The sequence below is a fragment of the Pelodiscus sinensis genome, chromosome 3 (genome assembly GCF_052426305.1).
Source record: "Pelodiscus sinensis isolate ZL-2025 chromosome 3, ASM5242630v1, whole genome shotgun sequence".
NCBI classification, from domain to species: domain Eukaryota; kingdom Metazoa; phylum Chordata; order Testudines; family Trionychidae; genus Pelodiscus; species Pelodiscus sinensis.
The window spans coordinates 179,010,057-179,154,235 of record NC_143054.1 but is presented as its reverse complement, the minus strand read 5'-3'; the positions used below and the strand labels follow the sequence as shown (position 1 = coordinate 179,154,235).

At 41.1% G+C, this 144,179-nt stretch overlaps 1 protein-coding gene across 2 annotated transcripts; it reads left to right on the top strand.

The window, feature by feature from the left end:
• The first annotated feature begins 67,565 nt into the window (after positions 1 to 67,565).
• On the top strand, positions 67,566 to 139,993 carry EFEMP1 (EGF-like fibulin extracellular matrix protein 1). Of its 2 annotated transcripts, none has more exons than XM_075925509.2 (11): positions 67,566 to 68,095; positions 69,819 to 69,906; positions 73,040 to 73,088; positions 73,280 to 73,534; positions 125,707 to 125,829; positions 129,664 to 129,783; positions 131,263 to 131,382; positions 133,710 to 133,829; positions 136,332 to 136,455; positions 136,580 to 136,775; positions 138,759 to 139,993. In XM_075925509.2, the coding sequence occupies exons 1-11, from the start codon at positions 67,938 to 67,940 to the stop codon at positions 138,915 to 138,917; spliced, it is 1,512 nt and encodes a 503-aa protein (XP_075781624.2). In that variant the 5' UTR covers positions 67,566 to 67,937; the 3' UTR covers positions 138,918 to 139,993. The 2 variants fall into 2 exon arrangements, with proteins under 2 accessions (XP_075781624.2, XP_006122204.1); XM_006122142.5 differs by lacking the exon at positions 67,566 to 68,095 and adding an exon at positions 68,704 to 68,898.
• The last annotated feature ends 4,186 nt before the right edge of the window (positions 139,994 to 144,179 follow it).

Here is a 144,179-nt window from a genome sequence, read left to right as displayed (position 1 = left end):
ATGCATACATAAAGATATATTTGCTGAATACTTTCTTTTCATTATCATCATTATAGTAAAAGATCGCCGCAGTAGATGTTTATGACTGTCTTAAAAAGATACGAGAATAAACAACCAGGGCTGGGGTAGTTAAATGTATTATTAAGATCAATAAAAAACAAATTGCTAATTAAAAGAAAATAGTAGACACAAGGACCCCAGCTGTAATAATTTAAAAACTGGACAAAAGAAAGTAGCTGTAATTAGAGAAAAATTGTATTTTAGTATTTACACATTTTCATCTATGCTCAGTTGAAATCTTCCATTAGAATATGATCCTAATTTACATTCTGAAAACAAAACCCTGACTGCAGACATGATTGCATCAACATCTGGATAGAATGCTAAAAATCAAACTGTGGGGTACATCTGTCTCCTAAATGATATATAATAAGATTTACTTAATCTGGTTGAAAGAAAAAAGATGTTTTTGTCCCTCAATTTGTTGCAACATCTGAAAGTTCATGAGGTTATGACCCCCCTTTAAGAAAGCATCTTCCACCACCTGCAAATACCCTAGGAAAGCAGTATGAAACAATAAAACACGTGCTAGTTAACCGTTACCAGGGAAACAGTTATGGTTCACCAATAGGAGGTCTACAGCCCTACAGTGGCTTTGTCTAAAGGGGACATATGCCAGCTGTTACTGAATAATCACTGTTGTAGATCATCATGAAATAATAGCTGACAAGCTAGCCCCTATGTAAGTTTATATTTTCTTCATCACAACCAATAAATACAAGCAAAACAACATAAAATCAGGCATTTTAAAATGTAAACGGAAGGACAAGTAATAGCAGTAAAAGTCCTAAACCAATGACCCCATACTAAAGTCTTATTCTTTGATGCAAACATAGATCTGTAATTCTTGGTCTGTTCTTTGGTTTAGGACCCATATAATTTGCCCATGAAAACAGATAATCATCATCACTCAGTATCTAGTTCTGAATACGAATTTCATATGACTATACTGTTTCTTACAGAGAGAAATCAAACAAATAGGTTTGAGGTGATTTCATCTGATTTTGCATTTTTTTAAAGCATTGAGGTTGAGTTAATTCACTAATGGACTTTTCATGAGCAGTTTATTGTGAGCATCTTAACTGAAATTCAAGATTTACCTGTGCTAGATGTTTTTGCTTGGACATATAGGTCAGACAGCTTTCCTTCAAGTTCATAACTCTCTAACTGTAAACTTAAATATAAGTTTCCAGTGTGAATATTTAGGAGTTGAAAATTCACTTTGGATACTTCTAGACTACATCCCTTTTTCGGAAAAGGGATGTAAATTAGATGTATCAAAATTGCTAATGAAGCGGGGATTTAAATATCCCGTGCTTCATTAGCATAAAAATGGCCACCGCTTTTTTTCGGCATGGAGCTTTGTCAGAGAAAAGCGGCAGTCTAGAAGCTGGTATTTTGCTAAAGAAAGCCTTTTCTGATAGATCCCTTATACCTTGGAAAACATGGTGGCCATTTTTATGCTAATGAAGCATGGGATATTTAAATCCCCACTTCACTAGCAATTTTGACCTGCCTAATCTGCATCCCTCTGATGGCAGAGGGGTGCAGTCTAGACATACCCTTTCTGTAAATATTCTGAAATACTTCCTGACAATTCACCATTTCCATGAACATTGCTGTCAGCAAGCACAATAATTATGTGTGGAAACTGAGCATAGACAGGGCACAGACCCAGGAAAACTCATTCAATTTTGTTCGGTTGAGCTAATTATTCATAAAATTAATGTTGAGGCATTCGCCCAGTCCTACTCTATCTCAAATTCCCAGTTCCATTTTTATCTGATATAAATGTTGTCTTGTGGTTACTGTTTGGAATCAGCATACATTTCAGCATACAAAATCCCCTCTATGTTGTTAGCATTGGCTACTATTTTTCAAACACCCACACTGGACAAGATGAGCCACAATCTCTGCCTCAAAGAACACAAAATCTAAATTCAACAAAACACAAAAGTGAGAGTCATAAAGCAAAGCAAACAAGAACTGGAGAGGAAGGACATGTGTAACAACAGTAAGAACGTCATGGTGACTCAATAAGGGCCTAAGGGACTGATCCAAATCTCCTTCAAAGTAAATGGAAAGATTCCTATTGAATTCAGTAGACTTTAATTTTAAAACTTAAGACATGAACACAACTTGACTATGTTTACAGTGCAGGACTATGGCTAGGTCTACACTACAGAGTTTTTGTGAAAAAACGGCCACTTTTGCAGAAAAGCTCGCAGAATGTCCACACCTCAAGTGCGTTTTTGTGCAAGTAAAATGTAAGAACAGAGGGGTTTTTCCAGTGTAGGTATTCCTCCTTCTATGAGGAATAACTCCTTTTTGTGCAAGAGTTCTTGTGCAAAAAAAGTGTGTGTGGATGGGCAACGGGTTTTTTGCGCAAAACCAGGAAAGAGGAAAATGCACAGATGCCCTGGTGGCCATTCTGTGGATAGCTATCAGTGCTTTCTTTCGAGAGACTGTCCATGCAGTGTGGACGCTCTCTTGCACAAAAAGTTTTTGCGGAAGATCTCTTGTGCAAGAAGCCTGTGGTGTAGACATAGCCATATATTTCAGGAGACTGGAGCATCCTGAAATAGGTATTCCACGACTTTACCGCAAGCCCGTTATTTCGGGCTCGCTATTATGACATCCCTGTAAACCTCATTCTACGAGGAGTAAGGGAGGTTTCAGAATAGTGCTTTATTTCAAAATTTGGCACTGTGTAGAGAGCGCCAAATGACAAAATAAGCTATTTCAAAATAGCATCGAAATAAGATATCTTATTCTGAGTTACGGTACAGTGCAGATGCTCCCCTTGCTGCTGCCTCTTTTCTTCTTTCTTTTACTTCTCCCCTTTACTTCCAGAAGGCTTTACAGAAGAAATTAATTTTAGGAAAGATGTGATTATGGCACATTGGTGCTTAGTAAGCACATGTGGACAAAGATGGGGGACAGGGTAAAAGGAAAGGGAAAAGTCCAGGTAACTGATCTCGGTGATAGGGAGGAAGAGTATGTTGTCAACCATAGTGGAGAACAGAAATGTAGAGATAATGATCTCAGCTTTAGCTATGCTGAAGTTGACATGAGGTGAGACATCCAAAATGAGATTGAGCCACATGGATCAGAAAAACAGAAGTATATTTGAAATAAACAAACACTTTCTTCTTTGATTGAGCATGGAAGTCTGGTATTTCCTGCAGGATTCTAGAGAATTATATTTGATTTTGTGGCAACAGAACTTACATCGAGATCCTGTTAAAAATCCATACTTTTTGAAAACCAGAGCATTTATAAGGTGAACTATTCAAATGAAAGCATTTCTATTGCATCCTCAGCCAGGATACAAGTCATAGACTGGGAAATCTCTGCAGGCAAATGTGATGTATTTATAGCAATCTCACAATTACCTGTAGAGTTTCTGCAATCTGGCATCTTCATGCACAGTAACTATAAGCATTCAGTTCTTCATCTACTGAACCTCCGATGAGTTGACCTGAATTCAAGCCAAATTGCCAAAATGGTAGCATACAGTTGCTTACAGCACACTTTTTGATAATACATTTTATGAGTCATAGATAGAATTGTTATGTGGTTAAAATAACTGAAAATTGAAAATGTATTGTTTATAGTTGCGTACGAATGGACAAAAATATTTTAATTTATATTTGAACTATGAAGGCCTCATTAACAAGCGATGCCAATTGCTGGGTGAGTCCAAACTAAATCTAAATCTCTGTAATATAATTACTTCATGCAGTCCCTGGATGAGTTCATCTATTTGAATATGATGATGGCTCCATCAGAATATGTTTGGATTATGAGTCTTTTAAAATTCATCTATAGGAAAGTGAGAGAGGGATAGTAACATGCTTTGAGAAAGAATGTTCTTTCCCAGGACAGATGAGAAGATGAAATCACTGTTTATGAAAAGAAAAATAATTTTGTTTACTTCAGATCTACATGACTATATATAACTGTAACTTATTTCCTTTTGCATAGTAGTCAATAAATTCCTATTTGGTATCAAGAGTTTATTATTGTGGGGAGACTGAGGGAAGTGAGATCTTTTAAGAAGTGATGAGCAGTATTTCTTGCTGGACTTTACTGGTGCCTTCCTTGCGAACAGGACAACCTGAAGTCAGCATTACTGGCATAGAAAGAATCCTGTAGGAGTGGCAGGAATTTATTTCCAGCAGTTTGGGGGAATTTACAATTCAACTTGCAGGTGAAATGCCTCAGTGGATGATTTTAATTGAGTTTGTTTTCCAAGGTATTGTAGATAGTTGTTGTTATTTGTTGCCAGGATTTCATAGCTGTTGTGCCAGATTCACATGTTGTGCCAGAACCCAGGCTTTGGGGGCAGAAATGCCACCAATAGCTAGGAAGACAGCAGCCCAAGCCACCTGCAATTCTCACTCAGTGCACTGGGGAGCAACTAGAACGGGCTAACAAAGCCCCTAAAGTGAATGGAGGCAAGCTCACGATGTGTCTGAGCTGGTAAGGATATGCAAAGATTCAGTGCCTGTTCTGGGCAGGCTCCGATGGGGGTGCTCCCAGGGAGCCCCGGTTAGAATGTAAAGGTGTTTTTGCCTGACTCAAGCTTTGGAAGAGGGATGGGGATCCCACCTTTCTAATCACAGAGAACCAAACACCCTTCCCTGAGGCCTTACCCCTGTTCTGCGCCTTCTCCAGGCCCCAACTCCACTCACTCCATCGCTCACTCTCCCCACCTTCACTCATTCTCACTGAGCTGCGGCAGGGGCCTGGGGTATGTAGGAGGATGCAGGCTCCACATAAGGGTGCAGGCTCTGGACTGGGGCCAAGATGAAAGGTTTGAGGTGCAGGAGGGATTTCGGGGTGGGAAAGAGGGGATTGGGTGGCACACCTGTCACCTCCTCAGCTACACATATTTAATGAAGAGAGATAACGTTGCTCAAGGCCTCCGGTCCTTAAAAACTAGATCAGACAGCTACACTAAGGCTACGTCTAGACTGGCATGATTTTCCGCAAATGCTTTTAACGGAAAAGCTTTTCCGTTAAAAGCATTTGCGGAAAAGAGCGTCTAGATTGGCACGGATGCCTTTGCGCAAAACCATCCGTGGCCAATCTAGACGCGCTTTTGCGCAAAAAAGCCCTGATCGCCATTTTCATGTCTACACTGGCCCTTTTATGCAAAAGCTTTTGCGCAAAAGGACTTTTGCCCAAACGGGAGCAGCATAGTATTTCCGCAAGAAGCACTGATTTCTTACATGAGATCGTCAGTGTTCTTGCAGAAATTCAAGTGGCTAGTGTAGACAGCTGGCAAGTTTTTCCGCAAAAGTACCTACTTTTGTGGAAAAACTTGCCAGTCTAGATGCAGCCCAAGTGTATGGAATAGGAAAATATTCATATCAAGAAATTGTGAAAAGTGAAAAATTTAAAAATCTAAGCTGGTATGGCCCTCTGTCTTCAAATAATAATAATAATAATAATAATTCATTGATCAATAATCTGCTTTAACACAGGGCTTCCATTGTTAAAGGCATCACTGGTGAGAACAAATTAAATCTTAACACATGCTTTTCTTACTCTTGCACTAATAGAGCATTGTAGCAACTGTCACCTGTTAATACAGATAAATTTTCCTTTGCATTTGCCCACGTTTCAAATAGTGATCAAACGGCATCTGTTACTTCCTGCGTTTTTAAATGTCGGGTTCTCTTTTTTTAACACCATGTAGATTGGGAGTACAAGAGATTAAGACATGAAAAAATCTCGTAGCACTATTAACATTAATTCATCCATAAAGAGTTTTCAGTTAAGGCTAAGTGCTGTCTTTTGAGAGCAAAAGTATTCAATAGGTGATGCTAAGGGACCAAAATTTCACCTGGGTTCCTACTGGAATGTATGCACCACAGTAGTTGCTCTGACACCCTGGCAGAAGGTGCATCATGCGTTCCCCTCTATGACCAGCCAGCAATCACACAAGAGTAAGTGTGGCATGAGAAGCTGTGGAGGCAGTTAAAGGGGCTCCAAACTTTAGATGATTCTGGTCCCATATAATGTTAATCCAGTTATGAATATAAGTAAAGAGCCAGGCTGTGAAGGAACTTTGCATAAGTCATTTTCACTATAGTCACGATACACAAAATAAGTCAAAGCTTGATCTAAACCCACCCTCACACATCCTTATGCTCCCATATATGATTTACCATGCTTGTTCAGAACAAAGGTCCAACAGAGGCCAATGTCAGGGGCCCCAGAAGGAATGAATAGAACCGGTAATTATCAAGTAATCCCTCCCCAGTCACCCATTCCCAGTTTCAGGCAAATAGGGACTGTCAAAAATTGCCAATGCCAGCTATATTTCAAGTAGTCATGGTGGGATATTGGGAAATAGAGGATAGAGAAACCATCATACTACAACCTTCATAACAGCTATTGAATGCTCTATGTTCTATTAATGTATCTAGTTCTTTTTTTTTATCCCTGAAATCTTATTACACTCAAACCCGACATTTAAAGAACAATCAGATTGCAAACTCAAGCAATGAAATACTAGGCAATGTGAAATTTAAGATTGCTCATGCACCTTAATTCAGTCCCCTTGTGCCTATGCATTATGATATAGTCTTTACCTGCATGGTCACATACTTTACAGAAGATTAATGTTCTTTCAATCCAGGATTTTTTAAATATAATATCATTTAATAAGAGGTTGCCCAATTCAGTTTGGATACCTCTGAATAGGAGAAAAGCATCTTGTTCAAACAATACCTAGAATGGGTTTAAATTAAGGAACAGAGAAGAAAACTAAACTGAAATTCAGGATGGCTTCTAATCCTTTTATACACCTCCTGCAATGTTCACCACTTTTATTTATGCAGAGTGTGATTCAACATCCTTCTTGAACCATCCCATATCCCCTGTCTACTAATCCTCTTATTTATAAATGGTCCTTTCTGAGCTTCCTGTTTCTCCTTTAAACTCTGTCTTTGTAACAAAAGTCATGTAAACACACGCTTGTTGGACAAACTGTTTGAATCAAAATATCAGTAGTAATTAAAAGTCATGTTCAGTGTGTCCCCATCTGTGACTATCATTTGAGGAAGTGCATTGAAATCATGTTTGTATGACACATAGACATAAATGAATGCTGCTGAGCCAGATGCACCATTGGTGATAAAGTTTTGTTTAAAGCAAGCTAACTGGGATTCAGGACACCTGGTTTTAACCCTTGTATCACATTGGGGAAACATGTTCATATGTTACAAAAACTATACTTGGGACTCTCAAATCTGAGTCTACCACATTAATCCCTAGTCTGGGGGATATACTTAGGACTCTCTAGACAAGCTGATGACTTCCTTTGTCCAGAATATGCCCCCGAGGCCAGATCTACATGACAAAGGTACATAGGTAATATAACTATGTCACTCGGCGTGTGAAAAACTCATGCCCCTGAGTAACGCAGTTATACTGACCTAAGCCCAGGGCTGACAGCTCTATGTTGATGGGAGGGCTTCTCCACCTGACATAGCTTCTGCCTCTCACCCAGTTGGAATAACTATGCCGACAGGAGAAGCTCTTCCTTTGGCATAACAGCATCTTCACTAAAGCACAGCTGCAGCACAGCTGCACCCCTGCAGTTTTTTAAGTGTAGATCTCCCCGATGGGCTGATGAACTAGAACTAGCCAACCCACTAAGTCTGCCTCTGTTTTGTTCCAGCAGAACAGAATGTGGCTTAATTTTCTGTTTTGTCCTCTCATGTGCTTCAAGGCTGTATGAAGCATATTATTCCCCACAGATACAAATCAATCTCTCTGTAATAGTAACAACACACAAATCTGTTTGCAATATGGCTACCAAATTTATTGGACAAGGTAAGGAAATCATCTTAACCCTTCCAGAATATCTAATCCGAGCAGATGTTCTGTTGTGGCCTCTCTGTTGTTGAAAGAGGAGTCACATACAGTATCTACCACCTTTTGGGGACTGCAGCCTGACTGTGTATTTGCTCTATTCTTGGTTTCCCCTCTTTGTCCAGTGTCACTAAGGCCTAAGCCCTGGAGACAGCGATGCAGAGGGGGTTTGGTATGCAAATTTAACATCATCCATCACAATCTACATCAGATGTGCACTGAATCTAGTTTACAATGCAGTGCAAATACTGATTAATGTCTTCTATAAATTAAACCCTCCTGGGGGGGTCTAGTGATACTATAGTCACAGTTTAGATACTAAAAAATGAATATTGCCCTGAGAGCCTCTTTGCCACAGTATTTTGCTTCCGCTGATGGTATGCAACAAAATGGCAGAATGCTGATGAAACCTGCTGATGGCTGAATGCTGATGAAGTGATTCATCTTGCTTTACCATGATCTTCCACAAGTTTCAGCCAAAAGCAAGTCACCACTTACAGACAATATGCTCATATTTTACTTCGACCTCAAGGAACTTTTCTGCAGCTTTTATTCAAATGCCCATCTCCCAACCCACAACTTTCTTCTTATAACCAAAACAAGCATCTTGGTTTCATCTCTACCATATTCCTATGTCTATATTCTTACAGAATTTCCTCATTTTGTTTAATAAATAGTTTAAATATCTATCTGTTCTCTCCATATTGGATACAAGTTTTATAATGACCATCAAATACAAGTGTAGATTGGACCTAGTTCTGCAGTCTGCCAGGCTGCTCTGACCATGGTGTAAATCCACTGACTTCAGCAGGATGACACCAGCGTAAGGCTAGTGTTATGCAATGGAGAAAAAGGGCAGATTTCCACTTTGCTTAAATAAACCTTTTCCATATCCAACTGTGTAATAGTTCCCTTGGATTAATATTGTATTGTAGTCCTTATTTCATAAGAGAAACTAAATAAAGCACTAACTGGACCAGAAATGCCAAGTCTGAGTAACAGTTTTACATGTAGATCAGTGTGAGCCAAATATCACAAAACTGACTTTCAGTTCAGCAAAGAGAGCTGCTTGATAACAAGTTACTGATAAAGGACACAGAGAAATCCTAAATTTTTAATGACTGATCTTCACAGTACCAGGTGTTGTATATGGCTTGATGCCATTTTTCCTATCAAAGGCATTTACAGAAGGAACTTAGTTGACATGATTCCACTTGCAAGCCTAACCAGGATGGCTGTGAATTGGCTTAATCTCAGCTGGCAACTGTGAGCAATTAATAAATTCTCTCACAGTGGTATCTGGGATTATGCTAAACACAGCAATTTCTTTGCTCTAGTGGATCAATGGACCTCCGCTGCCAGCTAAGTTACAGCACCAAGAGTTTCTGATGCATTAAAAAAATTCTATATACATAAGACAAGTGTTTAGCCTTGATGTCTCTTTCCTGTCATGAAATATATACTCTGGATTCCAGATTCCCACTAGTGATAACTCACATAATTCCCTGCTTTGTAGTTATAGCCTCACGAAAAGGCAAGAAAAACCATCAGTTAGTTATCACTTTTCCTAAAGTACAATCAATTTTCCCCCTCATGAGAAAATGACAGATGGTAACACTGTTAGAGTCCTGGAAATGGCTGGTCTAGCACCAAACTTTGGAGAGTGTTGTTCTTGGTCCCATTTCACCAGACGGTATAAACCTCTGCTCAGGTTTGCATCACACTTCAGATCCCTGGATTGTCAAAAGTGACTAACATGCTAACATAAGCCATTCTCTACCTGAATGGTGCAAGTGGTAAATTCTTCTAAGCAATTGTAACCAGCTTTTGCAATGCAAACCAATTGTGATTCTTGGATCCTGTTTTAAGTAGATGACAAATCTTCATGAACTAGGATAAAATGCCAATAATATCCCATTCCTAGAAAAAAAGTTATGTCCATGAGCAGCAGTGTTCCTTTTAAGCTGTAGGGCAACGTAGCTTCATAGTGATTAATCAGTACACACACACACACACCCGTCAGTCAGTCAGTTCCATTCACGGAGCCCTGAGCCGCTGACCTGACGGGGCTGATTAATCACCTGTGAAGCTGTGCTGCCGCTCAGCTTAGAAGGAACCCGGATCAGCAGGGGGACGAGCAGGTGATGTATTGCTTGGAAATTAGAAATGTGAGGTCTGGCCACTTGCCTTTATATGCCACAAGTTAAACACCTCAAATAAACATCATGTGCAGCTCTTCTCTGACTTTAAAATGACTGTGATGATGGAGAGGACATTAGAAAAATACAAAGTAAAATGATATCCTCAGTCTCAAAACTGGCTCTATTAATCAAAAAACCAGTAAGATATGCTACAAACCCAAGCATCTTAGGCAGGATGGATGTCATTATTCACTAGAACTAGCTGGATATCAGATAATCAAGAAAGCAGCCTACTATACTGCAGCGCACGTTCAATGGACAAGAAGACAAAGGTTCTCAAATTCTCCTAGCTACCAGCTCCCTCCAACATCTCTGTGCAGATACTTTTTTTTTAAAAGAGCCATCATGCCAAAATATCAATTCTATAGCCATCACTGGCATTTTGTGATTTACAGCTTGCTGCATTAGTGTCCTAGCACCTGATCTAAAGCCCGCTTAAGTCAGTGGAAAGACTCCCATTGAAATTAATAGCTTTTAAATCAGAAGTAGACAAATAAAGGTGATAGGAAGTTCATATATGAGAAGTTCAGCACATATATGACAGGTTCAAGTTCTAATATTCATCTGGGTTTTAAGGATATGGACTCCAAGTACAATAGCAGTAGAGATGTTTTCCATACTTCATTTATGTGTCCACAAGGGATTTACATTCTGCCAGAACTTAGTCATGTAACATTCATTATTATGCACAACAGCAACTGGAAAAGGCACTGTGACAAGGATAGGCTGAGCTTGATGCATAAAAAGTTGGTGCTAAGTTGAGAATAAAGACTATAACGCTTTCTTAGCCCTATAAAACCTAATAGGAAATAATTCTAAGGTGAAAGTACGCTGCCTGAAACAGCCTTGGTTCTGTGATATTTATTCCCATCTAAATAATTACTGCAGAAGAATGAAAAGAGATGCACTTGTGTTGTGATGGAAAGTACGAAAACAGTATGTCCCTGGTATGTTTAGAGACTTGACTATATCCCTCACCAATCATCAAATTCACTAAATGCATAAATCCCCTAATCCATTGTAAACACCTTCCTCCCAGACCTAGTTGTCACAAGAACAAGAATTACTAAACTATCTTGGGACACACAAAGGCTGCAGAATACATTGACACCTGGGCCTAATGAACTAATTGGCATTTGTGTCAGATAAGCTGTTGCAAAGTTTCAGTGAAGATAAATTCTAGATGTAACTTAGTATCGTATACGTTGCCAGGCATTGATACCAGCCTTGCAAAAGGTGCTAGAGGATTCCTAATGGTTGCAGTGAGCTCATAACTTCAGGTTTGTGTCCAGCGCTGGGCCTCTAGATGAATATTCCACGAATAGCTGACATGAAAAGCCTGGGGTCTGAACATTATTTCTCCAAGCTCTTTAGCTAATACTTACAAAGAGCACATCTACTTGAGGAGGGATCAGGAACAACGCACAAATGATTTGTAGCCCAAGCACAGTCTTACATTGCATACAGTGTAACCAGCTCTACTTTCAACACGGTGGTCACCTCCAGCAGTGAAACCTGGCAGACACAAGTTGTGATTAAAAACATTAGTGTGAAACACGTTTCAGATCTGACTCATGGTGAGGGTTGTTTCTTACTAGCTGAGCTTTCTGAAGCCTGGGCTGGACAATAGAGCTGATGCCAATGGAAGCGGTTGTGCAACAGCCACTAATTAAAACTTGCTGGAGCTAGTAGGCCCCCTGCACAGGCTAGAACAGCCATAACTGACAGTCCTGCTAAAGCCCCTATGGCCCCTTGCATTAGTAACTAGGAGAGTCATCTGCCTTGGCCACTCTCCAGTGTGCTCCCTCCTTCTTTCAGTCTATCTTCCCACAACCTAGAACTATCACTGCACCAGGGCTGCTGCAGCGGCAACACATTGCTGGCAGGTCCCCTGCACAGGGGCTATTCCTCAGGGGGATTGCACAGCCTAGCAAAAAGGGGCTAGAGAGAAGACTACAGACAAATGGGTGCATACTCCTTTCAAAATGCATCAGCCAGCACAGTTAGAGGCCCCACTGACACATCCCCAACAGTGCGCAATACAAACATTGACAGTAACATTGCTTGCCAGTCCACAGTCACTTGTACTTTCCTTGCTTGATTGATATTTTCTGTGGGTTGGGAAATCCCTGAACCGTTGGTGCTTGTTGCAATAACCTTCAGGACATAGCTCTCAAATAATTGGTTGGTTCACAACTAGAGAGTAGCAGCAGAGACACTGGCTTAAGTAAAGTGTTAGCTGTAATTCTAACACTCTGGGGATTATTTCATTCTAGACATGTTCACTCAGAATAAGAGCATCTAATTCTTTAATTCAACTGCGAAGTGAAGTATTCCCACGCTGCACTCTTTTGATCAGTGACAGATATGGAAGCTGCACTCCCTGAGGAACTGAATGTGTGGGTCTGCTTATGTTGTACATGTTATTAGCCCCTCAGTGTCATGAACCAAGGCAAGACATGAATGTAGCATATTCTTATGCACTGGAAACATATAGGTAGGCTACTGCAACCTGCATCTAGAATCAGATAATTCATTTTAACACTGGTGCTCGATAGGTCCAAAAATGTGTGAGAAGCAGGATAGTAACACTCAGTCTACAGTTCTCATTGCCAACATGTTGCACACAAAAAGTCCGTATGTGCCACTGCTAAGGGCTTTCACAATTTGAACATTCACTGAATTTACAGACTCCCCCTACTAAAAACCTACATCCTTTCCTACCTTATAGATACAGCATTTTAAAGAAGCAAAGATGCCGACTAATATACATGCCTTGAACTATTCTACACACACAACTGTCTGGAATGAATTAAGCTTTGGAGCTGAATAAGACTTGCAGGGGATGCTTATTGGAGTCACTACTCGTGATCCTGCAATAATCCACCTATTTCATCCAAAGAAAAGGAGCCTCTTCCCTTAAACATGTGAAAGTGCAGTAAGCAGTTTTCCAGTCTCATCAACATTTTGGCTTGAGAGTGACTGTGTTTAAAGTTTGAAAGTGAGAACAAAATGGTAACTGGGGTCATTATGTTTGAAAAACACAGGATATAACCAAAACTATTACCGAGATTTTGATGTCGCAGATACTGCATCAGGAACTGATTGGATAATAATCAGCCACCATCAGTTCCTAATGCATTGCCTTCAGCATCTAAACAAGCATCTTTGAATTTCCAACATTAGGAAAAATAGCTCTAATACTATAACAACAAGATATTTTCTTACTTTTTACCCATTTCATAACCCAACGGCTCTCCCCTAAGAATGCAACACAACCTTTAGAGTAGACATAGGACATATTGTTGTTCACTGTCTTAGCATGATACTGTGAGCAGTGGGACTTTTTTGTAGGGTGCCCTTTTGTTTGTCATCTTCTTGCCCAAGGTAGATTCCTCAACAATAAATTCCTTTTCATAAAAGATTTGTGAGAACCACCCTTGGACACGCTTGGACACCAGAAACATGTTACTCACATGTATGAATGCGAGCAGAAATCAGATTGCTATGAATCTAATTACGGTGTAATATAGTTATTTGATGTGTCTTTGAGTCATTACTTTTATTCAATCCTGAAAATCAAAACCTACTTCCTAACTGTATTTCTGTTAGTGCTCTCTAGTATCCAGAAATTAGCCTGGCTGCAAAACTCAGATTGGGATGTGGAACATGAAGTCATGCCCAGCCGACAAAGTTCTGGGGTCTGAGGGTTCCACTCTGCATAGGTATGGAACAGTCACAGAACTAGACTTAGGTTCAAATTCTGAAACCCATCAAAATTTGATGGTGATGGCATCCAGGGTTTTGGGTTTCGTCAATCCCTTCTAATGCTTAAATGTATAATATTTATTCTGCAAAACTGGCCAAGCAAAAAATAGTAAAAACATGCAAAGATACTGGCCAATTTCTGAGTGGAAATCCATGGAAAGGCAGCTATTATAAAGAAACTGATCACTAAAGGATTTTTTTTATGTCCTGTGTTGGTGAGTATCCACACCTTAACTGCCACTGAACTCTGCCTGAAGCCAGATTACAGCACCACTTCTTTCCATGTTATGCTGTCAAAAGGTAAGGCTGATCTGTGAAGCTGTGTGAATGGCTGGAATCTCCCATGGGATTGAGGGTCCCTTTCTCTGCAAAATCCCAGATTCTTGGGGTTGAGAGGCTACATCCTCTGCCCTTCATATGATGCTACTATTCCTGAGAGGACCATCTGAAAGAACCTCATGTGATGGATTTTTTTTACCTATCTATTCCCCTCACTAGAAAGCAAAAGGTAGCACCGAAACGTTAAAAAAATTGTTACTTATTATTGTCACTTTGGGGAAATCTTTCAAATCTTTCCACATTTAAAACAGTGATCTGTCAATTTGTTTCCAATCCCATTTTCTATATTTTGAAAACATTTGTTTTGGAGTGGCAATCCAGTCATCCTTATAATTATTTTGGCATCTATTTAGTGCCAAAAAACATGCATAAGACTGTGCTGGTAGAGCATAGGGTAAGCCCTCACCTTGAGGAATTTGCAATCTGAGCATAGACAAAATGTGCTGAAAGATCACAACAGAAAGGAGATCTGGGCAAAGGAACAGTAAGCTCCACAAGCGCACCATGCTCAAGGGTCAAGCTGCTGGCAAGTCGTCAAAAAGTCAGAAGATGAGAAGGCAGAAAGGAATGTGACTGGGACAATCCTGCACATGTGCAAATCTGCATTTGTCATAGCACTAGCACCAAGCAGCCTCCAAACTGGGAAGGTACAAATTACCTCCCTTCTGTCTATGCACCAGGTCCAGCAGGGCTAAATTTCCCACAGTGATTGGTACAGGCAATGGCAACATGGCTCCTTTGGTTAGCTCCTTTTGGCTCTGTTTTTTTAAACTTTATATGCTTTACTACTGGTTCTATAATACTGTATAATATAATTATTGGAGGGTAGGTTATCCATCTGTGGAAGAAAGGAGCCTTTCCTTTTATTTAATAATTTTTTAAAAAAACTACTAGGGGACTGCACCTCTTGCTCACAACGCTCAACCTCCCTCCCCCGTCTGGCCACTACGCTTGCCATCCCTCTCCTCCCCCCGTCCCGGCCGCTATGCTTGCCAACCCCCCTTTATCCCTCCAAAAACCCCAATCCTCACTCATGTGGGCCCCCAGCTGAAACACCTCACTCCCCTGGTGCTCCAGTCCCATGGTTGGGGGAGGGCAGGGAGGACTGCGGTTTAAGGCCTCAGGACAGATTAACTCTTCCAGGGTTCCAGGGTTAGTGGTTATTGTGGGCCCCCTAGGTTCTGGGGTGGGGGCAAAAATGAGGGATTCAGTGTGAGGGACAGGGCTGCCAGTGAGTGGGATAGGAACGGGGGTGCAGAATCGGTGTGGGAGTTAGGGTGTAAGAGGGGTGAGGGTGCAAGATCTGGGTGGGTGGTAGGGTGCAGGAGCAAGGGAGCATGGAGGAGCAGGTTGGGGATGGTTAGCGTGTCTGGCTGGGGGGAGATGCAGGAGCAAGGGAGGGTGCCGGAGCAGGCTGGGGCAAGGTGTCTGTCCAGGAGGGAGGGTGCAGGAGTGGGCTGGGAGTGCAGGATCTTGGTGAAGGGGGGTGTGAGTTGGAGGTAGATGAGGGTGCAGGGTCTCAGCTTGGGGGATATGAGTGAGGAGGCTGGGGATGCGGGTTCTGGGCATGAGGGGAGGGGAGCCACTTACTTGCTTTCATGTGTCTCCCAACACCATGCCCCAGGCACCGACTCCTGCTGCTCCTATTTGCCAGATTCCAGAGCAGTAGGAAAAACCTCCAGGAAGATCATCGCTGCACTTCCGTTCCCCTAGCCGGGGGAGAGGGAAGTGAAGCAGCAGCATGCACAGTGCTTCTAGCTGTGCTTCTTCCCCACAAGCCAGATCTAGTGGGGAGCCTTAGGGCTTTCTCCGCCAGCACTGGCACGTCAACCTGGTGGGAGGAAGGGTGATGGCCACAAGGCTGCAGCACCAGCACGGGCTCCCTGCTGCAGTGGAAGCAAGAATGGGGCTGAGCTGGAACTGCAAAAGAGCCATATTTGGCTCAAGAGCCATAGTTTGCCAACCCCAGCAATCCCTGGCTGTCCAGCTGCACCCAGCGTGGAGTGGGACTCTCACCCACAACACTGCGCTCCCCAGACAAATACCTGGCAGAGGAGGTGGGGCTTTCACAGCCTGAGAGAGTGATGATGTCATTCTGCCATCCGACAGGAAAATCTTTTTTATATGTAGATAGGGGTGAAACTTTAATGGACTGTGATGGGGTGGACTAGACTCCACATCCCCCTCCTGAAAGCTTGTGGCCTCACCACACCTGGCCCCAGGAAAATAGCAGGAGAGAAATCCCCCAGACAGAAGCAGCCAATCAGGGCCCAGCAAGCCAATATAAAGAAGTTGCCAGGCCAGATCCAGGCAGTTATTCGCTGGAGCTCAGGTTATGTAAACTGAGGAACTGGCTGACTGGGAAAGCAGCAGCAGTACCTTGGACAGGTCAGTGAGGGGAGTGAATTGCAGATCAGGCTGAAGCCCAGGATCTGCTAATGAAGACTGGGTATGGCTGATAGGAAGAGCTGCAGAATCCTGGACAGGATGCTGCTGGTACTTAGAGACAAAGCCCTGAGGTGAGGGCAAGGATGGTGCACACCATGAGGAAGTGGCCCAGGGGGAGAGAATAGCAGTGAAACTTCAAGGACCAGCACTTAGCAGACAGCTGCTATTTACAAGGTTCCTGGGCTGGGACCCTGAGGAGTGGGTGAGGCTGGGTCCCCCCATCCCTTAACTAGCTACTGGGAGGCACGAAGAAGCCTGGTCCAAGGCAATCCAGAAGAAGGGGCATTTGGGACACCAGCCACTCCTGGAGCTAGAAATAGGAGATGTAGACACATGCCCTCAGCCAAAGAGAGTGCTGCGAGAAAGGGTGAACACTGGACTTGAAAGTCACAATTCTGCCTGACACCTAAATCCTGCCATTGTTTGTGCACCCTTCCACACACACCCTGCAAAATCAGAGCATACATTTTTGATAGCATAACATAGATTCAGAACTCAGTAGTACTTAAAGTGAAACCAACCCACTGAGCTCCTGAGTAAAGGCCATGCATTCTGGTGGGGTGGGTGGGCATAAAGATAACTCCTTACTGTTTGTTGATGTGCAAATGACAGCGTTTTGTGTGTAGTCTATATGTATTTAGTTTCCTCTGTTTCTGTGGGTCATTTATGCAACAACAAGGGAGAACTGATTAGATTTAAAGTTGACAATGTCCCTTGATTCCAGATTTGAGCTTTCTTAAAATTCAGGGATGGTTGGATCAGCTTTGGCTTGTTATAGCATTGAAGTCATTTGTTCAGTTCAAATCTGGATATACTGTAAACTTCACAGAGTTGGGAACTTCACCAGGAGTAAGACAGGGAGATCTGGGCTCTTGGTTTGGGCCCAGTCAGCTCCCTAGGAAATGGCATGGTGTCATTTTCCAAATGCCTTGCAGCTGAGACAGAAATGCTGTGAGTAAGTGGGTGTAAAGACTGAAGGGAGTTGACATTGTTGACCTCACATTTTAATATAATTCCAGATTGTTTCAGGGCCTCCCATCAAATCTCTTCCTTTATTCCTATTTCTAGGGGGGGAAAGCCTCCAACTTGCACATGAGATTTCAGGGGATGCAGCATCCAGAGGCAGCACTTGCTGCAGAAGAGAGAAGCTATGGTTGCTGCTGCTGTCACAGCAAACAGCACCAGATGAAGAATAACTGCAGTCCAAAGACATCAGCCAATCTGAGTGGGGGGTGAAGGAAACACCCCCAACTTCTCCATAAAGATACAAGCTAGCTGTAGGAGGAAGGAAGAAGAGAACAGATGAGGAGGTCAATGGACTCAGTTAAAGTAAAACCAACCATCTGAGCTCCCCAGTCAAGTTCATGCAATTGGGTGGGTTGAGTGAGTGTAAATCTGGGCCTTCTTTTGAATCAAAACAGAACAGTATTTAGACTTTAAACCTGCAGCTTCCCCTGAAAATGCAGGCCGGAAAGGGCACAAAGCGCTTGTCTCTGATTTCTGATCCCTTTAGACAGTTAATGGTTTGCTTGGCTTTCTTTTAACCTCTCTTGTGTCTCCTCTCTGCTGAAAGCTTAGACCAGATGCACAGGTACCGTGTTCAACTAAGGAATGCGGAATGACACCCTTTATTTTTTCACTTTATTTTCTGTCTGATTTGGTTTTCACTCTGTTTGTTGCATACCACAATATAGGCCAGGGCAGTGTATGGTCTGTAGCGATCATGTATTTTTTTTGTTAAGTACGAATAGGAGGAAGTCCTGCACTGTGCAAGACACAATGAAAACAGTCCCTATATGGGGGATTAACACGTGAGCAATAAATCCACCCACCCAGCTTTCCCCCCAACTTTCTGGGGTAACCTTCACACCCAACATTTGCCTAAGAAGACAAAGAAATATGGGAGGAAGCTCTCTGTTTGCCAATAAGGAAACTTCAGTTCACTTTATAGCACAGAATTTAGGCTGAAAAGGACAAATTACTGATTCCTCCCTGATTAAATACCAGGAGCTTAAATCCCATACTAGACAAGACACTCCAGTCCATAATTTCCCATGCTTTACACATGAAAAATATTAACAAGGGATGTACTTCTGTACCACAGATCAATGAACCATCCTCTGTTGCCCACATCCACATTTGAGAAACAGTACATAAGAGGAAGGCTGTAGACATGAATGTCTGTGGTCACACATAGAAAGTAAACACACCAGATGTGGCTCCTTAATGGATACCAATCCCCCCCTCACAGTTAACTTATCCATACCGTTTTTTGTGCAATAGAGCTTATTTTGACTCCCAAATACAATGCCAGACTGTCCCACAGTGTAGATGTATGTGAGAAAAGCTCCCTCACAGATAGGTCTCTGCTGCTCTGCGCCAAAGTGGAGCGCATGCAATTCTGTGGCACTATCCTTCACCTCATCTCTTCCTGGAACCTGTGAGGAAGAGAGAGAGAGAGAGTGAGTCAGGGTAGACAAGGGTTGAGAAGGTGAAGATGTGCATTGTCCCCCCCCCCCCCCCCATCTCAGCCACCTGGAAGTGACACAGGAAAGCTAACTCCCACTCAATTAGTAATAACTTTTCTGAAGCTCCTCTTCAGGGGTGCTCAGAGTCACTGTGGTGTGTCACATAAACCCGATCCTAGCAGAGTTAGATAACATGGTGCTTATAACCCTGACTAGCTCCTGGAGCCCCATCCATACTAGCTTTCCCACCATTGCTACTACTGGTGAAAGGGAACCAGTGAAGGAAACTTTAGTGCATTGTTGATGCCTTCTAGAGCAGGTAAGAATGGATTTCCCACTATCCCTCTCAAGCAGTATGTCATTTTCTGAGAGCAAAGACAGGGAGTAGAAGCTCCAAAGACATAATAAAGAGTAAATATTTAAAAGCAAGTAACAGCAAAGCATACACATCTAGGGAAAGAGTCAGGAAATAAGAAAACGGGACTGAATGAACAGAAGGGGAGAAATTAGACTGTCAGAGAAGGTGCCGGGGCCAGTAGGGAACAAGCCATTGCATCCAAAAGCGGGATCCATCATGCAAAGACCCATAGTTTATGAACCCAAAGATGTCCTCTAGAGAATGTCACAAATCTGCTTTATGTCTGCCTCTGAGTATTTTAGCTAGTTGAAAGAGGTATTAAATCACAAGCAGCCTCCCTGCTGGCTGCATATCTGAGGATGTTTGTATGAAACATTTGTTCCATTAAGTGTATGAAATAAGTTACACCCAAATTTGCTCCTGAGATGCTTTTTTCAAACAGTTGGAGATGAGTAACTAGCATGTAGGTCTATGACCTCCCTGGTTTTAGTTATTCCACCACCCACTTGGGTCATCTCCAAGCCCACAGAAAGAGAAAACCCACATAGTTATCCTAACACCCTCTTGGATGACAGTACAATCCTGAGGGAGCAACTATTTGGTACATAGCCACAGTTAAGCTCCCCTCACACAGAGAGAGATTAATGTACTTTTTGATGATTCACATGCACAGAACTAAAAGCAGAATCAAGCCCGTTGCTCATTATTTTGGAATCAAATATCAACTAGCATTTTTACATATGCTTGACAAGGCAAAATCCTGGATGGAAGTCTCTTGCTTATCTAATATGAGTTTTAGCTATACCCTTTCAAAAGAATCAGTTTACATTAAAAGAAATAAACAGAGTACTATAATCCCAAACCTAGAACCTTTTGTCAGAGTCTATATCCTGAACCTACTGTTACATCTAGCTATTGTAGAGGTTAGGGTCTTCTAAATGAGAAATTATTGTAATGTAATTCATAATCCCTAGACACTCTGCTCTAAGGATGGAATTTTATATCATTACCTGCAGATCTGTTTACTTTTGTGTGTTCTAGTTGAACCTTTAAGAACACAGATGCTTTGAAATTAAATCATCCCCCTAATCACTGCAATCAATATAGCTGAGACTATACAAAATACCTAATAAGCTCATAAAGTAGGAGTTAACATTAATCAGAAAAGTAAAAACATGGGGAAAGTTTTATTCATCAATTGCTTTGACAAAATTAACTTTCATGTCATACACATCACGTCCAATTTTCAACACACAGGAAATCAGCCCTCTCATTGCTTCCAGCAAATTCCATGCAATCTCTAATTGTGAAAGAGAATGAGAGTTGCAAATCAGAAAAGAAGATTCACAACTGCCAACTGAATTTACTATTAATTTAATGAGAAAAACATGTGCAAAGTAGCCACCCAGAAGAAGAATGCCCACAGCATTTGGAGGAGTTACCTCAGAACAGAAGGCCACAGAAGATGTAATTGGCACACAACTGAAATAATCTAATGCACGCTATTGACACAAAAAGCTGCTCTGACAAAAAAAGATATATTACCACATTCTCTGTACCAGAGAAAGATTAACAGCCCTTGTGTCAGCCAATAGAAGACAGATCTGTTGTTGGAAAGCATTACTAGGATTTTTCATATCCCTGATCATTTTCTTTGCCCTTCCCCACAATCCTCCTACCCCCACCTCCCCACCACAGCAACAATACCCAAATGTTTTAAAAAGAACCCAGGGAATGAGAATAAAAATATAGAACCAGATAGTTAGCAGACAGTGACTAAGGCCTTGTCTACATTACAAACTCCTAGGTTATGTCTACACTACCAGGTTATTTAGAAAAAACTCCCAAAATAGCTATTTTGAAATAAACTTATTCCTCTTCACAAGCAGGAGTTATTATTTCAAAATAACAAGCCCATTATTTCAAAATAACAGGTCTATTAGTGTAGATGCTCGCTGTAGACAGGCCCCTATTGTGCAACCTGCCTTTATATAGCACATTGTATTTTGGGAAGTTTTGGCAATGCATGGTGGAGAGTCATGCAAAAGTGAGTGGGAGAAAAAGGTCAATTTCTCAGCGTGCAGTTATCCATCCCATACCATCTATATCCCATGTGACCAGGGAATTGTATTTGCTCTGTTCATTTTGTTATGTTGCATGTGATTTCTACTATCCTGTAGTAATCCTGTGTGTGTGCCTCAGTTTCCCTGCGCACTGCATCAATAGCGATGGTTATGGGAATTTGAGTGTGACAGACTCCCCCCTGTACACAATGGCTGATGCTTTCTGTACTCTGAGCCTAGGAAGGGAGGTGTGACCAGATGACACCTTTTGCACAGGAAGCTGGACAATGACTGGAAGCGGGACTGGCTGCAGGGGAAGACCGGCTGCTGAGTGTGTGAGTTAGTCACTCTAGCTTGAAGAGGTGTTGGGGGCTGGGGGACCTTGGCTTGGGGCCCCCCTCTCCTTAACATGGATTGTACTGACTGCTTGTGGTTTCTGTGCTAACAATTCTGCTCTACACTGTATCCCTGTCCACTCATAAATCTTCTCTTCTACCTGCTGGCTGAGAGTCAGGGCTGGCTTTAGGCCGATTCGCCCGATTCCCCCGAATCGGGCCCCGCGCCCTAAAGCAAGAAGTCCCCGTGCCCTAAATCCGGAAGTGTGCTGGCGTGCCAGGGATTTCTCTGCGCCGCAGGAGGGGGAGTTGGCCCCTGGGTTTGGTGGGAAGGTGGGACTCTGCCCTGCCTGCTGGGGCCCCGTCGAAATGGTTCAAATTGGGCCCTGCACTTCCTTAAGCCGGCCCTGCTGAGAGTCATATTTGACAGTGGATGGGGATACGCGGCCCAGTGACTACTCACACCTGTGTGACATCCCATAATTTTCACACTTAAAAAAAACCCAACAAACTCATGCAGGCCTTCTTCTGGTCTACCATCTGTGACAGAAGCACTGAACCATTGCAGCTTTGCTTTACTATCATGAGCATAGAAAGCTCAGGATGCATGATTCTGCAGTATTTGTAGCTACTTTTCTATGGTTATGCAAGTGCTGGTGGATCACCAACCAACATCACCTTTGGCTGGTCAGGGAAGGTGCATGACACATCATTAAGAAACCAGCACTGTTCAGAAATTTAGATCAAGGACAGGGTAGGCCCATCACTCAACAGGAAAAAAAAAAGAAAAGGTGGAAATGGCAGAGGTGCTTAATGAGTTCTTTGTTTCAGTTTTCACCATCACCAAGAAGGTTGGTGGTGATGGGACATATAACATAGTGAATGTCAGTAAACATGGGGTATGTTCAGAGGCTAACATAGGAAAAGAACAAGTTAAAAATTACTTAGAAAATGTCAAGTCACTAGGGCCTGCTGAAAAGCACCCTAGAATACTCAAAGACTGACTGAAGAGATATCTAAGCCATTAGCGATTATCTTTGAAAAGTCATGGAATACAGGAAATATTCCAGAAGACTAGAAAAGGGCACATACAGCGCCCATCTATAAATAGGGAAATAAGGACAAGGACAATCTAGGAAACTACAGACCAGTCAGCTTAACTTCTGTACCAGGAAAGATAGGGAAGCAAATAATTAAGGAATTAATTTGCAAACATCTAGAAGATAATAAAGTAATATTTAACAGTCAGCATGGATTTGCCAAAAATAAATCATGTCAAACCAACCTGATAGCTTTCTTTGATAGGATAACAAGCCTTGTGGATGAGGAGGAAGCAGTAGATATATAGAGGGGTATGTCTACACTACCCCGCTAGTTCAAACTAGGAGGGTAATGTAAGCATACCGCACTTGCAAATGAAGCCCGGGATTTGAATTTCCCAGGCTTCATTTGCATAAGCGGGGAGCCGCCATTTTTAAAACCCCGCTGGTTCGAACCCCGTGCAGCGCGGCTACGCGGGGCTCGAACTAGGTAGTTCAAACTAGGATTCCTATTCCGAACTACCGGTACACCTCGCTGCACGGGGTTCGAACCAGCGGGGTTTTAAAAATGGCGGCTCCCCGCTTATGCAAATGAAGCCCGGGAAATTCAAATCCCGGGCTTCATTTGCAAGTGTGGTATGCCTACATTACCCTCCTAGTTCGAACTAGGAGGGTAGTGTAGATATACCCTATGGGCTTCAATAAGACATTTGGTAAAGTTTCACATGAATTTCTCAATAATAAACTAGGGATATGTAACCTAAATGGGGCTACTATAAGGTGGGTGCATAACTAGTTGGATAACCATTCCTAGAGAGTAGTTATCAGTGGTTCACAGTCATGATGGAAGGGCATAACAAGTGGGGTTCTATCCAGATCAGTTTTGGGACCAGTTCCAGTCAATATCTTCAATTATTTAGATAATGACATAGAGTACACTTACAAAGTTTGCAGACGATATCAATATGGGAAGGGTTACAAGTGTTTTGGAGGATAGGATTATAATTCAAAATTATCTAGACAAACTGGAGAAATGGTCTGAGGTAAATGGGATAAAATCTTATGATGGGGGCTGGAAATGTGGGGGTGCAGGAATCTGGGTTGAGGTATATGAGGGGCTTAGGGCACAGGGCTTGGATGTATGTTTGGCTCAGGGCACACAGTTGGGGTGTGTGAGACAGAGAATAAGACAGAGAATATCTTATTGCCTCTATATAAAATCATGGTATGTCCACATTTTGAATACTGCGTATAGATGTGGTTGCCTCATCTCAAAAAAGATATATTGCCACTGGAAAAGGTTCAGAAAAGGGCAACAAAAATGATTAGGGGTTTGGAACAGGTCCCATATGAAGAGAGATTAAAAAGACTGGGGCTTTTCATCTTAGAAAAGAGAAGACTAAGAGGGGATATGATAGAGGTCTATAAAATCATGACTGGTGTGGAAAAAGTGAATAAGGAAAAGTTATTTTCTTATTCCCACAATATAAGATCTAGGGGTCACCAAATGAAATGAATAGGCTGCCGGTTTAAAACAAACAAAAATAAGTTTTTCTTTGCTCAGCACACAGTCAACCTGTGGAACTCCTTGCCAGAAGATGTTGTGAAGACAAGGGCTACATCTAGACTACATCCCTTTTTCATAAAAGGGATGTAAATTAGACGTATCGCAATTGCTAATGAAGCAGGGATTTAAAACTCCCCCACTTCATTAGCATAAAAATGGCTGCCGCTTTTTTTCGGCATGGAGCTTTGCCGGAAAAAAGCGCCAGTCTAGACGCTGATCTTGCGGAAAATAAAACCTTTTCCGAAAGATCCCTTATCCCTTATTTCAGAGAGGGATAAGGGATCTTTCGGAAAAGGCTTTATTTTCCGCAAGTCAGCGTCTAGACTGGCGCTTTTTTCCGGCAAAGCTCTGTGCCGAAAAAAAGCGGCAGCCATTTTTATGCTAATGAAGCGGGAGAGATTTAAATCCCCGCTTCATTAGCAATTGCGATACGTCTAATTTACATCCCTTTTACGAAAAAGGGATGTAGTCTAGACCTAGCCTAGGAGTTTAACAGTGTTCAAAAAAGTGCTAGATAGATTCATGGAGCTTAGGTCCATCAATGGCTATTAGGAATGGTGTCCCTAGCCTGTGTTTGTCTGGAAATGGATGACCGGAGAGGGATTATGTGATGATTACCTGATGTGTTCCCTCCCTCTGGGCATCTGGTATTAGCCACTGTCGGCCAGGATACTGGGCTAGATGGACCTTTGGTGTGACTCAGCATGGTTGTTCTTATGTGGGGGTGCAGAAGTGTTATGGCAGGGGGTTGGGGATGTGGAAGTATGAGGGATTCAAGGCAGGGGGTTCAGGTGTTTGATGGGTTCATGGCTAGAGTGTGAGGGGGATGCAGGAGTGTTGTGATGCTGCGGCCAGATGGGGGCTAGGTCCCAATTGTGGGCTTGTTGGCCAGGCTTCTTTTTTAAATAAAGTAAAATATTATGTCCAACACAAAACATTTCAACTTTGTCTTTATTTATGGCATGAGTGAGGAACCGTTTTTGGGTCGGGGGCCACTGAGTTTGGGTGAAGGAGACAGTTGTGACCCGAGGCACGGGATTGGGGTATGGGAGTTTGTATTGTGACCTAGGGCAGGAGGGGGCTGTGATCTGGGGCAGAGGTTTAGGGTGCAGAGTCTGTGATGGAGTATGGGCTCAGGAGGGGGGGCAGAGGGTTCGGGTTATGTTGGGGTGGGGGACAGAGGGCTGCAGGGGGAGGTAAAGGAGAGGCAGGGTGCCAGAGGCAGGCCCTGGCCAGGAGACTTATTAGTGAGACTCCAGGCCAGCTACTCAGCACATTTCCCACAGGGCTGCCCCGCTCTTGCACAGGCTGCATGGCCATGTGCTCTGTGAATAAGAGCCTGAGGGAAGCAGGGATTGGTGCTTCGCATGCTGCCTGTACTTGAAACAGGCCACTTCCATTGGCCAGAAACGGGCCAATGGGAATGTGCTGGGGACATGGGCAGCCATGAAGCATCGCTTTCCCCTCCCCTCTCAGCTTACAATTTGTGAAAAACAAACTGCCCCACAGCTGGTTTTCTGAGCAGTATGCAGGGTTGGGGCAAGCAGGGGAATCTGCCTAGGGGCTGTGAACTTGATTGTGTCTTGCTCACAACACTCCTATTAATGCAACCCAGCAGGGCTGGATTAAGGCATGGGCTAGCCCGGCAGCTGCCCGGGGCACCAACCTATGGGGGGCGCCTGATGGCAGTTCCCCTTACAGCTACCATTAGGCATCATGCGCCCGGCTCCCAGATTGCAGGCTGCAGCAGCTCCCAGTGGCCACCCTGCAGCAGCCGCCAGGGGCGGAGCCGCATTAACCCCTGCAGCGCCGGCCAGCAGCGCACTTCCCCCTGTGGCGACGGGGCCCTGCATGGCCAGGCTCGGCCTGCCCCGGGCTGCACACCAGCGGTGGTAGCCAGGCTGGGTACGTGCGTCCTGCCACTGCCAGCTCCGCGCGCCCTCCCTGCCGCGCCAGGTGGGGGCGGGGCCACGCATGCGCCCTCCTCCAACCTGGGGTGCAATTAACCTGTCTGCCCAGGGTGCCGGAATGGCTCGGTCTGGCCCTGCATCCCAGAATTATAGTGATAGAAATGTAGCCGTGTTAGTCTGGGGTAGTTGAAGCAAAATGCAGGACAATGTAGCACTTTAAAGACTAACAAGATGGTTTATTAGATGATGAGCTTTTGTGGGCCAGACCCACTTCCTCAGATCAAGACCTTGTACTTGATCTGAGGAAGTGGGTCTGGCCCACGAAAGCTCATCATCTAATAAACCATCTTGTTAGTCTTTAAAGTGCTACATTGTCCTGCATTTTGCTCCCAGAATTATGTTTGCTTTCATTTGCAACAGTGTCACACTTTTGACTCATATTTGAATTATGACCCTGTCCTCCAAAGCACTTGCAACCCCACCCTACTTGGTATCATCTGCAAACTTAATAATCTTACTCTCTATGCCATCATGTAAATCATTGATGAAGATATTGAACAGAACCAGCCCCAAAACAGACCCCTGTGGAACCCCACGGGTTAAGCCCTTCCAGCATGGTTGTGAACCATTAACAACTACTCTCTGAGAACAGTTATCCAGCCAGTTATGCACCCAACTTATAGAAGCCCCATCTAAATTGTATTTTCCTAGTTTATTGATAAGATGGTCTTAATATTTAATACTCTTATAAATCCTGGAAGTTAAGCAGGTTTGGAAGTGGAGTGTGATAGCTCACAACCCCAACATAATAACCTCATGATCTGCTGCAGGGTCACCATCTTTAATTTGAGAACCTAGCCTGTTCATTAGACAGAGGGAGAAAGAGAGAGAGAGAGAGAGAGAGAGAGAGAGACTGTTAATTCAAGCTGCTACTAAAAACTAAACTCTTGCATTTCTTGACTTTTTTTAATCTAACCATGCAAGCTAAACATTGCCTTAGCACAGGGGTTCCTAGGTTGTTTTTTTAATAAAAAGAAAAGAAAACGAGTGTGAAAAATCCAATTTACACTCTGAACAGAAACCAAGTTTCCTCCAGGGGGAAGAAACCCATAAGATGCCTCAAGGCCTCAAGTTGATATAAGTACTTAATTAGCCTCAGTTCTTTAGTGGCATAAGCATTTAAAATCTGTTTATGTCAGCTTGTGCCTGTTGTCATGCCCTAAAAGGCATACACCTTTTAGAAATGTATGCATATGCAATACACCTCTCTAGAATAGTGGTTTGTCAGAGTTAGTGCCATTTTGTATGCTCTCGTCATCATAGGCAATTTTCCAACATTCAAAACATCATTCATTTTCAAGCAATATTTTCTAACTTATGAATGGACACATTCTTCTTTGAGGCCTATATCCATGACAAGTTCCAAATTGAACAATTCAGTCTTTTTTAAATACCTGTTTTGGGGTGAAGGGAAAAGACTGGACATTTTTTACCATAGGGAACATTATTTTTCATGCACACATGCATGATTTAAAATAGCATAATAGATTTGCTCAAAATTTCCAAAAAATGTCACTTGTGAACACAGATCAAGCATGAAAAGTTTCATCCAAGAAAGTTGTGAAGGGACAAATACAAGGGCTCATAACTGTAGGGTTACCATATTTAAGCCTCCTCCAGGTGTCCTGAGTTTTTCTAAAAAGTATTTAAAAAAAAATCCCTATTTTCTGACTCCCCTGCATCAGTAATGGGAGCCTGCCAGCTGCCTACCCACCAGCAGTGCGGGGAAGAGTGTCCAGTGGCCAGTGATGGATGTGCAAGGCTGGTGGTAGAGTGAAGATGCAGGGCTGACTGCTCCCCCTGCTGGTCTGTCAGCACAGTCCCTGCTGCAGGCTGGAACTTGGCCAGTTGAGGCCCACCCCCCGAATCCATTTCTACCTGGCACTGGCCACAGTAGTTGCTGAGTGAGGCAAGTGTCAGGCAGCAGCTGGTTATGTCTCACCTGTGCTGCCTACTCATCAGCCCTTTACTTTCTTCCTCTCTTGCTGTCCTCTCCTTGCTTTGCCCCTTCCTACCCCACCCACACCCCACTGCTCCTCCATAACCCCTTTGCCCCCCATAGGGCAGAAGGCACTTCCCACTCCCAGCACTGCATAGAGAACCAGCCCCTGACTGGACCACTGAGCTCCCTAACTACCTGGCCAGCAGATTCCTTCCTTCCCTCCACTGCCTCTAGCTGGGATGGGAAAGCCCAAGACCCTCTTGTCCAGGGCACTGGCCAGGAAGAGCTGGGCCCTGCATGCACCAAAGCCCCGCACTGTCCTGGCACAGGGAACCCTCTGCTCTTCAGCTAACCTCTGGAATAATGGGTGGAGGCAAATTCCAGCCTATTCACACTCCAAACCTGCAGGATCTACAGCAGCTCCCAGGACAGAGACTCAGCACCCTCTTCACCTCCCCCTGTTCCCCTGCTCCCAGGGAATATGGGGCTGCTCCATTCCCCTAGGCTCCATCCTCTGATGAGCCACCACTCTGTCTGGGTTTGCTGAAACCCCTGCAGTCAAGTTCCCTGGGCACAGTGTACAATGCAGCCTTAGGGCTTAACTCCTTCCTGCTCATGCTGTGGCCAGGGGACAGGAGGTGGCTGGGTATGTTGGTGGCCAACAGCAGCCTTGAATTGTTAGCTGCCTTTTAACACTGTATGAGCAAGAAGGGACAAGCAGCTTCCAGCCACATGGGAGCAGTGAACGGGGGAGAGATGAGTTCTGCCAGATCATCCCTTGCTCCCATCCTCCTCTCTTGCAGCTGGAAGCAGCTTCCATCACCTCCCTCCTGCACAGTGCCACACCCTGGCAGAAATCAGGGAGGCAGCATGTGACTCTGCATGACCCAACCCCCATGTTGTCCCAGGAAGAAGATGTGCCAGGTACCAGGAGAGGTGGGTTCATTCTGGGAGCCCAGCCAGGTGTGGAAGGCAAAGAACACCAAGCAGGAAGGGTTGGGTCAGTCAGTCACCCTCCTATGTGAGAGAGGTGTAAGGGAGTGTGTGTGTATTCCTCATTCCTGTTTGAACCCTAAAGCCTTAAAGATAAGAAAGTAAATAAAAAGAATCCAACTACGCAGCATTTCTTTTTAACTAGGACTGTGTTAATTTGAATGTTTGTGTGATTGCCTTTGAACTTACCTGAATATTAATTTTACTAGGTGTGACATATTCACCATTGGGAAATATGGTCTCCCTGTATAAACAAAACTGTTTTGCTAACTTAACTATTTGCTTCTTAGTGAAAAAAATGTTATATCCAGATATTGTCTAGGATATTACAGGCCCCAACCCTGCAATGCAGAGTGTGCAGGCAGATTGCAGCAGCCATGCAGACCTTATCAACTTCAGTAGGGCTATGCACTATGGGTTGGAGCCTTGACCTACATGCCAATGCAAGAGAGCAATGGAGAAATAATGCCTCCTTTATACTTCTGTGTGAGCTAACCACTTCAAACCTGGAGCTAGGAGAGTGCAGAGAGTAGAGTTTTATTTCTGAGGGGCATCTCAGAGTCACAATACTTTGCAAGAATACTTCTGAGTCATGCCGCTTATGCATCATCCTTTGCTCAAAGCTCTGTCTGGTGGCAATGGTTTAGCCCACTGGCATTACTTATATAACATTCTGTACACTATGGCTCCGTCTACATTGGCAAGATTTTGCGCAAAAGTGGCTGCTTTTGCACAAAATCTTGCCACCTGTCTACACTGGTCGCGAGTACTTGTGCAAGAACATTGATGTTCTAATGTATAAAATCAGTGCTTCTGGCGCAAATACTCTGATGCTCCCACTCAGGGATAAGCTGTCTTGCGCAACTGTTCTTGCACAAGAGGCCAGTATAGACAGGCAACATCAATTTCTTGCTCAAGAAAGCCCAATGTTTAAAATGGACATCGGAGCTTTCTTGCACAAGAGAGCATCTACACTGGCACGGATGCTCTTGCGCAAAAGCACATCTTTTGCTCAAAGGCACATGCCAGTATAGATGCTCTCTTAGGGTGTGTCTAGACTACTGAGTTTTGTCGACAAAAGTGGACTTTTGTCGATAAAACTATACCAGCGTCTACACTACCGCTGCGTTCTGTCGACATAACGTCGACAGAACTCAGCAGTTTTGTTGACGCTGGTATACCTCATTTTACGAGGCACAACACCTTCTGTCGACAGAGTTCTGTCGACAGAAGGTGTTATTGCCTGTAGGGTTGCATCTAGACTACAGGGTTCTGTCGACAAAGCAGCTTGCTTTGTCGACAGAACTCAATGTGTCTGGATGCTCTTTGTCAACAGAAGTTTTGTCGACAGATACTGTCAACAAAACTTCTGTCGACAAAACCCGGTAGTCTAGACGTACTCTTGCTCAAATACTCTAACGCAAAGAGTATTAGTGCAAAATCTTGCCAATATAGACGTAGCCTATCTATATAATTCAGCTATTGTTTTCTGCACCATGAAACTAGCCTAAGCACATACAGGACAACTGACACACATCTCAAAGCTACTGCTGATTTCTAAGTAGAAATGAGTCCACCAGAAGGGAAGATTTGTTTATTGAAAGCTTTATGTCACTGGCCTGTAGCTACATTTACTTTTGTTGTTGTTATTCTCCTTACAACCTTCAGCAATAAATGGTGCACTTACAAATAAGTACAGCTAAAATGGGACATACATTTTCTTCAGGGAGTAGCGGGTGAGGGAGGGGAAAAAGAGAAATGTTTATCCCCAGCATTTTAAAAAAATACCTGCATCAGGAGAGGTGCTGAGTGGCTTTCTGGACTTCAAAAGACTGATAGCAAAAGAAAAAACAGGACTGTGTAGCACTTTAAAGACTAACAAGATGGTTTAATAGCTTTCGTGGGCCAGACCCACTTCCTCAGATCAAATAGTGGAAGAAAATTGTCACAACCATATATACCAAAGGATACAGTTAAAAAGGTTTGAGAAATCATGACCTAGGCAAGTCTTTCTCAGATATAAAACAGGATCTCTTCTTTCTTTTTATAACCATCTCCTACTCCTGAGTGCCTGTTCTTTTTATTCCTTTCGTTGTCTGTGCTATTTTGGTAGATCTACTCTAGATATATATACCATAAGGTTATATGTGCTCTTATTTTGTATTATATATATTATATATGAAATTGTACACAAAGCTATATTAAAGGAATGCTAAGGTTGCAAAGTCAAGCACTCAACATTCAGGAACTGCCTGGATTAAAGTTGTGCTTACCATGCACTTTTGATTTTTTTTTAAATACATTCTTTGTTGTGTTTTGTTTCTTTTCTACTGTGCCTTCATGGGACATGGAGGGAAAAGAAGTCAGGAATAGGATTTCAGAATCAGTTTCTGCTCTAAGACTCCACTGTAACATTGAAACCAGTTTGGTTGTGAGAGAGGGTCAGTATTTTGCCACCCAGAGTATGTCTAGACTGTGGGGGGTTTCCGGGATACCTCCGGTATCACAGAAAAACTCCGCCGCATCCAGGGATGCTTTTCTGCTTTTTTTTTGCAGAAGAGCAAACACTCTCTTTCAGGAGCCCAGTGTTCTTTGTTCTACAAGGAAGAAGGGATCTTCCAAAAGAGGGGGATTTTCCGAAATTTGGCCCAGTGGAGAGGGGCCAAATTTCAGAAAAGCCTCTTCCAAGAAAAAATCAGAAAAAGGTGTAGTGTAGACTTACCCCAAGTTGCATGGGATTCTTCAGTAGCAGGTATGATAGTAGAACTGTGAGATTCAAGTTCTTTTTTATAATACTTAAGTGATATTCATATGAGAGTGTCTCCTGTATTTCTAAGATCTGTAAGACAATAAACTAGGGTAAGACAGAAAGTTTCCACTGTATGTCTATTTTTTACCCGCTTCTAACTTTCTAAAAATAAAATAAAACCTTTCCATCTGAAACGTGGCATGTGTAGTCTCTTGGCAAAGGAGTTTACTGGGGAAATCTGACAAGGCTTTATGACTTACATGAGTTAGTGGGGGAGTAGAAAAAGTTTAAGAACAGTTTTTTAGCATTCTTTGGAACATCATCTCTCAAACTTGTTATAGAAATTACGGTGATGTCTAAGTGCTTAGGACTGTATTTTATTGAAGGATGGCTGGGTAATTTTTGTGAATATTCAAATCTAAGAGAATTTCATGAGATCCCAGTGGAGTTTATAAACTTTTAACTGGAGTTGTGGTGTTTATAAACTGTATAGACCACTATGCTTGTAACCTCCATTATCTAAAGATGGCCCTAAACTACAAAATTTGCATCCAGATCTCCAAAATTCAGAGGTGTTAGAATTCAAGCCTTATTTCCACCTGTCATAGAAGAGGAGATAGCAATGAAATTTAACCATAAATCCACTTTTGGATTCTGAACCTCAACCGCTACAAAACTTATGAATGTTTGAAATTGGGGCATCAGTTTAAGCCTAGTCATTGCTGCTATATACCAAAGAGTTTTAATTTGTGGAGATTAAAACTACAGAAAAAAAATCTATAGTATGTAAATGCTATACTCCAAATAGTTTGGTGAAAAGACCGTAGAAGGATTGCAGATACAACTAGCAAAAGTATGGCAGCCAACAACCTTAGATTGAAATACTGTAGCAATTTACTACTACAAAACATTCAAAATTCACCTTCATTACAGAGTTGAAAAAGCATGTAAAATTAATTTATTTGTTAATTAATTTATTCATATGTAGTCTGCAAGATTATTACTACAGAGTTTACAAGGACTGCAAGTACAGCCTGTCCTATAAAAACTTTGCAGGATTAGCTTGTGGGCTTTCTGAATTTTCTGCCCACTGACACGGAGTTTGCAAATTTGGTAACATAATCTAGAAGCATTCCCTTCAGCAGGGGAGGGTGATAATTTTTGCCCGGGGGCCACTTAAAAATTTTTTAAAGTAGCCCTGGGCTCACCGTAAGGGGTGGGGTCTAAACAGGAAGGGGTGAAGCCTAAATGGGGAGGGGAGGGGCTACTCCCCTTTGCTCCCCCTTTCCACTAGGTACCCATGCCCTGGAAGAGGCTTGGCATGCTCCCCCACCCCCAGGCCAATCAGGGCATAGTGGTGGGGGAGCGCAGGAAGCCTCCTCCCACCCTGAGAGAAGCACATGGCACTTTGAAATGTGGTGGGCTCCTCGCAGGGATGGGGCAGGTCGAAGGAAGCTTCACACAACTCCCCCGTCCCCAGGCCCTGATTGGCCTGGGGGCAGGGGAGCGTGCAAAGCCTCCTCTGCTCTTCCCCCCCCCCCACCCTAAGAGCAGGGCAGGGGCAGAGCAAAGAAGGCTTCGGATGCTCCCTGCCCCCAGGTCCTAATTGACCTGGGAACAGGGGAGCAGCAGGGCCTCCGCAAGCCGGATCCGACAGATCCAGTCCACAGCGGCCCTTTTGCCCAGCCCTGCCCTACAGCATTTAAATACTACATTCCTTTCTGACCACTACTGATTTCTGTGGACAGGAGTAATGCCTTAAGTAATGCCCCTTGCAAGGCCCTGTCTCTGTCTGAAAGCCTTGAAAGAACCAAAAGGTAACATCTCTAATGTAAATATATTATTGAATTATTCTTTTGTTTCATGACTCAAATGTAGACATTCTTTGGGAAAGTAGAGGGAAATAATGACATTCATGAGCAACTCCATTCAGGGCTCCTGCAACTCCCTAGAATCACAGGCCAGCTGGCAAATTTGACATCTAAATCATGTTTAGGACTCAGAGTTCACAATACCCACCAATGGAGAGCTGACTTCATAATTTCCAGTTATCCTTCCTGTCAGCATTTACAGGGTTTTCCAGCTCTGTCAGAAAATGGGTTGAATTTTTAATCATAGAACTCTACAATTGGAAGGGACCTTGAGAGGTCATCAAATCCAGTTCCCTGCCCTCATGGCAGGAACCACTACCATCTAACCTGCTCTTAAATAGCTACAGAGATGGAGATTCCATAACCTCCCTAGGCAACTTATTCTAGTGTTTAAACAACCTGACAGTTAGGAAGTTTTTCCTATTGTCCTGCCTAAACCTCCCTTGCTGCAGTTTAAGCCCACTGCCTCTTGTCCTATCCTCAGAGGCTAAGGAGAACAATTTTTCTACCTTCTCCTTGTGACACCCTTTTAGATACCTGAAAACTGCTATCATGTCCCCTCTCAGTCTTCTCCTTTCCAAACTAAACACGCCCAGTTCTTTCTGTCTTCCTTCATAGGTCATGTTCTCTAGACCTTTAATCATTCTTGTTGCTCTTCTCTGGACCTTCTCCAATTTCTCCACATCTTTCTTGAAATGTGGTGCCCAGAACTGGGCACAATACTCCAATTGAGGCCTAATCAGCGCAGAGTAGAACAGAAGAATGACTTCTCGTGTCTTGCTCACAAAACTCCTGTTAATACATCCCAGAACCAAGTTTGCTTTTTTTTGCAACAGTGTCACACTGTTGACTCATATTTAGCTTGTGGTCCACTATGACCCCTAGATTCCTTTCTGCAGTACTCTATCTTAGACGTCAGTTCCCATTCTGTATGTGTGAAACTGATTGTTCCTTCCTAAGTAGGGCATTTTGAATTTGTCCTTATTAAAATTCATCCTATTTACCTCAGACCATTTCTCCAGTTTGTCCAGATCATTTTGAATTATGACCCTATCCTCCAAAGCACTTGCAAACCCTCAGGGTATGTCTATACTACCACCCTAGTTCGAACTAGGGTGGTAATGTAGGCAACCGGAGTTGCAAATGAAGCCCGGGATTTGAATTTCCCGGGCTTCATTTGCATCTCGCCGGGCGCCGCCATTTTTAAATGTCCGCTAGTGCAGACTCCGTGCCGCGCGGCTACACGCGGCACGGACTAGGTAGTTCGGACTAGGCTTCCTATTCCGAACTACCGTTACTCCTCGTGAACTACCTCGTGAACTCATGAACTCATGAACTACCTCGTGAATACGTGAACTCCTCGTGAACTCCTCGAGGAGTAATGGTAGTTCAGATTAGGAAGCCTAGTCCGAACTACCTAGTCCGTGCCGCGTGTGGCCGCGCGGCACGGAGTCCGCGCTAGCGGACATTTAAAAATGGCGGCGCCTGGCGAGATGCAAATGAAGCCCAGGAAATTCAAATCCTGGGCTTCATTTGCAACTCCGGTTGCCTACATTACCACCCTAGTTTGAACTAGGGTGGTAGTGTAGACATACCCTCCCAGCTTGGTATCATCTGCAAACTTAATAAGCATACTCTCTGTGCTTCATCTAAATCATTGATGAAGATATTGAACAGAACTGGCCCCAAAACAAACCCCTGAAGAACTCCACTTGTTGTGCCCTTCCAGCATGACCTTAAATCATTAATAACTACTCTGTGAATGGTTATCCAGCCAGTTATGCACCCACATTATAGTAGCCCCATTTAAGTTGTATTTGACTAGTTTATTGATAATATGATCATGTGAGATCTTATCAAATGCCTTACTAAAGTCTAGGTATACCATGTCCACTGCTTCTCCCTTATCCACAAGACTCATTATCCTATCAAAGAAAGCTATCAGATTGGTTTGACATAATTTGTTCTTTACAAATCCATGCTGGCTGTTACCTATCAGCTTATTATCTTCCAGGTGTTTGGAGATTAATTCCTTAATTACTTGCTTCATTATCTTTCCTGGCACATAAGTTAAACTGACTGGCCCGTAATTTCCTGGGTTGTTCTTATTTCCCTTTTATAGATGGGCACTATATTTGTCCATTTCCAGTCTTCTGGAATCTCTCCTGTCCGCCATGATTTTTCAAAGATGATAGCTAAAGGCTCAGATACCTCCTCTCTCTGCTCCTTGAGTATTCTAGGATGCATTTCATCAGGCCCTGGTGATTAATGATTAATTTAACAGTCCATGAAAAGTACAAGAACTTTTATAAATGTAGTTGCAAGCACATTATCCAAGGGATCCTGTAGTGTAGTATCTTCTACAATAAACGGAGAACATTTGCTGAAAATGTTTAAAATCAAGGCTCATACAGGTTACAAGCACTGCTAGGAAACCAGGAACATTTGTAATTCAGGAGTCCCACTTATATACTGTGCTAGCAGATCTTGTAATTCCCACAAACCATAGTTGTTTGTCTGAAAGTCTTTTATCAGCTTCACAGTTGGAGCTTCAGCTCATAGAACTCAAAGATATTATCAGTTCAAGCTACTGTAGCTTCTAATTTTTGTGAATCCAATATCTATTACTCTGAGACTTCCATCTCTGCTGATGGAACAGCCACCTCACATGACTCCCATGAAACCAGGAGCTAGGATCAAGGAACTTACAAACTCCTCAAGGCAGGAACTTGTACATTCAGTTAGACAAATACCTAGTGTTCATGGAAATTTGCCAAGTCCTTTGAAAAACTAATTACAGTTCATGACATTTACAACTTTTAACTGCTGGAACTACAGTGAGGTCCATTGCATAGGATACAGTGCTGGGAATTGCATACGAGTTATATTCTTGGCTGGGTTTGTGGAAGAGAATATAAATTTCACAGTCCATGAAAAGTACAAGAACTTTTAGCGATGTAGCTGAATGCACACTCTCTCTAGAGATTTCAAACATTGCAGTTTCAACCATGTGTCCAAAGTATATGATAAACCTGTTTGTGGATCTCTTTTCACAAGTAGCATGGCAATGATTATGGCCTACCTTAGGCATCTCACACAAGGTACAAAGGCACCAACACAGCAGGAACCTGATTAGGGTAGGGAATAGTTCCAACCTCATGGCTGCTCCCAAAGCTTTGATAAAAGGTAAATTTGATCCTTAGTTCAAGATCTAATTGCCCACAACAGACTGATTTGGCCTTTATTCCTAATTACTTAATGAGAGATGCAGAACCCATCCTCTCCACCATTAGCAGCAAAAGTAGCTGATTCATTGTAGACACTGGAACAAAGGGAAAAGAGCAAACCAAAACATATCCCCCTCCCAGATGATATCACAAGGCAAGTGGAAGCATGGGCATTCTACAAGGAGGGAAGAGTTGGGGCCCATTCTGAACAAAGGGTCCTGTCTGTTTGCTAGATCAGAAAGAAGGCCCTGGTTCAAGCTCATCCCTTTCTTTATCTGTTGGTCTCTGGGGTCTGGTCTACACTAGGAACTTAGTTCAAAATTAGCCCCACATGGTTGAATTTGTAAGTGATGTGTCCACACTACCAATCCTATTATACCGGAATAAGGGGCCAAGGAATTTGAACACTGTAGTCCTGCTTTTCATCAGTAATAACGCTATTCCTGAACTTTTACGTTCAAAATAACATTTGCGTGGATGCTCCAGTGGCATTAATTTGGACTGATTGGCCTCCGGGAGGCCTCTCACAGCTCCCCAGAGTGCTTCCTGGGCCTCTGACTCCAAGGTAGCATGTCCACATTAATGGATCCTGCTTCGGACTACATTTGATTCTTCCCTGTAGTGAGGACACAGAACTTCGAATTTGTAAAATCAGGTGACCAGAAGTCAAACTTAGTAAATTAGAAATAATCTCCTAATGTAGACATGTCCTGGAAAACTGGGTTTGAACCAGTACAGGCAAACTGTCTAGGTTTGCTTGGGCTCATCAATTCCCCTTAATTGCTCCCCACAACACACACTGTTTTTAGTTCATGTAGGGAGTGCAGCACCCTCCCACATGGAATAAAACACACTATCCCTAACCCATTTAATATAGTAGGGACCCAAGGATCAGGGCCGGTCCTAACCAATTGGCGGCCCTGACCCGGTTGCCAGATGGTTTCAAAAAAAATACTGGACAAAAATTTGTCAAGCAAAAAACCCAGGGAAACCAGCGGGGGAAGTTTCGGGAGGTCAGGCCGAAATGCAGTCGCGGCCCACCCCTATGACTGGCTCTGTCTGTGGCGCCTTGAAAATGGCAGTCCTGGGTGACCACCCGGCTCGACCACCCATAAGACTGACTCTGCCAAAGATTTTGCATGAGATTGCAAAATCTGCCACTGCAGCCATCTGAGGGCAGTTTGGTGGCATTAGTGAAATCTGGCAGTCTCACTCCATTTGTGCATCCACATCACAAAATCACCATCCCCTATTAAATGGCACCTGTTTAGTTGTCTCAGGAACAGCCACGATCACTAAACTAATAATATTGGGCCAAATTGCCCACTATTGCATTAAAAGCCATGGGACAGAGATTTGGAGAAGGAAATCTCCATGAGGAAAGGTTTCCTCCCTTTGAGAAGAGGGTGGAAGTCAAGGGCATTTGGGCAGAAGCCCATGTCACCACATAGACCATGTCCCCCGGTGGTCTACCCATAGCTCCCTGGCAGGGCAGTTACACTGTAGGCAAGTTTTCCTTAGTCCTGGAAGTCCTTAAGAAAACCTTAAGCTATATTGTCTGTACTGTGTCTAAGTATGTATGGTTCATGGGGCATGGGGATGATGTGTATTTCCACTGGTCCATCCACTTCCCCCACAGTCCACACATCCGCTTTCCCCTCTTTCAGGCTATGTCTAGACTGCAAGCCTCTTTCGAAAAAGAGCGTTTAGACTGCAAGCAGTACTTTCGAAAAAGCAAGCCGCTTTTTCGAAAGAAAGCAGTGAGTGAGTCTGGATGCTCTCTTTCTAAAAAGCCCTGTTGGCATTCAAGAACGCCTTTTTCCAAAGAGCACTTTCGAAAAAAGGTGTTCTTCCTCGTGAAATGAGGTTTACCGTCATCAAAAGAAAAGCCGTGTTCTTTCGATTTAATTTCAAAAGAATGTGGCTGCAGTCTAGACGCAGGTGAAGTTTTTTCGAAAAAAGGATACTTTTTTCGAAAAAAACCCTGAGTCTGGACATAGCCTCAGTGTCACACCCAGATTCCTATAAGTACCTCTACAAGTTTCAGGGAGGGAAGTGGAGGAGGCTCTCTGGAAGCCTGTATTACTGCTACATATGTTGAATAGATAACAGGGGACTTCTGTACTACCCAGGGATAATATGTTAGGGTACGTCTACACTACAACGTTAATTCGAACTAACTTAGTTCGAATTAGCTAATTTGAACTAAGCTAATTCGAACTAACGGATCTAGACTAAAAAACTAGTTCGAATTAGCGTTTTGCTAATTCGAACTAGCACGTCCACATTAAGTGGACCCTGAACCAGGCTTGAGGATGGCCGGAAGCAGTGCCGGCAGGGCATCAGATGAGGACTTAGAGAGTGGAGATGCTGTCTCAGGCTAGCCGAGGGCTGTGCTTAAAGGGTCCTGACCCCCACCCCAGACAGTTCTCTGGGTGCCCCGCTTGCAAAGCAGTCCTGGCTTGGAGTGCCCAGAGTACCCACACTGGGCACATCACACCACTCAGCCATCAGACCGACTGCACTTGCCGTGGGCCGCATCCTGGAGGGTAGGATTGTCTGTGCCCAGCAGGTGGTCATCTACCGTAGGGAAGAGCTTGCTGCCCCCTGCTGCTCCAGTCCCTGCTGCCTCCCCAGCTACCGCTCCTCCTCCCACTCCTTCTCCCCCTCCTGCTTCTTCCTCCCCACCCTCTCCACATCCCCAGAGACTCCAAGGCCCCTGTACCCACAGTGCTGGGAGACTGTTGAGCCGGCTAGACCCCCCCCCCCCAACCCTGAGCCCTGAGCTTCTCCTCCCCCTTCCTCCCCTTATCTCCCCCTGCCAGCTTCCTCCTCCCAGGTTTCCCCCTCAGCTCTCCCACCCTTCCTCCTCCCCTCTCCCACCTTCTTTCCCCAGTCTCACCTCAGTTCATTCCCCCCCACACACACCCCAGTTGTGTTCAGTAAAGAGGCTTTGATGTAATAAACACGTGTCTTTTATTGTACAGCAGGAAGGGGGGTTTAGGAAGGGGTAAGTGGAAGGATGTGAGGGAGGAATGAGGCACAAGCCCCCAGTGGGGCTCACCAGGGAGACTGTTACTGCCTGCAGAACATGCTGCCAGGCTCACAGCAACACGTCCAGGAGAAGCACCAGAGTGCCCAGGGGCGGCTCTGGCTACATGCTGCAGAGTGCTGTGGTGTCCTGAGTGAGGACAACCAGAGCACGGAGAGAAAAAAATGCTTTGCTGTCCCTCAGCGAGGTCGGCAAGCAAGGAGGGAAACCTTTGAACCAGCTGTCCGGGGGGTCCCTTTAAGCACAGGTCTCAGATAGTCTCAGGCAGCAGTCACACAAGGTTACTCATGACCTGATGCCCTGCCAGAACCGGTTCCAGACAGCGTTAAATGCAATTCAGCGTCCTATCAGTGTGGATGCGCTATTTCAAAATAGCAAAACGCTATTTCGAAATGCATTTTGTGTCTAGGCGCGTTATTTCGAAATAAGCTATTTCAAAATAACTATTTCGAAATAAGATATTCAAAATAACGCTGTAGTGTAGACATACCCTTACATGGGTAAAGAAGGGTGACATAAATTGTGCTTTTTATCTATATTCTTTATTTTCTGTTTCCACACATTTTAAAATCAGCATTAGTACAAGATAAAATACCTTACAAAAATAATAAAAGAAATTAAAAATATGTTTCTAAAAGATTCTCCCTGTACACACACACACACACACACACACACACACACACACACACACACACACCCCTTTGTCACAGTGCTAGAACTAAGGGTGTCAGGGGCACCAACAGCCTCCACGGGTCCCTGGGCAAGGTGTATGGGGGGGGGCAGCTCCCATTCACAGAAGGGGGGCAGCTCCTGCTCTGGGAAGGGGCTGGTTCAGATTGAAGGGGCCAGGCTGGAGGTAACTCACCTAGAGCATGATAGGCTGGCCCAAAGGCAGCCCTCGGCACCGCCTGGAGTGCAGCTCTCTCCCCTTCCCCCCAACCCTTAGCACTGCCAGGAAAGTGCCACACCATGCTCCAGTGGTGATTTAAAGGGACCAGGGCTCCGGTCGCCACTTCTGCTACATTAGTAGCAGCAGTGACTATGAGCCCCAGATCCCGTTGAATCACTGGGCCCTAGAGCAACTGCTCCCTTCCCCCCCCCCAAAATCACTCCCCCCACTGTCGGTGGGCCTGAGGGGTTTGGGGAGTGTTGCTGCATCCCCTGGTTTGAAGTGGTTTCCATTATGTACAGGGTTCACAGCTTGTTTCAATGGTTCTCAGCACCCCCATTATACAAATATTTCCAGCACCCCTGCCTCTTGTCATCTCAAAAATACACTGAGCAATTCAGCCACTCCCATGTTCCCTCCTCTGGTACCCTTCATGATCTTGAAATGTTCTGTTATTCCCAGAGCCTGAACCTTAAGACAAATCTTTGGGCTCAGGGTTCCTGGCCCTGCCAAACTGGGAAGGATTCAATTTTTGTTTAGAATCACTCACCTATCCAGCCTTCTGTTTAATCAAAGTGCAATAAATATCACATGTAGGTATTGTAGCAGCTTCAGAAAATACCAAGCCAACCCAGGAAATCTCCATCTTTACCAACTAACCTCACCAGAGCTTTTTCTAACACTGTGTGCAATGATAGTTTTCATTACGATCATGGAAACTGACCACATATTTCTGAGTAACTGTAAGATTATAGTGTTACCCTTTTTGATCTGACTAGTTAGTCAAAGTTCAGACCCCTAGGGATGTCCCAGTTGCAAGCAGAAATAGCGAATGAAGTCTGTTTTTCCTTTGATTAGTTTTATTTACAAGGAATGTACAAAGTCTGGCTTTTCTGAACACTTGAGGGACCAAAATCAAAAGGAGCAATGTCTTAGCTAAGAGGCCCATGCTTTGGTTAGTGAGCACCACCCACTCAAGACATGTCCCCGCTGTTCTCCAACGTCACACTGTCCTTGCAGGCTGCTGCTTGGCTCTTGATCTGGCCCTGTGTGTGTCTCATTTTGCATGTCCTGCCTTCTTTCTATCTCTCTCTCACCCCCACAACAAATCCTCAGTCAAACCCTTTTCCCACTCTGTTCAAAACTCCTGAGTGGTTTTGAAACCCCTTTTTGCCTTAGATTTGTGATTAACTTTTCTTTACAATTACATTAAATGAAGAGAATACTCACACCCCATCTCAGAGAGGGTTTGCAATGCATGCAGTCACCAGTATTGCCAGCACAACAAGAAGATGAGTCAACAGCTTTGATAAATGAAGCCTCACAAAAGAAATTTTCTATTTATATAGAGTAGCTCATTTATATCTCCCCAAATCATTCTGACTGACTTTCTTCTTATTTGTGCCAATATTACTTTGGTAAATTGACTTAAATGATGTCATTGTTTATTTACATGAAGTGAGAGGAAAATGAAGCCCAGTGTAGGCATTATGTTATGGTAGGCAGTCACTACCTAAAAGATACAGCCTTCTTTTGTTCTTTCCAGTTGAACCCATCAGTTCTGGCTCAAGTTATTCATGAAAGTTCCTTTCACCATCACATAGAATATTCATCACAGCACACTACAGCATTTCATAAGGCCGACAACCTCCTTTAATATAATATATGAATTCATTAACATTTCATCGTCTTGTTTACATCGTTTTCATTTACACAAGTATGTAAATAAACAATAGTGTACATAGAAACAACCTAGTTACATATAAAAAAGGTAAACTTAAAATATAAATCAATAGAGGTGACCTTAAATCTTATTAAAATATGTCGAATCTATCCTACACAAGATTGTTCTTAGATTTCTGTGGCACTCCTGTATAATAAGGTTGGGCATGACTGATCTAGACTATGCTTCTGTTAAGAAAGGCTTGTTCCATATGACATAGCAGAGGCCAAACTAAATAAAACAAAGCAGTCATATTTCCAAACTTTGGGAAAGGTCAGAGGTAAAGCCACATCTTAAAGTTACTATATGTTTTAATTAGCCTGACAGTAAATTTGCTACCTTTCAAACAGCATTATTGTGAGATACAAAAACAGACAGTACTGCCATTTTGCCACTAGGAGGTAGCTGTCACATTTTTATATCCTTTCTGATAACTCAAAGCAGGGCGTTTGATGTAATCCCTAAAATCCCTGACATTTTAAGGTCAGTATTCCAAAATACCCTTCATTGTTTAACAGCTAACTGCAGTGGTTGCCATTAAAAGTCTACAGTTACTGCATCATGCTCTCTGGCACACAAGTAACAGCCCTATATAAAAACTTGGAAAGTAACTATGGTGTTTTTACTTTTTATGGCAACCACTGAACAAGGAAACTTATGTTTTTTCAAAAATTCTCTTTATTTTTATTAATCATGCATCTTCCTTTTCCTCCTCATCCTTATCACACTTTTGCTGTTTGTTAAGAAAGAACTCTGAAATGACCATGATGACACCTTACCAAAAGTCTTTTTAAACAATCATTATAACTTAAAGGCACACTTACATTTAAAACCAGAGATCTATTTTAGTCAGCATTCAACAGAAAGGAACAGACTGATTAAAACTACTGCTACTACTTTTTTTTTTTTTGCTATCAAGTCTTGTGCCATTTGAGTGTATCTTCTCCAGCATCAGACCATGCCTTCAATCAATATTTTCATTTAGGTTTGTTTGTCTGTGTATTTTCTTCTCTAAGGCTCTACCATGCTGAGCCAACCAATGATTGCTGTCAATCAGCATGCAAGAACTCTCCCACATGTTGAGTGCAGTCCCACTGACATCATAGTCAGCTGCATTCTTTATATAAGCATAGGGGTAGGGCAGGCTCCCCAGCAGTTGAGGGAGTTACAGCAAAGTCAGAGCTCTAAGCATGGAACTTTGAGAACATAAATCAAAAGTACATCCTTTCTAGGGAGCCATGTTAAGTAATCTCTGGAGAGGCTCTGTGGTCACATCAGATATTCTATTTTTGCACTGACCACGCACGTACTAGTGCATCTGTAGTTCTCTTTAATTGAGAGGTCCCTCCTAAGTTTGGTTTTTTAGTCCCTGATTTTTTTTTCTTAAAGAACAGTCTTTTTGTCCGAGACCCAAGGGATCATAGCAGTGATCCAAAGTACTCTAATATCATTACAACTAGCTCGGTTCTGTGCTAGAGGGACAACTTGGAACTCCCAGGAGCCAGTCGTTCATGTTATGTCACCAAACTGAAGGGAGTTTGGGATGATTTCCCTGCCTCTTACAGAGACCCCAATTCCTCACCCCTGCTTCTCTACAGTGCACCCCTCTATCAACTGGGTTTTTCAGAGCGAAAAGGAGAAAAACTTGCACTAGTACTTTGTTAAATATTCTGCAGCACATCCAGGGCCGGACTGAGGCATGGGCGAGCCAGGCAGCTGCCCAGGGCACCAACCCATGGGGGACGCCTGATGGCAGCTGTAAGGGGCATGCGGCGTCCCTTACAGCTGTGATCAGGCACCGCGTGCCCAGCTCCCGCAGCGCCAGCAGCACCCTCCTCCCCATGGCCGTGGGGCCCTGCACGCCCCGGCACATGCGCCAGCAGCGCTGGCTGGACCGGGCTGGGCAGTGCATGTGCTGTGCAACCCGGGGTTGGCCCCGGGTTGCGTGCCAGCGGCCGTGGCTGGTCCACGCATGCGCTGTGCACCCCGGGGGTGGGCCCCGGGCTGCGCGCCAGAGGCCGTGGCCGGCCCACACATGCGCCATGAGCCCTGGGGGCAGGCCCGCGCACCCTGGGGGGGGTGGGCCTGTGCACCCTGGGGGAGGGTGGGCCCGCACCTCCACAGGCGGCCCATGCATGCTCCATGCGCCTGTGGGCAGCGCTGCGTGCCCAGGCCCAGGGCACCAAAAGGGCTCGGGCCGGCCCTGAGCACATCACTGCTAATAACACTATGCTGTACAAGTTCCTTCTTCTGCTAAAACCCCTTACAAATCAAACTGTTCATACTTAATCTGGATATCTTCCAGTGATTAATGGAAAAAGCACAACAAAAACAGTTTAATTTAAAAGACATCCATCAGGTCATTTCCAGATTAGCCCATACTGAATTTTTCCTCACATTTTCTGAAGGTCTTCAGTGGATTTTATGCAGCATTCCACAGTGTGCAGGGAGAGGAAAAGCAAAATCTATTTTATATAGTTTGCATTTACAAAAGCCTGAATGCCTTTTTGTAGAACATCCCAACGTATAAGAACACATCTTTTTGCTATTCACAAGAGAATCACTGAGTATTGCAAAATGCGATAATTACTGATTCATGTCAGATTTAGGAAAAACATCATCTTAAGTAATCAGGTCAGGGCACTGCTGTTGACCACAGTGTTGGCAAGAGAAGCAATTTCTTTCCTCATGTCTTTCATTAATATTTAACATGTCATAGAATTTAGCTTTTAGTACTTCATTGGTCCAGTCCAATAAACAACTGATAGCTTGAAACTTCCAAATTACCTGTGAGTAATTATCTATATTTGGTAATAGCTCTAAATTAAAACACAACATGCAAAAGCCTCTTGAATTAGAATGGCTGAAATTATTGAGAGTGTCTAGCAGTTCTGAGATGCACAGCTTTTAGAAAATTACTACTGGGAAATGTATAAGATTTTTAGCCCTTCAAATGCTCAGTAATACAAGATGCACTATCTCATATGTTAACTAGCAATAAACATTTCATTCAGATTTTTAAGTTGTTCATATGGCAAATAAAACTATATTTCAGTGAAGAAAATGTGTGTTGGATCTTCATTTCTTTCTAGGAAAGTCAGCAGCTTTCTTCTAATAAAATATTTTCCCAATAAATCCAGTTTATACTCTTCCATGTCCATATGATTTTCCTTGACTGCATTACTTTTTTGTCATAACAATTTCTTAATGTCAATTAAAGAAGATTCTCCTGACTCTGTGGTTGTGGTACTTACTCAGCTAGACACTAAGAATTATTTCCTGAAGTTGGGACATTGTTGATCTGCCCCACCTAATTAATCGTTATTTTTACAGGGAAACTAATAATGGCCTGGTCTTAGCTTTCTGCATTATTCTTTCAAATGTGTCTTATGCCACAAATACAGTGTGATTAATGAATTAAATCCAACCCTAGCTGTAGCTTTTTAAGCACCACAAAAGCACTATGCACTAGAACTGGAGCTTTGCAAATAACTGTGTCGGTGGGAGGGGCTGTTTTGTTCATATTTTATTGCAGGCCACACCAAAAACTCAATGTGGAAAATTCATTTTGGGTCAATATAAAGCATTATTTGTTTTTGATGAACCAAAGAAGTAAAAAAAAGAAATCCCACAACAACAACAACAAAACCCAAAAACAAAAACCGGGTTCAGGTCAACAAAACTGTATATTTCATTTTCAATGGGGAGTTTCTTTAAAAAAAATAAAGCAAAATTAGCAAGTTGTTATGAATCAAATATTGGAATATTTCATTTCTATAATAATAAAACAACACATTCTTTTGGCTGGAATGTTTGACAAATGTGTCATGAATTCATGAAATGCTTCCATTGTCCCAAATCTGCTTTTTGGGGAGAAAAAAGATTTGCCCACAGCAAACATTTACTCAATCCAGGAGAAATATGTTCTTTTATGTAAAATGGCTTGATACATACATAGATTTAAAAAAAAAAATGCTATGGCACTGTGATTATAATTTCCATCACTGCTAGCTCTAAAGGAATATTTTAAAATTACTCAGCCCTTGTCACAGGTTTCACTCACTGCTAGTGGTGCCCTCCTCCTGGCTATCCTGCAGATTATCTCTGCCTAGCAATGCGTCCTCCCGTAACTGCCGCCACCTCTTTGTGACTCAACCCTCCCTCCTAGTCACCAGATGTGCTCCCCCTTTTTGGGGTAGGTGTAACATAGTCTTTCCAGGATTCCCAAGCTGTCAGCTATCCTCTGCCTGGCCTGTGCCACATTCCCTGTGGCTGGTAATGAAACCTGGGACCACCCACTACTTCAGATTCCAGCCTAAGATCCCTCTGATCATCAGCCAGGGCCTGAGTTGGCCTTCTTTCCAGGCTTCCCTCTCCCCCACACCCAGGTTCACCAGCCTCCCAACTCACTCCTCTCAGGGAGTAACTACAGCCTAATTCCTGGCAGCCCTAACCCACTCCCTGCTCCTCCCAAGGAAAGACTAAAGACTCCTTCCCTCCAGACCCTTCTGTTGTCAACTTCCTGGCTTACCAATGCTCTGCCTCTTCCTGCCGAGCTGAGCATCTGCTAACTAAATAACCACTCCCTGTCTCCTTCTCCAGGTGCAGCCAGAGCAATTAATACACAATTTTAACCCTTCCAGGCCTTGTGTGGGATGGACACCTCACATACCGTTGTGCCAGGTGTCTGCAGCCAGGCCAACAGCCACTGCAGGCCCGGGGGTAGGAGGTGGGGGAGTCTGGCTCTGCCCCCCCCCCCCCGTGAAAGAAAGAGCCTCGAGCAGAAGGAGTGGCGTCAAGGGGCCATATCCTCAGCTCCAGCCCAGAACCTGCACCCCCAGCCATAGCCCTCACACATCTCCTGCACCTATACTGCCTGCTCCATAGGGCTGGCCTTACCATGAGGTGAAGTGAGGCACCTCAGATGCCAGACTGGGGGGGGGAGTGGCGGGGCACCACTAGGACCCAGAGTGTAGAAAATTGTGTCTGCTGCTGGTGCATATGTATTCTCTCTGCATTACCATGAGAGGAGTAGAACAGGAAGAAGGCAGAAGTAAGACCTTTCCCAAGTGAGGGGGGGCATGGGGCATCATTTGAGCTCCCCGCCTCAGGTGCCAAAATGTTGTGGGCTGGCCCAGCTGCTCCAGCCCAGTGAAAGTGAGTGAGGGTGGGAAAGAGCAAGTTGAGGGCAAAGCCTTGAAGAAAAGACAGGGCAGGGGCAAGGGCAGGTGGAAGAAGTGGGGTAGGGGTGTTTGGTTTTGTGATTAGAAAGTTGGCAACCCTTTCCCCATCACAGGCCCATTTACCCTCCCTAAACTGTAGTCTTAGAAGGACAGATTAATGTATTTTCTTGTTAAAATTTCTAATAAAGAAAAGGAAAACATGATTTGTGGCTTCAGTAGGCCAAACACAGCATGTGGTCTCACTGAGGTGAGCATGGCTGTTTACATATTAACAAACATGTTCTACCACAGAGACCACTTCTCTAGTCTGGCTGCAGACCCAGGTTCTAACATAGATGTATGAGGTTCAGGGAAGTGTGGTCCCTTGGTGCCTACCAGGGGATGTACTGCCACTGGAGCTGCTTTGAAGAGGGATCCAATACCCATTAAGGTTGCTGGCCATCATTCCAGGTAGAGAGATTGAATAAACCTTCACTCTCTGGAAAACATTTCCCTTACAAGAGAGAGCTATTAGGCACTTGCCGGAAAGCTGTTCCTGAGTTGGAGAAATAAGACTCTGAAGTCTTGCACTCATCACCATCTCAAACACAGTTTCTGCCAAGAAAGAAGGCTATGGAGCAGCCCTGTTGGAAGGTACCGAGTGGGTTTCTGTGGGTACATGGAGAAGAGAAACCCTGGAGAGAGAGAAAGGAGATGGGTGGACAAGAAGAGGGAGAAACACATGGGGGAAAGGACAGAAAATAATAAACAGACTATGGACTATAATAAAAAGAAGATAGAACTGTTGCCAGCAGGAAAGAAACTGGAAGTGGGGAAGTGGGCAGGAAGGGAATTCTCTGGGAACCCCAGTGAGCAAAGCTAAATAAAAGCTGGGGATGTGGCCTGGCAATGTGCCACAGCCCAGTAGACAGCGGTTCATGGGCCAACAGTTGGGAACCACTGGTCTAGGGAACAATTTTCAACTCACATATACTATCAGCTGCCCTTCTCCAGCCCCTCCCTGGCATAGCATGGCTCCAATTTTAACCTTGGATTCATACATCTGTAGGAGGAAGGGTTTCTGGAAGTTGGGGTGAGCCAAGATTGGTTCTTGGGTCAGCCATTCTTTTAAGGCCTGAAAGCCTGCCTCACGTTCCCTTGACCACTGTCCTTTCTGCAGTTTCAATGTCCTTCTTAAGTCTGTCAAGGGAGCTGCCAGAGTTGCAAAGTCCTGCACGGTTTGTTGGTTGTGGTACAGGGATAGGTGTGGTACAGGGATGTCCTGAGGACTCATATGCCCAGAAGATGGCAAAAGTCAGCCTGGGAGTTTGCTGAGGATTGCCTGGAATGAGCTGTCCTCTCCTCACACAGACATCTGCCTCAACTGACTTGAGATGCTCCCTTTTATATCTTGTCAGCCGATGGTCAGGGCAGTGCGTGTGTGTGTTACACCCGAGTCTTCAACTGCTGGGACACAAGATCCCGTCGCAGTGGGCAATCTAGGAGAGACTGACGGGCACCCCGAGGAGTTTAACATCCATGTCTTTGTCCGCTAGGATCGGGATCCCTTCGCGGAGGGCAGCCAATAGGCTGACAGATGCCCCAGAGTTTATAGGAAGAGCTTATTACATCTCAGATGTTAACTGCTAGGATACAGGATCCCTTCACAGCGGGCAGCCTAGGGAAGACTGAGAGATGCCCCTACGGATCTGTCCTCTGGAAGCGACACGATCCAAATGCCCCAGCTCTTCCTATATCTTTCCCTTATGACGGGCTGAAGTTCTTTTAAATTGTGCTTGGTTCTGTTACAGCAGGCATGTCCAAAGTCCAGCCCGCGGGCCAATTGCAGCCCGCGTTTGGATTTAATATGGCCCCCGTTTCTCCCCCTTCTCCTGGCTCCCCGATGTTCCTTTGAACTGGCGCGCGCAGCGCGCCGCATCGGGCCGCGCTGCCGCCGCCGCCGCGGTCCTAAACCCTGCCCTGTAGGGCACGTCCGCAGCCCCGCTCCCCCACTTGACTGCGGGTTCACCCTGCCCCTGGGCCGCCGTGAGGCCGGTGTGCCCTGCGCTCTCCAACCCCGCGGGCCCTCCGCTTTGGGGCTGAGAGTGCGGGGACAGCCCCCGCTTCCTCCCCCTCTCCTGGCTCCCCGGTGCGCCTCTGAACTGGCACGCGCAGCGCGCCGCTTCCGGCCGCGCCGCCGCCGTCCATGGCGGCCGCCACAGTCCTAAAGCCTGCCCTGTAGGGCACGTCCGCAGCCCCGCTCCCCTGCTTGGCTGCGGGTTCGCCCTGCCCCGTGCCGCCGTGAGGCCGGCGTGCCCTGCGCTCTCCACCCGCCTCCGACCCGGTGGGCCCTCTGCCTTGGGGCTGAGAGTGCGGGGACGGACTCCGCAGCTGCTGAGATCAGGAAATATCTCAGTATCTGTGATTGGCCCTGCGCACTGTCAGCTTCCTGGCGGGCTCAGGCACGTGGAGCTGCGAACACGCCCGAGCTCATCATTAGACACTTCACCACAAACAGCCACAAAGGCAAGAGAATTCTTGTTGGGCAGTGTATTAGTGCAGTGTATTACTTGGGCAGTGTATTAAACCTCTGGCACTGCGCTCACATGATCCCTTCCCCTCCTGGTCAATTTAAAAAAATGGCGACTGTAAATAAGAGAAGGAAAGTTGACAGTGAGGGCCGCCGCTTCCAGGACAGGTGGAAAGTGGAATATTTCTTCACTGAAAAACAGAATCACTGTGTTTGTCTGATATGCCAAGAGACTGTGGCTGTTTATAAGGAATTTAATGTCAAGAGACACTACCAGTCGAGACATAGCACATACGACAAGCTAACAGGGCGCGACCGCAGTGAAAAGTTGAAGCAACTTGAAGCTGTTTTAATGTCACAACAGCAATTTTTCATAAGAGCCCGTGAGTCAAATGAAAATGCCACAAGGGCGAGCTATGAGGTGGCAACGTTAATTGCTAAAAATTGCAAATCTTTTGCTGAGGGTGACTTTATCAAAGAATGAGTTATGAAAATGGTTGAGAATATCTGTCCCGAGAAGAAGCAAGAGTTTGCCAACATTTGCCTGACTCGTAACACTGTAGCAAGGAGAATTGAAGAGATTTCATCAGATATTAAGAGACAGTTGACGTCCAAAGGAGTGGATTTTGACTTCTTTTCAATAGCCTGTGATGAAAGCACGGACCTATCTGACACAGCTCAGTTGCTGATTTTTATGAGAGGGGTGGACGATGAAATGAATGTGACTGAAGAGCTACTTGACCTTCAGAGCCTTACGGACCAAACAAGAGGAAAAGATTTATTTGTTTCTGTTAGTTCCTCCATAGATGACATGAAACTGCCTTGGAACAAAGTTACTGGGATTATTACTGATGGGGCACCTGCCATGGTTGGTGAACGAAGTGGATTATCAACCCTAATCTGTAACAAGGTGATCGAAGAAGGAGGCAAAGCTATTAAACTCCATTGTATCATTCATCAACAAGTTCTCTGTGCTAAACATCTCAAATATGATCATGTTATGAAACCGGTGCTAAAGACTATTAATTTTATTCGCTCTAAAGCCCTGTGCCACCTCCAGTTTAAACAGTTTCTACTGGACATCCAGGCTGAATACGAAGATGTTTTATATCACAACGATGTAAGATGGCTCAGTCGGGGGTCTGCACTGCAGCGTTTCTACTCTCTCAGAAAGGAAATCGGAGAATTCTTGGAAACAAAGGGACAACCAATGCGAGAACTATCTGATCCTATTTGGCTGGCTGATTTGTGGTTTCTAGTTGACATAACAAAGCATCTGAATGTACTGAACACGAGTCTTCAGGGGAAAGATGCAGCGGTGAACCAGCTTTATTCACACCTCAAAGCCTTTGGGACAAAGCTGCAACTTTTCATAAGGCAGTTGTCACAAACACAGCCCAATACCATACATTTTTCAGCGTTGCAGGAAATAATGAACAGTTTTCCACAGGACAATATCAGTGCGCAAACGAGCAGGTATGCAGCAGACATTGCATCTCTGGCTGGGGAGTTTAAACGGCGCTTTCAGGATTTTGCAGCTATTGAAAAGGAGATCAGCCTTTTCTCCTCTCCATTCTCTGTTGACCCCGATGATGCTCCAGATCAGCTGCAGCTCGAGCTCATTGAGCTGCATTGTGACAGCGAGTTACGCAGTCGTCACCAACAGCTCTCTCTTGTGAACTTTTACCGCCAACTGGATAAGAGCCGGTTTCAAGAGATTCGAACATTGGCTAAGAAAATGCTGAGCTTGTTTGGCTCAACATATATGTGTGAGAAGACATTCTCTGCTATGAACTTTAACAAGAACCGCGTGAGGACAAGACTAAGTGACTCTCACCTGCGTGACATTTTGCGCATCAAAACCACTGCCTTTGAACCAGACCTAGCCTATGTGCTGCAGTCCAGATCTCAGTTTCACCCTTCACATTAGTGTAGGCAAGTTTTTTTTTCAATTGAGATGAATACATTGTAAAATCTCAGTTAATGTCAGTTGGTCTAAATCAGTTATAAATATATTTGGACACAACATGTATAGTTGGTGTTATGTTCCTGTTCATATTTTTTGAACTTAAAAGTTGATAATATGTAATGTACTTTACAATGTTCCTGACATATATTTCAGCTTCCTGGATTTTTTTTTCATCTGGCCTTCAGATATGAAAGGCAGAGTGATTTAACACCTGTTTAGATTTGTCATCCATGTGACGAAATGAAAAGTATGCCGTTTGCAATAAACTTTGCATAAAATAGTTAATTTGCATTTAATTTTAATGGTTCAAAGAATGTCAGGCAAAATGGTCGGCCCTCACGCATGTTCACTTCTTCAAATCTGGCCCTCTTTGAAAAAAGTTTGGACCCCCCTGTGTTACAGCAACTGAAGGAGTCAGGTCAAAGCTTAAACAGTTACAGATTTATTAAAGAAGCTTATAAATCATATGGTTACAATGGCTATTGCTCTATTTCTTAACTGCTAGCAAATATAGATCTTAAAGATGGTTACAAAGAAAATAAAGATAGAAAATAGAAATAATGGTACCAAGTGACAGCTTAATCTTTAAAGAGCTCTAAGTCTATGTGTACACTTAAGACAAAGGACACATCCAGGTACAATTTTTACCCCTTTCTGTGCCTCTCGACTCCAGCGTATCAGGCCAGGGCTGGTCCCTCAATTCCTAGGAAAGACAAATACGAGGTGGACGTCCCCGTGGAACCTCGGGAGGCCAATCACTTAACCCGACCAGCAGATAGATGGTAGATTGACGCTCAGAATAAGTGTGCTGCTGGACCCATCTTTATACCCTTAGGGGCCCGTATCCCCTTTCTTATCTAAGATGTCAAATTGTGTTGGTCCATCTTTGTGACGCCAGTTCTTACAAGGGAGTTTCAACTTAATTTACACTTGCAAGAGAGATGACTAAATTGTGAGTACTGGACATTTTTTTACTGGGCGGGAGATTCCTCCCCCCGGACAGTATGTGTTCGTATCAATATAGGTTTCAGTCAAGGGCACTCCTCGGCAGCCTCTTGGTCAGCAATTGGCGTATCTCTGTTTACAGCCATCCAAGGTCACAGCAGCCTGCATATCCGGGCCTTCTGTCAAGGATCTTACTGCTCTGTGTGCCCTGTATGCTTCCAGGCAAGCAAAGATGGATGTTACTGGGGCGGGGGGGGGGGGGTTCCTGTCTGGCTAGTTAGGCGAAGAGGTGTGGCTTTTTCTGCCCTCAGTGCAGGGTTAATGCTTTCTTGCTCATTGCAGGATGAGTGCACTCTATCACAAAGGCTGTGTCTAGACTGGCAAGTTTTTCCGCAAAAGCAATTGCTTTTGCAGAAAAACTTGCCAGCTGTTTTTGCGCAAGAGGGCCAGTGTAGAAAGCTAAAAACTGTTTTGAGCAAAAAAGCCCCGATGGTGAAAATGGTGATCGGGGCTTTCTTGCGCAAAACCGTGTCTAGATTGGCACGGATGCTTTTCCGCAAAAAGTGCTTTTCCGTTAAAAGCATTTGCGGAAAATCATGCCAGTCTAGACGTAGCCAAAGTGTTTTCGCCTTCCCCAGAGTCCAGCCACCTGGGCTAATTATGGTTGGAACTGAATTTCATCCTGTGGGAACAGAACTAATGAGTTAAAGAGTAAGCTCTGTCTAAAACAAATCAAACAAGGATAATGCTGCATTTGGAAAGTAAGTAGAAAGTCAAGATAAAAAAAAATCCACAATAGATTGTAGAAAATTTTGGAATTGATTATTTAAATAGCATCAAAAATGTTGCAGAATGACTGACACTCCTCAGAAAACCCAGGCAGGCCTAATCTTGTGATGTGATCCCTTGACAGCTATACAGTTTCTTAAGGGCAACATTCTGTAATTTTGCCTCATGTTTAGCAGTACCTCAACTGATGACTAGTCACATTGATTTCACTAGAGCTATTTAAGGAATGAGTACTACTCAATATGTGGAAGAAGAGTGGAAGCTGACTCTAGATGAGAACCCAAATTTGAACATTTATACCCCTAATCAGCATTTCATCCCTATTCACCAAAGCCGTGTGAACACATGCTTAACTTTAAGCTTCTAAATTCTGTTGACTTCAGCACATGATTAAAACTTTGCTGAATAGAGAGTTGAACTTAAATGTGCTTATATGTTTTGATGAATTGGGACCATAAGCCTGAGAGTATGTTTCAGGTATGAATCCAGGCCCCTGGGTTGTCTGAAATTAATAAAAACAAAATAATAAATTTGAGCTGATTTTTTTTGAACAGTTAAAAAAATAGTTGCATTCTGTTAGGTTACAGTCTGTGCCAAAGTTTGAGTCAGTTCACATTGTAATTGAATGGGCTGTACCCCTATCTGCACATTACACTGAAACTCCTGTGTTTGAGGACACCTGTGATTTTCTAGGGAAATGGACAGGAAGAAAAGTGGCTACTTTTACATCACAGCATCTGTCTTTTGCCTTAGCCACACAACTGCATTGCTGCAAGTTTCACAAACTGACTTTTTTCTACAAGCCACTCACCCCATTCTGCAGGGCAGTGGGGCCTTGGGTGCAAGGCAGACGAGGGATTGTCTGAAGCACATCTCCATACCTTATGAGATCATGAATCATTTTAATATTATGAGATTAATCAATCTGATGCTAGAAAGCTGCATACATTTTTCTGTCATTACAGTTGTGGTGCTATCATGCATAATGCAAGGTGACAAAGACGGAATTAAATGGATTTAAATGCAGCCAAAGGATAAAAAGCACGATTTAAAAGCCATGCCTATAAACACACTCCTGTATGTCTACACTGCAGAGTTTTTGCACAAAACTTGTGGAGCGTCCATACTATAAGCCTATTCTTGTGTAAGAAAAAGTACAGTAAAGTGTAAGAACACAGGGCTTTTTGCACAAGAGTTATTCCTCTCCCCACAAGAAATAATCCTTTTTGTACAAGACTTCTTGCACAAAAAGGCTAGTATGGACAGGCAACAGTATGGCTAGTATGGACAGGCTAAAATGGCCTAAAATGGCCATCAGAGCTATCTTGCGCAAGAGAGAGTCCATACTGCCATGGACGCGCTTGTGCAAAAGCACATAGCAGTGTGGATGCACTCTTGCACAAGAAGCCTGCAGGGTAGACACAGCCCTGGAGTGTTTTGCTTCTTTTTATAACAACTGCTTTCATGAGCTATTCCACTTAGAGAAATTTTTATTTCAAAAACCATCATTTTGTGTAGTATTATTTCCTAATATTTAGGTGCTGAAATCTCAAAACCATTGGCACAAGTGGTACTAATTACCATCTCTCCTGGCCATCTCAGTAGAGCCAGCTTGGTCATAGAGATTAAACTACCCTTTCACCTCTAGGAGAGTTCCTGAAGGCTAGGGTTAGAATCAGGACACATTAATGGGCAACACTGGATGCTTAACACTGTAGCTGCTTGATGAAAAATAGAGGACTTCTGTCTACATATGTGTCTCTAAATTCAGTCTCACACACACACATAACAAATTATATCCTATTTCCAGAGCTAATCGGGACAGCATGAGAATAATACTTGCCAACGGTCAAGGTCAGGAATCTTAGCACTTTCCTCAAAATATCATTTATTAATTATTTTTCTGAATTGTAATATAACTCAGCAGTCAGCTATTCACTTTGGAAGAACTCTCAGCACTAGTAATGCCATTGAGATAACTGTGGAGAAAGAAAGGGAGGGTTCCTTTTCCAAAAGCAGATGAGCTCTGATTCCAGGCTGCAACAGACTCTTGTCTCAAGCCTAGCCTAGCTTAGCCTACTGCTTTTTAATGTGCCCTATTCTTTGAAGTGCACTGGATGGTGGATCAGCCGGCAGCAGGTTACCTGCCCTATCCTCAAAAGCCACTATGTGCACTCATCAAGGAAGCTCCCAGACTTACTTTGCACATAAGTGCCAATATGTCTGGGATGCCCTACACGTGGGGAGGATGGGAAAAATTTGACCCTCTGACATACAAAGAAGAATCAAAGAAATGATTTTACTATCACGCAATCTGGCAATTAACTTTCTTAATTTCCACGATGGTATGTTTTAAACTGAGTGCACGTGGACTCCAATCAAGAGCTCAAGTAACGTACTTTAGACATTTACACATTAAATACTTTCGTGAAAAAAGTCATATTTTCCTGTCAGATCATTAATAACTAAGCCACTGCTTGATGACAAAAAGTTGAGCCAAGTTATTTTTTTACATAGGAAGAGAGAACAGCCAACTCTAATCAGTAATGCCTCTCTGGCTCTTAGATTCTCCTTCAGAGTTGATTTTTTTATGATGAGACCTGGTGTTTGAACAATGATAGCCAAGGCCTCAAATTCTGACATGTCAGATTACTGCTTCTAGAAATCAAATTTCCCACTCAATACAGTTCACAAATTTAAAATACCATAAAATAAGTTACACTTTGAGCAATGGTGGGATGAGGGGCAAAAAGGAGTTGTAAAAATAAAATATTATTTACGCAAAAAAGGTTAAAAGGATTACTTAAGCAATTAAAAGCCACCAAGTGTGGTAGTAAACAACACACACTTCTTCTTTTGTACCATAACATACAATTCTTCCAAATGCCCTTTCTTGCTTTCTATTATTTTCTTATAAATCTGAAGAAAGAGGCATAGCTTTGGAATTAGGACTGCATGGTGGGTTTGATGATCCAATTACATCCTGTTCTGTACAAAAGAGTTTATATTTTCAAAGGCAAGTGACTCTCCTTTATTTATATGAATTGTGTTCATTTATACCAGACAAACTGTTCTACCACCTTTATGGTGACTTTTACAAGAGAAGAAGGCACAACTCTGGCATATAAAACACTCCCTGACTGGCATAAGAAATGGTGACCATATCAGTAAGGGAAGAACTAATCCTCATGTTAAGTCCTCTTTGAGTATAATACATATAGTCACCTGAAATCATTGGGAGTTAGCAGATGGCCTTACAGGTAGAGTGGAATCTCTAATGTGCTGTTCTGCAGCTGCAAAAAAAGGGACATTTTAATATTTTAATCTCCTGAACTGTATTTACGATCTGCAGCTGTGGGGCTAGAGTCACACAGTCCAGCACACACTGAGTCTATTATTGGCAGAACAGAGCTCTGGGTCTTTTGGAGTGACATCAGCAATTTAACTCAACTATACTAAACTGCTCATGGTTGGGGGTTGTTTGTGTTTCTTTGAAGCCATCGGTTTATTTTGGGCCTTTATCTTTTTTGATGTAGCAATCGTTGTTCTAGAGTTTTAATAGTCCTTAACGTGCTATTTTCTGGGATGACTAAATAAGAACTGATTTCTATGTTCCTTCAGGCTTTCATAAAAAGAACTATTACATTGTTTAATAAAAATGTCTATGTTAAATATAATGAAAAGTTCTAATTCAGCTATAAAAATGGGAATTATATTATATGTCAAATATTATTTATCATTAAAGTGCATAGCTTGAAATAAAGATGCTCTACAGTTTTCCTTTGAGTTAATACTTAGCAAAACAAAGGATATTTTTCCTTTTTAAATTTTATTCTGTCCAGTGTCATCTTTTGTATCAATGTACTGTGTTTACTAACATCTGGTAAACCTAAAGCATACTAGAAAAACAGAATGTTTATGTTCCTTATGCTAGCGACACCGTCTTTTCTTGACAATGCCTGTATCAACACCATTTCAAGTATCAATGCACAGTTTCTTCAAATTTTGTCTTATAAAGAAAAGTCAGAACTACAGCTGGGATTTGAATCTATATCTCCCAAGTCCTTCTGGAACTAAACCGTGGTATTCGTATCTCATATCCTCGTCAGAATCAGGTATTGCATAGGAACACAAGAAACATAATACTATAGATGTAGATAAATTCAAGCAGACTTTTTCAGTGTCAAAAAGAAGTTTGATTTCTGTTAGATTAGAGTTGTGTTTAGAAGTTTGAGCTATTTCACACTGTAATCAAACAGGTTGCTCTCCTAGCTCCATATTACATTCAAACTCCTGTGATACCTGTGGTTTTCTTGTAAAAGGGACAGGAAGAATAATGGCTACATTTACTTCACAGCACCTTGCTGTCACCTAAGCCGTACAACTGCAGTTGTGCAGGTTTCACAAACTGGAGTTTTTTAATACCAGCCACCAAAAATAAAGCTGAGATAGTGGAAGGAATAATAGGGAAAAGGAATGCAGTAGGAAGTGATGATAGAAAAGACCTTCTCAGAGAAAGATAATAAATGAATGGACCCGGTATACAAATACAAGTTTTAAAAATATAGAAAGACTGTAAGAATTACAAAGACTGATTAAATATCCTAGTGAGAAAGAAATCTTTAAAAAAAAAAAAAAAAAAAAAAGCAATGTAGGGCCTGAGAACCTCCCATAAGTAGTCCCTACCAACACAATTAGCCTCTCAGGGCTACTCTACATTTTGCCTGGCTGCCTATTGCCCCAAGGAGTAATTCCAGCAGCCAGAACTAGATATAGTACACATTTCTTTTCCAGCCATTCCTACCTCAGTGAGGTATAGCGCTATTAGCAACATGGTAGATTTTTTAAAAATGAATTCCTCTCCCCCCCTTCCCAAAACAAAACAAAAAACTTATTATCAAAACAAAGTACTGCACTGCACACACAATTCTCTCCATGGTGAGAAAGTAAGAGAAAGAACTGACTATACATGATAAATATTAGTCAGGCTGCTTGATGCACTAAGCGAAGGAATTCAGATAGTACATGGATGCTGCCATGCCAGGGCAACTCTCCAACGGATGGGTTCACTTTATTTAATGTTCTTTTGAACGAACAGAGCATCATAAAGGGGACATCGCACAGTGAAGAATCAGCCTCCTTAGATCTATCAGAGAAAGACCTGAGCTGCAGAGTCCAGAATGGAGCTTCAGAGTTTGTTCAGATTCATCTCTGATACGAACGAGCCTGATCCTATGAGGTGCTGAGTGCCTTTCACTCCCTTTGATTTAGTTCATTCCCACATGTCATCAGTGAGATCTGAGTGCTCAGCATCTTGCAAGATCAAATCCTCAGATTTTAAAACAAAATCAGCTGTGCTGCCCATGCAGCCACCCTCATGTAAAGGTGATCTTGAAAGTTTTCTTAACATATTTTAAAGGTAAACTGACTTACCAAGATCAATGCCCAAAGTTCTGTGCAATACATTATGAGGCGACTGGCTTCTAAAGCAGAGAACTGCACTTGATTAGTGAGCGGTGTAGCAAGGCAAGTCAGTGATGTAACAGGCGTGTCACCACTTAGGTCAAGGGAGATTGAGCAGTTATTCAAGTGACCACAGAATCAGGCCTGAGAGGGCTAATGTGGCAATATAAGTGATATGTAAGAAGGAGTAATAAAAGTAATAAATAAATTGAGAAAATAATATAGGAAAATCATTGTGCCAATCAGTTAGCTGAAGTGGAGAACAATCAAGTGCATTCATATCAGAAAAGTAGTAAATAAATATATAAATGATGTGGAGTTATGAATTAGGAATCAACCTCATGGGACTACTATTGGTAGGAATCACTAAGCTAGCAGTAAATGTTGGCAGGACCTGACTTACAGGATTCAAAAAGATCCAGTGGGGAATAAAGGGCTATAGTAATACAGATGGTTTAACTACTGACATCTTCAGACATGTAATCTAATTTCAGTTCAGATTTCTAACATCACAGGTATTGCACTGGCAACCTATAAACTCACACAGCCCTCTCAAATATTTCCAATTGCCAAGAGTCTGGACCCTGCAGTCCTTGAAAGTACCTCTGAAATGGAAATTTCCAAACTAAAGGAGTATGGCCTTCACCTATTACCTTTGTTTTTAAAATGTGTTATTGCTATTAATATAAAAGGGAAAAAATATGTCTTGGGATAGCGTGGAGTTATATTTCAGTGAATGTATTGAACTGTCTACAGCAAAGGTGGAAGATAATTTTCACAGGGGGGGTACTTAATGATTTTTTTACATGGTCACAGGCCAGCTTCATGCTCCCTGGAAGGGGTGGAGCTGGGGGTAGAAGGGGCAGAGCTGGGGACTAGACTCCCCCTGAAGTTGTCTGGGGCAAGAGGCTTTGAATTAAAAACACAGCAAAAGGCTTGCAGTTCCCAGTTTCACCACTACTGGGGGGGGGGGGGGAGGGGGAGCTGCCCAGAGTTGCTGATTTAAAGGGCTTGAGGCTCCAGCCCCTGCCTAGGAAGTGCCATGACCATGAGTCATTTAAACAAGATCCTGCTATTTGAGCCAACACCTGAAAATTTGATGGCACAGGCAGCAGGATATAAATAGAAAATGGATAGATGCAGTCCATGGGCTGGATCAAAGTGTTAGGCAGGCCACATCTTGCCCAGCTCTGGTCTACAGGTTAATATATTATAGCAGTGTTTCTTAAACTTTTTAAGACTGAGGAACACCAAACAATTTTTTGGGTGGACATTTTGAATTCTGTTGTTCTCCACGGCACACCGATGTGCCGTGGAACACAGTTTAAGAAACACTGTATTATAGGCTATTTGCTCTGCCAGTATTCCTCAATCCCACACTGCAATATGCTGATACCACTGAGTGAAGGGAGAGAAGAAGTTGGCTTTTAGCTTTTGCAGTAGAGGCACATGGCTTTATCCCCTAAAGTTGCAGGTTCAGTCCCTCCTGCTGACAGACCAGCTTTACATCCGCTTAGGCTTTTCCAGAGCAGGGACAATCCAAGATAGTTTTGTGATACAGATAACATTTTTGTTAAATGCTAAGTAAAGATTCAACTCTTTTTTTTTTTTTTTGCCTTAATCTAGGTTTGAATCCAGATCTCCTGCAATTAAAGACTTATGAATTCAGAATTCATTGAGCCATGTTTTATTACATATCACACGTATAATATATTATTATTTTGCAGCCATTGTATTATTGGGAAAGCTTTTTCTGAGACAAGGATGAAATGGTTTTCTCCTAATGTCCATGCTGCTGGATATAAGCACAGGCCAGTACATTTCCAAATCATTGTATAGGGAGTTAGCCACATGAATCCTATTGACATTAATAGGAATCATGCAGTTAAAACCTATTCAGCGCTTTGAACTTTTGTTTCTAGGAGCTTTATATGCACATTGAGGAAAAGAAATGGCTTCTGTCAAGTGGTAGCTTGTTAAATTGCCAGTTTTGTGAAGATATATGTCAAATGCCCTTAAAAACTTGTCTCAGAGGGGTAGCCATGTTAGGCTGTACCATTAAAAATGAGTAGTCCTGTGGCACCTTCGAGACTAACAAATACATAGGATCATGAGGTTTCCTGCATAAAATCCATTTCCTGCATCACACTTTGTTGCCACTGCTGTATTGCTAGGGAGCTCACCAGCCAGGTGTAAGAGGTATACATGGAATGCAAGTACTTTCCCCCTCACTCCTTTAGCATCTGGGGAATGGGATGAAATGCAAGCCGCATCCTGGAGAGTATGGCTGCTGCCCCCCCCCCCCCTCGCCTGCCCCTACCTCCCAAAATGGCACCTTTGTGCAAGCTTCACAGAGGATTCTCATTGGCTGCATGAGGGGCTGGGGTGGAAAACAGGAGGGACGGGAGGAGTATCTGAGATGATGCACATTGTCCTCTGTGGCGCACAATGTACAACCCAGGACAGCATAATCTTTTCCATATATCTAGCCCCAAGCATAGCTGCTGGGGATGCAGCAGAACCCTTGCTTTGAAGTGGTTTCCATCATATACAGCGTTCACACTTTATTTCAGAGGATTTCAGTGCCCCCACTAAACAAATTGTTCAGCATGCCTTCCCCTAAGGACAGCTTCGCAAATCCCAGGGATCAGTGCACCATTAGATTTGAGTGATCCCTGAGTTCAGAGAATTAGTAGGATTACTGGTATGCCAGCCCCAGTACAGAGATGCAAAGGGGGAGGAGGAGAGAGATGGAGCAGATCAAGTGCACTGAATCCTCTATGATGAATGTCTTCCTCTCTCCTCTCTTGGGAACCAATCAGCCTATGAAAATGTCTATATCTCTGCAGAGACCCCTAAGAGACTTGCTACTGTCTAAAGGCAGAGCAGCATGGCATTCATAAGCACAGATGCCCCGTGTCCAAAGGCTTCTGAAGGCCTAACATCTGACACATCCGATAGCATAAAGTAATGATCCCTGAGCTTACCTGGACCAACTCTAACTGAGGCTGTCTGGGAGATTTTTTCCCCCAATATGACGTAATGTCATTTTCTTAAAATAACCTACTAAAATCTCCTGGATTGTTTTCAATACTCACCGGGAGATCAATATTGATGCTGGGAGAGTCCACGCCAATGCTGAAGGTTGGCAACCATACTGAGTACTGAAGGAGTCTTTTGAGTTTCCCCATTTATAGTCTTCTGTTGACACCAAGGAGAGAAAGGAATATCTTCACAACTATGACATCTTCCTCTCTTGGCTTGACCACTGAAACCTTGCTTCCCTCAAGGTCTGTTCAATATGCTGCTGTTAAATCATCTTGCTGGCTCATGACCTGGATTATTCAATTCCCTTCTTTGAATCCTGCCACTGTCTCTCCCTTCAGCTATGCATCAACCACAAGTTTCCATGACAGAGTTTTCAAAAGCACCTCAGTGAATTAGGAACACAAGTCTCATTGACTTTTAATGCAACGTATGCTCCTAAATCTTTGGGCCCTTTTGAAAATCCCCCTTTAATTTACCTTTATAATTTAGATCTGCTCTACCCATTTGATCTAGTAATGTATTGCAATATCAACTTGTGCCTTCACTCCAGTGTTCACACACCTCTGTGCTTTTTTCCCCATGCTGCCTTTTATGAATGATGAAATAAAAAACAGGACTATGTAGCACTTTAAAGACTAACAAGATGGTTTATTAGGTGATGAGCTTTCGTGGGTCAGACCCACTTCCCCAGATCAAATAGTGGAAGAAAATTGTCACAACCATATATACCAAAGGATACAATTAAAAAATGAACACATATGAAAAGGACAAATCAAATTTCAGAACAGAAGGGAGATGGGGGGGGAGGTAAATGTCTATGAGCTAATGATATTAGAGGTAATAATTGGGGAAGCTATCTTTGTAATGGGTAAGATAATTAGAGTCTTTATTCAAACTTAAGTGTAAAGTGTTGAATTTAAGCATGAATGACAGTTCAGAGGATTCTCTTTCAAGTGTAGTCTTAAAAGGCCTTTGAAGCAGGATGCAGGTAATCAAGTCATTGAGACAATGTCCTTACTGGTTGAAATGGCAAGAAACTGTTTTTTCTTTGTGATCCTGTCTAATATCTGTTTTGTGGGCATTGATCCTTTGGCAAAGTGTCTGAGACGTTTGTCCAATGTACATAGCAGATGGACACTTTTGGCACATTATAGCATAAATTATATTTCTGCATGCACAGCAATATGTGTTCTTGATCTAATAACTCACTTGGTTAGGTCCAATAATGGTATCAGCAGAGTGAATATGTGGACAAAGCTGGCAACGGGGTTTGAATGATGACATCCATATAAACTTCTCCCTTCTCCTCCTCCAAATCCCTAGGTAAGACTCATCTCTGCTGTGATGCCTCATGATGATGACTGACATGTGATAAGCTGTGAGCATCTTTCTTCACTTTCCTTTCTTTATCATGCCCTAACTCCTACTGACTTCTCCATTCCTCACTCTACCAGTACCCCAATTGAATATATTAAAACACAGAAAACCCCACCAACACAATGACACTAGCAAAGTTCTGCCAATTCTTCACGATACACATTGACTTGTAACATATATCCCCAACTCCTATGCACTTCTGTTCTAGATAAGTTCTTTATACTGAGCTCATCTGAGCACTTTCCAGTTGTGCATTAAGCAATGTGAGTACATATCTGTCCCATGTGTGCAGTGGAATGTTTTGTTTGGAAATTTTAATATTTAGATATAAAAATACATCTACACCCCTTCCTATGGGTTTATGTTAACACAGGGCAAGGTCAAAGAAAGGCACCTTGCACTTAAAGCAGAGAATGGTGAGGTGTGTGATGTAACTTTGTTTCTGTGGGACTACATTCCAAAGTCTTGGACTGGCCCCCAAGAAAGTCTCCTATCTTCCATCTCTTTTATTTTTGTACAGCAAAAGCCCTCACTGCTCTTATTTCTTTGTACAGCACTTTTCACAGCTGGACTCCAGTCACAATTAGGGCCTTTGAGTCTTTATCATACCACAAACATTTACAACTACTACTAATAATAATCATGCTCATCTGGCAGGCTCTCCAGCTGGAGGTCTGATTTATTGCTTCACTTCCTTCTTGTTTACTGATTTATTATTGTTTTTTACTCAATTCAACTCTGCTTTTTTCAATTCAAAATGGATTGGCTATAAAAAAATCTACTCAATACTTGAAGAGTTTTAAGATGGATTAAGTTTTCAAAAGTTAACTAATTTATTTTGTTTAAATATACTTTTGCTAGTTTCACCCAAATACTTTTCCAAAAAGAATTGCACAATGTCTCATGAAAACAAGGAATAAACATGTATTAATACTTAAACACATTTTACGTTACAAAAAGCTCAAAGATTTTTTAGGAATTTTTTTTGATGTTCTAAAAACATAGTCCCAATCCTGCGAACAGTTAAACTTGCGCTTAACTCTACACGAGTAGTCCCAATGGAACATCTCAGGTGCATAAAGTTAAGCATATGTATAAGCACTTTTTTACAAACAAAAGTTGTACCATTTAAATTCCTCCCAGTATATTGGACCACCTAGTCCAGTACTTTGTCTCTGACAGTGGCCAATATCACCGATGTTTTAAAGGAATGTGCAAGCTACTTCAGAGCAATATAATTTACTACATCTTCCAAAATGTACGTAAGCGGTACAATCCCCTAGACTTGACAAAATTATACCAATTGTAAAGGTGCTTTAGATCAGTGCACTATTCCTATTACAGAAGGGGAATAAGCAGCACTAGAGGGTGTGAGGCACCCTTAGACCAATTTAACTGCATCCACACTAGGGACTGTACTAATATAAGTATGTGGTAAATAATAGTAATAACTCTAACAAAAATAGTTATACCAGTACACTACTGTGTTTGTGCGACTGAGGCCCTTAAAGCCTATAAAATATAATGTGATTATAAATCCTCTTCCTGCAAGGAACTGAACACCTCTTCTAAGGTATTGAACATGCTCAAGTCCTATTAAGTTCACTAATAGTACATAATAGCGTACATGTAGCCCCAATGAGTTCACTGATGGAATTATGTCTATAGTAAGCTCTATTCATAGTATTCCGGTCTGCAAGATCAGACCTAGATTTACTAGTTATTCTTCATGATGCTGAATGCCTGCTCTAAAGACATTGTTAATGCAGGGAAGGGTTTATTTTTTCTTATTTCTAAATGTTCCTTTTACTTGCTTTCATCTGTCCCAGCTCAGTTGTTCATATATAGCAATGTCCACTGAGACACAGAACCCTGCTTACCACCACCCCATGTTTTAATGGTAAGTCTGGGCTTGAAACATGTAGTGTCAGACATATTGAGGGGCACTTTGTGATACCAAAAACTATAGTGAAGGCTGCAAAGCATCTTGTTCTAATTCTGTATTTGAACAAGGTTGAGGAAATCTCTTTTTTCTTATTTATTCAAAAAGGCAAATACATTTTTTCATTAATTTGGACCCCAGTGTTGCAGTGGGTTCAGCATGGACATATCCTGGTGGCTGGGAAGTTCCCTACTGAAGTGAGTCACAAAGATTTACTCATGCTGAACTCGTTGCAGGATCAGATCCAAGACACAAATCCTCACATAGTAGATGTCATCGAGGTCAGTGCATGATTAAAGTAATCACACAGGAAACACAAAAATTTCTATGCACCACCTAGTCCGGTACCTTGTCTCTGACAGTGACCAACATCTGATTCTTCAAAGTAGCATGCAAGCAACTTTAGACAGATATACTGAATCTGCCCCCTACCATGTCGCCTCCTAATCTTGAATAATTAAATCTTAACTTAAACCCTGAATTATAAAGTTTACTACATTTTACAAAATGTACATTAGCATTCAGTGTAACAATGCTGGCTGTTATTGTTATCCAATTCCAGGGTAAATGTTGGTAAGTTTTGGCCTCAACAACATTGTTTGGCAATGTATTTCACAACTGTGCATGGGGGAAGGGGAATTTTTACAGGCTTTGAATTTGCCACCTTTCAGTTCATTAAACACTCTCTTGTTCTTGTATTCTGCGTATGTCTACACAGAAACATTATTTCTAAATAACTTAGTCCACATTTACACAGCAGGCAGTTATTTCAAAATAATATCAAAATACTGTCAAGCTAGAGGACTTCTTACTCCAACTCCTGTAACCCTCATTCTACAGGAGTAAGGGAAATCAGAGGAAGAGTGCTCTATTTCAAAATAAGTGCTATGTAGACTCTCACAATTTCAAAATAAGCTATTTTGAAATAAACTACACAATTGACGTAGGTCAATTTGCACAGCTTATTTCGAGTTAAGCACTGCTGTGTAAAGGCACCCTGATGTACCTTCTGTAGATAACTCCTCATGTTACATACTTTTATCATGTCCCCTCTGATTCATCTCTTTTCTACCTTAAACAGCCCTCAACTTTTCAGCCTTCAAATGAGTTTTCCCAGGCCTTTCATCATTCTCATCACTCTTTCATTCATTCACTCTAATCCTGCAATTTGTTATGTTAGCTGGGGTAACCACCCTGCACACAGTAACCCAGATGAGCCTGCACCATTTATTTATATGGTGGCATTATTCTATTTACCAGACTCATCCCCACCCTAGTGCACCCTGTGTCCTTCGGACCGCACCAGCTAATGCAAATGGGCCTGACTTGCAATGGTAAATGCTCTGGAGCAGCTGCCTTTTATAGTCCCTCCCCCGCAACTCCTACGCGCAATGGCCTGACTCCTGAAAACACTCCTGCACGTGCTCAACGCGGACGGCACCAGCAGGACTCGTGCAGAATCGGGGCCTTCCCAGTGACTCTGGGAGAGGCCAGCCCCGTGGGAGCTCCCGCAAGAAGGACGCGGCCCCCTTGCTCTCGCGTGGCCCCCAATAGCCTCACGCAGGCTGCGCCTGGTGCAAGGGGCGGGCGAGGGGCAGCAGCGGGGGTGACCCCGGGTGAGCCGCTCGCCTGGCTGTGGGTGCCCCCCCCTCCCCCGCTCCCCGGCAGCGCGCGCCCCAGCCGAAGGGGTTAATTCCCCGAGCACGGGGCCGGGAGGGGGCGTTCAATAGCCAGCGCCGGAGCGGGCCCTGCTCACTGGATGGCAGGCCGGCGGGGGGAGCAGCAGCAGCAGCAGCCGAGCGAGCGCGGAGAGGACGGAGCCAACCTGCTGCGTGCGAGACTCGCTCTCCTCCCCCGCCGCGCTCCGGCTCGCCCCGCTCCCAGCTGCCCGCACAGGAGCCCCGCTCTGCGCTGCAGGTACCGGCCGGCGCGGGAGACGGGAGCTGGGGGGGCGGCGCAGGGAGGGCACCAGAGCCCGGGCCGACGGGTGGGACCGCCGGGCTGAGGGCAGAGCAGGGCTCCCCCGGGCTGGGGGTTTCCCCGCTCAGCGCGCAGGCAGAGGCTGGGGCACGGCTCCGCTCTACCTGCTCTGCCTGGCAGCTGTCCAGCGTTGCCCAGGTCCTGGCGAGAGGCTGAGCCGCGACCCCGAACGGGAGCTGGCTAGCGGGGTGTAGTTTCAAACCCTCTGGACATGGAACACGTTGGCATTTAACTGTATCTGCCAAGGGCTTGGGGAAAAACTGAACCCGGCAAATTTTGGCCCCAGGCGCATCCTGGCGCAACAGTGTTACCAGCCCTGGATCGGGCACGTGGATCCTGCCAGTTTTCCCCATTTTTTTACCCAAATCTCAACATGTCTACCTGCTTCTCTCTATCTTAACTCCCCCGATCTCGATGCAGCTTACTGCAGCAGCGCTACAAAAAAAGCATTTTTGTGGCTAGAATATATTGACAAAATTAAAAGGATTCCTTGAAATGAAGAGTCAAATACAAGTGATAATAGAGAGATTGGGAAGTTGATGGCCAAAACTCAGCCAGATGTAGTCACTGGATACACGTGTTTGCAGCACTGTTGCACTATTGATACATTGGGATCCAGATGATTGTGGTGGACTAGGAGAAGCTGCATTTGTACTGAATGTAGATGGTAAAGTGGGGAACAGGCAGCCAGCAGAGTACATATACCAAATGAGAATTGTTGATAGCTTCCTTGTACCTGGGTGAGTGAAGGTCCAGAATGGTTTGGTGGAATACTGAAAAGTGGTACTGTTTCTGGGTTTGTGGAGAAGTTGGGCAAGACCCAGCAACATTTAGATTTTAGATCAGAGTTTCTGTGGAACTGTTGTTGCATTAGGGTACATTGGGGTCTGGATTTTTAAGTTGCAGTAGGAACAGCAAAACTTGTCTATTTAGGTGGTGCTGTTTCAGAGAATGGGGCCAAAAACTGTCAGGATGCAGGTAGTAGATCTGTCATTTTGTATTACTGTTTCTTTCATCAGAGTCTGGGAATTTTTGGTGCCATAGATAGAGCTAGACCCATGGTGTCCGACCAGTTCTGAAGCAATAGCCACTATAGCGGCTACCACTATAGCAAACTAGCCATACTCAACTGGCCAAATAGCCACGTTAGCATGTTGGATACCACAGGCCATACTTAGTCTCTATTTTGACAATACTTTATGAGGTTGTTTAAAAAAATTGGCAGATTCCAGGTAAAATCCATTTTTATCTTGCTTCCTTGGTACTTTTACCCATTAGATTTCTCACACATATATTTCTGGTGGGACATGGAGTAATTTTAAAATAATTTTAAAACTAAATCAGATAATTGCCAGAATGTTATCAATATGTATGGTACTTGAGTGATGATATTTTAGAGAACAGATGCTTGCATGTGATACAGTGTTACTTCTTATATGAGTATCTGTTACTTCAAGGGGGGAAAGATAAGACAGACTGGTACATTGCTAAATCTCAGCCACTTCCTCATAATATGACAAGGGCTCCATCTTGCTCTCATTCTTCAGTGGAAGTCTTACCTGAGGAAGGAGTGTGAGATCTGTCCTCATAGCTGGTTATTCTTAAGCTTTTTAACAGTAAAAGGTGGTAAAATTGTTTTGTTTTATTTATTTATTTCAAGATTCATGATGTTGACAGTTATGTTCTTGGCTGCTTTCACTTTTACTACAGTAAATTCACAGGAAACTGAAGAAACTATAACATACACGGTAAGGTTTAATAGACTTTGAGATAACTATTGTTTAGTAGGAATTCTTTCCTAAATAACCCTCAACAGACACACCATAGTTCTTTGCCAATATAGAGTGCTCAGTTCAAAGTTCTTTGAGTTTGTATTTTAATCTTAAAGTTCTGTGAAACCCAGTTGAAAACTTTGAATTTGTTGGTGATACCTTCTGTTTTGAATGGTTTATTTAATTATTGAATTAGATGAATTGAACAAAATTATAAGGGGAGGCTTTTTCCATGCTTTTCAGAAAGATCTGACCCTTCTGGAAAATGTCATCCATAACAGAAAAGGACATGATTTAGTGTGATTTGCAAGTCCAAGTTCTGTGAAGTAAGGCCCTCATGTCCCTTCAAAATTACAAAAATATTGTATATGATTTGTTTAAAACCAACTTAGTACATTACCTAAAAATATATATAACAACATATGTGTTAGCTATTAGTCAAAGGTTTTGCTCCATTTCTGCTAGGAGGTTTCAAGATGGTTTAACAAAATATAAGTACTTTGTAATTTTAGTCTTAACATTTAATGAAGTGTTTAAATTATTATGTTTTTATCTGGCATATCATCAGTCTCAGGTATAGCTTTGAACAGTTGTTTGTGTGGTCATAACCAGCTGCTAATAATATATTGGAAATATATTCTACTTGCACTCTCAAATGGATGTGATAAGAATAGAGGGGCAGGGCTTCCTCCCTTATGCAAGTTGCATTTTCATTTATGTTTGCTCGTTTACTTTTGTAATGAATATCCCTGGCAGAGTAATGTTTACATTGGCTTGGAACATCACATTTTTTCATATTTGACCCCTATTAAAACCAAAGGCCCCGATCCTGAAACTTGTTTCATGAAGATGGAGTGCTTTTCCTGCTCAGAGCTGCTCTGAAATTAGTGGGATTCCACACAAGCTGAGAAGTTTGTCCTTTTGGAGCACATTGTAGGATTGTGGCCAAAGGGCCTGAGATCATGCAATTGTTGCTCATAGAAGTAGTCTCACTGAAGTTAGGGGACTGCTCACAGGAGTAAATGCTGCAGAATTAGTCTATACCTTATAATTACTTATATTACAGCAAAAATGTATTACATGGTTTAAAATAGGACTTTAAAAGTGAGATTATGCCTAGTACATAGTCTCATTTTCCATTTTTTATTGTGTAGCCCCTAAAAAAATCTACAAAAGCAACAAGGAGCCCTGTGGCACCTTATAGACTAACAGATGTATTGGAGCATAAGCTTTCGTGGGCAAAGACCCACTTCGTCAGATGCATAAAAAAATCTAGCAGCCTTCCAGCAAGGTTGCCTGACTTTAAGATCTCCCATAATATTTTCAACAGTGATGTATACTACTATGTCCCATTTTTCAAAGTGACTTTAGCATTTAGAAGGCCAAACCTCATAGAATGTCAATGGACTTTGGCTTTAAATGCCTAACTCACTTTTTAAATGGGTTTTAGTTGTTTTTTAAAAGTGTACCCTATTACACTAATATTTTTGATACATGTGCTGTATTCATTTTGAGCGAAATCTTGGTTCTACTGAAGTCAATGGCAAAACTCCCATTAACTTTGATGGGAGTGGATTTGGCTTATTAGTATTAAGTACACATTTCTTCTGTTGTGCATTAGCAGGAACTGGGCGATTCAGTAAATATATGAATTTGCTGTTTTCCTTTGGGCTTGGGTTTTCATAGCTACAGTAACTTTTGTGGTGTCAACTCAGCATGTAGTCATTCCTTTAGAGAGCTAGAATTATAATACAATTAGCAGTATTCTTGCCCCCTCCTAACACTAGAGGCTTTTCCTTCCAGCTCACTGCTACATTTGGCAGATTACTGATGTCACCTGTGAATAAACAAAATGTTGTTGTTTTTAGTGCTGATTCATTCTCTGTTAGTAATAAGTTTCTCAAAACAACTTCAGCATAATACATTGAGCAACATGCAATACTCTGGGTCAAATTTATCCCTGATGCAGCTCCACTAAAGACAAGATGAAACAGCAAAAATTAATTTGACTCATGACTAGCTGATTTATTTAGTCAACTCCTTCTGCAACACTATGAGAAATAATATATCAAGTGAGAAATAATATAATATATCAAGCAGGACAGAAACACGTACTACTTCTATTGATGTTTTACATCTGTATCCTTATGCACTTCAACGGCATTATAGTGCTCAGTCAATTTCCACTAGTTGTCATTTGAGATGATAATTAAGCATCTAAAAAATTAGACATTACATACTAGAAAATGAATACTTTGGGGCAGAGGGAGAATGAAGAGGCCCTTCTAAAAAGTCTGGGACTTTATCCCTCAAGCTCTTTCTCACATTGGTAGTCCATACTGGTGTGAATAGATACACTGCAGTCTCATTTGAATGCTGCAAAGTCTTACTCACGTGAGCAGTCCCTGTGAGGCAATTCACAATTTTATGATGAGTCTTACAATACTTGCTATTTTTCATAAAGCCCAAGTTCCTGGAGTCATATGATTATATGAGACTCTGAACTTTCTTCTTAAAAAAAAAAAAAAAAAAGTTTGTAGCCCTCCTGACTGCAGAGAAATGCTTAAGAATGTGAACCTTAATGGCTCAAAATCAAGACAACAAGAACTTACAATGTATTTTTTTTAAGTGTTGTGATTTAGAGTGTGACTCATTATTTTTGAGCTGGCAGTACTGTAGTCACATTGATATCAATTCATGTGAGTAAGGCTTGGCAGGAGCCAGGTCTTAAACAGGAGTGTCATCTACACCTGCATGAGTCAAAGAAGTTATGGTCTGGTCCTGAGATCTTGAGAGCCTTCTGCTCCTATTGACTTCCCTGGAAACAAAAGGTGCTCATCTTTCTGGAGACTCTGAGCACCTTGCAAGGTCAGACCCTTAATTTGTTAATTTAGAGTATTCATTAGGCCAACATTTGGGAAAGGATTATACATTTCCTGTAGAAACTTCTGATTAGTGTTGTTACATAGCACTATGGCACTAAGACCAATTCCCCTATATTATCAAAAATATTTAACCAGCCTGTTATAATTTTCTATACCAATAACAAGTGCATGGAAGCATTTATAAATATTAATCAGTCATTTTTTGGAATCTCTTTTCTATGCAGCAATGTACAGATGGCTATGAATGGGATCCTATCAGGCAGCGGTGCAAAGGTACAGTAAATCTTTATAAGTGAAAGGCTTGTTAATAGTATTTTAGTCCTTTCTCTTGAGTTATCTTCTACATCCTTTTTGATATTTTGGACAATACAAGAGTGCTTTGCTTGCATGACTTGTTTCTTTACTTGTGTTAATGTTTTTAAGGTCCCATTTTAAAGCATGACTTGTGTTGTTGCTAACCACAGATATTGATGAATGTGAAATTGTCCCAGATGCATGCAAAGGTGGGATGAAATGTGTTAACCACTATGGAGGATACCTGTGTCTACCTAGAACAGCTCAAATTATTGTAAATAATGGGCGTGAAGACACAACTGCTGAATCCACTGGTGGGAGAAACAATGTCATTCGACGGACCCCTGCTGATCCTCATCGACCTCCAACTCACCAAATACAGTGTGCAACTGGGTATGAGCAAAGTGAGCAAAATGTGTGCCAAGGTAAGAAAATATCTTCTGTAAATGTTTACATTCATGCTCAAATTGAATGATAAAAAATCATATGTACACATAAGGGCTGCATCTTACTACAGTACATACATATTTCCTTTTGATGGTCTTTAAAATTTGTCATTTATATAGTTAACTGTCATACTCAAGGTAACAATGTTTGCAATTTCTTGCAGCTTTACCATCTCTGGGCCTGATCCCATTGATGTGAATGAGCAGAATCAGTCCTACTATTTTAACATCTTCATGTAACACTTAGATAAGCAAATTCAGTTGCATTCAGAATTTGGGGTATTTTAAATGTGTCTGAGATACATCGCATTGAAGAAAGTGGGAAATATAATACCTGAGAAAGCAAGGAATAGTCTTCCAATTTCAGAGTTTTCCTTAAAATATGTATATATTTTCCCTAATTAAAATCTGAATGCATAAAAGATTAGTTGCACTATGAACTTCTGCCTTAAATTCAAACTACAGTACAGACTATTTCATCTATTTAGATCATGTTTGCATTCAGTCTTTACCTGAAAGGCTAGAAAGCAAATATCTGAACAACTTGTGCTCTTCTGATTTTAGAGAAGTGGATCTGTTGAGAACCTGGAAGCTTATTTTCCACATAAAGGTTAGCTAATCTGTGAAACTATGGAAATGAATAATATTTATATGAGTATACACACACCATGCACAGGAACACAAGTCTCAGAGTATTAGCAATGTTAATTGTGTGCATTCAAGAGTCAGACTTGCAATACTATATTAAACTGAGATGGCTACTCATTCATTATTTGTTTAAATATTTTACTTTAACATCTTTTACTTTTAGGCCAGGTCTACATTAGTCTACATTAGTGGAGAAAAACAATGTAAGATACGTGATTCCTACTATGATAATCGCATAGTTGGAGTTGATGTACCTTACATCAATTTTCTGGGATAGCCCTATAGTAGGAGGTTGACAGGAGAGTTTCTCTTGTCAACTTCCCTTATGCCTTGCAACTGCAACAACTATCACAGTTGATGTGAGCACCCTTAGGTTTGATTTAGTGGGTCTTTACTATACCTGCTAAATCAAGCCCTAGAAGATTGATCACTGGAGCATCAGTCCTTCAATAAGTATAGACAAGCCCTTAGTTAAGTATATTTTTATGAAAAAAAGATGTTGGGCTAAATTCTGCCCTTGGTTTATAAGCATGGTTCTCAAGCAGGTCAATAAGAAACTCGTGTCCACTGAAAGTTGGCCTATTCATTTTTTTCCCATCCTTTGGCTTCAAAATCAATATAATCCTATAAAATGGCAGTAAAATGGTTATAATCAGGGCAAGCTGCGTTACACAGCTGTAATTCCTTTATTATTATTCTTCATTCATCTATATAGTAACAACAGCATTTACTTACTAGTAAGTAGAAGCGTAGTTATTGTAATGGAAACTGTTTTTGTAGCTACCATAAATTAGAATTTCATCAATGATGCTTCATCTGCCTGACCAGTGTTCAGTATGTCTTTAATTTGAGAATTATGGTACAGGGAACTGAACTTAATGTGACACTTGTTAACATTCATTTTGTTGAATTTCAGTAAGTTGTTTCAATTTAATGGATTGTGTGTGTGTGTGTGTGTGTGTGTGTGTGTGTGTGTGTGTGTGTTCAGAAGTAACTGTAAAATGTTTTATATAGATGTGTGTTTCCTGCTACATTCTTTTTAGGTTTACAATTATTTAAAGTACCAGTATGGAAGTGATTAATTTTATGTAGTATTCATGCGTTACTGTTTTCTAAGTGTTTTGAATTTTCATATGTATTTATAAAATTTGTGGGACAATGAAGGATTAATTCCTAGGATTGAACAAATCATTCTAATTTCTTATACCACAATTTTTTTAGAGGAAGGGTGCTTGTGGTATTAATATTTGTCTATTTTTAGCTTTCAGAAAGCTGTCCAATTAAAGATAAAATCAGTTTTGTAAAGGTTTGGGTTAATTATAACAGTAATTTACTGTGACTAAAATCTTATCTTTGGCTAATCATTCTGGAGAAGCAGAATGTATTGACTTAAGGATGAAATCTTATCTCCATTAAAGTCAGTGGTAGTTATTATACTGAATGAATCCCAGTTGCAAAAATGGGGTATAGTCATTAAGGGTATCTACACAACACCCTAAACTCGAAATAAGATACGCAATTTGTGGTACTCGAATTTTGTATCATATTTAGATTGTATTTCAAAATAGCTTATTTTGAAATTTGGCGCATCTACATAAAGCCAAATTTCAAAATAATGCACTATTTTGACGCATCCCTTAAACCTTGTGGAATGAGGATGCCAAAATAGTGCACCCGTTATTTCGAAAAATATTTCTAAATAACGGGAGTGTTTAAAAGACATGAGGTAGGCGTACCCTAAGTTTGAAATGAATCTTAAAAGATTTTTAGATGCTTTAAAGTACACTGATATCTTCATGCATTGCAGTGCTGAAAAGATCTTTTAAATGATATCATTGATCAACAGTGGTCCCACCGAGAATTAACTTAGTTGTTGGTAAAAGTTCTTATTTCTCAGGGAATCTGACTCTAATATATGGCAGAGCAAAGTGCCCTACAAGGTACGACATTAATGCGAATGCAGTTACTTTTAGAGCACATCAGCAGGGTCTACATGAGATAGCTAGAGCACAACCCATTAGAGCTTTCTACAAAAAGAGCCCTTGTAGAGTGCTTTGCAACACTGTGTAGATGAGCCCACAGTCACACTTAAGGATGTTTTATTGTTTAATTAATAAAAAAAATAGTGCAGCTCCTTCTAATTGTTTGCAGATGTATGACATTTTCCTTCCAGTCCAGCAACACTAAATAATATTTTATAACCAATGTGAAAGTTTGGGGACCTCTGTTTAAAACAATAATATGCTCTGAGGAGCTATTTTACTGACATCATGTTGGAGTAAAAGGCCTTCTGTTTTAATACAAATGTCCACTCCCTTTTAAACATTGCATAGTTATATGATCATCCAAACACATTCACTTTGGTCTATAAACTTGGAATAAATGAGCATTTAAACATTAGACACATTTGCATTCAAGTTTTCAGTTTTCAACCAATCTTAGTTAATAGGTGGAGTTTGAAGACACACAATAGGCCCAGGTTCTGTTTCTATTGACATGAACAGCAAAAGTTTAATTGACTTCAATGCACACTGTATTTCTAAGCTCTTCCTATGACAATGCTGCAACTAATGTGACTTATTGTAGAAAAAAGATATTTTTAATGCATAACAATTAAGCCATTTTTGTTATTTGAAAGAAAAGACATGAAAATTAAGGAATTTAACATTCATTAGTATCTACTGTTCATATATGGTATAGTATGGTTTAGTAAGTACTTACGCAGCTTTTGCAACATATAATCTACCATATTTATCCAAAAAACCCTCTATTCACATTCCATCTATATCAAATACTAATACACAATTGAAAATAGCATAAATATATATTTATATGACAGGAGAGAGTAGTCTGTTGTCTTAAGTCATATATTGCAAAGCACAGATCTTTTATATAAAAATGCATTCAGTAAAATTAAGTGATTTAAATTAAAAAACTCAGAAAATTCAAAGTATAAAAATAATCAATTAGGTTTAAAATATGCCTTCAATTTGCTGCATTTTGTCTGATTCCCATAGACAACTTCTATTGACAAAATTGAATTCATAGTACAGTACTTTGAAACATGGCTCTCCCTGGTGCATTTAGATTGTTACTGAATTGCTGAACTAGGTAGACAGACCTTTATTTAGCATATTCACTGGTTTCTAACCTGCCCAGCTCTTCTCACAATGGCAAATGAAAGACGTAGTGTGAGAACATCACCCAAGAGAGATGCACCAAGATTACTGAACAGAAATAGCAGAGAAAATACATTTTAAATAAACTTAGAGTTAACTAATGGCCACAGACATTAATTTATGATACGGGGGAGCAATATATTGAAGTTTTCCTATTGACGTCAGTGTGAGATTTGCCATTAATGTCAATGAGGCCAGGACTTCAGGCCTACTGTATACAGGGAGTGTACATACTTTATTTTTTATTACTTTGTTGAGATCACTGAGGACCTGATTGCCATTGACTTCAATGGAAAACAGTCAAAATGTACCTTAACACGCTAAGAAACTGCTAAGTTCGAGAAAGCACAAAATGTATTTTTTCCTATCCTATCATGAAAGCTTCACAAGCAGCTCAGTAAACAAACTACAGAATGATTTTGCCTTACAAACTGCCTATAACCTTTGTTATTGTGTGCAAAACATGTTTTTGTATTAGAGTGGAGCAGTGCTTGTGTTCCAAATATTTATGTATAATCACTAACCGTATTCTCTATAGCATACAAGTATTTGTGTTCCATCGTTACTTTCAGCTTACTAAGAGAATAGGTTAAGACAATAGGTCTTATTAAAATACATTTGGGTTTTTTAACTGATAAGTTTAGATTCTATATCTTTTGCATAGCCTCTTTTTGTGTGTTTTTTCTGGTAGTAACTTACAGAATTACTGACCACGTTTAATTCAGGATTTAGAGAAGTTGAATTAGTTCTAATTAATGTTATACAGGCAGTCCCCGGGTTACATGGATCCGACTTACATCAGATCCCTACTTACAAACGGGGTGAGGCAACTCCGCACTAGCTGCTTCCCCCCAGCAAACCAGGGAGACGCGAAGCTAGCACTCCCCCCAACAGATCAGGGAGATGCGGAGCGGCTTCTCTCAGCAGACACCTCAGCTTGAGAATAAAGAACTGAGGGAAGTGAGGTGTGGGAGAATAAAACTGAGCTCTGGAGAAATGTTTGGCTAGAGTTTCCCCTACAATATGTACCAGTTCCGACTTACATACAAATTCAACTTAAGAACAAACCTACAGTCCCTATCTTGTATGTAACCCGGGGACTGCCTGTACTCCCTAAACCAATTTGTTTGTTTTTTTTCCACACAGGGATTATTTACATTATGTATAGTAATTACATATTGTGGTCTTGACTCTGCAAAGAAATTAAGCAGTTGCTTAGCCTTGACTTCAGTGGAACTTAAGCATGGGTTTGCATGGTTTTCTGAATTAGGGACAGTGTTAAGACACATTTGTGATGCTTAGTGTTCAAGCCAGACTAGCAAGGGGTCGTGTTACTGCCTACCTTCCAACTCTGAGTGCTGTAAGTGCTGTGCTACTCAGGCCTACAAACCTAACACCAGCAGTCAGCATATAAACATGCAGGTCACACCCTGGCTTCCACTGACCAGTTACTCTTTGCAGGGTGACCCCAACACCCACCTATTCCTTAATTTTTCCTTAATTTTTCCAAACCATATGCCCTGTAGTGTCCAGCTGTCTTGCTGAACACTTACAAAGGACATTTGGTTCACTGCTTCTATAAGAGACAATGGCCACTATCTTATTATCTTAACTGGAGTTAACAAACACTCAGTTTCAATCAAAGTTTTGGATTGATTTATAGTAAAATTAAAACAAGTTTATTAAATAAAAAGGCAATAGGTTTAAATGATACCAAGTATAAGGAATAAATGTAGAAAGGGTGGCAAGCAAATAAAAATAAAATATTTTTCTAAGTCTCTAAAACCTAATTTAACAAAGTAGAGTCTTTTACCAAAGTGTTTCTCACCAACTCTCTTCTCTAGCACGGCTGACCAGGATGTCTAGCAAGGACCCATTGCAAAACTCAAAGTTGTCAGGTTTTTTGGTCTTCTCAGGTGAAAGGTTATGTAGGGGTTCTTCCCTACCCCCACTCTCTTTACCACAGTAAATCTTCAAAATGCATTCTTCTGAAAGGTTTCCCATTTCCCTCCTGGCTGTAGACACCATGTTATCTGGTATGGGCTCTATGCCAGTTCCTTCCCTGATTTTTTTGTATACAAATGAATACCCCATAGACTTTGGTCACACCTGGTTTGAGGTATTGGCTTTTTTCTTTTGTCTGGAGAAAACCAGTTTATCAACATCCCTGATGCTGCTGGTTTAAACACACTCATTTTAGTCATATCTTTCCAACACAGGTATAAAGTTCTTTGTTGGATTACCATGTATATACATTACATAAGAATATTAGTGACCAGTGAGTTACTAGCTTTCCAGTGGTACATTACATGCTGCTTTGGGCGTAAATATCATGACAAAAGTGTGACAGCTGGCGCTGGAGTGCTCTCAGGGCCACAAATTTGTTTTCCTTAGCTCATCCTCTGGAGTTATAGAATCATAGAATCATAGAATAATAGGACTGGAAGGGACCTCGAGAGGTCATCGAGTCCAGCCCCCCGCCCTCAAGGCAGGATCAAGCTCCGTCTACACCATCCCTGACAGATGTCTATCTAACCTGTTCTTAAATATCTCCAGAGAGGGAGATTCCACCACCTCCCTTGGCAATTTATTCCAATATTTGACCACCCTGACAGTTAGGAATTTTTTCCTAATGTCCAATCTAAACCTCCCCTGCTGCACTTTAAGCCCATTACTCCTTGTCCTGTCCTCAGAAACCAAGAGGAACAAATTTTCGCCTTCCTCCTTGTGACACCCTTTTAGATAGATAGAGTTAGATCATCCTTCACGCACCCACCATCTTCGTCTGTACAAGGCAGTACTATACATCCATTGCTTCATGGGCTTTCTTCAAGGTCCCTTCTGCCAACATCTCCTTCCATGCTGTCTTCACCAGGCCTTCTTCATTCATTGCCTGTATGTGTTGGAGTCAGTGAAGTCACACTTCCTGGATTTTGTCAGATACATCAGTGATTCTGATCTCCATCTTAATGTTTTCATTTAAAAACGTGTCCCTTATGTAAGATATCTTGAACACCCATCTCTCTACCAGCCATGCTTTTACACTATACAGCCTTGTTGGAAGCACCATTGTATTGTACAGCTAGACTTTCGGTCTCAGTGTCATACATGACACCTGAGGTGTTATTCAGCAGAAGGGCTCCCAAATGGAGGCAAAGGGGACAGTATCTCTGGAGTCCAGTAATTTAAAAGGGCCCAGGGCTTCGGGGCACCACCACTAGTGCTGCAACAGTAACAATGGCCAAAGCCCTGAGCCCTTTAAACCGCTGCTGAAGCCCTGTGTGGCGCACTCCAGGCAGCACTGATGGCTGGCTAGGGGAGGCTGGGCTCTAGCCCCACCCCTTCTGCCTGAGACACCACCTCTTCTGGGGGGCCCAGAGGCAAAGTCCCCACACACATGCATTGCACAGAGCTAAGCAAAGTCTGTCACCAGCCATGTTCAACACTCTTCCAGCACTCCCCAGTCTGGACCCTCTCTCACAGTCAAGCCCACTATCTTCCATAAACTAGCCATCAGAGCACTTGGACTGGTCAGTTTGGTGTAGGCATACTCCATTAATCTCAGCATCCAATTTCCCTGTGGCGTCTTTCCTGATCCGCATTACTTCAGTCTTAGTCATGTTTATATCATGCCTATTTAATTGGCTATAAAATTGATTTAATCCTGTATTAAGACACTATTTGAAATATTTTATTATTTATTAAAGGGCAACTATCAATCACTTGAAGACTAATATTTGGTCACTGTTACATGAATAAACCATTCATACTGACCTCCTTGTTGGAGAAGTTATCAACATTAATAGGGCACATCTACCTACATGGAAGATCAATGCTGCCGCAGTTGATCTGCCATGGTTGGATTTAGCAGATATAGTATAAACTTCCTACATTGAACTCAAAGGGTGCCCCTGTCAGCGCTGGTACTCCTGCCCCTCATGAGGAGCAAGGGAAGCCGATGGGAGCATTTGCTCCCTTCAGCCTTCCATTGTGTGAATAGTGTGGAAACGTGAGGTAAGATATGTTGAGTATCTTACTTTGACTTTCCCATGTAATGTAGACCAGGCCTATCTGTACTAGTAGGAGATGTTACATCTTTCTGCTGACATCAGTAAAAAACCTATACCACTCACTTAATTCATGAAATGGTAATAAAGATTGTAATACCTTTTCATTGACATCAATGAACAAGAATGGCCTTTTAATTACAGTAGTAATGTAGCAATTACTACTGTGAAATTTTACTGTGAAATTAATGCTGTACACCGTAATGGTATAATCTTCTCCCTTCCATCAAGGAACGACAATAATTTCTTCAGAGAGCAGGAACATATATTTTTGGTTCACTTCAAATCATTCCTTTTTTCCTCCTTTCTATAAAAGTGCTACATATGGAACTCCCAACTGACTTTCAGTAAGCTCCATATGAAGGAGGGCTTGCAGATTTGTACCACTGAGTATTTTGAAATACTAAACAAATTATACTTTTTTTTTTTTTATTCTGTAGACGGCGTTTATGGATACAGAGTATCCCATTTTCAAAAGTGATTTGAATACATGGAAGTTCATGTTTCATTGGAAGCCAAAACCCATGTCAGTACAGGCCAGTCTTCCAGCTCTAACTGGCCTGTCTCTTTCAAGGACTTTTTCTGCTAAAGGCAGGAATAATCTTGCAAGAAATGAGTGGACTTGGGGCCAAGAGGCCCATATTATGAAAAGAACTGACTATGGCCAATGTCAGTTTTAAAGTCTTTCCAACCAACAAAGACCTGTTTTGGCAAAGAAAACTCTTTTGAGGAAGAAGCCTGCTTATCAGATTTAGAGGCAAAGTAAAGTCCATTCATAAATGCCTCAGTTCATCAGACTTCTTATTCAATTTAATTATTAAAAATAAGCAAAACAAAATACAATACATTAGAAAGGAGAGAAGTACTTTTTCTGCTAGCAGTAGGTTTCCTAAGAGACCGGGTACCATCATTATATGTGCCAGCTGAAAATTAGTTTTATGGAAAACCTGCAGATCGAAGAGTGCACATTTGTGCTCTCCATGCACACATCTTTCTTCTGTCTTCTCACCAAGCACACATACATGAAACAGGTGGCCTGAACTTGGGGCAACAATATACAGCCCATATATAAACACTAGAATAAACATTCATCAAGTTTAGGTTGTGAAGAAGACTTTAAGTGACTGTTTTATAAAATAATTTTTCTCAGAGTGACTGTTATATATTTTCCCTATTAATCAGAAAATCATTGTTGGGGGGTGGGGACAAAGAAAAATATTATCCTAATTTGGTAATGTCAACCTGAGCAAACACCTTACATGCTTAAGAATCATGTTATACCTTTAATTTACATTTTAACTAAATAAAATACAATATGGATTTGCAAATTACAGAATTAGCAATAGTTAATTATAACTGTAGTTATTATAAAAAATAACTGGTTATTATTACGAGCTTTTATACTCATTCACAGTTTGTGGTTTCAGTTGCCATGTTGTTGCAAGTATAGTGGGGAAATATCTAAATTTTGTTATGTCTAATCATATGGTAAAATGTGTAGTTTTGAAGCTGAAAAATGATATTAAGAAAATACTTGTTACAGATTTACTTTATAAAATATAGTGCCAACAAAAGAAAAGATTCTTAAAACAAGAGAATTAGGCCTTTCCTGGTATAATACATAACAATGTGCATTTTTATTAAGTATTTTTTAGTATTAAACTTTCACTAGAGCTGTATTTATTGCTGGTTTCAATAAGTAACCTTACCACTACAGGAAAATGTCATCATATTCAGCAAATTACCAGTACTTAGAAATATAATTTGATAATTCAGTTTTGTGGTTGGAATTTTGCTGTCTGGCATTCTCTTCTTTTACATTTATTTTTCCTCATTTTCAAATGTGTATATAGTTTCTGGAAGGGACATCTAGTACTTGTTTGTCCACGTATGACCATGTGGCCATAGACTGCTCTCAGTACACACACAGAAATGTTCCAGTAATAATGTGAATTAAATGTGGGAGTAAGAGAAGTGCATGCAACTTAGTGTACATCTAGACTGCATTGCTCTTTCAGGATACTGGAAGTATCCCAAAATAGTAATGCCACATCTTTAAAAGCACCCGCTATTTCCCAAAAAAGCAAGCACACTATTCCGGCACTCTGTGTAGACAGTACCAAATTTCAAAATAAGCTCTTTCGACTTAGACTCAGAATAAGCGACTCAATTTGTGTAGCACAAATTGTATAGCTTATTCTGACAAATTGGTGCTGGCTAGGTGCACCCTTAGAGGAGAAATGTTAAAACCATTGGTTTGTATTTTGGGGCTTCCCAAAGTTATCTGTATTTCAGAAGAAGGCTCCCTGGACAAGTGAAGCCTGTACAGTGAGACCATCTAAGCTTTACAACACTTAAGAAACACATAATACAGGACTCGAGTGCACAGAACTTTGCAGGGACCTTCTTTAGTATGACGACTTTCATGTCTAATTTATTATGTGATAATGCATGGTTTAAGCGTGTCTAACACTGCACTTGATGGTGTTATCCAGTGTCTGAACAGATGCTCTTTGCAGTATCCTTAAGGCAGACTAAGCTTGTTCAAAGATTTTTGTGTGGGTGTTGTGCATGCTTAGGCCAGAGGAGAATTCCAGTTAAAACTAGTTAATTGCTAATATGCTCAGTCATGTTTCAGTAAATAGTAGCAGCAGTGAGGAGTATCTTGAAGTGAAAGTTGTAAGCTTGGATGATCGCAGGAATGTGCCTTGTAGTCTGTAACCAAAGTCTTTGATCTGCATTTTCAAAAGTAATCAACTGTGACCACCCATGCATTTTTTGAAGGCCATCTCCTCAAAAACAAGAACTGAATGGTCTGTTTATTATTTGAATAAACAAATTAGTCCCTCCTACACAGTGATGCAATTCATATTTAAAATTAATTAGCATGTTTATTTTACCTATCAGCAGCTATAAATCAGATTCTCACAAAAAAGTTCAAAAAGATTGATGGGAATAGTGCTGCATAACAACTGGTGTTTATATAAAAACATTTCAGCCCCATTTGCAGGTTCAGTCTAATAATTCAAAACTGGAAGATTTACAGGAGATTTAAAAAATGGAAGAGAGAAATGGAAGGCACCATGCCAACTAACCCCAAACATGAAGTAGAATGAAAGTTAAATGCTGCAGATTCCATACAGCTAAAAATTAAAATGCAGTATGGACAAGGTTCTCAAACTTCATTGTACCACTACTCTCTTTGGACAATAAAAGGACTCTAGGAAGGGGGAGAGACAAATGACCCAGCCAGAGTCCCCAGTGGGAATGGCAAAGCCAAAGGTCAGTGGCTTTCATCCCAGGCAGGGGGCCTGTAACCTGAATTCCAAAACCTCAGGCTTTGGTCCTAGACCCTAGCAAATCTAAGACAACCTAGCAACCCATTAAAATGGTGGTGAGTTCTACTTTGGGGTCCCAACCCATAGCTTGAGAATTTCTGTAGTAGAGTTATTAATGAGTCAATCTAATATTGGTCTACATCGACAGCAGTAACATAACCTTGGAATGGAAATTTTGATAATTAAAAAAAAAACCTGTCTTGTGCAGTTTTGATAGAGGTTGCAAATTAGTCAACATTTAATAAGAGGGAAAAGAAGACAGTGAGTGGATACTGTTAAGTGAGGGTTTCAATTGAGTTAAGCTAGCTCAAGTGAGCTAACTTGATGGGGAAAGGCTCTATTGTCCTAGTCTAAACAAATCTTTGGGAACAATTTGTACTTCTGGATGCTAAGAAGAAGCAGGTGGAATAGAATATATTGATAGAAAGTAAATTACAATTAATATACTAGATTTTTTTCTGCAAGTGCTTTGATGTGATATCTTCTTGTATTTAACTGCTTGTAAATAGTAAACAGGATGATAAAGCTACCACATCTTGGCACATTTTATCCACTGCATTTTTTAACAATTGATACACATTTATTTTCAACAAGGGTGTGTCTAGACTACATGGCTCCGTTGACAGAGCCATGTAAAGTAGTATACTCAACATAGTCAATGAAGCGGGGATTTAAATAGCCCCCACTTCATTAACATAAAAATGGCTACCGTGCTGTGCCGACAATCAGCTGATCCGGCACAGCAGCAATCTAGATGGGGCACGGTCAACAAGGGAAGCCTGATTGCCGGCACAGCGCAGCGGCCATCTTTATTTTAATGAGTGGGGATTATTTAAATCCTCGCTTCATTGACTATTTCAAGTATACTTTACATGGCTCCGTTGATGGAGTCATGTAGTCTAGACACACTCCAAGTGTTTGAAAATACAGCAATCTATTGGATATTATTTAATACACCAGTGCTTTGAAAACATTTTATTATTTAGGACTTGCATTGCTAGATTTTTATTTGTACTTCCATTATATTTTACCCATATTTCTGGCTCCTTCCCAATACCCAAAAACTGGTCTGAGCAACTTTATCAAGAGCAAGTTCTCAGTGAAGATTTGTCAAAGGTATAGGTGAGCCACCTTAAATGACAAATAGGCTTAACCTTCTGCTGTGTTGTCTCATTTGGAACTAATTAAAATTGCAAACAATGATCTTGCAATTGACCCCACTGAGACCTGTATATAATTACCAGAGGAAGAACCAGATAACCAGGACCAACGATGGGTGGGTGGGCAAAGGAGTCAACAATATCTAAACTAATGAATACGCTAAAGAAAGTAGATGAGGGATTTCTTTTCTCCCTGTCTTATAACACAAGAACAAGGGGAGATTCAATGTAATTGAAGGTTGGCAAATTCAGAACCAATAAAAGGAAATAATTTGACATGTGCAATTAAAATGCAGAAATCACTGACACAGGAAGCCATTGAGGCCAAGATTTTAACAAGATTTTAGAAAGGATTGGACAGGCTATTGGATTAAAAGAATAACCAGAACACTTTGTAAAAGGGATATTAAGCTTGCTGACTCAAGGTCCAAATAAATCACTAATTCCTGGAGGTCAGGATGAGACCAAATACTGGGGAGAAGGGGAACAGATACCCCTCAGCTCCCTTCCTAGGGCATGTCTACACTAGGAAATTATTTCAAAATAACTTATTTTGAAATAATAACTCTCAAGATAACTATTTTGAAAGAGCATGTCCACACTGCAGGGAAGCCTCAAAATTATTCCGAGGCAGCCTCCCTTAATGTGGATGTGTTACCTCGACTTAGAGCCCCAGGAAGCACTGGGGAGTAATTACATTGAATGACTCTGGGGAGTAGTTATTTCAAAATAGCATCAGTGGAGCATCCACACTACCACTATTTCAAAATAACTCTCAAAGTAAGCATTATTCCTTGTGGAAAGCAGGAGTTATTATTTTGAAATAATGGGCTTGGCAGTGTGGATGCTCTACTTGTTATTTTGAAATAAGGGGAGTTATTTCAAAATAATTTCCTAGTGTAGATCAGGGCCTACTGTCAGGTTCTTGTACCTTTCTCTGCAGCATCTTGTGCACATCATTTTTAGAGACATGGTAATGAACTAGATAGACCCTGAGTTTGATCCAGTTAGGCAATTCCTGTGTTCCTGTGTATCATAGAATCATAGAATAATAGGACTGGAAGGGACCTCAAGAGGTCATCGAGTCCAGCCCCCCGCCCTCAAGGCAGGACCAAGCTCCATCTACACCATCCCTGACAGATGTCTATCTAACCTGTTCTTAAATATCTCCAGAGAGGGAGATTCCACCACCTCCTTTGGCAATTTATTCCAATATTTGACCACCCTGACAGTTAGGAATTTTTTCCTAATGTCCAATCTAAACCTCCCTATAGTGACTGCTGTCCATGGAACTGACATATATCCTCTTCATCTCTCTGCACTGGGCCTCAGATCACCTGTGAAGAACTAGTTTCAGTATTCATATGGGAATCCTGTCCCCATTCTGCCGCATGAACAAAGGCCAGGATTAGATTTTCAATTTCTCTGTCAGCAAACCAGTATATTTTTGTCATAAAACTAATATGCCAAGAAGAAATCAGGGAAAAGAGAAAAATACAAATATTTTTCTGTAATATTGTTAAGCTTATGTAAAAATAATCACATATAAATCAGCACATTCACTACCAAATGCAATTTAACTATCTTTCCGTATCAGTAAATAGAAATCAGATAAGTGTATCAAGAATGCTTTCAGCAAAATAGTCAGGCTATGTCTACTCTGCACACTTATTTTGAAATAACTCCTGTTATTTTGAAATAACAGAGTGCGTATCTATACAGCAAGCTCGTTATTTCAAAATAATGGGCTTCTTATTCCAACTTCTGTAACTCTCATTTCATGAGGAGTAAGGGAAGTTGAAGGAAGAGTGTTCTCCCTTCAACTTCCTGCTGTGTAGATAGTGCCAAAAGCCAAATTAAGTTATTTTGACTTTAGCTAATTGACATAGCTGAAGTTCCATAGCTTAATATACCTTTTGCCCAGCAGTGAAGATGTGTCCTCAGAGTCCTAATGTAAGGAAATATGTGTAACTGCCACTGGGTGGATTTGAACCCTGGGACCTCAGTATAGGAACCTCTACACTTGAGCTATAAAGTCAGTTGGCTCTCAGCTTAGGTTCTAGAGCTCACTCATTACTATTGCTTGCTGTAAGTGGTCTAAGTGCCACTACATGGACAGTGAACCACACCCACTAGGTGTGTGGGTTACATATGCACAATACAGAAATATGTTAGTTTAGTCATTTATATATTTAATTCCTGGAATTCCACCCTCAGACTAGAACTAGCATTGCTTCTTCTGTAATAGCACCTACAGACCCCAATGACGGTTCCCTTGTTCTAGGCAATGTATACATATAGCATGAACAGATGGGCCCTGCCTTATTCTGATACTACAAGTACCTACACATGTGCTTTTACACATTTAACATGCCACATGGGCCTTAAGTGATTTCTTCCTCAATTGCTTTTTCTTTGGATTTGGTTCTTCAAAGTTTTAATTAATGCCTCTTGTGTCCAGAGCCAAAACACGGTTTTAGCATCTGCTGGCTTGCAGAAGCTTCACGGGCCTCTTGGGTTCCATACGCATGCCTCATTTGTGATCATACGATGCCAGATGGTCCGTTGCACATTGAGCCCCACCCTGAAGAAGAGGCAGACTCATGACAGTTATGATCCGTAAACTGAGAAGAAAAAATTAAAGAGAGCAAAGGGACCATCAGAGGTTTTTCCAGACCAAGTACTCCATTCTGGAGGTTCAGGCAGGGAGACAAATATATCTTCATTGCCTGAAAATATGAAAAATGGCAATAGAGAGGAGGCTTTATCCATAGCATTCCAAACTGAACAGACCTGGGCAGTGGCTCTATGACAGGCTGGCCTACTCAGAATACTGCAGAAACTTATTTAACAGACCAAAACCACACTGCTGTTCCTTGCAGAACCTCCTTCACTCTACAGCTTCAGATGAAGGGTGGTGTTCCCCAGTAGATGCAAAGATGTGGATGGAGAGACAGTGGCCATTAGAATCTGAAATGATAATAGTCATTTTAAAATGGGTTAACAAGCCTAACAAAGAAGGCTAAGGCTATGTCTACACTGAGAGAAAAGGTCGCATTTATTAAGATTGATTTTTTAGCATAGAATTTTGTAAAGTCAAAGGTGCATGTCTCCACTGCATGCAAGAATTTGACATAGTTTGAAGGAGCATGTCCCCAGAAGGGTGGCTACCATCAACTTTGAGAGTGATGCTCTGTGGGTAGCTAACCCACAGTGCCTGTGCCCCTTTGTATTCTGAGTTATGCTCCCAGTGCATGCTGGAACAAAAACTGTGTAGCAGGTAGTTCTGGGTACATGTTGTCAGTGGCCCATAACGCACACATTTCCTCCCTCCCACTCTGCTTCAGACCAATGGCAAACAATCTTTTTGCACCTTTTTTCTCTTGTTGGTTATCCAAGAAGATGCCATTGCAGCATGGTGGATCCCATTGCGCATCAAAGCATTAGGATGATGATAATGATGTTAACCCTATAGAAATATAAAATACTTGAACTGGAAGGGACCTCGAGAGGTCATCTAGTCCAGTCACCTGACCTCACAGCAGGACCGAGCATCATCTAGATCATCCCCGATTGATATCTATCTAACTTGCTCTTAAATATCTCCAGAGATGGAGATTCCACAACCTTTGTAGGCAATTTATTCCAGTGTTTAACCACCATGACAGTTAGGAATCTCGGTGCACCTAATGCTGGAATATGTCCAGAGAGTCTTCAGGGCCCACCAGAATCAGGAAGAATCTCAGAAGGCCATGAACATATTCTTCTGCAAAGCACCTGAGTTGAGGAACTGGCAAATGCTGTTGGTATTTGATCCTGTGGACACACTGTAATGCCACTTCTGTCAGACAAGCACAGACTGGTGGGACTAAAATGTTATACAGGTGAACAGCAGTGAAAAAGAGAGTGGCAATTGCCCTGTGGACGCTTGCAATGCCAGGCAGCTGCTGCTCAGTTAGAAATCAGTTTGGAGTGGAGAAATCTACAGTGGGGCTGTTGTAATCCAAATAGCCAAAGCAAACAATACCCTTCTGCTATGGAGGGTAGTGACACTGGGAAACTTGGAAGACATAGTGGAGGGCTTTGCCATGCTGGGGTTCCCTAACTGTGGTGGGGTGGTGGATGGAATGCACATCCCTATCTGGACACCTAATCACCTTGCCAAGGAGTACATAAACCACCAGGGGTACTTCTTGATGGTGCTACATGCACTGGTGGAACACAAGGGCCATTTCACTAACATCAGTGTGGTATGGTCAGGAAAGATGCATGACATGCACATCTTTAGGAACTCCTGTCTCTTTGGCAAGTTGCAATCTGGAACTTTTTTCCCAGACCAGAAATTTAAAATCATACATGTTGAAATACCAATAATGATCCTTGGTGACCCAGCCTGCCCCTTGCTCCTGTGGTTCACGAAGCCATGCATGGACAGCCTAGACCACAGTAAGGAGCAATTAAACTACAGGCTGAGCAAGTGCAGAATGGTGGTAGAATGTGCTTTTGAGTGTTTAAAGGGGAGATTCTGGAGTGTACTACTTAGTTTAGACCTCAGAAAATGCAACATTCTATTCCCATTGTGATGGCAGTTTGCTGTGTGCTCCATAGTATTTGTGAGAGCAAAGGCGAAATGGATTTGTCAGGGTGGAATGCTGAGGCGCAGCACCCTAGCCAGGGCTGGGGCTCAAGCCATATTTAATTTGGGATGAGCAAACAGAGATTTACTGCAGAGGCATCAGCTAGTAGTTTTCACTTCTTCATGACACAACAAGGCATCTTTTCTAAGATGATTTGTAAGCATCTTCTCATGGCTTGCAATGTATGTCATAGTTGTAGGCTCCGTTCTAGTTTGGATTTATCTTCACATCACAACAGAGTATCATCTGCAAAAAGCATGCACCATGGAGTCTCTGCCTCAGGGGATCCATTACCATCAAATAGGAATGGGCTTAAGACTGATTTTTGATGTAGACTTATCATCATAATGAATGACTCTCTTTAGCCGCAGCTCATATGTGTCCATGATAGTCTGAACATACATCTCTGGCAGATGGCAAAACCACATACATCACACTAACAGTTTGATAAGAACTCTGTCATAAACCTCCTCTAAATCAGCACACTAAGGACAGTTCCTTGCATGTCTCTGTATTTCTCCTGCACTATTCAGATTGCAAACACTGCATCCATTGTTGACCTTCTTGGCATAAATCCAAGTTGTCTCTGAATGCTCCAGAGTCTCATACGGATAATTCTTTCTAGTCATTTAATCATGTGACTCAGTAATTTGATGGGCTGTTAATTACTACATTTTTGCATGTCTCCTTTATGCTTCAAGATAGGGAACAATGTGCACAGACATTTTTCCAGTACAGAGAACTAAGTTTAAAAAGTTGTCTTCGTTTATTTCTCATGGCCTAATGCTTTAAATGTCTCTGGGAACTTCCCAGGTTTCATCATCTTTAGTACTGAGGCTCCATGATGGTGATAGGCCTTGAGATTGTTGCTTGTGCATCTGTCCTTCAGTGTATTCTGAAACTGTTGAACAGAAAATGTACCAGTAAATCTAAATTTCTCATTCTCCCAAATACTGTTATGTCACGTCATTTTACTCGCCTATTTCTCAATCATTTAAATCAGTAGAGTTAGATATTTAGACACTTTGGGTACATCTACACAGCGGCGTTATTTCAGAATAACTGACATTATTTTGAAATAACAATGTGCATCTACACAGCAAGCCATTATTTCAAAATAATGTCGAGATGGAGGACTTCTTACTCTGACTCCTGCAATTTTCAATTCACAATGACTCAGGGAAGTTGAAGGAAGAGTATTCCTCCTTCGACTTCCTGCTGTGTAGACAGCGCCAAAAGATGAATTAAGCTATTTCGACTTCAGCTATGCAATTGACGTAGCTGAAGTTGTGTATCTTACTTCAACTTTTGCCCTGCAGCGTAGACATGCCCTTTGAGATTCTTTCAGGCACCTATCTGCATCTATACCCATCTAAACATGCCTTTACCAATAGTTTCCATTGTGAACTTAAGCAGCATTGCTTTCAATCAGATTTGCAAAATAACCACCTGTGTACTGCTATTACTACTCAGTCTTCACCCATTTTTAGAAGTGATTTGATCATGAGATGAAACATTCAGACATGTTTCTTTCACTACCACTTGTTAGCCAGGAACATAACTAGAAATGACAGAACATTGCAAGAACTGTTTCTCTGGCATCATTCCTTGCAAGGAGTGAAAGTGTGAGTATCCCAAACTTTACAAATTACTTGGGTTTTTTTGATCCTTTCAGATTAATTTTTCAAACTCAAGTGATCTGATTCTCCACCACCTGACATCTTGTGCAGACACTTACACATGTTCAGAAAAGGAGTGAAGTCTTAAGGTTATAATTTAAAAGAGTAAGTGACTATCCAAGGTGAAAATGACTTGTGTTTGAGGCCCAGAAGGTTCAGTAAGCATCCAAAACAGCCTCAAACCCTAAACTTTTTGTGGTTTGACCTTGCCGGATTGTTGCTTTTTCCCCCAAAAAGAGCTTTCCACTTCTTTCTTATACCATTTGTTTAATTCCAACCCATCCATTACACCTTAGCCTCTTTTTTCACCTTCCCCCATTTTAAAAAAAATAAACCATTTTACATGTGGTCTTCTTTGAAGTCACTTAAATAAAGAGCTGGGCCTGAAAAACAGCATTTTCCACTTCCATTGAAATCCATGGAAGTAGAAGTCACTCAGAACCTCTCAGGATGGGGCCTCAGTTTCCACTGTTCTGAAATTACTTGTGAAATTACTCTGGAAGTTCATTCAGAAGTTCTTAGGCAGTTCACATTTGAATAAAATCAACAATATTAAAGACTAGCTCACCTGTTGCTTCCTCTGGTATGTTCTCATGAGAGTTTTAAAGCAAGTAATGATGTTTATTGTAGATTCCAGATGGTTCTTGATAAAATTAGGTCCAGATAGGCTCTAACCCATGTTGTACATTCAACAAATTGATGGAACTCAATCTTGCAATTATTCTCTCACCTATGTTTTGCAGTTATTGACTGAGCTAACATCTGAGTAATTAAAACAACTACTTTAATCAGTTTTCCAGCCTTCGTATGGCTGTAGAGAAACAAATCCCAATTCATTTTCTTTAACTGCCATTGATATCTAATTTGATCTGGAAGAAGAGTATAGAGCTCAAAAGCTTGTCTTTTTCACAAGAAGTTGGTCTGATTAAAAAAATAGTACCACAGCCATCTTGTTTCCAAGGTAGTAGTCCATCCCCCCCAGCCTGAGTTTGAACCTCCTGGATTTCATATTTGAGGTCTGCTCAAAGCTGCATGCTCTGACTCCAGAGGCAGTTCTTAAATGCAACAGAATTTAAGCTGCTTGTAGCTTTGCCTTTGGGACAAGGAGTTTGTTATAAAAAGAGAGAGGCAGAGTGATTAAGAATAACAAAAGGCTGGTTATTCATGTAGTTGAAGGATCATTAGAGCATCATGAAAATATTGTTAGGTACTCCACTTAAAAGATGGCGGGGGAAAAGTAGAAATGAGTGTTATGCTGCAGGGATCTGCATTTGGACTGCTGCTGTTAAACTTTTCATAAACGTTCTTGAAAAGGGAGCAAACAGTGACTAATCTACAGCTGGCTGCAAAGAAATCTTACAAAACTGGGTGACCAGGCAACACAAAGGCAGATGGAATTTAGTGTTGATAAGTGCAAAGTAATGTACATGGAAAAATATGATGGGGTCTAAAATAGCTGTTGCCAATCAAGAAAGAGATCTTGGAATTCTTGTGGATAGTTCCCTGAAAACATCTGTACAATGTGCAGTGGCAGTCTAAAAATTGAAAAAGCTAACAGAATATCAGGAATCGTTAGGAAAGGAATAGATAATAAGACAAAATACCATATTTCCTCTACATAAAGTCATTGTATGCCCACATCTTGAATATTGTATGCAGATCTGGTCAACCCATCTCAAAAAAGATATATTGTATTTGGAAAAGCTACAGAAGGGCAATAGAATTATTACGGGTAAGGATCAGCTTCCATATTAGGAGAGAATAACAAGACTGGGACTTTTCAGCTTGGAAAATAAATGACTAAAGGGTTGGGGGATATGTTAGAGGTCTAGAAAATCATGAACGGTGTGGAAAAATAGAATAAGGAAATGTTATTTATTCCTTTGCTGACATAATACAAGAAGCTGACCCAATTACATTTATAGGCAGCAGATTTAAAATACACAAAAATTATTTTTTCAGAATCAGCTTGTGGAACTCTTTGCCGGGAGTTGATGGGAAAGCCTAAACTATAACACAGTTCCAATAAGAACAAAATAAGTTCAATGAGGATAGGTCCATCAATGGCCACTAGCCAAACTGGGCAGGGATGGTGTCCCTAGCTTCTGTTTGCCAGAAGTTGGGAATGGGCAGTAGGAGATGGATCATAATGACTGCCTCATCTGTTTATTCCTTCTGAAGCACCTGACAGTGGCCACTGTTGGAAGACAAGATACTGGGTTAGAAGGATCTTTCATCTGAACCAGTATGGCTATTCTGATATTCTTATATAGAGCTGACGTATATCTGCCCCCTTGCTGTAACTCACTAAACCCCCCCCCCCCCCGCCACTCTCCTTCCAGAGCTGAGATAGATCCCAGGAGTCCTGACAGGGCCTCTCTCTCTCCCCACAGTAACAAAGTAAGAATATACAGTACACTAAAATTTTAAGGCTAACCAGTGTTCCTTAAGTGACTTGCCACAAAATGTCAAAATATGTTATTGTTAGAGCTGAGGGGGTCTAATGTCTATTTAATTTTCTTTCTTTTATACAGGAATTAGATACAATGCTCCAGCTAGCTAACTGATAAATTGTCTGCCAAAAAAGTAGAGTTTTCCAGTATCTTGCTAGCCCCTGGATAGAGATGATGGGGGGGGGGGGTTGATTCCCCCTCCCCATTTAGTGTTTAGCTTGTACCGAGCATGCTCAATAGCACTGTTGAAGCCTCTGTCCACCCTCACTTTCCTCCCCTCCCCATCATGGCATGTATAGGTTGGCCTCCCCCCACCAGAATTTGAAATGGCTCCCCTGCTTGTTTCATTGATATCTACAGATCAACAAGAGACAACACTCACCTGACTAGTTTATTATCCTTATCCAAGCTCTTGCTGCTGTCTCATTTTTACAGGCTCAACATCTAATTCTTTTCTTTCCTTATTTCTTTTGGTAAACATTTTTAAAATTCCATAGAAAAGGTTTTCCATTTCCACATTCCAGCAGTGTTTGCAATTCAAGTACTTTAACATTTTGTTCAACCATGGAAATCTGAACGTGAAGTTGATAACACAGAACTGACTAGTTTGTTTTCACTGTCCTTTCACGTAGAGATTTAGAAAGCAAAGAACATTGTAATGGTAAATCTGATTATTTATGAGTTACCAATAATAGAATATGAGGCAGTAACATTAGCAAGGTTAAAAATACTGTTTTTATTTTGTGTCTTTATGAAATTCTGCTATTATTTTATTAATTGTAAATAAAGGTGATATACTTCTAGCAGTTGTACAGAAGATACTTGGTTTTCCTTTCCTCTTGTTAGTCATTTATAAAGCACCCATCACTACTGTTTAGACACCTCTTCCTGCTCTTCATTTTAATTATTTCCTGTTCTCTTTTGGATGTTACTTGGACATAAGCAAACTCTCCTTTTAATTCTTCTCTTCTCTCATCACGTACTGGAAAAATCCTTTTGATGTTTTTTGTCATCGAGCATTAGAATCAGCATGATTTAGGCTCTTCAGCTGGACTGCACATCTGCAGCTGAGTGGACAGAAACTCACCTTGGGTCTAAATTCATCTGGAAAGCATTTGAAGAAGATAACATTTGATTTAAAAAAATTTCAGTGACTTTGACAGCCCTATCCAATTGTTTTGTAAACCTTAAATTGGTGGAAAATCTCTCCTCCTTACTAACCACATTTTTATATGAGAAAAAAGTTAAACCAGACAGCATTGGGCTGTATCCAGGAGAACTCAGCTTCCTTGTGCCTTCCCCTTTCAGAGGAGCTAATTCATCTCAGTGACTGTCAGGTGGTGACCAGGTTAGGTATTAAACATCCATATCTGCTTGTCCCCAAGATTAGGGGCTGTGGCTTCCATGGTAATTGGATACAGAAGCAGTTATGCTGAACAATGTACTGTGCTAAGTGCTAAATTGTAGACGGGTTTGTCCCTGGCTGTATATGTACAGTTAGCCAGAGGAAAGTTTTTAGGGGTTATGTCCTAGAAATATTGTTACTTAAGGATAAGGGCTTATAAAACCAAATATCATGCCCAACCCCTGAAAAAAGTTCAATGGGGGGGAAAAGGCATGGCTATTCTTTATGTTCATATGGGTAAACCATCCCTGCCCACTACCGTCCCCTGGAATCAGGAGAGGGAAAAGCATCCCTTGCCACAAAATTTAGACAAAAGATTACCTAGTAGATCAGCGAAGACCTGCCTTCTTCTCTGTTTGTACAAGGGAGTTTACTAATAATTCTGTGGGAGGTCTCATGAGCTACCAATAGCAGTGACCACCTCTAGTATGCAAAGAGTTAATTCCTAAATATTCCCTGCCATACTGGAAATCTAATTTTAGTGTGCTCTCTAGAGCACTTACATTTCTTGTCCCCACCACAAATATTTTTAAAAATAACAATTTTCTTTTTCATTTGTAAACGACTCTTTACGAGATTTCATTAATCTGTGTAAAGGGGAACAGGCTATCAGAGAAACTTCCCATCCTTTCATGATCACCTTGCAGGACTTACATTCTCACAGAACTGCCTTTTGCCAAAGTATGTTCTTTTTCATTTCTCACTTACCTGGGTTCCCTGGGTTTTAAGATCATTTTGAGACTAGCACAATGATGTATCTATTTAAATTTATTTTTCTTGGCAGCTAATGTATTTTACTATGCACCCACGTGAACAAGATTACAGTTCCTGGACTTTTTACAAAATTTCTTTGGCTATAACCTCTCCATGGGTTTTACTTGCCAGAAGTGATATCAAGCAGAAGTCTTTAGCCTCTGAAGTAATTAAAATATATCTTTGAAATAGAAAATATAGCTAATGACAGTAATGCTTTTGGGCATACTGCCACTTTTGGGCTACCAGAAAAAATCAATTATATATGATTAATAAGTATAATTAATGGGATGCCATAGGCACTTTACAAACAGAGCAAGACCTGTTCCCTTCTCTTCAGTATTGTGAAGGGCAGACCAGGGAGAATGATGTATAGAGAAAAATATACAATAGAGAACAGTGGGGATCATGGTAAATAGCATGTTTGTTTGCAAAATGTTTAAACAAATTAAATAAGGAACTTCTGAAGTTTTATTTACTTGTCGATGGGAGCAAAACAGTAGGAGGTGGATTACATACATTGACAGGAAAACTTCTTCCATTACAGGCAGTCCCCGGGTTACGTACAAGATAGGGACTGTAGGTTTGTTCTTAAGTTGAATTTGTATGTAAGTTGTCTCATATCGTTTGTAAGTAGGGATCCGATGTAAGTCGGATCCATGTAACCTGGGGACTGCCTGTACTGTCAGCAACATCTATACTATGGTGCTACAGTGGCATAGCTGCTGTGTTGCAGTTGGGCTGCTGTAGCACCCATAGAGTAGACATGGCCTAAGCTTAAACTCCCTCCTCTGCCTTGAAAATCCCATTTCCTCCTAGTTTTCTGAGAACTTTTTCTCTTCCGGAAGAAAAATCAAAGGAAGAGGATCATTTAGTTCTTAGGTCTTAACTGTATTTACATACTTTTTAAATGCTGTGTAAATACAGGAAAGTAAAACAAGGATCTTGTTAAACAAAACCCTTCGAGCTTAAAAACAAATGTAAGACACAGAAGTAGACTTAATTGTAAAGGGAGAATTACATTTGCTACTTGCAAGTCAGTGAAAAATTACGTGTCTTGACTTGAAGTCACAGCCTAAATGTGTAGCATTACCTACTGCATCTCATCCTTGCTGTCTAATAATGTTGCATTTTTTATGTTTAATAAACTGGAATTTTACTGGTATTTACCCTTTCTATTTTATTCTGTTTATTTACTAAATAAATATCATTGACACTCTTTTTACATTAAACTTGGAACCGGCTAATAAAGATTCCCTAAACTCAACTGTATCATCAGTTAGAGGAAAGATGATTTAGAGGATAAATCAAATAACTAGAAGCCAGGAAACCATGAATTTATCCACAGCTCTGCCACAGATTGTAACTGTGGGGCAAGTCAGTTGCCTCCAGTTTTCACATGTCCACTAATTTTTGTGCCTCCATTTTTATTTCCAATATGAGATGCATAGGGCCTATGGTTGACAAGTACCACAATTCAGCTGAAACCAATGGGGTCTGGGAAGGCTTTGAACCATGCTGGAAGATCAATACATTTGGACTATTTCAGCCCATAGTGAATTTCAAAGCAGAGGGGCCCTTGCAGAGAACACCTTGTCAGATGTTACCCTTCACATATACTAAGGGAGCTCTAAGCTCGTGATTCTGGTAGAGAGGCAGTGTCAGGTGTAGGATAGTCCTAGTCCATATAGTACTTTTACAAGTTAAAGTCAACATCTTAAACTCCAGCAAAAGCCAACAGATAGCCAGTGAAGATCATGGGGCACTGGGGTCATATGCTCACAGCATGACGTTTAACAAAGCTACTGCATGCAGGCTACTGCATTCTGTCTTATCTTCAGTCGCCAAATGGATATAAGGTGTGGCCCCTAGAGGGCACATTGTAGTAATCTAATATCAAGGTATCCAAGGTCTGTATCCTGGGGGCAGTGTATTTGATATTTGAGAGCAAAGGATGCAAGTGGCTGTCCAGACAATGAGAGAAGAAAAACTGTCATGATCACTACAGCAATCTGATCCTCTAAAAGAATCGGGGAATTAAACCAGAGCCCCAGCCTAGGAAAAGAGCTGGTTGATTATTTTAATTCAAAATATTTTTAGATAAAACATGGGTTTTTTCATTAAAACAGAAATGTATGTGGAAAATATGAATTTTCAGTTATTTTTTCTGGTTTTCATAAAAAATAACATTTGGTTTTCAGTTGTGAAAACCGGAAAAAAAAATCAATTTTTATATTTTCCATAGAAACAGAAAGCATTTCCCAACTGGTTATAGTTATGAACTTTAGTAAGAAATGTCAAAGGAACACCATGTCAAAGGTGTTTTAATTAAATTTCAGCCAAGCCCTTCCATTTGATCCTCCTGACCCTTATACACTGTAGTCACTTTCATTTTATCTAGTTTGCTCTCATCCATGTCTTGGTCTTGCACAGATACTTGAAGACCCTTCACACACTCCCACTAACACCCCCCTCACTAATACTCCTAACAGCCTTACATACACAATGAATAAGAAGAATATGATTTTCACATTTTGACAAGTATTTAAAACCCTTTCAAACAAAATATGAACATCCAAAGCATCAGCAAGCTAAATTATCATAATAGTCCCTGCTGGCTTTATAGCCTACCCCTGCCTTAAAATCTATGGAAGTATTTAATAAAGCAAACTTTCTATAAATGTTTTATCTATTAGAGATGATATTTGGAGCTTATATTGGGGGCTATGAGATGTTAGTTATAATCTTTTATTTATATATCTAGTAGGAATTTAAACAAAGAAAACTTTAAGGAACATTTTAAGGTTGCACAGTTCACATTTTAAAAAATCAGATAATGAAGATATGGTTCTTGTGCCAACACTGTCAAAATAGAAATATATAATATTCCTCTTGTTCTTAAGTGATTCCATATAATGTTGCATGCCTATGACATGGTTGAAACAGCATTGCTATAGGAACTTTAACTTATGCATTTCTCAACATATTACTTGAACTCTGCAACCTGGTCTTTTGTCTACCATCCCCACAAAGCCCAGGTTCTGACTCAAATCTACTGATATTGTTCCTTGCAAAAGTATAATTTGCATAACTTGGTGTTGTTATTTAGTCTTTTATTGCTGGCAGAGAGCAGAAGCATCAAACTGTATTCATCCCATTGTATCTATTAAATAAGTTTATAAATGGGACAGTATATTCCAAATAATCCAGTTATATTTTAGAAGTAAATATGTTTTGGAAATATTTCTTACAAAACAGCATACCTGTGTATTCACTGAAGTGCATTAAAGTATTACACAAGCATGTTGAAAAAATTAATAGCTAGTTGAAAGGCATTTTTTGAAGCTGGAACGGCATCAGGAATCTGCTTATTTACACAGGGAGTTGTAGAGATTTAGAATGTTGGTACTGCCAACAGATAGGATGATTAGTGCTAAAAAACAATACCATCTTTTAGATAAGACTTCCACTTCTCATAGTTGCTATTGAACTCAACTTGAACTTAAATGTTTCCAGGGAATTATAGGTACAGATTTTAAAAGAGGTCATTCACCAGAGGGAATTAATTTGAGGGAGGAAAATACACTCAGATACTCTGGTGTATGCTTTTCATCATTTTAAATGGCTTCTCACATGAACTATCTTCTTTCAAAAATTACTCAGTGACTGTGCACCGTGGGGATCTTCCTGCCAAATCTTAACAGTGTGAGTAATTTTATTCACATGAGTCATCCCTATAGCAAAGCGTACCTATAACATCTCAATTTAGTAAAAGGAAAGAAATTCACTAACTGTTAAGTTATGTATTGCCTGTGACATCACCACTAAAAAAATTAGGCCACTGTAATTCAGAGTAGACTCAGATTTTAAATTATTTTCTCTCAACACATCTATTCCCTGTTGTGTTAACTAAGTATTATTCTTTTATAAATACCTTTAATAATCAACATATAAGTAAGGGGTTCTGCCAAAAAAAAGTATGATTACACCCCAGGCAAACAACATCTCTCATTATGCACCATGGTCAGAGACCTCCATAATGCAAATACCTCCCCATCATCACTTGGTACACAATGAGAAATGCAGTCCAATCAGGGAGCCCAGCTCATAGTAGAGAATGGAAACATGAGGCACCTGAATTACAGCTCCCATGAGGCATCAACAGCAGCATTCCCCAATCAAAATGTTTCAGTTTTCAACCAAATTATTTTAGGGTGGGTTGCCAAAAATTTGAAGTTTTGAGTAGGAAAACAGCCCATTTTCTAACCACTTCTGTTGAATGCGCAGCTAATGAGCTTCTGGTATATAAATTAATAGATGATTTATAAGTTTTTTATTACAATAAAGCCACTTCCCGCATTCATTACAAAAAGATGTGTAAACTAATAAAGCAGGGGTGGGCAAAATCAGGCCCAGATCCAGTATGGCCTGCCCAGCTGAGGCCAAAGTGGCTGGGCAGCCCAGTCCCAGTGCCCTAGAGGAGCCACCATGAGGGCCAGGCATGCTAGCCAGCTGGGGAAACCTGATTGGGAGGAGCCACTGGCAGGAGGGGCTGGGTAGTGCAACCTTCCTCTGCCCTCAGGAGGAGTCACCACCTTCCCCCAAAGGGGGGCAGCGACCAAGCCTGGACAACCCAGCCCCACCTCTCCCATAAGAAGCTGCTCCCCAAGGAGCTGCTGCGGGGGCCAGGCAGGCTGGCCAGCTGAAGGGGGACCAGATAGCCCCCCTCCAGGAACTAGGCAAGGGGGCTGGGCTGTGCAGCTCAGGTCCCCTGGGATGAACCACTAGCCTCTCCACTCCCCCCTGGGAAGAGCTGCCAGGGTTGGAGCAGTACCACCCTTGCCACCATGAGCAGCTGCCACCCCCTGCCCTGAGCCTTCACAAAGACCCCAGGCAACACCAGCTAAACCTTCTAGTTCATAATAATTTTAAATGCTTGATTTTTTATACGCTTGTAATATTTCCTTAATAGAATTTGGTAATATAAAATGCCCATTTTCTGTTATTCTCATTGAGGATAACAGCTATGTGCTTTTCAGTACCACGCTGCCATCCAGTATGGGAAATGTTCCCAAATCCTATCCTTTTCTGTCCATTTGTACTAATAAAACCCTTTTATCTAATTCTTTTCTCTTGCTCTAACTGAACACTTTTCTTCAGGCTCCCTTTTTCCTAAACCCCTTTCAGCCTATCCAAAATAGTCACTAAATAGCCAACCCTGCTCCTCTCTCTAAGAATGGCTCTCACTTGTTCTCCATGAGATTTAGTACCCTTGTCCTCATTTTCATATATGTACAAATGCACTTGTGCATGTGTTGGCTCTTATATTACCCTTCCTCCATAAAGCCCACTTTTCCTCAAAGGCCCTCAATCATATTCCACTCAGCAAAGGGTTGTTTTATTTTAAAATTTCTCTGTGTTGCCCTGTTATTCGCACAGTTTCTTACTTCCCTGTGCTAGATGCATTGTTATGTCTACTTTAAGATCTGGTTGAAGAAAGTAACCCTATTTAGCCAGGGAGCTTAAACATATGCTTAAAATTCACCCATCAGCACCTTTCCTGAGCAAAGATGCTTTCCTGAATGGAAGTGTGTGCTCAAGTCCCTTGAACTTAAAGTTTGATTAGAGATGGACTTAAACATGTGCTTAAATATTTTTTCTGGATTAGGGACATAAGGGACAGTACTTAGATTATAGACTCCTTGGGCAAAGACCATATTTTTGTTCTTTGTTTGTATAGTGCAATGTATGGTGCTCAGACTTTTCCTGTCACACCTCATTTTACCAGTAATGGAATCTGGGACACCATTGCACAGTTGGCTCAGTTAGGGTTGCCAACTTTCTAAATGCAGAAAACCAAACACCTTTGCTCTGCCCCCACGCTTTCCCTGAGACCCTGCCCCATCCCTTTTATGAAGCTCCCCCTCCTGCTTACTCCATCCCCCCTCCTTCTATTGCTCACTCTTCCCCGCCCCCTCCACCCTCTTTCACTCACACCTTTTCACTGGGCTGGGACAAGAGGTTGGGGTGCTGGAGGGGGCTTCAGGTTAGAGGTTGGAGCTGAGGGTTCAGTGTGGGAGGAGGCTCCCAGATGGGATAGGGATATGTGAGGGGGTTTAGGCTGAGCATATGGGACAGTATATAACGTACAATCTCCAGGGGAAGTTTAGGTGCATGAGGGGATTTTAAGCAGAGGCAGGAGGTTGGGGCATGGGAGGAGATTTGGGGTGCTGGCTCCAAGCAGCGCTACCCTGAGGTGACTCCTTGGAAGCAGCCAGCATATCCTTCTAGTTTCTAGGCAGAGGTGCAGCTGGGGGGGTCTCTATGCTGCCCCCTCCCACAGGTGCTTCCACAGCAGCTCCCATTGATCTTGGGTCCTGGCCAATGGGAGCGTAGAGCAAGTGCTGGAGGCAGAATGTGGAACCCTCCTGGCTGCCCCTCTGCCTATGAGCCAGAGGGACATGCCTGCCACTTTCTGGAAGCTGCGTGGAACTGGTCATGGAACCAGCCTGCCCCACTGGACTTTTAGTGGACTGGTAGGTTCCATTTTCGACCAGGTGTTCCAGTTGTAAGCCAGACACCTGGCAACCTTTGGCTCAGCAGAGAAGCTTGTGCTGCAGATGTAGTTGCAGGTAGAAGTGGGGATGGGGGAGGAGCTACAACTAGGGGCAGAACTGGCCAATGGGGGCAGCAAGGGAATGAAGGCAGAGCAGGGGACTGAGCAAGATGGAGCTGCAGCTGGGGCGAAACTGGGCTGGGTGACACTCCCTTCTTGCCCTTCATGGAGGCTAGCCAGGCCCCTCTGCACACCCCAAAAATGTTTCTCTGTGCCCCTCTCCACAGATTGGGGATCATTGGTATAGTGCCTAGTTCTGATCCATTACTAGAGATCCTAAGCACTATGATATAACAAACAGTAATAAAGATGAAGTTTTTCCTTGAGTGCCTAAAGTCAGACATCTAAAAAGAGTTAATTAATTTTGAGACATGCCAGGCATCTGAAGGTCTCTTTGAAGTCAATATGGAATGAGTGGAAGTCAGTGGGAGGTCATTATCGCTGAATAACATCAAATAACTTTCATGTAGGTGCTTATTTTTAAGCATCTGGATTTGAAACTGTTGGCCTAAGCACCTTGCAGGAGGAGGGACCATTGTCTGGTCTTTGTTCTGCAGAGCACTGAGCATTCTGTCTTGTGTTTGACAGAGAGTAATACTAGAAAGCACTGCCTGGGACTGGGAGGGAGAGGATGGTTTTCCCTGAGCCCTTTATTTGAGAAGGTCCCCAAAGCATGTGGCATAGCAGCCATGTGTGCTAAATTGCAATGCTAGAAATTTGGGCTATTGGACCCTCTGTCATAACTGAACCAGACTGGCATTGTGACCTGGTACACCAAATTGTCCTGCAGGACAGGAGTTGAGCCACCACTGTGTGTAAATGTGGTGTATGCTCATTCTCTGCACTCGCCCTTCTTCCCCAGGGCTTCCCCAATGGTATTTTTTTGAAAGGATGGGTTTTAGTTTCAGATTTTTCTCTGGGGCCCCATAAACCTCTGTGGGGCCCCAATAATAGTTATAATATAATAAATGGAAAATGATCAGTTACTGGTGCCACACAAACATTTGTGCTAACACAGTGTTAATGCTTCAAATGAGAAACTTCATTTTAAAGTGTAATAATGATTAGAAATCTAGAAAATTGTAATGCCTATCATCTCAGATGCTGCCAAATTGGCAATATTTAATTTATTTACATGAAAATAAAAAAAGTTTGAAAAATTGATAACCTACAGTTACAAGGTATATGGGATCTGTCATTCTAGCATGTTACAGTAAACAGATTATTTATTTAGTTTTTTCAGCTACCCAGATGCTGAATTTTATGTTAAAAGTCCAAGTTCCACTAAAGCTATATCGTTTCATTCTTTAAAGCATTCAAGGGGTTGTTTCAGACAACTTGGGCTATTGTATGTAGCATACGGTTGATTTAGGATTTCCTTATCATCTCCTGCCTAACAACTGACGAGCCACTGACCTATTTTAGCTACAAGACAAGTAGATCACTCCTAGATAGATACCTGAGAGTTGATAGCCAGAAAGTTGGAACAAAAATTAAAACCTTCACTTTTCTTCTTGGTCTGCTACAAAACAGATTTTTCACCCACTCAGGTCTTTAAGGTGGAAGATTTGTTGAAGGATGCAAATTGGTCTGATGTAGGGTTTTTGTTATGATGACAATAAGCCATTATTAATATTGTTTTATTAATTAATAACATGAAATATCTATTTTAACGGTATTAATTATGATGTAACATCTAGAACTAAAAATATTGAAACCAACCATTCCTGTAGTATTTTCTAAAATTTTGTTACAACTACCTCAAGGGACAGATTCTCACAGTATATCTTTGGCCTTGTCTCCAATTATTGGGAGATCAATCTCCCAGGGGTCAATTTAGCAGGTCTAGTAAGGACCCACTAAATTGAACTCTGGTCATACTTCCATTGACTTCAGTATTTCAATGGGTCACCAGGAATAAGGGAAGTTGATGGCAGAGTTTCTCCCATCAACCTCCCACAGTGGGGACACTGCAGAAATTCGAGCTAAGGTATGTCAACTTCAGCTACATTATTCACGTAGCTGGAGTTGCGTATCTTAGTTCAACTTTGTCTCATAGTGTAGACCTGACCTAAGATTAGTGGGAAGAAGAAAGAGAGCCTAGATTATTTATGTAGTGGTGAAGGTACAGTATACTGAATACATTTATCCAAACGGCACAGGGAACATCCATTTATCTGAATGCCTGGTTATCTGAAAGTTTCGGCAATGCTATTTTGAACTGCAGTTTCCCTGATGCAAGCTGCTGATGCAGCTGAAATGGAAATAGGTCTCCATAACTTCAGATAATCACTCAAAACCACTGTATAAATACAAACTTCTAACAGGCACTAAGCAGCTAATTGAGAAATTATTAGTGGAGGGTTAACTAACCTAGGACTACATGGGAGTCACATTGTGGATTCACATTAAGGATTTTGGATAAAGAGAATTTGAATAATTGGAATTATACTGTATATTACATTGTGGTAGTATACAGCAGGAGAAGATTTATAGCAGTGATCGCTGAAAAGTGATGCTTCTCGTTGTGTTTTTTTTTTTAACCTCATTGTTTATAGCAGTTGTTCTCAAACAAGGGTATGTGTACTCGTGTCTTCTAGGCATATCAAGTCATCTAGAAGTTTGCTTAGTTTTACAAGAAGTTATATAAAAAACACTAGCAAAGTCAGTACACACTAAATTTTTATATAACTTGTTTATACTGCTCTATATACCATACACTGAAAAGTACAAGATTTATATTCCAATTGATTTATCTGATAATTATATGTTTAAAATGATAAAGTAAGCAATTTTTCAGTAATAGTGTGTTGTGACACTTTTGTGATTTTATGCGTGATTGTATAAGAAATTAATTTCTAAATGAGGTGAAACTTGGAGGTACACAAGACAAATGAGATTACAGAAAAGGAAACAGTTGTCTGAAAAGGTTGAGAGCCACTGGTTCACAGTATGTGCAATTTTTCAAACAAACCAAATAGTTCTGTATACTGATAAGCTCTTGTTTATTTCTGTTTAAAATACCATTCTGAGATAGATGCCAAAAAGGCAACTTTTGGAGTAAACAAGTTTCCTATGAAATTCTTTATGCTTTCCATCCAAAATTATACATAGATTTTCATTTTAAAAGTAACCTGTACAGGCTTTCCTTTGTGAGGAGTTTATGCAGTTGCAGTGTAATGAAGAGCTCAGCAAAAATTTAATGTGATGCTTCAACATCCTAGTTAAAAAACACAAAAATAATTCACACTTTTACTTCCCAATATTGCAGATTGTAACAGGAGCATTTTGTCCAGTCAAACCTCATAAAAGATGCTTACAAAGCTTCCAAGGAGAGAAATAAACTAAATGGAAATGAATAGTGAACTTGGAATGTAAAACTATGTCATTAAGAAAAAATATATAGTTCAGATAATTCTGAAAACTATTAGAAGACATTCATAATAAATAACCAGTTGGTTTTCTTTCATGCAAGGACGACAGCTTTACATCAAACACTGGCTAGCTTTTCCATTAACTTAACTAAAGAAAACATCATGCCTGAAGGAAATGGTCATCTTTTTTCATAATTGTGCGATTAGTTAGAGAACTAGAACTAGAAGCTTAATTTTCAGATGTGAAATTGAGTTTGCATGCTATTCATGTTAAAAATACTTTGAAACTGGTGAAAACAATGGTAGACTGAATTTATGGAAATGTTTCATATCAGTTTTTAAGATGACATGCCAGATATAGAGGGAAACTCTTTCATCTGCAATAATGGAATTTTTTTACCCACCCTTGTTGTTTTTGAATATAGTCCAGTTGTATTGGTCATCATGGGTGGGTAATCCTTGCTTGTCCTTTTTAGTTCATGCCTGACTAAACTGTTAGTTCTCTGCTATAAGATCATTAGCCAGTAACAGCAGGAAATACTCCACAAAACATAAAAATAAGTTATTCCAGTGTAAATCAGTCAGCTTACTATTTTGACAGCTAGTATTAACATACCAGTAAGTGACGCTATCTGCAGCTCACTGATATATTGCATTCAACTTCTAGATTATAATGTAAAAATAAATATATCCCACTTTACAATCCCACCAGAACTTAAATTAACTGTAGATCAGTTTTACAATGTGGAATGTTTGTCTTCGTGAATAATGATGAAGATAATATTTAATTTTACTATTCTTGCATTAGGGGAAACTACTCTTCTCTCAGAAATGCTTTTTCTTTTTTTAATGTAACAATCATGCTTATTTTAAAACAGGGCCCTGATTTTTTCCATTATCTTAATGAAAAGAACCTCAAATTGAAAAGACTCATATGAAAGCCCTTTCTGGAACAACTTTTATGCCCCTATATTGGATTAATATATTGGTTACATACGTACATATGGTCAACTGCTTTAAATAGTCTATTATTTCAGCAATGTTTTGCAGGTAGAATTCTTTGTAAGTGGTTAAGAATTTTGATAAGCTCTAAAGCACTCAGCTCTAAAGACTCAAACACATGCTTGATTTTAAGCACATGCTTAAATATTTTGCTGATTCATGGACGTCTGTTGTTACAAATCCGCTGAAGTATAAAATACCATGCTAAAAAATAAAGAGCTATTAACATAGAAAGCTAACCTAATAGGGTTTTACAGATATGGGTGTCTGACTACAATTCACATCAAGACATATCCCTTCCCAGTTATACTCTGAAGAGCTACCATAGGACACAGCTATAACACCAGTCTTACTCTATTTCCAAGGTTTTAGCACAATCTGTGCTTCAGCATACTTACATTTTAAGAATTTGGTTAAATCACTGTTTGGTCTAGTTTGAACTGTAAAACCAAAATTATATTTTTACCTGTGTTTGGCACTACTTTGTTTCAACTGGGGTCCACAATCTGTTAGCTAGTAGTGGATCAACCTTAGGGTTAAACATCACAGTCTATGCTTGGGACTAATTGATGTTTAAAAGAATTGCTATTTAAAACATTAGATAAAACATATTTTTTCTAATCTAGACTCATGGAGGGTACAGTAGAGCCCAGGATTGATTAATTCCAGGATTTGTCTCAAATTTAGTTATTACAAGGTGTGTAGCTAACAAGTTTTAATTACTTATAAAGTGTAGTACAGCTAGCACTAAGTTCCTAGAATTGAAACCCAGGTTGCAGCTTTGAGTTGAAATACAAAAATTATAGAATACTAGAACAGAAAGAAACCTTGAGAGGTCATCAGTTCCAGTCCCCTGCCCTCATGGCAGGGCTAAGCACCATTTAGATCATCCTTAACAGATGTTTGTCTAACCTGCTCTTAAATTTCTCCAATGATAGAAATTCCACAACTTCCCAAGGCAATTTATGCCAGTGCTTAATTATCCTGACAGCTAGGAAGTTTTTCCTAATGTCCAACCTAAACCTCCATTGCTGCAATTTAAGCCCATTGCTTCTTGTCCTATCATCAGAGGTTAAGGAAAATAATTTTTCTCATCCCTCCTTTTAAAACCCTTTTAGGTATTTGAAAGCTGCTATTATGTCCCCTCTTAGTCTTCTCTTTTCCAAACTAAACAAACCCAATTCTTTCAGTCTTCCCTCATAGGTCATGTTCTCTAGACCTTTAATCATTTTTCCTGCTCTTCTCTGGACCTTCTCCAATTTCTCCAAATCTTTCTTGAAATGTTTTCTAGACCTTTAATAATTTGTGATACTCTTCTCTGGACCTTCTCAAGTGTCTTCACATCTTTCCTTCAAAGTGGTGCCTAGAACAATACTCCAGTTGAGGCATAATCAGCACAGAGTAGAGGGGAAGAATTAGTTCTCGTGTCTTGCTCACTAAACTGTTAATGCATCCCAGAATGATGGGGTTTTTTTTCATTCTTCACCTTTTTTCCCCCAAGGGTATGTCTACACTAGCCCCCTAGTTCGATCTAGGGAGGCTAATGAGGGCGACCAAAATTGCAAATGAAGCACGGGATTTAAATACCCCGCGCTTCATTAGCATGTTCCGGGCCAGTCACCATTTTAGAAATTGACTAGCCCAAAGTAACTTTAAAGTAGGAATAAGAGATCCTCCGGAAAAGGGCTTTATTCCGGAGGATCGCGCCAGTCTAGACGCTTTTTTCCGGCTTTTCCCCAAGCCGGAAAAAAAGCGGCAGCCATGTTTATTTAAATTCCGCGGGGGATATTTAAATCCGCCGCGGATTTCCCTATTCCCAAGTTCAAAATTAGCATGCCCCTTCCAAAGAAGGGGTCAGTGTAGACGTAGCCCCTGCGTCTAAATGCAGCAGTGAAATGGGATTCCGAATTAAAGCACCAACTCGAATTAGCTGGTAAACCTCATTCCAGGAGGAATACCAGCTAATTCGAGTTAGGGCTTTAATTTGGAATCCCATTTCACTGCCGCACGTAGATGCGGGCAGTACTTCGGGCTAGTCCGTTTCTAAAATGGCGACCGGACGGGAACATGCTAATGAAGCGCGAGATATTTAAATCCCGCGCTTCATTTGCAATTTCGGTTGCCCTCATTAGCTTCCCTAGATCGAACTAGGGGGTTAGTGTAGAAATACCCCAACAGTGTCACCCTGTTGACTCATATTAAGCTTGTGGTCTACTATGACCCCTTTTTTCAGTATTCCTTCCTAGACAGTCACTTCCCATTTTGTATGTGTGAAACTGATTGTTCTTCTGTAAGTAGAGTACTTTTCATTTGTCCTTATTGAATTTCATCCTATTTTACCTCAGATCATTTATCCAGTTTGTTCAGATCATTTTGAATTATGACCCTATCCTCCAATGCATTTGCAACCCCTCCCAGCTTGGTACCATCTGCAGACTTTATAAGCATACTGTATATGGCATTATCTAAATTGTTGATGAAGATATTGAACAGAACCGATCCAAAAACTGATCCCTGCAGAACCCCACTTGTTGTGCCCTTCTAGCATAACTGTGAACCATTGATAACTACTCTCTGGGAATGGTTATCCAACCAACTATGCACTCTCCATATACAATCCCCATCTAGGTTGTATTTCCCTAGTTTTTAATGCGATGGTCATGCAAGACTGTATCAAGTTCCTTACCAAAGTCTAGGTAACCACATCTGTCCCTTCCCGCTTATCCACAAGGCTTGTTATCCTATCAAAGAAAGTTATCAGGTTGGTTTGACATGATTTGTTCTTGACAAATCCATGCTGGCTGTTATCTTATCTTGCAGATGTTTGCTTAATTATTTGCTCTATTATCTTTCCTGACACAGAAGTTAAGCTGACTGGTCTGTAGTTTCCTGGGTTGTTCTTATTTCCCTTTTCATTGATGGGCACTATAATATTTGCCCTTTTCCAGTCTTCTGGAATCTCTCCCATTTTCCATGACTTTTCAAAGATGATGGTTGATGGCTCAGATTCCTTCTCAGTCAGCTCCTTGAGTATTCAGGGATGCATTTCATCAGGCCCCCCAGTAACTTGAAGACATCTAATTTTTCTAAGTAATTTTTGACTTGTTCTTTTCCTGTTTTAACTTCTGAATCTACATGATTTTCACTTGCATTCACTATGTTGGGCATCCAGTCACCACCAATCTTCTTGGTAATAACCATCACAAAGAAATCATTAGGCACCTCTGCCATTTCCACATTTTCTATTACTGTTTTTCTTTCTTCATTAAGCAATGGACCTACTATGTCCTTGTTCTTCCTCTTTCTTCTAATATATTTATAGAATGTTTTCTTGTTACCCTCTATGTATCAAGCTAGATTGAACTCATTTTGTGTCTTCAGCTTTCTGAGTTTGCTCCAACACACTTGTGTTATTTGTTTATATTCACCTTTTGTACTTTCACCTAGTTTTCACTTTTTATAGAACTTTTTTATTTTTAGATCAAGATCTCCTGGTAAAGCCATAGTGGTCTCTTGGCATACTTCCTACCTTTTCTATGCAGTGGAATGGTATACTGTTGCATGCTTAATAACGTTCCTTTGAGAAACTGCCAACCGTCTTCAATTGTTTTTCCTCTTAGTCTTGCTTCCCTTGGGAACTTACCTACCAGCTCCCTCAGTTTCCTAAAGTTTGCCTTCTTTAAATCCATTGTCTTTATTTTGCTGTTGCTTTATTTTGCTGTTCTCCCTTCTTCCATTCCTTAGAATAATGAAGTCTATTATTTCATGATCACTTTCATCCAAGCTGCCTCCCATTTTCAAATTCTCAATCAATCCTTCCTTATTTGTTAAAATCAAATCTAGCATAGCTTCCCCCCAATAGCTTTCTCCACCTTTGGAAGTAAAACATTGTCTTCAATACATTCTAAGAACTTGTTGGATATTTTGTGTCTTGCTGTTTTATTTTACCAACATATGTCTGGATAGTTGAAGTCCTCCATCACCAACAAATCCTGCGCTTTGCATGATTTTGTTAGTTGTTTAAAAAAAGCTTCACCCACCCCATCTTCTTGATTAGGTAGTCTGTAGTAAACCCCTACAGTGACGTCTCCCTTATTTTTACCCATTTTAACTTTACCCAGAGACTCTCAACAAGTCTGTCTCCTATGTCCATCTCAACCTCTGTCCAAGTATATACATTTGAATATATAAGGCAAAACCTCCTCTCTTTTTATCTTGCTCTACCCCCCCCCCCCCCCCCCCCCAATTTCTGACCCATCTACCAGGTCTCCATCTTTTTCACTTACCTGTGGATTTTGGTCACCTGCCCCCACTGAACTTAGTTCAATGATCAATTTTGCATTTACTAAAATTACATAATACCCTTGATTACTGGAGAGCTTTAGATAATATTAGCTAAAACTTTCTAAACAGCACAACTTTAAATCCTGTTCAAGACAAATCCCCAGGTAAGTAAAGGGAAGTAAGAAAAGGAATATTGTTTCAAATTTACGTGTTTTAAGAGATGTTAGATATGTTATAAAATATAACTGAATGGAGTTGTAGAGGATGACTATGCACTTAGGCACCAATTCAGGAATGTGTTCCTATTTAGGACATCCCTGATCCCCTTTGCATGGATTTAAGCACATGCTTAAGTATCTTCCTTAATCAGGGCCTAGGGAAGTAGTGAAGCATATAGCACATGTTAGGGTTGTCAAGTGTCTTGTTTTTTATCAAAAACCACTGACGGGGCCATTAAAAGCCCCTGCCTGCCATGGCTCTGCATGGCTTCCAGAAGTGGCAGCATGTCCCTCCCCTACCGCTTCTACCTATAGGTGCAGCCAGGGAGCTCTCATTGGCTGGGAACTGTGGCCAGTGGGAGCCATGGGGGCAATGCCTGTGACAGGGTTTGTGCAGTGCTGCCTGACTGCACGTCCATATAGGAGCCAGAGAGGGATATGCTGCTGCTTCAAGGAGCTGCTTGAGATAATAATCACCTGCACGCCTGGTTCCAATGCACCCCAACTCCCTGACCTATCCCTGATCTCTAAACCCCTCTGCCCAAGCCCAGAGTACTATCTTCTCCCTAAACCGCTCATTCCCAACTCCTCCCCAGAACTCACACCCCCAGCTAAAATCCTCACCCCTCCATATGCCCCAACCTCATGCTCCAGCCCTGATCCCCCTCCCACCCTCTGAACCCCTTGGCCCCAGCTCAAGCACCTTCCTGCACCCCATATCCTTTATCCCCAGACACACCCCAGAGCCCACACCCCCAGCCACAGCCCTCACACACCTCTGCACCCTAACCTCCTGCCCCAGTTGGAGCCTCCTCTTGTACCCTGAACCTCCCATTTCTGATCCCACCCCAGAACCCACACCCTCAGCTGAGAGTCTGTACTCCCTCCCACCCCCCAATCCTCTGTTCCAGAACCCCCTCCTGTACCCAGAATTCCTTGTTTCTAGCCCCATCCTGGAGCCCATCTTGCCACAGTCTGCATCTCCTCCTCCACTTTTGCCATGTCTTCTTCTTCAGAAATCCATTGTAGTGGGCAGTTTTTTGTACTACAGGTAGTCCCCGATTTACGAACGGGTTACATTCCAAACACCTGGTCGTAATTTGATTTGTTCGTAAGTCGGAATACATGCTTTTAAATGTGGCCGCGCCGTTTGTAAGCGTGGATCGCGTGTTCGTAACTCGGGGACCGGCTGTAATGGGCTTAATGGGAGGTTGGTCGTAAGTACGACACGTTCGTAACTCAGGGACTGGTTGTATATGCTCACTTTATTGGAGACTATATATAGGAACCTCATCAGGTGGTTATGATTCGCCTCTACTGTGCTTGTCATCCTCAAAATGTTAATTGTACTCTGCTCAGAATGCCTATAGCACTGAGAAAAAAAATTATGATGGCCCTCCTTAGCTAAGCCCACAAAATTTGAGAGTTCATGTATTTATGCATGCAAAAATTGCATCTCTGCATGAAAATCAGGTAAAAGCCTGCATTTCCATTTGCTCACAATTATTTGCACAGATATAAGTTTTGGCTAACGCAGATGCAGGTATCTTACCATACAAACAGATGTTTGTGCAAGCTGTCTGCTCCTAAATATCTGAAAATGTCAGTTGCTAGGGCTGCCAGTCTGACATATATATATAAAAAAAATAAAAGTCACTAAGAAAAAGCAAAGGAATTTGTTAGCTTATGCTGAATGCACTAATGCAGCACTGAAATATAAATAGGCTCTATCATTCCAGAACTGATAAGCAACTAGAACTGTTAACCCTTTGGGTATCTATTTATCTGATGTTATGTAACAGTTTTTCCATTGGTGCTTGTCTTGGAGAATTCAGGCTCCCAACACCAATGAGTTAAAAGTTGTCTGGGCACTGAGCCCAGATGAAAAACATCGCAAATGTTGAAGGAAGTAGCAAGGGAAATAGAAAAGCTTTTGACAAAAAAATTTAATAGCTTGCTAATGCTGGAGAGGGAAACAGAGTGTTTAGAAGGTTGCTAGTGTTGTTCTAGTATATAAGAAGGGATCAAGGGAGGATCCAGGAAGCTACATACAGTGAGTTCGGCCTCCATAGTATGAACAATATGAAAAATTTAAGTAAGGGAGAGAATCCTTAATTTGGTAAAATACAATAATTATAAATTAATGGAAAGATTACGGTTATTGTATTTCCTTACCTTCTTTAGCTGTTCTTCCCTATACTGGTAGGCAACACAAATATAATTTTCCAGTATTTTAAAGTGACACTATACAAAAGGTTGTCTTCCCAAACTAGTAAACACTCAGGCCACAAGGGACCACTTGATCTGACCTCTTGCATAATGCAGGCAATAGACCTTCTCTGAATTAATTCCCATTTGAACTTCAGCATCTCTTTTAGAAAAATATCCAATCTTAATTTTTAAAATGCCACTGACAGAGTCCTCTAAAACCTTTGGTAAATTATGCCATATTTTGAATGTGTGGCATCAATGTTCAGTCACTCCATATTTTACCTTTGTCTCCTAGATTGAAGAGCCCTTTATGGTCAAAATTCGGATTCTCATATAGATCCTTATACATTGTGCTCAAGTCACCCCTTAACCTCCTTTATTAAATTAAACTATTGAGCTCACTATAAGTAGGCTTGACCATATTTTTTTATTGGTAGATGTCATTAAATGTCAATTTCATCATGCACATATAACCCACCAATCATTTACATTGATAATAATTGAAAGTTACAGATAGGGAAAGTAAGAAAAATGCAGAACTTATTAGAGTTTTATTTATGGATATTTATTTTGTATATTTTCAGCATGTGATACTGAATGCCCCTCCCCCAATATTTTCAAAGTTGTGCAAAATTTTAAGACAATAGACACAAAAAATCTGCCTAAAATAAATATTGATATTGTTCATCAAAATTGTGCTAAAAAATCTAATTCTGCCAACCCAAACTGCAAGGCACGTTTTCCACTGCTTTAATCATTCCCTTGGTCCTTCTCAGAATCCTCTCTAATTTACCAGCATTCTTCTTGAATTGTGGATGCCAGAACTGACACAGTATTCCACTAGCAGTCATAATTCCAAGTACAGAGGTTATGTAACCTCCCTTCTCCTGTTCAATATTCCTCTGTTTATACATCCAAGGATCGCATTAGTCCTTTTGGCCACACCATCACACTGGAGGCATGTCTACATTACGGAGAAGATTGGCCCTCCAGAGGTCAGTCTTCTAGCATTCAATTTAGTGGGTCTAGTGTAGATCCCAAAATCAAATGCTGAGGGCAGCCCTCACCAGTGTCCTATGCTCCTCATTCCATGAGAAGTAAGGGAAGCCAACAGGGAGCATATGCTCCCATTAGCCTATAGATGCTGCAGCAGCTTGGTGTAAGGTAAGATGAATCCAGCTATGCATTTTGCGTAGCTGGATGGTGTTCTGTAAGCCAGCCTGCCTTATCTAGTGTAGACTTAAGCTGGGAGCTCACATTCAGCTGATTACCCACCATAACTCTTTTTTCAGAGCCACTGCTTCCCAGCATAAAGTCCCCCATCCTGTAAGTAAGGCCTGCACTCTGTGTTCCTAGATACATGATTTTACATTTGGCCATAATAAAATGCTTATTGTTTGCTTATGACCACCTACTAAGAGGTCCAGATTGCTGTGTGTCAGAAACATGTCTCTCTCATTATTTAACACCACTAACCACATGTGTCACCTGCAAATTTAAATAATCCTGTCCTAAATGTAGTACATATTTGATAATGGATAGTCTCCAATTGTGGCCTTAATACATGGTGCCAGTTAAAAGAGAGAAAAGAGCTTTGCTTGCTTAGGTAAGGGTGCAGAATAGCTGTGAACTGAATTCATGTATCCACAGAAGCGGAAAGTACTGGTGAAGTACACACACAAATTTTGTGTGCACTTCTGATTTCAAGTTGTAGGAAGAAAACTGAAGAGATTAAAATGTTGCATAAATGAACAAGCAGCATTAGTCAGGGGCTTGGGAGGAGTGAATCACAGCATAAAAAGAATAGAGTCAGGCTTGTAATTCAAAAAGAAAGAAACTATCTTGTGGATTGTAGATAAGAGATTTACAGGATAGATAATGTAGGGATTTTGAAAAAGTAACTATCTCTACAGCAAGGAGCTATGGATTAGATTTAGGGAAAGCTATTGCAAAAATTAAAATTATTGCTAAGATTAACTATAGCTAAAAGCAGGTCAGGCAAAATTTCTGTTCACAACTAGCAGTTGAAATATGGAGTAGACTGCCAAAGACAGCAATGGAAGGACATAATTGTGTAAATCACTTCAAGAGGGAGCATGGGTACATTTTTGGAAAGTGAGGGAATCAGTGGGTATAGCTATTAGCGAAGCTTGTGGAATTAAAACTATGAAACGCAAGTTGATTTATATTTCACAAGAATGCAAGGGGCAAGCTTTGCTGCCCTTAATGATTTTCAAATCCTTCAAATTTCAAACAGTAGTAATGCAAATCGGCAAGTACTTTCTGAATTAATAGATATTTACGTATATGAAAGCTTTCTACAATAGATTTTAAGTGTGTTGGAGATTACTGCAAAAGACAGTAAGTATTCATATTATTATGAGTGACTGAGATCTGGTGGCAATACCATAGTATAGACATGGCTTTTCATTAATATTTCTGAAAGAGATGTTGGAGTGCATCTTTACTCAGAGCCTATTACCATACATTTTAATGTAGTTATTTTCACTTACTTTTTTCCCATCTAACTAAGGATTTTATATATCATTAAGCTGTAGTATCTACAGGCTGTGTCGATTTATTGAATAGGGAAAGCCCTGACACTTGAACCCACTCTGGAAATGGCAAGGTTTGATTGAGTGCAAATTGGTAGGGAAAATAGTATGTGATCATGTAATTCAAATGTGCATGCACAAGTGGACTGAATTAAAGTTGAACACATAGCATTTCCTAACTTCTCAGTGTTTGACTTTGCAACCTTAACATTAATTTAAGGTAGCTTCTTGTAGTGTAATAACTATAAATATTAAGCAAACTAGTCAATACCTATTCAGTTATAGTAAAATAAAAGCTACCAAACACCTTTAAGTATGTAAAGAAACTCTCATGCAAACCTCTTCAAGTAGTATGACTGTTGTTTAAGACATTGCAAACAAAGAGGCTTCACTCAAAATGAATTTTTAAAATAAATAAATGCATTCCTATTATTCCTAGAGATAATATAGCTATTCAAAGAAATTGTGTAGAGTTAGTGTACTTGTTGGGGGCAAAGGAACTGGGTTTAAAACAAGATTAAAAAATGGAAGCTCAGCATGTTGAACTGTGACAGGCTAAAAGGCTTACTGGCTTATTTGGGATAGGCTATATGGCTTGATTAACCATTCTGAAGAACTGATAGTCTCCTTGGAACACATCCTTGGATTGGAGGGAAAATACACGAGAAGTTTGCTATCTCTAAAAAGGATGATAGTTTAAATAAGGCATATATTAGACACTGCCATGCACTCTCATGATAGCTGACATTAACCACTGTGCTTTCACTAACAGTTCCTAGAGGTTTATGCTTGGGGACTGGAGACAGGGTAATCTCAGTGGAGGGTCTCTTACTATGGAGCTTACTTCCTCTGGCAATCTGTCAGCATTTATTATCCTTCAGAGAATGATGTAGAGCTCAGCTATTCAGCCAAGCCTTGAATGCATTTTGGCTATGAAATCATCTTATGTGTTCTCACTCTTCTGCTGTCATTTCTGGTGAGCAAGTGGCTAGTTGCCACAAAGTTAGTATCACCGCCCAAACTTCTGTTTGTTTTTGCAAGTGATTTGCAATGATGAGAGTGTGATAGACTCCGTAAGTTATAAAATAATGAATACAATGTGTACACTTCCGCTATCAAACATAATGCAAGACATTAAGCAATTTGGCACAGACATGCAGCTGTTGATTTATACACAGCATCATCAGATAGAATGACAGGTGAGAGTAGAAAATATAAAGGAATAAAGAAAGTATACTGGCAAAGTACAAAACAATGTTAACTGTCTAATCCAAAGTGGCTAACTGTCTCTGTCCAACGTGCAGAAAGGGAATAGAAAAATACAATCACCGATTACTAAGAAAAGTATAGGGGTTGGGGTACCAGAACACAGTGGGGCAAGGAACTATAGTCCCTCCAGTTTGTAAAATGAATGGGCTTGATCCATCCCCTTTTTGCCACAGGCCCAGTCCCCTGCTTCTCTTCCCTCCAAGGCCTTGCCCCCAGACCAGGCCCTCCTTGGTCTGGGTAAGAGTGACCTTGAGTCCAGAAGTTCAGACAGCCTTATCATATCCAGAGTGAAGGAGCCTGAAAGCAGCCATTAGCTCATATCTCCACCCCCTTAACTCACTGCCCAGGGCAGAGTCTACAGCTCCCCACGGCTCTTCAGGCAGCTTTTACCATGGCCTGACTACAGCTCTTCAAACCCTGAGGCCCTGCCTGCAATCAGAAGTTGAAGCCAGGTTGGGATAAGAGGCAGATGGGCAACTGTAGGAAGGCACAGAACCTCCACCTGCCCTGGGCAGGGCTGCAGAAGGTGCAGGGGGTCGGGACATGGACCCAGAGCAGCTCTTAGACTTTCTTGGACCCCCTATCCTGCTTGCTGACTTGTTTCCAGGGGATCTCTGCGGAGGGAGAGAGAGAGGGGGCAGAGCCATGGTAATCTGTCATCCCATAGGAGAAAGCTAGATAAGACAGCAGCTATTTCAGAAACACTTGAAGAGAAAAAAATTAGCATGATCATGACACTGAGTTTTGAAGAAGAAAAAAAACCAAGATGCGAAGGGAATAGAGAGATGGCCAAGAATGAGGCCATAAAAATACATTATTTTCTATTCCAAATAGTTTTATATCACTCTCATCATCACAGAATCTGAATGCCTTCCCATAGTGCACTAAATAATGTAACTAACATCCATTCATGTATTTATTCTTTTTGAAAATACAGTTTACTTACACACACAAATGCACACTCATATTGCAACAAGGAATGGGAAGAGTGTCCATCTAGTGCCACTTGGACTTTCTTCTGTTGTACATAGCAATGCTGAAGGGGATTGCAGACATGACACTCCTGACATACTCCATGGCAAGACTGCGTACACGTGCTCAAGATCCCCAGAGTCTGTGTTGGCAGAAGCTTTTTGCTCCTGGCAGGTTCATCCAGATTGGCTTGTCCTACAGGTGGAGGGCTAGGCACAGGGTTAACGACCCTATCCCATAAAAAATATATTATGGAAACAGTGGCAGAGAAATCAACTGTTACTATATGTGATGGCCTTCAGGAGTCTGCCCTTTATGGTCCTCCTTAAATCTCTTCAACAGGAGGATCAAAATGAAAGTCACAAACCCCATGCATTCAGGGATACTCCCTGCCCGCAGTCCTAGCAAAAGGGAGAGGGAGACTGGCTAGTCTATAGAGTGCCAACAATTCAGCCCTAGTGCAATAGGTTTGGGGAAATTGTTGAGAGGGTATAGTCTCTGAGAGATTTAGCCTGTCTAACCTTAAGAATTTGCAATATTCTAGGAAGGAAAACTTCACCCTGACCTTATGGAAGAGTTCACCCTACAAGTCACTCGTGCAGTGTGCTCTTTAGGGCAATCCTGCTTTCCCCTCCCTCTTCCCCCACACACCCTTTTCTTTTTTAAAGGCCTCCTTCCTGTCAGCATGACTAACAAGACTGGAAGGGTCTAGCCCTGTTGCCAGGTCCTCTCTGGACCCTTATTTGTTCCTGCAGACCTATACGTCCAACTCAGATCTCCTTGTTAGATCTGAAGCTAAGTTTTCCAGCAAAGGTAGCCACTACTTCTAAGACCACTCTACTTCGCTGAAGCAAGCAAACCCAACCCTGGTAGTGAGATAGTGTTCAATTGGCCCAGTCTTTTCAAAACTGAACTTTAAGGGTTTGTCTATACTAAAGGGTTTTGTCGACAAAAGTGCACTTTTGTTGACAAAACTATACCTGCGTCTACACTACCGCCGAGTTCTGTCGACGTTATGTCGACAGAACTCGGCAATTTTGTCGACGGTGGTAAACCTCATTCTACAAGGAATAACGCCTTTTGTTGACAGAGTTCTGTCGACAGAAAGCGTTATTGCATCTACACTGTTCTTTGCGTCTACAGTCTCATGTCGACAAAGCAGCTTGCTTTGTTGACAGAACTGGATATAGTCTAGATGCTCTTTGTCAACAGAAGCTTTGTCGACAAAAGCCTGTCGCCTAGACGTACCCTAAGAAAGCAACAGTGGCACAGGATGTGATGGGCCATGTGTAAAAAGCCTTTATCAAAAGCGAGTTGTACCAAGTTTCTCACGACAGAGGGATGAGTCCATAAAAAGAAATAAAATTAACATTTATTTCTTGTGTCTTATTGCATTATGTCTTGGGAGTTCCTGCTATTAAGAAGTCTATGTCCCTTTGGCAAGGCTGTCTGTGCAAAGCTTTGCTTGCTCTGGATCAGTGACACCTCTGTCCATTTAGTCATAATCAGAGGTTAAATGGGCTTTGGTCCAGGAATATTATTGAAGAGATGAAAATATATAACAGTATAACAAATTTGTGCAAAGACGAGGAGTCTGATACAAAGCATATTGAAGTCAATGCAGAGACCTACTTACTTCACTTTGGATTAAGCCTTTAATGGCCTTTCGGTTCTGTGCTAGGCAGCCTGGTCTAGTGCCTGAAAATCCTGCTCTGCATCTGAGCATAAGCTTCTCAACTGTCAGTCCAGGACAGTGAAGTCACTACTTCTGTATTAGTATGCTGAGTTCAGAATTGATAACATGCAGAAATGCAAAGTATAGTACAAGTATTAGGCCTTCGTTTGAGCCGTCAGATTCAAAGGAAGTATATAGCAAATATTTAGACATTTGAGAAAAGGGAAAACATTGAGAATTAATTCAAACTGATGATAGTTTATTTTTTATTGAATATTGTGGTCAAAATTATTTTCATTTGGTATGTGAAAGAATCCATCTCTTTTTCCACCCAGAATCTGCCACTGGTAATGTTCTAAGATCCCCCAGAGCCTGTACAAATAGAAAGTTCGGCTGGGATTTGTGGACTAGAGATCATGAGATTTAAGGAATTTGTTTATTCAGCCTACATAATGCCAACATTACAAAGTCTTTTCACTGTTCTGTGTCAGATTACAATAAGAAACAAGTTAGATGATCAAATGATAAAGGAAATTCTAATTTAGTTTTATACAATCCTTGTCACATACAGCTTACAAGTACAGTATAACCAAGTACATCAAGATATTATGAAGAAAACAATTCACAATGTCAGAAAAAACACACGTTACTCTTTTTTATACAGGTTAAACATCCTAAATCCAGGACTCTGGTCTGGCAACGTCTGTGGCCCGGAAGGACTGCAGCTGTTGCTGAACCAGAGAGCCCCAGCACTGGGGAGTGCAAGCCAGCAGGGAGTCCAGTGGCAAGGAGCCCCACCTGTGGGGCTTGTGGCAGTCGGGATATCCCAGGGGAGCCCCAGCCAGGTAGGGTTGCAGGGGGACCAATAAGTCTTGGCCCTGGGGAGCCCCAGTCAGGAAAGACAGAAGGAGAGCTGTGGCGGATGGGGAGCTCTGACCCCGAGGAGCCCTAGCCAGCTCATTGCACTCAAGCCCAAGCCTGGTAACAGTAAGGCAGAAGCCCAGTGACAGTGGGGCTGAAGTGGAGAGAGCTAAAGGAAGGGGCAGTGGGCTGGGAGGTTGGTGGCAATGGACCTCCCCATATCCAGCAAATTCCCTCATTCAGGACAGGTCAGGTCCTGAGGAAGCTGGACCAGGGAGGTCCAACCTGTGTCTGCATTCAATCTGGGTTAGAAACTGCATTGAATCATACATATAATTACATATGCAAAAAACATTATTAATACTGTAAAATCAAGCATTAAAACTTAGGAAATTCCAGAATTCAGTTACAGTCTGTGCAGTCTTCATTTAGCCACCTAACATACGAGAAAGTAGTAGTATTCCTGCTTTACAGATTGGGAACTGAGGCACACAAAATAAGGTCAAATGCATCCTCTAATTCTGGGTGCCCAATTTCAAATATCTAACACCTGATTTTTCAGAGTACTTAACATTATATAGCACTTACATGTTCAAAGCACAGCTTCAGTTGCAGTTGTGAGTGCAAATGAGACCACAGAGTGTCCATTCATGCAGTCAAAAAATGAGGAGGACAATTAGTGGCCACTTGTGAAATCTGATTTAAGGTGATTTTGAGTAGCATGCTATAGATGAGGAGTGGGCAAAAATGTTTGAAGTGGCCCCAGGCTGGCCCAGAACATTTCTGGGCTTCCCCACCCCCAGACCATAATTGGTCTGGGGATGGGGGAGCCCTTTTGCCCCCTCTTCCCTTCAGGCGCCCATGTCTCTAACAGGGCGGGAAGAGGCTTCACACACTGCTTTGTCCCCCAGACACCGCCTCCTCCCACCCTGTGAGCAGCACGTGGCACTTTGAAGTGCCGCACACTCCTCAGAGCCAGGACAGGGCAAACTAAGCTTCACGCTTCTCTAAGGCAACAGTCATTTGCTTGTACCATGAAACCCTTTTTCTTCCTGCAGTCAACCCCTCGCCATATTCATCACTTCATATTTTCCTTCCCTGTTCTTCCAGATCTATGCATCAGCCCTACATGGCCCCACAAAGTCACAGGACCCTCCTCCTCAACCTCTTCCTAGAACTAGCCAAGATGTCCAGCTTCCTTCTCTTGGAGTAATGGATGGCTAAGCGGCACTTGGCAACTGTGGAGCTTATTTCCCATCCTTTGTTTGCTCACATCTCCAGGCAAAATTCCTCTGGGCTGCATCTACTGATTCCTTGGATGCCTTTGAGAAGCAATGGACATTGTCCAGAGTTCCCTGCTCAGGGTTCTCCTCAGGATCCCTTCATTTTTAACTTCTCACTTCATTCCTGCTTCTGGGTTTTTTTCCCCCCCTCTGTTGTCTCAAGAATCCAATTGTAGCCTAGGTTTTGTGCTCCCTACTCCTTTTCTAAAGAGCAGGCCTTTAGTTTTGGCAAGGCCTAGACCCTCTTGCCCCAGCGGCACAAATATGACACTTTCTAGCTCCTGCAAGAAGTGAGGCAGGGATTCTACAGAAAAATGGATGCTCTCCTGATCATCCTTGGAGCAGATCCATCCTGTGTATTAAATATGAAAAAAAGAATCAAAGGACTAGAAGAGCTCCAACTAATATTTCTCTGACCTGCACTTAAACATTTCCAATGATGGAGATTCAACTCACCCCGTTGGGCAATTTGTGCTTATCTATCCTGACAGTTAGGAAGTTTTTCCTAATGTCCAACCTAAACAGCCTTGCTGCAATTTAAGCCTATTCTTCTTGTCCCATCATCATAGGAGGTTAAAGACCTTTTGTATACTTGAAAAATGTTATCATGTCCTCTCCTCAGTCTTCTCTTCTTCAAAACAAACATACCCAAATTTGTCAATATTCCCTTATAGGTTATGTTTTCAGGATCTTTACTCATTTTTAATGCTCTTCTCTGAACTTTTTCCTGTTTGTCCACATCTTTCTTAAAATGTGACACTCAAAACTGGACACAGTACTCCAGTGGAGGTCTAATCAGTGCAGAGAAGAGCAGAAAAATTATGTCTCATGTCTTGCTTACAACACTCCCACTAATGCATCCCAGGATAATGGTTTGGTTTTTGTTTCATTTGCACCAATGCCACGTTGTTGACTCTTATTTATCTTGTGATTAACTATGACCCCCACGTCCTTTTCTGCAGGACTCCCTCCTAGGTCATCATTTATCATTTTGCATGAGTCCCATTTTCCTTGCTGAGTGTGATACTTTGCATTTGTTCTTATTGAATTTCATCCGTGTTTACTTCAAACCATTTCTCCAGTTTATCCAGATTTTGAATTTTAATCCTATCCTCCAAAGCCCTTGCAATCCCTCCCAGCTTGGTATAAACTTTAGCATGGTGCTCTCTATGCCATGATCTAAAAGAGTTTGTGATAATATAACTAAAGATTATCATCATCACGCATATGCAGAAGGGGGCAGATTCAGGTGTACAAACTACCTTTGCAAATTAAAAAAAAAGTAATGTAATTGTCTGTAATTTCCTTTGCTTTTTTTAAAGAAGAAACCAAAATTTCATCACGTGATGTTATAGTGGCATCCACATGGTCCATCAGCAGGCTTAGAATCTTTAGATATGTGGCACAGACCTCTGCCACTTGAGCTAACAAACAACAGAAAGTAGTAGTTTGTTTAAATTTGTAAATGGACCAAAACTACAGATATTTTGTCAATGGATTTGTTATCGGGGATACTATCCTCTTGTGAGTGCCTCCTCACGGTTGAATGTGAACCTACACCTCCCGCTCTCTCTGCTCCTGTCACTCCCCTGTTGGGTGTTAACCTTGTCCGGAGGGTCTTCAGTGGCTCAACTCTCCAGTCACACACAATCAACATGTAACAAAAGTTCAACAGGGCCTATCACTGTGCCCTTTTTGGTAATATGCAGTTCTGCCTCAGGGCTCAGTTCTCAGCCCTTTTTAAGCTAGCTTTGTCTGTCCCTGCCTGGGTATGAAGCAGTGCCCCCTTTCTCCCTGGAGACTCTTCACTTTTAGGTTCCTGTGAGGTTCTCAACTCTCCAAACTAAGCTCTGTCCCCCACTCACTCCATCAGTTCCCTTCCCAGGGTTACAAATTTCAATAAATCATTAGCCCTCTGCAGGGTATTCAGCCCCCTCCTAGAGCCCTTCAAATTCCCACCCTGTACCTGGGCTTCTAAATGAAACTTGTCCCCTTCTCAGGACAATAAATAAATAAATAAAAAGAAAGAAAGACCACCAGAATTTTTTTAACATGCACAGAACAACATATTTTTCACTAGGAAACAGGTAAAGCATTGTGGCTAAAAGTTTACAAAATACTAAGCCTACCAAAGATATGGAAATTGTGGCAATTTATACCCAAATAGTTAAGATTTGGCAAAGTTGTAAGCAACTGAAAACAAGGCTTATAATGAAGAGTGTCCAGTGACATTAATATCAACCCCACCTATAATAAATTCCTATGAATAAAAAAATAGTATTGATGCTATAACCTGTCAAATTTATGAACTCTTAAAAATCTTTGTTTGGTGATCCAGAGGAATCGGACAGTGTTGTGTGTTCTGTAAGCTGAATGAACCCTGGAATAAAAACTTTTGAATGGTTTTGAAACTTAATTTTCATTTAAAGCATAGTTTGGACTTACCGTAGATACAAAAATTTAAATTTGAACCAGTGTTTCTAACTAACATTGTGTTTTTTGTTTTATGAAGATATTGATGAATGTGCAACAGGAACTCATAATTGCAGAGCAGATCAAGTATGTGTCAATTTAAGAGGGTCTTTCAGCTGCCAGTGTCCACCAGGTTATCAGAAACGAGGGGAGCAGTGTGTCGGTAAGTTCTGAGCCAGCATAAATTATGTTTATTGAATAACAAGGCTCATTTTCAAACTTGGTGGAATGATAAAGTAATACCATACAATTTAGGAAAATGGTGGATGAAAAGTGAATAATCTAATGAATGGAGCTGTAAGCTATTTTAAGCATATTCAAGACTTTGAATTGAATTTAATTATATTTATCACTTACATTGGGATAATGTCCAATGGCCAGAGACATTTGTGAACCAAGTGCAACTCCCATTAAAATTAACAGGACTCTTTCCTGACTATAATAAGAGTTAGATCTAGTATTAAGGCATAGGCACTTGTGCAGACATACAAGACAAGATAGTACTTGCCCTGAATAACTTAGATCTAGATATTTGGTCTGAGTGACATATCAACCCCTTGCTTCAAGGGGTAGCCTAGTTAATCTGTACAGAAAAAACCAACAAATGGTCTGGTAGTATTTTATAGACTAACAAAACTTCAACAACCACTGTTCTGAATTCCTGAGAGACAACAGCAAGGGCAGTAAACTCAGAACTATTAGTATAATAATAAGCCTATATTCATGAAGGATTAAGACTCAAATTTTAACTTCAATGGGAGTTTTGCCTAGAAAGGGGCCACAACATTTAGGCCATAAGTTTGTCACATAAAAGAAAACAAGTGTGAAATAGAAGAATAAAAGGAACATCATTAGCCAATGTCTATATACACTGGATCAGAAAAGAGGGAACAGTCTTTTCATGTCCTCAAAATAGAGACAAAGTCAAAAGTGAAGGTGTTTTCACAAAATGCAACATTATGTGATTAGAAGGCCCACTGTGATGAGAAGTATCCCTTTAGAAGAGCATATTGGGAGGGAAGAGGGGGCAGTATCAGCAGCCATTTAGATGAATTGCTACATTTCTATATTTGGTAAGGAAGAAATACCTCTTCTCTTTAGGGGCCTGATGCAAAACCCACATAAGTCTATGCTTAGTGACTTAATTAGGTTTTGGAACAGGCCAACAGACTTCTGTATACATTTCTCCTTTACAATACTTGCCAATTTTCTGAGCAGGACTATGATGGATAATTAGGTATATAGGTAAGGGAATCATATTGACAAGTTGTTGATTCTTATGAGAAAAGTTGAGCTTTCACTCGATGCTAAAAGCAGGGGAGGTATATTCTAATTGTACAGTAACTCTTTTTCATGTCAACAAAATTAGGGTACTACATCAAGCCTTTGGGTACAAGTAACATTGAAAGTAAAAAACCATCATGATAAATCACTAAAAGTCAAAGTTTTGTATGTATATTTTAATTCAAATATACATATGCTCCCTAGAATGAATTTCCCTTCTACTCCTTCCCCCCCCCCCCCCCCCCCCCCCCCCCGTGTGACTTAAGTCAGAATATAAAACAGCACAAAAACAATGCTACAGTTAAGGACTGTCAGCACTTCATAAAACTACTCCTTTGGGACTCTAAGAGAGCCAGAAAAATTCATTTGGGAAAAACCTTGATAAGAACTCTCATCCTGGGAGGATGTGCTCCCTTTAAGTTTGAACAAAATTGCTCCAGACTTTCTGGCTTAAAGACAAAAAAAGACCTTTTTCTAACTATTCTACTTTTAATTTATGCTAAAAATTTGCCTGTTTTATTATTTTTATTAGTAGTAGCTAATGTAAGGTGGGATTTTTTTTAAAGTTTGTTCACATGTCAAAGATGTTATTTTCTGAAACAGAGACTGCAGATACACAGAAACTTTGTTTGGCAAAACTTTTTTTTTTTAAACAGAAGATTTGGCTGTATGATCAAACCCTGCCTAGCTAAGGTTTCAAGTAGTCTTTCATAGAATCATGCACATTATAGCCTAGTCCTTCACACTAAACTCCCACTGACTTAGAGCCCAAGTTTCCAAAATGTAAGCACAGCAGTAACTTTAAGCACAAGCCTAGTTTTGTGGAACTCAAAAGATTCAATGGCACTACTGTTTCTCTGCAATAAAAGCTGCAGACACAGCACCCACTGTAGTGAATATTGCCAAACACTGTCCAGACTAAGCCCCGTTCCCCCTCACTCAGAATTGTCCGAAATTCTCAGCTTTTGGACATGAAACTTAAGGTTTTTTTAAAAAAAGTGGTTAAATCATTTTTTAATATTAAAGTGGAAAAAAATGAACACCTTCCCCATTGTAAAAAAAGTCTTTAAAAACAGCTATAGCAGAAACAGCTGGGGGTAGGAAACTCTACATTTAGCATAAAGTGCCATTTTAATATGTTCCAGTGAAAGCTGGGATTTATTTGACTGAGTTCTGAGCCTTAGTGCACGTCTACACAGGTCAAAAGTCGAATTAAGCTACGCAACTTGAGCTATGTCAATTGCTTAGCTGAAGTCAAAATACCTTAATTCGGCTTTTGGTGCGGTCTACACTGCAGGAAGTCAGAAGAAGGACACTGTTCCTCCTTGTAAAATGAGGGTTACAGAAGTCAGAGTAAGTTATCTCCAGATCAACATTTCGAAGTAATGGCTTGCTGCGTAAACACGCTCTTTCAGAATAACTGAAGTTATGCTGCTGTGTAGACATACCCTTAGAGACCACGTTCTCTACATGCACCAGACTCTGCATGGATCTCTTTGCTAAGCTTGTGAAAGTCATGGCTAAGGAAGATTCTCCCTTGCATGCATGACATGGCCAAATTAGCTATGTGGTAAAAACTGTTCTGCAGATGCACAGGAATTTAGGCAGAGATGTTACAGTTCCTGTAGCTTGACCCATGCATAGCTTCCAGTGTGCTCAGAGGTTAAGGTAGGGCTGTTGAACACTATCCTATTTGTAGGTGGAATACCCACTTGGCTGCACCTTAGGAATGCTGAAACTGGGAAAGACAGCATGCTCCACCCAGAATTAGGCAGTCTGCAGGGAAAGTTAATTATGCCTGAGATAGCATTGGCTTCAATCATGCAATCTTATTTCCTCTCCAGAGTCAAAGACTGCATCCAGGGGCTGGAAATCAGTGGCTAAAGGAATTTGTTATGCTGCCTTACCTAGGAAGGGATGGTGAAGAGAGTCCTCGAGTAGCTAGCCAAGTCCAGGACAGGGAATAGAGCACACATCTGAAGTGGGCTGTGCCCATGAAAGCTCATGATACCATCTACATGTTTTGTTGGTCTATAAAGTGCTACCAGACCATCTGTTGTTTTTTTTCCCTGTAACCGACTAACTCGGCTACCCCTGAAGCTCCTACATATTCCTCTGAAATCCTAGCTCTCCACTTCCTTTTCAGACCTGATCCTACTCACTCCACATCTGTCACTCCCATGGCCTCGGGATAGAATCAGAGTCTGAATTGCTAATGAACTTACAGAGCTTCAGCATTAATTTGTTGCTAGCAGTACTATTGTACAAGAAAGAAGCAGGAGAGCCACAATTACTCTTCTGGTCTACTTTATGTCTGTGCAAGAAGTGCTCAGGGAACACATTCTAAGTTACATAATCAGAATAAGGCATGTGGTAGAGGAAAAAATAAGAGATAACATTGGGGTAATTTAAACACTGAATACACGATAACGTTTATATGTATATGACATTGGCTGAGCAAACAGCCTCAGTATGAAACAGATTTTAAGAAAACTTAAGACATGAAGACAAGAGAAAGGATTTAGTGCTGCTCTCAATTAACTCAAAAGGGGAACTTTAGTGGGAGCAGAATCTAGCTGCAAATTAGCTTCTCTCCTTTCATTTAATCACATCTGGTTATCTTTACACTGTTTGGGCACAAGATGACAACGGTGAACTTTTATTATTGCTTGTGAGCTAACATTTTTACTGTTTGCTCTTGTGATGGTAACAGATATAGATGAATGCAATCTCCCTCCATTCTGCCATCATAGATGTGTGAACACTCCAGGAACCTATTACTGCCAGTGCAACTCTGGGTTCCAGTTAGCATCCAACAACCACACTTGTGTAGGTAAGCACTTTTCTGTATTTCCACGTGGTTACAAAAGACAGCTACTGGCACATTGATAGCTTTCATCAGCACAAGTCACTAGACAGAATATTTTGACATTTGTCATGCCATTATTGGCTTATAGACTCTTGAAACTGATCAAAGTGATGATCTTGAGAAACATAGAAGTGGAAACTGAGGGAAGCAATGCCATGTATTTGCAGCTCAAGTTAATTCCCTGGAGCACATAATAAATACATTGATAAAAGAAAACGTGTAGGCATTTCAAGTGTGAATCCTTGGGAAATAGTATTAAAAATTAAAATGAGTGGTTTGAGGAACACTGAGGGCTAGTGCCATTGTAAGTAAATGCTAAAGGATGCCTTGTAACTGAGCCATAAAAGTATTGCTGAATTTGATGGGGTCTGCCAGATTTATTGGAAAATCTAGATTTAAGAAGAAGAGAAGAGGACATTGGGTTTCAAGTAGATTTCCCTACCGAGATACAAGATACAGATAACATGATTATCTCTTTTAGTAACTTCTTGGTAGAATGATATTATTTCTAAAGTGAAGCAAATAAGAAAGGTAATTTTCCAGGGGCCAAGTGAAAATCTGTTTTCACTCAATATGACAAAGCTAAATTGTTATATGACACATAAGGCAAAATCCTCCCCCAACTTTGAGCTTGAAATGACCATAAGGCAAAGATATCTGCTTGTTAGCTGCTGCAATATCCTCTTTTGAGAGCTGCAGTCCTGGCTCCACTGAAATCAGAGTAAGTGAAAAGTATTTTCTCTTGTATTCCTCTTCTGTGTACAGTAAACATCTACATACAAATTGGTACATGCAAGTAAATTAGTCAGTGGTGTATGGAAAATAAATGTTAAAGACTCAGGGATATGGAGAATTGCTGGTTCTTATACATACCTTTCCATTGAAAAGGCCTCCTTTTTTCAGATTGCAGTATCCTCCCACATGTTCTTAAGATGGGCACCTCATGAAAAGAATTTAGTATTAAAAATGCCTTCCTCCAATAGAGTCTATGCCTTGAACTTTGCAAAACTCTACTAGTCTTAGTGGCTCATGTTATAATTGTAACGGAATTTAAAAGAAAAGATTTTAAGGGTAATAAATAGCTCAGATAAATCTTATCCACTGCATGCTGAGAGGTCTTATCAGTATGTGTTCCTTATATCAGTTATTTGAAGACTTGGCATTTCATACCTGAAAAAAGGGTGCTGGAATGTGGAGTTTAATAGCTGTACTAAACATTTTTGGAAGAGTTCGTTACATTTTAGAATAACTCTCATTCCTGGAAAAATATTCCAGTTTTTCTATAAGGAAAGGATAGCACAGATTGACACTGTTTCACCAACTGTGCAATTTCTATTGATATATTCTACTGAGCTTTTACAAAGTGGTGGACCCATTTGATCAGCTTAATTATCATGTACAAAAAACAAGATGTTCATGCAGATATATAATCTTTCCTTTCAGACATAAATGAATGTGATGCCAACAATCCATGTGCACAACAATGCTACAATATACTTGGTTCTTTTATCTGTCAATGTAATCCAGGATTTGAGTTAAGTGGTGACAGAATCAACTGTGAAGGTAAATTACACATTATACATAATATCATGAACTATTATGACAACTGTCATTTTTCTGATTCTGTAATTTTTCTGAGATGGAATTCTGTGAATTATGAGGTATGGATGGTTTAAGTCAGACTAAGGTCTGTCATTCCTGATTGTGAGTACAGTTTGCAGCCATAAAATTGGAGATCATATTTTTGCAACCTGCCAGACTGAATTTCAGGCACAGGAGTAAGTAGTTGCACCTATATTCAGGTAGTTGAGGTGCTGCTGCTCAGATGGGCAGCACAACATTGCACATATACATTTTTCAGGCAACACACTGGATGTGGGGTAGCACACTTCTGAAAACTTATTCCTGAAACTAACTTTAATGGTTTTTAGTTTAATTCAGATCATCATGACAAACTAGAAATGAAGGCAAACTGAAAAAAGGATAACTGTGTGTGGCATAAAACTGTTCTCAAAAAAAATCTTCTTAAACTTGTGATTCTAAAGAAAAGACAGTTGTGCCTTTGAGTTGCTTGTATACAAGTGGATGTACAAAAAGCATATATCTCCTGACAATTATACAGTCAGTGCTTAGTTTTCTCTGCCCAACCCTGCTGGTGTCCTCTAAGCACCTTTGGAAAGATGAGGAGATTCCATATCCTCACTACCAACTTTTGCTACAAAGAGGTCTCCTCAGATCAGCACTACATTCCCATAGATTCATTGCAAATACTCCCTGTAAACCAGCCACTTGAGTCCTAGGACCCTGACCTGTGCTTAGGCTTGTATAAGCCAGCTGCTTGAGTCCTGGGTTCCTGACCTGTGCTCAGGCCTGTAAGTACCAGTCTAGTGCCTCCAGCCAAACTGGGGACCGTGAGATCAGGACAGGCAGCGATACGACCACTGTCCAACGGTCAATAAGCCCCTGGCCCTGGTTCAGGGCAGGCAACAGAGAAAAGCAATCCCAGTTAGTATGGCCCAGGCTCTGGCTCAGGGCAGGACAGCAAACAGACACTGTTCCAGAGTCAGTATGGCCCTGGTTCAGGGTGGGACAGCCAAATAAACATAAGCAGGGAGGGGGAAGACTGCCACCCACTATGTGGGGTAGCAGGGGTATGTGGGCCCTCCCTACTCCACTGCATCCTAGCCCAGGACCCTAGTAGTGGCAGACCTAGCTGCCATTGGGGTCAGCAGGGATCCAGCCCACAACACACTGACACACTCTAGAATGTTATGAGATCAGCTTGGCAATCTTCAGCTTCCCCTGGGCCACTCCTAACTGCCCCTCTGCATCTACAAGCCTTAAAAGTTCCCAGCTGAAGAACAAGGGACTGAACTGTGGTCTCCAGTATGATTAGACACATTTGTCTAAAGTCAAGCAGACACTTCCCCTAACCCCACAATTCCCAAATCCTATTGATTCATCTATTTTTTTTCAAAAATATCACATACGTTGTTAAATAAAATTAAATTCCATCCTCAATTATTTTTGCTGATAGCTAATCAAGTAGGCAAAGTTACAAAAGCCAAAATAAACTGGAAAACTGGCATGCAGCCAGAACTCCTTGAAGGGTGAAAATTGTCCTTATCCCTTTCCCAAGAATAGTTCACATTGACTACAATGGGAGTTACATACACCTGAGGGAGCAAGACATTTCCCCAGAACTGAATGACCAAAGTGATCAATGCTTTGATCAGGGGGAAAAAAGTCACCGTTTGAAATGCTAAAAATGTGTACAACTCATTCTAAAATTATTTTCCCAAACCTGTTCTGAAGGCTTTATGATGTAATCTCTGTTTCCTAGGGTATGTCTAGACTACATGCCTCTGCTGACAGAAAGGAAAGCCTTTGTCGACTGATCCTGTAAACCTCGTTTTACGAGGCATAAGAGATCGGTCGACAAAGGCTTTCCTTGTCAACCGATCCCTGTCTTGACTGCCGGTTCTGCCAACAAACAGCTGAGCCAGCACAACGTGGCAGCCATTTTTATTCTAATGAAGCGGGGGCTATTTAAATCCCCGCTTCATTGACTATGTTGGTATGTCTAATTTACATGCCTCTGTCGGCAGAGGCATGTAGTCTAGACATACCCCTAGGGTATATTTCTTAAAAGACTGATCTTTAGAGATAGCTAAATATTCTCTAGAAGAATTAGCCTTTTTTGCTAAGAACTTTAAGTTGCTTAATCATAGTATTTATTTCAGATTTTGGAGAACTTCCTTCTTTCAGACTGGATATATTTTACTTCTGTTAAGGCTAATGTATAGTAATTATAAATTAATATATTAATACTTTCTATGACTAGATAGGTTTTTAAAATAATAAATTCAAGCTATATTGCGGTTCTCCAGATATTGATGAATGCAGAACTTCAAGTTACATATGCCAGTATCAGTGTGTCAATGAACCTGGAAAATTCTCATGCATCTGTCCTGAGGGATACCAGGTAGTAGGAGCTAGAACATGTCAAGGTAAGTGTACTGATCTTAACACTTAAAGTACTGCAATATTAACAGTAGACTACAAATGTTTTGTGTGTGTGTGTGTGTGTGTGTGTGTGTGTGTGTGTGTGTGGTTTATTTTTTGTAGTGAGATCACCCATAAACTAAAATAAGAGAGGACACAACATTGTTTGACAATTGCCCCACAACTTACATTCGTTACATTTAAAAAAACCTGACCTTTCTCTTGGTATTTTTATGATTTTAAAACAAAATTTTCAAATTAGGGTGTATAAAGGTAGACCTCTACCATCCATAGTTCGGCAATTAAACCAACAGATTAATACACAGAGGCTCCGTCTACCCTGGCAGCTTCTTGCACAAGAACACTTTTGCGGAAGAGTTCTTGTGCAAAAACTCTTCCACAAGAGAGCGTCTACACTGCCATGTGCTTTTGTGCAAGAGCGTCTATGGCAGTGTGGACGCTCTCTTGCACAAGAAAGCTCTGATGGCCATTTTAACCATAGGGGCTTCTTGCACAAGAAATTCATGTTGCCTGTCTACACTGGCCTCTTGTGCAAGAGGGCTTATTCCTCGTGGGGAGAGGAATAACTCTTCCGGAAGAAGCCCTGTTTTACAACACTATACTGTAAATTTACTTCTGGAAGAATGCTCGTGCAGTGTAGACAGCCGGCAAGTTTTTGCGCAAGAATGGCTGCCAGTGTAGATGTAGCCAGAGAGATGTATATCTCTGAAAATCAGGCCAGTTGTTCAGGTATCTAAATATGGATTAAGTCAGTTGTTTCATTTTAGATAGACTCTTAAGTCTTTATCACACCAGACGGGAAAGACGACTGTTCTCTCCAACAACAAAAATAGTGTGAGAATTTTTCAAAGGCACATTGAATGTGTATTGTATATTTATAAAACAAATATACATATATCAACATTCAAATCAGTTTTCTTTTCCTTCCATTGCTGCAGGCCCAGAAGGGTTTACGTTAAATACAAGAAGCGATCTCTCTCACCTGGTAGAGTAGTCTGTATTGTGAAATCAAACCTCATAGTATATTAATTACAAGAGTTGTACTTTATATAAACCAGAACATTGTTGAAGCAGTCTTGATCTTTTTCTCATACGTGCACTCATCTTATAATAGGTTGGTTTTCTTTGTTTAATTAGAGCTTAATTCGACAAAATACAGTTTTGGAAGAAGGTTGGTTGGTTGTTTGGTTGGTAAAAGAAATTCATCTCCTTCAAGAGATATGGTCTAGAAACTGTAAACTTTTTTCATTCACTTTTTCTCAAGGCTAATGAGTGCTTTTGAGGAAAGATGAGTGATTAATTTTAGATAATGTTTTTATTATTAATATTTGGTGTTTACACACACACACACCCTTGCTTTTTGATATAGTAGCTCCTTCAAAAGCACTATTAGAAGATTCTCTCTGCTTTTCTCCACTCCTCTCTTAGGGTATGTCTACACTACCCTCCTAGTTCGAACTAGGAGGGTAATGTATGCATACCGCACTTGCTAATGAAGCCCGGGATTTGAATTTCCCGGGCTTCATTAGCATAAGCGGGGAGCCGCCATTTTTAAATCCCCGCTGCTTCGAACCCCGTGTAGCGCGGCTACACGGGGCTCGAACTAGGTAGTTCGGACTAGGGTGCCTATTCCGAACTACCGGTACACCTCGTTTCACGAGGTGTACCGGTAGTTCGGAATAGGACCCTAGTCCGAACTACCTAGTTCGAGCCCCGTGTAGCCGCGCTACACGGGGTTCGAAGCAGCGGGGATTTAAAAATGGCGGCTCCCCGCTTATGCTAATGAAGCCCGGGAAATTCAAATCCCGGGCTTCATTAGCAAGTGCGGTATGCATACATTACCCCGCTAGTTCGAACTAGGAGGGTAGTGTAGACATACCCTTATTGCCACCTGTACTCAATCTGCAGAGTTCAAGTACTCTAGCAGCTTCAACTTCAAAAGCCTTATGAAAGAAAGGTGGGGAGAGGGAACTCTGGGTCAAATTTGCACCTGTCTTTGTTTTTAAAACTTTTTCTAAAACCAAAGTATATTATGAGGCAAAAATCTTTGAGAATTAAAGATTTAAAAGGGATCAGTGAAACAAAGCCCCATCAGTTAGAATGTTCTTTGTATATAAAAAATAAAATCTCCCTTCTAACAACAAATAGCTCAACATTTGTACTTTATAGCGTAATTTAATATAAATATATTATATTTATTTAGTTAGTTTATTGTATATGTTCAGTACATTTAAATCAAGAGTCAAGTCAATAAATTTATTCAGATTCTGCATAAAAGAACCCTACACAACAAGAAAAGGAAGGTGAGGTGTAGGGGTGTTGAGTTTCCTCTGTGTAGAAACAGATGTGTGTTTATTTGTCGGACAGTCTGTTTGTTTTTAAATTAAAATACTCTTTATAGGCTTTTCATACCAACTTTGCATTGATGCATTCCATCTACATTTACTTAACCTGGGAATTGATATGTTTCCTTCCTGCCTATCTAGATATAAATGAATGTGAAACTACTAATGAATGCAGAGAGGATGAAATGTGCTGGAATTATCATGGTGGGTTTCGCTGTTACCCAAGAAATCCTTGTCAAGATCCCTATGTCCTGACATCTGAGAAGTAAGAGAAACCACACATAGTTTGTAGGATTATCATAAATAGGTAGCATTACTCATAACAACTGAGAGAGTGTCTTGCTAGTTTGCACAAGAAGAACTTTGATCTATTTTTGTTTGTTTTTCAGTCGCTGTGTTTGCCCAGTTTCCAATGCCATTTGTCGAGAGTTGCCATACTCTATTGTGTACAAGTACATGAGCATCCGTTCAGACAGAACTGTGCCCTCTGATATTTTCCAAATTCAGGCAACCACAATTTATCCCAATACTATAAATACTTTCCGAATTAAATCTGGAAATGAAAATGGAGAATTCTACCTGCGAGTAAGTATAATAGGGAGGCAGACCAGTGCCAGGGTGCAAATAGAATCGGGCTATGTGTTGATACAGGTGGTGTTATAGTGCTTTACGTGTTTTTCATAGTCATAAAAACAATTCTGCTCTGTAAAAAATGGTATTTTAACATCCTTTATTTTTGTCTCCCTATAATTTCCCTATCAAATGAACTCAGTTTACAAATAAGAAAGATGGGGGGAGGGTAGTTAGCCCTGCAGACTCAGGGTATGTCTATACTATAGGATAAAGTTCAATTAAGATATGCAACTTCCACTATGTTAATTGTGTAACTGAAGTTGAAGTAGTTTAACTTGGCTTTTAGCACTGTCTACACTGCAGGAAGTCAAAGGAAGAACCTCTTCCTTCAACTTCCCTTACTACTAGTGAAAGCAGGATTACCAGCATTGACTGGAGTGCCCCTCTCATTTCGAATTAGCTGTCTTAACTAGACCGCTAATTCGAACCCTGGAAGATCGACAGTGGCAAGTTCGATCTTTCTCTGCAGTATAGACATACCCTCTGTCTCAGAGAATAAAGTTGGGTTCTTTCCATTCAGTGCATCAGTGATAATAAGGTTCAGCAAGACAAATTATGACCTCAGTTATTCCCATATAATCTCATTGTCTTCAAATTATGTTCCCTTTCATAAAAAGAAGTATTCACTGTAATCACCTGGAAAATAAATACAGAGGCAAGTGATTGATGAAAAACAGAGCTGTGGTCTTCAGAACTGTAGAAACCCAAATAGCATATGACAGCCAAACGTAGAAGAAGAGCTCCGTGGTACAAGAAAATGAACTGCTAGACTGCTGGTTTGGGGAAACTGATATGTGGTTTAGTGACAATCTGTCCTTACTGCTGAAAGAAGCCCTAAGTGTATAGTTCAAAGCTGATGTTCACTTGTCATTCTTAGAAGGCAGAGTCATGCTCAGATTGGGGAGGAGGTGGTGTTGCTCTGTGCCCAGCATGGTGTCTGTAGGCACTAAGTCTCTGAAAGGGGTAATGAAGGAGGGCCCCCCTTTGCTCCAACTACTTAAGTATGCCCAGCATAGATATGCTACAATGCAAGGAGGGCAGGGACATGCCCATTGAAGAGCTGCTATCCCTGCCAGAGGTCCAGATGACACCTTCTAAGTCTATATCATGTATTCCCAAGGCCAGCACCCAGAATGTGGCTGTTCTTCATTTGGAAGGGAGAGTTATGAAAGGATGCCTTATATTTCACTTTGTTCCTCAATATATCTGAACTAGAGTGATCATCTCTGGCTCTCAGCTATTAGCTTTTAATACATTTTATCTGTATAAAATTTCTTTCCTCTACTGTAAAAAAGTAAAAACTCTCATTGTCTAGGATCTAATGCTCTGACTTCAGAACAATAATTCTAATAAATCCAAGTCTAAGACCCCCAACTCCTGCAGTCATATGATGACATCAGAATCTCGGCTTTCATAAAAATATACATAACATATTGTAGTGGAATGGTATCAACGGCACAGTTAAGATTGTAGCAAAGGTTTCATTTTGACAGGGTTGAAGACCTTTATTTTTCAGGAGTATTATAAAAGTTTCAGGAAACATAACACAGAAATTTGAATTCACATGTCATTCAGTTGTTTTATGGCGGTTTTCTGTAGACTGGATTGATGCAAATTAAATAATAAGATGTACAAAATGAATACTATTTTTAGAATGTATGAAAGAGGTCTTACCTTTCTTTGGTCCCTTTTCAAAAATTATTTATAAACTCCTAAGATCCAATTTTTGCCTTATGAATCACTTTGTCTGCTATATATAACAATAAAAACTAGATTTCTTATGGTCATGGATGCTTGAATTATGCATCTGATGATGTTGGAGATGAGTCCTTTTACAATGAAGTATATAGGCAGCATCAGGAGATAATTACAGAATTATTTCAGATTTGCCTGAAGGAAACAGTTTTATCTTTTCTTTTCTTTTTTTCCCCCCAGCAAACAAGTGCAATAAGTGCAATGCTCGTACTGGTGAAATCACTATCAGGACCAAGAGAACATATTGTAGATCTGGAGATGCTGACGGTCAACAGTTTGAACTATCGTACAAGTTCAGTGCTGAGATTAACAATAATAGTGGGACCTTATGCATTTTAGTTATTAACCCTTCACTGGCTCCTAACGCAGCCAAAGAATATTATCTTAAAGAAAGCACTTACTATTTTATTTATAGATTTTTGCTTTTAAAAAAAAATTATTTAGTAAATCAACATCTGTAATCCACACATTACATCTGTAATTCAAAATTAATATGTGTTCCATATTATAATGTGGGTATTGTCACTTTCTGTATAAAGACTAAAGTCTTGCCTTAATTATTGTACTTGGATTAGACCGCGGCACTTTTCCACAAGAAATATATGCCTGCGCTATTTTGTAAAACTTTTTTTTTCCTAGCCAAGTAGGTCATACAGTTAAAAGGTGATCTCAGGTGTGGTTTATAATGGGTTTTAAGTTCTGGTACAATTACACTGAATCTCAAAAAGATAGTATAGCATTAACGATATACAAAATAACAACTTTATAATAGGTTACAATGTATTTCTCCTTTCTAACTTCCTTGTAAGAAAGGATAATGGTCAATAAAAATCTATTTCTTTAGACACTTTTGTGCTCTCAAGTTGGTTTTTTAATCTAGTTTGGAGAAAATTTACATTGCAAATAATATTTGCATTGGATGTTTCTTAAGGACCTGATAAATATAAAGACTTTTTTAAACTATACCATACAGTAACATTTGATTTAAAAAAGACATGGAATATGATAGGAAAATTTCTCCACCTATAAGTGAATCTCCCGAAGTAAAATCATCACACTGAGAAACATTTCTGTAAATGTATCATTGCTTATGAGAATAGTACTATTAGTTTCTGTGCAGAGGAATACTGCATTTCTAGATAGAATTTAAATGCTACTCTTCCAGAAAAACAAAATTGTATACTTAGAATTCAGCACATTTCCTTGATTATTAAAATACGGCATATTTTGGTCCTATTCCTGTTTTCTATAACTTGGATTTTTTATTCTCATGTACAGTGTTCATAGTAATTCAAGAATCAATACATCTTCCTTTGTAATATGTAAGACCTTCTCTTGTTTCTTGTTTAAAATGTAATAGTTTATACTTTGTTGTACAAAGTTTTTAAATAAATAAAGATCTCTCCTATAGTGGGTTATTTAGTCTTTTAAGGTATTTTATATTGAATAACTGTAAACTGGCCAGCTCCTCAGCTGGTGTGAATCAGCATAGATCCATTGACTTCCATAGTGTTATTCCAATTTACACTCAATTGGCCCAGAAAGTCTCAACCCACATATTATTTCAGTTCATAGAGGACCAAAAGGGGACTATTTATTACCATAAACAAGAGTAAAAAACAAAACTTTCTTATTGCAGTGGAATAAGTTTGCAAAAGTTGCAACCAACCAACCAACACAGTTGGGGTAAAAGTGTTTGATGGGATATGTATTCATATTAATCATCCCCGGATAAAAGAAATTCAGGGGCATCAATCCAGCACCTCTCACAGGAACGTCTGTTAAATTAAAGTTTTATATGGTAATTAGAAACAAAGAAATAACTATTTGCTCTTATTCTCTTTGGGTACGTCTACACTAGTTCGTTAGTTCGAGTTAGGTAGGCAAATGAGGGCAACCGGAGTTGCAAATGAAGCCCAGGATTTAAATATCCCAGGCTTCATTTGCATGTTCCCGGGCACCGCCATTTTTAAATCCTCCTTAGTTCGAACTCACTGCCCACGGCTACACACGGCAGTTAAACGTTAATTCGAACTAAGGAGTTAGGTCGAATTAATGTTTAACTGCCACGTCTAGCCACGGGCAGTTAGTTTGGACTAAGGGGGATTTAAAAAGGGTGGCGCCCAGGAACATGCAAATGAAGCCTGGGATATTTAAATCCTGGGCTTCATTTGCAACTGCGGTTGCCCTCATTTGCCTACCTAGCTCGAACTAACGAGCTAGTGTAGACATACCCTTTCTTAATATATTTTTTAAGGTGGGTTCAGCATATTTGGGTCACTTTCCTATTAATTTATTAATAACTCACTAACTTACCTTTGGATTGGTTGTTAACCCTTACAACACTCTTCCATTAACTGTTCTATTCCCAGTCAAACCTGTACACTGAAGCACTTTGAATCTTTCCCAGTTGTTAAACCCACTAGTTAACCATAGACATTCCAAACATCTTGTCCCTGCTTTCTCCACTGCCCATGCCTCCCTCTCCCATGTCCTGGCCTAACCTCAGAAACAGACTCTTTCTTTTCCCCCCTCCTCCTCCCGCCCCCTGGAAGCCATCCCCACCACTTATTCTCCGTGATAGTAGGCTACACCTGATAATACCTCACCTATCAAGATATTAAGCCTCCTACAAATATCATTATCCCAGACAAGCATCCATTGCTTAGGCTCCTCCCACAGTTTCTCCACATCCCACAAGTGGCACACATTCCATTTTAAACCTCTCAGTTGCCGAGCTCTTATATTTCTCCTACCCATATTCTACCCCCACAAATTAACAGAGTTGCCCCCAGCCAGTTCTAAAACACACCCACTTACCCCCACCATCCCCACACACAAGCGTTTGGTGCTAACCCCTTAGCCTTATAACTTTCCATGTTTCCAGAGATTTTCCTCTTGGAAATGACATGGTTTTGAATAAGGTTAAAATGAAGATTATTTTACATACTGGGTTAGATTCTTCCATCCAGTAGAGCTAAACTTGGTACAAGATCAAACATGAAAATGGCTTGATCCACCTTTATACTCCACCAATCCTGGGGCTGGCAGGGAGCAAGATTGTTCTCCATCATAAATTAAACAGTCTCAAGTTTGCTCTAATTTACACCCAGCTGCCCAAAGTTCCAATGGTCTATTCTGGAAGCCAGGGAATACCAGTGCATACAGGTTTCCCATTTACAACTCTTTCCTCACTGACACTGAATGCCAGAAAGCAGAGGAGCATTATGACAATATTATACCACCCAGTCAGTCCCCTAGGATGAAGGAGTCCTCTAATGCAAAGGTAAGCACAGAGCCAAGAAGCCACATTGTACCCTAGGACCATTTTATCTAGCTCATGTAAATTTTACAAAAATGTGTACAATCCATTAATTAACATGTGGAGCCAGACTCCCTCATGGATGTCACCAATCCACCTGTTGTCTACAACCTGGATTTTGCATTTGGATTTCTGGATTGACAGAAAGATGCAAAAGTCACCCCTTTTGTTTATGCATCTAATAGAGTTCATATTTATTGATATTACTGTATGAGATATGAAAAAGCAAACATGGTTCTGGGATGTATTAGTGGGAGTGTCATAAGACAGACAAAAGAAGTAATTCTTCCACTCTACTCTGTACTGATTAGGCCTCATTTGGAATACTGTGTCCAGTGCTTGATGACACATTTCAGGAAAGATGTGGACAAATCAAAGAAAGTCCCAAGAAATGCATAAAAAATGAGTAAAGGTCTAGAAAACATGACTTACAAGGCTATGAGGCAAGATTGAAAGAATTGGGTTTGTTTAATCTGAAAAAAAGAAGACCGAGAGGGGACATGATAACCTTTTATGTACTTGAAAATGGTTGTTACAAGGAGGTGAGAAAATAGTTCTTTTTAACCTCTAAGGATAGGACAAAGAGGAATGGTCTTAAAATGCAGCAAGGCTGGTTTAGAATGAACATTAGGAAAACTTCCTAGCTGTTAGGATGGTTAAACAGTGGAATAAATTGCCTAGGGAGGTTGTGGGATCTCCATATAGGAGATTTTTAAGAGCAAGTTAGAAAAATATGTCAGGAATGGTCTAGAATAGTGCTTGGTCCTGCCTTGAGTGCAAGGAACTGGACTAGATGTCCCTTCCAGTCCTATGATTCTATATAAAAATGCGAATAAATAGTGCAGTACACTATAGCCAGTGTTCCCTGTAAACTGAGCATTTGGGTGACCACCGTCAAGCGATTCAGGTGGTGCCAGCTGATTGTCAGAGCACCCATAATGCCCATAGCCACTGATGTGTATCTACTGGTGATGCACGCCTGCACATGCTTTGGCACGCATAACAACATTTATTCAGCCTGTGGATAGAAAACATATAGTCAGTGAGCACTGACTATAACTGCTTATTTTTGACCTAACCTTACCCTATTTGGTAGATCACCAAGTCTCAGCATACTCATATATTTTGCTTAATACATTGAAAGGCAAGATGAAACAACTTTTTGGCACAAAGCATACTCCTAACCATTAGACACACTGTGATATATACATGTATATGAGTCCTCCAAGTCCTTTAGGTATGTAAAACCAAATAAGAAGTTTACTGAGGCTAAAATACTGCTCACTAGTGCAGAATAGGCTGCTTGCAGCATAGTTTTTATAGCATGAGTAATCAGATATGCAAAAGCAATTCTCTTGCCTAGATTATCTCTTACAAAGCTATAATAATATAATAATTTAAGTAAAAACTCCAATGCAAATTTCTATTTTCCTTTGTGAGCACAGTGCTAAAATGCTTCGTGTTTGCTCAGAAATACTGATATTTTCTGTCAAATAGAACTTTTAAGAAAGACATAAAGAAATAGAAACTAAGTTCACTCTCTTATCCTAAACCACCTGAATGTAGTGCAATGGGATTATTTTGTTTGGCCATCTCACAAATAAGAGTTTATTGTTTAATTCTGTTTCCATGACTGCAAGCCATTGCTTATGTTTTGAATGGCTATACATGTTGCTAACTTTATAACTCGCCTATTAAAATATAGAGCAGCTGCTGCCCTGGCCATATGCTAGGCACATGGAGCTCACCAGGGACAAAGCCCACTGTTAACATGTAGAATTATTTTTAACACCCTCACATTTCTAACACAAATCCTCATCTCAGCAAAATGGCAAGTGTCCATACTTTCCAGCTGGGGGAACACCTGCATAATACAAACTTCAACTGTGCTACATCTGGTATGAAAACTACTTTTATTTCATCTGGCTAGTACAATAACTTATCAGCACTGGTGTACAGAAACAGCAAAAATTAACTGCCTTTTATTTTAGGTAAAGACAGATGTCTAGTTAGGCTGTTTATACTGCATGCATTTCTGTATATATTTAGACAGACCTGTTTAATAAAATGGAGTTAGCATCTAGTTGCAAGAGCAAATTTAAGAGCAGAGTAAAACAGTTGAGTTGTTTTCATCCTTGCATGGGAGAAAATGAGAAACTGGTTTTCTATTGGATATGTATAATGTAACAAATAAGTTTTTAATGCAAATCAGCAGTTGCAAAAGTGCCTTGCCTTAAAGCTTCCCATTAATTATCTGAAATTATCTGCATCTCTGTTTG

Bases quoted from the DNA above. Each gene is read 5' to 3' on its own strand.
- EFEMP1 (XM_075925509.2), top strand. From the start codon at position 67,938: ATGGCAGGCCGGCGGGGGGAGCAGCAGCAGCAGCAGCCGAGCGAGCGC. The intron at 68,096-69,818 runs GTACCGGCCGGC...ATTTATTTCAAG, and splicing joins AGCCCCGCTCTGCGCTGCAG to ATTCATGATGTTGACAGTTA. The intron at 131,383-133,709 runs GTAAATTACACA...GCGGTTCTCCAG, and splicing joins TGACAGAATCAACTGTGAAG to ATATTGATGAATGCAGAACT.